This window comes from Lontra canadensis, unplaced genomic scaffold (genome assembly GCF_010015895.1).
Source record: "Lontra canadensis isolate GAN:19392208 unplaced genomic scaffold, GSC_riverotter_1.0 scaffold114, whole genome shotgun sequence".
Classification (NCBI taxonomy): Eukaryota; Metazoa; Chordata; class Mammalia; order Carnivora; family Mustelidae; genus Lontra; species Lontra canadensis.
The window spans coordinates 427271-549166 of record NW_022631108.1 but is presented as its reverse complement, the minus strand read 5'-3'; the positions used below and the strand labels follow the sequence as shown (position 1 = coordinate 549166).

Sequence of the window (121896 nt, the reverse complement as noted above, 5' to 3'; positions counted from 1 at the left end):
TTGCTTATTTACTTTTAAAAATCTTCAGTGATATTAAGTGTATTTCTGCTTTCCTGCTTTTACTTTTTTCATCTTGGTTTGAAAAACTTTAGAGGCAGAACGAGGGAATAAGATAGCTAACAGCACGTGGCTAGGTCCGAATTTTCTAGAATATTACACAAACAGGGCGGATTTCAGGACCTCTAAATGAATGGGGAACAGACTGTTTTAACAACCCGAAGCCATTTTAGACTAAGGGAGGAAAACCCCCACCCCCCTGCAAAAAACCCGCAACACCTCACAACTGCGCATGCGCCTGGGGAGACGCTTTAAAGGCCTCATCTTTCCGTAAATGAAAGGGGCAGTTAATCAGCTTTAGAGGACCAATGAAAAACCACCAGATTATCCTTTTTCTATTGGCTAACGGAGACCAATTAGAAGTGAACCGTGTTTTAGCGAGCGCCTAGGCGTAGAGCGTCGTGACGTACTGTGAAGGGTCGCCCAGCAGGGCTGAGCTGGACCAATGGGGCGGAACAGGGGGCTGGTTTGCCTGTTCTCACGCCCTGCGCTCAGACCCAGCCCGAGAAAACTTTCGTTGCTCCGAGGAAGAGAGAGAGAGGAGCGAACATGGCAGCGCGATGGTGGCTGTGGTGTGTCTCCGCAAACATGGCGGTGGCGCTGCTGCTCAGTTACGGGGTTCCCTCAGCCTCTGCCCAAAGAAAAAAGGAGGTGAGGACACTCTTTGCAGCAACAGGGGCTTTTCCCAAATAATGGGGCTTGAGAGGGTTTGTACTCCTTCCCATCCCCTTTCTTCATTCGTTCTGTCTTTTGGTGGCTCCAGTTTCACTTTAAGAGTTTTGCGGTTCGCGAGAGAAGAAAACTGTAACTCCTTGTCTTCTATGGATATAGAGCCTGAGAGGGGTGGGGTAGATGACAACCTGGCTTCTATAGGCGTGTGCGTGTACAACGCGGAGAGTTTTCACGCTACTTTGAGTATGGGCCCCATCAGGTGGTAGGGGAAGTTTGACTCTTAGTTCCGGGGGTAGAATTTCTTGAATCTGTTTGCTGTCAGTAGGTGTAACTCCCTTATAGATGTATAAGAGCTATATTTGTATCATTTTCGCTTCAGGAATGTGAGAATTAAACTGAAAAGCTAAACTATGCCAGGTTTATGATATTGTCCAAATAAGTGATTCAAAGCAATTTACTGGGATGAAAGCTCTTAAAACATTTTCAATCATTTACCAATATCAAACATGCCAAGCACTGTTGTAGAAGCTTGGTATGCTTAAGTGAACAATACTAAGATTCTCTCTTTGTGGAATTTACTGATTGTGGCAATTAGAGGAGATAGAGTATTCTTTCCTTATCATTAAGCAATCCAAGCAAATAAATTTTAACATTGTGTTTTGAAACATTTATGACTAAGGGCCATATGCTCTTAGAGCTTTTAGGATTACTCACAATTATTTGTATTATTTATGCTCCCTGATTCTATGGATGAAGAAAACCGAGTCCTGAGCTTACACAGTTACTTGTTGCAGAACAAGAACTAAAACCCTAGGTCAGTCTTATGCTAGTTCCTGTACATTTTGTGCTGCTTCTAGTACACCACACTTGTACACACACTTTTAAAATATCATTTAGATATTTCAGGAGCTTATCAAGATGAGCTGAATTTAAAGGAACCTATCTTTTCTGTTTCTGAATATTTGAACTATTTGATAAGAAAAAAATAAGCCAGTAAATTAAAATGAATTACTTATTAGGTTGGCAGAAAGTAAAATGAAAACACAGTTTTCAAAGGTATAGCAAACAGGCTTTTTTTCAGAGGATTCCAAGATGTTTTTACATGTATAACAAGATACGAAGCAGTACTTTAAATTTTAGATGGATTTTATGCAAAAACACAAAACCACCCATATATAAATGTATATGTATAGAGCGGTTTTTATAAAGATACACAGTAGTCTTTTTTTAAAGGTTTTATTTATTTGTTTGACAGAGAGAGATCACAAGTAGAGAGGCAGGCAGAGAGAGGGAGGGAAGCAGGCTCCCAGCTGAGCAGAGAGCCCGATGCGGGACTGGATCCCAGGACCCTGAGATCATGACCTGAGCCGAAAGCAGCGGCTTAACCCACTGAGCCACCCAGGCGCCCCAGATACACAGTAGTCTTAAGAGTGGCTTTCTCTGGGTAGTTGGGATTGTTCATTAGGGGAACACTTCTACTTTTTACTTCATGTACTGGTATTATCTGAATTTCTAGAGTAACCACTCTATAAATAAGAAAAGTGAAGATTAAAAAAAAAAACTACTGTTTTGTCCAGTTTAATTTTATTTATTCATTTAGTCTTTCACTGAAGTAGAAGCAGAAGGGCCTAGCAGGAGATAGATTATTTTAAAAAGGAATCAGCAATAAATTACATGCTTTAAAATGGTTAACATGGTGGATTTTATGTTATGTAAATTTTATCTCAATAAAATAGTTTAAAAAGGAATCAGATTCCAACTCCTTTCCCATGGTGCCCACTTTTCAGGCCCTTATTGCTCTTACAAATCTATTGCAATACTGTCTAACTAGTTGTTCTTGAACCCATCCTTCATAGTACTGCCAGAGATGCTAACATTAAAATCTGGAAACCTTTTCACCTATTTTGCAAAGTATGAAAGGGCTTCTGTAGCCTGACCCTTGTCTGTTTCTTCCAGGTTTATCTCAGTCCAAGCTCCCCTATACAAGTCATACTGAATTACCTGCCTTCCTTGATCTTTCTGTATTCTCTTGCAAGTGTCTGTATTTTGCTGGAGTATTTTCATTCTCACTTACCCCACCCTCTCATTCACCTATGATTCCTGCTCTTTTTTTAAAGATTTAATTCATTAGTTAATTCATTTACTTATTTGAGAGAGAGAGCGCGCATGTGCACACACGAGCATGCTTGCACCAGCACGAGGAGGGGGGAGGCAGAGGAAGAGAGAAGGGAGAATCAGACTCTCCGTTGAGCAGGGAGCCAGACAAGGGTCTCAGTCCCAGGACCCTGAGATCATGACCTCAGATGAAGGCAGATGCTTAACTGACTGAGCCACCCTGGCGCCCCTGAGGATTCCTACTCTATAAGTCTTAGCTCAAGCATTACCTTCTTCCTCAACCAAGGTTTTCCTGGTCCCCCCAGGTGAACTGAGATGAATTCAGCACATTATATTATCATTGTTCATATATCAGTCTTACCCCATTAGACTGTGAGCATCATGAATATACTTTTTTAAAAATACAAATACCGGGCGCCTGGGTGGCTCAGTGGGTTAGGCCGCTGCCTTCGGCTCAGGTCATGATCTCGGGGTCCTGGGGTCGAGTCCCGCATCGGGCTCTCTGCTCAACAGGGAGCCTGCTTCCCTTCCTCTCTCTCTGCCTGCCTCTCTGCCTACTTGTGATCTCTGTCTGTCAAATAAATAAATAAAATCTTTAAAAAAAAATAAAAATAAAAATACAAATACCTTTAAATCAATTTTTGTTTTTTTCTGGCACCTAGCAGTGTCAAAAAGGGCCTTGATAAACATGATATTAATTAAATAAATGTGTGTATATAGGTCGGGAATCTGTTCTTTCACTTGCGATTTGTTTAGGTTTTACAACCTAAAATTGGATTTTATCATCGGTAAACAAAGAATTGATAGGATGGTAAACATGGATTAGTTTTTATCCCTTTCCCCTGTAACTGAGGATATTTTAGGCTGTTTGAAAAAGATTGCTGTGGGGCACCTAGTTTGCTCAGCCAGTTAAGCGTCCCAACTCTTGGTTTAGGCTCAGGTCATGATGTCAAGGTCCTGGGGTCAAACACCACTTCCGCTTCCAGCTTCCTGCTCAGTGGGGAGTCTGCTTTAGGATCCTCTCTCTCCCTCTGCCTCTCTCTCGCTTCTCCCACCCTGCTTGCACATATATTTTCTCTCTCTCTCTCTCTCTAAAAAAAAATAGCCCCATTGGTTGAGCGTCTGCCTTTGGCTCAGGTCATAATCCAGGACAAACACTGTGTCGGGCTCCCTGCTCAGTGGGAGAGTCTGCTTCTCCCCTCCACTCTTCTCCTTATGCCACTCCTGCTTTCTCTCTCTCTCTTTCTCTCTTTCACTCTTTCCCTCAAATAAGTAAAATCTTTAAAAAAATAAAAAAAATCTTTACAAAAGTATACTACTCAGAGACAATTTTAACATATAGGTGTTTTTTTGTAGAGTACTTCATTTGGTCAATTTTTTAAAACATTTTAAAAGAAAAATCCCAAGTCTATCCACCCTAGTACATGTGGCTTTAAATAGTAGGTTGATGCCTGGGCTTATAATCTTAAGTATTCCTTTTAAAAAGATACTTTTCGGGATGCTTGGGTGGCTTAGTTGGTTAAGTGTCTGCCTTCAGCTCACATGATCTCGGGGTCCTGGGATCGAGTACCACATCAGGCTCCCTGCTCAGCAGGGCGCCTACTTCTCCCTCTGCTTCTCCCGCTGGCTTATGCTCTCTCTGACAGACAAATAAAAAAAAAATAAAAAGAAACTTTTTCTAAATTAATACAGTTAAAAATCACTCAAGTTCCTTCTGGTTATCTATTGTTAAATGTAATGCTATCCTACTTACCTGATTATTTATACCTATCATAGTGTTTTCACAGGAACATTGACTTACTCTCTAATATTTATTCAGTGCCTTTTACATGCCAGGCACAATGGTTTATATGCATTATCTATAATCCTCACAATAACCCTGCAGAGTAAGTAATTAACCCATTTAGAAAGATGAGGGAAGAGAGATTAACAAGAGAGGTTATTGGGGACTTGCCCAAAGAAGACAGCTCTAGAGACCGAGCTGAGATTCCACCCCTGGTCTGACTCCAAACCCAATGCTCTCTGCTAGGTCACAAAGACTTCTTTTGCAATGACTTGTTTTATTTTTTTATGATGAATTATATCCCTCTGTGGTAGAAGGGGAGTTGTTTGTCCTTGCATCTGTTGTCATTTTAGGAAGGCAGCATGATAACAATGAAAAAGCATGGCCTTTGATAAAATGATCCATGTATCTTGATCTACTTCTGGGAATCTGTAATAGAGAAATAAAATGAAATATAGAAAACAGTGAATGCATATAACATACTGAAACCTGATTATAATAATGCTAGGAAGATAGATTTCCACCCATTTATCAGTTTTTTTAAAAATCTGTAAAACTTTATTTTTTTAATTTTTTAAAAGATTTTATTTATTTATTTATTTATTTATTTATTTGACAGAGATCACAAGTAGGCAGAGAGGCAGGCAGAGAGAGAGAAAGAGGGAAGCAGGCTCTCCACCGAGCAGAGAGCCCAATGCAGGACTCCATCCCAGGACCCTGAGATCATGACCTGAGCCGAAGGCAGTGGCTCAACCCACTGAGCCACCCAGGCTCCCAAAAAACTGTAAAATTTTAAAGAACGTATATCTAATGTGACCCTAATGATCCTTAACCAGTTGCTGAGTCTTATTTTCCTTATCAGTAGAATGCAAAAATGCCTGTTTGCATATTGTGAAAATTAAATGAGGGCTGTAACGGATATATAATGCCATCCTTTGCATGTAGAAGACATTAGATGAATATTCGGAAATAAGACTGTGTTCCTCTGAAGTAGTAATATATTTTTTGGCTGATCTTTTTGTGATGTTTTTATGGATATTCAGAAAATAGAATAATTTTGACAAGATAGCAATTTTGACTGCATATTTTGACAAGGCAGGCTGTTGTTAGAAAAACTTCTACATTTTCTGACATTGCTTTGAAATCTGACAAATGAAATTGCCACACGTTTAAAATCTCTTGTTCTCTTTTTTTGAGATTTTATTTATTTATTTGACAGAGACACAGTGGGAGAGGGAGAAGCAGGCCTCCCGCTGAGAAGGGAGCCCGATATGGGGCTCCATCCCAGGACCCTGAATCATGATCTGAGCCACAGGCAAACGCTTTAAGACTGAGCATCCAGGCGCCCCTAAAATCTCTGTGATTCTTTAGAAAATACCTTATTACTAAGAATCAAAGGCCCAGTAGAAGTTGCAAAACAAATTGAGGTACCCCCTAAAACTAAAACATCAGGGAGAGGGGACAGAATATAGTTTAGCCCTGTCCAGAAAGTAGGTCCACTGAGAATGGAACAGATGACATTTAAGGATTAAAAATTCCCTCATCTCTGCTCGCTGTCTGTCTCCTTCATTTGTTATCTGCCAGATAATGTTTCCACATTTGCTCAGTGTCACTCTTAATTTAAGGATGGAGTTGGAAATGTATTGCTTAACCAGGAATCTTATTTTACAAATGTCTGAAAACTAGAGGATGATTAAGAAAGCTAAAAATACCAAGAATTTTTATAAACAAACCCTGATGGTGTGGAACACAGTTACAATCAAATAAGTTTGAGGGTGGGGGAAGGGAGGTGCATTTTAGAGTAATTCAGACTGATGCTGTTTAGCTTTATTACTTCTGAAATTCAGAAGAAATCTTAATGGCAGGATCAGATTTGAGCTTTAAGTGATTATAGATATGCTATTTTTCATGAGCGATATTCAGGGACAGTAGGAGAATTATAGTTAAGACTTAATCTAGTTTACTAGAGCTAATTTAGATAAATATTGTGCAGGAAGGTAGAGTGAAATCAAACTATTGTGTCATTGCCTTTTCTTGGCCCTCGTAATCCTTTATAGGCCTAAAATGTTCATCATACTTGATTATTGCTAATAGAATTAGAGATGTTAATTGGCTTCCTCTTGGGATTATTTTGTGGTCATACTAATTAAAATGTTTCAAGAGAACAGAGAGTACAAGCTTACTTAACTTTGCTGGCAAGTATTTTAATTGTGAATAATATTGCTGTTTTGTTTTGTTTTGTTTGAGTCGAAAATAAATAATGTAGTCCAGGAAGGAAGGAAATTGATTATGAAAGTCCTTCCTTATATATTTAATGTTTTTTCATAGCAAGCCTATATTTTGTTTTGGATAAATATATCTAATGCAAATTGAAAATTGGATGGATATATTTTCTTAAATGTTTAGTAAAACTGTTAGTAGAAAAGTATTTGCATTGAGTTGTTTCCAAATCAATTGCTGTTTTTAGTTGCTGAATAATTCGTTTGATAAACCTCTTACTCTTCTGTACTATAGTCCTTTGTGGTTCTTAACTTTAAAGTCTTAAATAATAGAAGGTCATAAAGGGTATGGGCAACATTTTAATCTTTTTCTTTTGAAGGTTATGTCATTGGAAGATAAAGGGATATCTGGGGAGTGCATAGTGTGACTTAGTGAAGATGCTGTAGAAAAACAAAATTTTTATTTCTGAGCCATAGCTTGCAGTACTCAAACAATGGGTTCATGACAAAGAATGAAAGGTATCCTAAGGAAGATAGTTCTTCAGTACTAGAGGTTTACTCCAATTAAGAAAGCTTTCAACTCAAATGTGAAGAAATGAGAAATTCCTTTATAAAACCATATACTAGGGGCACCTGGGTGGCTCAGTGGGTTAAGCCTCTGCCTTCGGCTCAGGTCATGATCTCTGGATCCTAGGATCAAGCCCCGCCTCAGGCTCACTGTTCAGCGGGGAGCCTGCTTTCCCCTCTCTCTCTGCCTGCCTTTCTGCCTACTTGTGATCTCTGTCTGTCAAATAAATAAATAAAATCTTTAAAAAAATACATAGAGAAGACAGAGGACTAGTGAAGGAAATGGCTAGGTAGGACTTGTACTCTAAAAACTATAAAACACTGATGAATGAAATTGGAGATGACACAAACAGATGGAAAGATATTCCATGCTCATGCATTAAAAGAACAAATGTTGTTAAAATGTCCATGCTACCCAAAGAAATCTATAGATCTAATGTATAACAACAGCATTTACAACAGAACTAGAATAAACAATCCTAAAATTTGTATGGAGCCACAAAAGGCCCCAAATGGAAAACGCAATCTTGAAAAAGAAAAATAAAGCTAGTGGTATCACAATTCTGGACTTTGAGTTGTATTACAAAGCTATAATAATCAAAACAGTATGGCACTGGCACAGAAATAGACACATTGATCAATGGAACAGTATAGGAACCCCAGAAACAAACCCATAATTATATGGTCAGTTAATCTTCGACAAAGGATGCAAGAATGTGCAATGCGAAAAAGACAGTCTCTTCAACAAATGGTGTTGGAAAAACTGGACCATGTTCTTACATTGTATATAAAAATAAACTAAAAATAGAGTAAGGACCTAAATGTAAGACCAGCAAAGTGTTAAATCCTAGAAGAGCACAGGCAGTAAAGTCTCTGACATTAGCTATTTTTCCTTAGATATGTCTAGAAAATATGTCTGACATTGGGCAACATTTTTCTAGATACATCTGAGGCAAGGGAAACAAAAGCAAAAATTAACTATTTGGGATTCATTAAGATAAAAAGCTTCTGCACAGCAAAGGAAACAATCAGCAAACTAAAGGCAGCCTATGGAGTGGGAGAAGATATTTGCAAATGACATATCCAATAAAGGGTTAGTATCCAGAATTTATAAAGAATTTCTATAATTCAACACCAGAAAAACACAAATAATCCAATTAAAAATGGGCAGAAGAGGGCGCCTGGGTGGCTCAGTGGGTTAAGCCGCTGCCTTCGGCTCAGGTCATGATCTCAGGGTCCTGGGATCGAGTCCCGCGTCGGGCTCTCTGCTCAGCAGGGAGCCTGCTTCCCTCTCTCTCTCTCTGCCTGCCTCTCTGCCTACTTGTGATCTCTCTCTGTCAAATAAATAAATAAAATCTTTAAAAAAAATGGGCAGAAGACATGAATATACATCCCTCCATGGAAAGATGCTCAGTATCACTGATCATCAGGGAAATGCACAGTGAAACTACAATGAGATGTCATCTCACACCTGTCAGAATGGCTAAAATGAAAAACACAAACAAGTGTTGGTGAGGATGTGGGGAAAAAAAGGAACCCTTGTGTACTGTTGATGGAATTGCAAACTGGTGCAGCCACTGTGGCAATATGGTGGTTCTGCAAAAAATTGAAAACAGAATTACCATATGATCTAGTAATCACACTACTGGGAATTTACACAAAGAGTACAAAAACACTAATTCAAAAGGATATGTGCACCCCTATGTTTATCACACCATTATTTACAATAGCCAAATTATGGAAGCATCCCAAGTGTCCATTGATAGATGAGTGAATAAAGATGATGTATATGTACATATGTACTGTAGAATATTATTCAACCAAAAAAAGAACAAAATCTTGCCATTTGCAACAATGTGGATGGAACTAGAAAGTATAATGTTATGTGAAGTCAGTCAGAGAAAGGCAAATACCATATGATTTCATTCATATGTGGAATTTAATAAGCAAAACAAAGGAAAAAAGACAAACCAAAAACCAGACTCTTTTTTTAATTATTTTTTATTTTTAAAATTTCTTTTCAGTGTACCAGAATTCATCGTTTATGCACCACACCCAGTGCTCCATGCAATACATGCCCTCCTTAATACCCACCACCAGGCTCACCCAACTTCCCACCCCCCTACCCCTTCAAAAACCCTCAGATTGTTTTTCAGAGTTCACAGTCTCTCATGGTTCATCTCCCCCCTCCAATTTCCCCCAACTCCCTTCTCCTCTCTATCTAACCATGTCCTCCTTATTTCTTATGCTCCACAAATAAGTGAAACCATATGATAATTGACTCTCTCTGCTTCACTTATTTCACTCAGCATAATCTCTTCCAGTCCCGTCCATGTTGATACAAAAGTTGGGTATTCATCCTTTCTGATGGAGGCATAATACTCCATAGTGTATATGGACCACATCTTCCTTATCCATTCTTCCGTTGAAGGGCATCTTGGTTCTTTCCACGGTTAGCAACCATCGCCATTGCTACTATGAACATTGGGGTACAGATGGCCCTTCTTTTCACTACATCTGTATCTTTGGGGTAAATACCCAATAGTGCAATTGCAGGGTCATTGGGAAGCTCTATTTTTAATTTCTTAAGGAATCTCCACACTGTTTTCCAAAGTGGCTGTACCAACTTGCATTCCCACCAGCAGTGTAAGAGGATTCCTCTTTCTCTACATCCTCTCCAACACACGTTGTTTACTGTCTTGTTAATTTTGGCCATTCTAACTGGTGTAAGGTGGTATCTCAATGTGGTTTTCATTTGAATCTCCCTGATGACTAGTGGTAATGAACATTTTTTCATGTGTCTGTTAGCCATTTGTATGTCTTCATTGGAGAAGTGTCTATTCATGTCTTCTGCCCATTTTTTGACATGATAATCTGTTTTGTGTGTGTTGAGTTTGAGAAGTTCTTTATAGATCCTGGATATCAGCGTTTTGTCTGTACTGTCATTTGCAAATATCTTCTCCCATTCCGTGGGTTGCCTCTTTAAAAAACAGACTCTTAACTGTAGAGAACGAATAGGTGGTTGCCAAAGAGTAGGTAGATGGAGGATGGGTGAAATAGGTGAAGGGGATTAAGAGTACACTTATTCTGATGACCACTGAGTAATATATAGAATTGTTTAATCACTATATTGTATACCTAAAACTAATATAACACTGTATATTAACTCTACTGGAATTTTTAAAAAGTGTCTCAGTTATTAAGATGTTACATTTGAGTTATCTAAAATATATCATATTCTTCAGTCATTCCAGGGAGATCAGGTAGTTTTTAATTATTAGGAATGATGTATTTTTTTCCTGTTGTTCATCATTTGAATAGCTTAATGTTTATTTAAATTCCCTATGTTATGCATAGGTATTTATATAACATGTAGTTCCTGCCCTTAAGAATGAGAACGTATAACAGTAGTTCTGAAACTTCAGTGTCTATAAAGAGTTACTTGGGTTACCTGTTAAAATTTCATACTCTTGGAACCTACAATGGACTTACTGAATCAGATTTACTAGAGGATGAAATCTGGAAGTCTTAACATCTAACAAGCTCCTTTATACCAACCACACTTGAAGAAACTTGGGTCTAGAAAGTTTATTACCCATTATGCTGAGGGTTTGCTCTCAGAAGTTTTGGTTTACTTTATCACCACATTTATCTTTTATATTGTGTTTTGATCAGTCATGAATTAAAAATTGACTATGTAATAAGATGATTAAAAATGTACATCATACTGTGAAAATTCTTTTCAGTTTCCAGCAATGGTTCTCAATGAGGAAGGAGGGGAATTTTGCTCCTCGGGTTGGTTATCTGGCAATGTCTGGAAACATTTTTGGTTGTTGTAGTTGAAGGTCGGGGTACAACTGGCATCTGGTGGGTGAAGATCAGGGATGCTGTTCAACATCCTACAATGTGCAGGACAACTCTAGACAACAAAGAATTATCTGGGTCAAGATGTCACTATTGCCACTGCTGTGAAACCATTGTTTAGAGTGATCTGTTTCCTCCGTATCATTGTTCTACAAATCTTGTTAATTATTTGTTGTACTGATCTTTTGAGAGTGTATATATTTCTCTGTGGGCTTAGAGTCTGTGTTTGGTTTTCCATTTGTGACATACTCATTTTATGGCTCTTACCAGAATTATTTCGAATGTGCTACAAAACTAATGTTTGGCATTCTTTCTCTGTTGTTCATAGGTATACTCAGGAAATTTTTTTTCAGTATTGGCTGAATTCAGCCATGCTTTAAAGGCAAATCATGCATTCTTAGAATCCATGTTACTATTCCCTTCCTGGGAAAAGCAAGTTCAATATTTTTTAAGATTCTATTTACTTATTTATTAGAGCAAGCGCATGCATGTGAACAGGGACAAAGGAAGAGGGAGAGAATCTCAAGCCGACTCCCCGCTAAGCTCGGAGCCCAACATGGGGCTTGATCCCAGTGACTCTGAGATCATAACCTGAGCTGAAATCAAGAGTCAGATACCTAACTGACTGAGCCACCCAGGTACCCCGACTTTTGATGGTTTTTAAAAGTATAACTACTAATCCTTTGTCAGATACATGGTTTGGAAATATTTCCTCTCACTCTGTAGCTTGTCTTTTCCTCCTCTTAACATGGTCTTTCCTAGAGAAAAAAAAAATTATTTTGGTGAGGTTATCTTTTTTTTTTCTTTTTTATGAATCATGCTTTTTGGATTCAGGTCTAAGAACTCTTTCCCTACCCCAAGGTCCTGAATGTTTTCTCCTAATTTTTTTCTGAAACAATTTTTTTTTGAATAAGCTGTATGCCCAGTGTGGGGCTTGAACTCACAATCCTGATATCAAAAGTCACATGCTCCACTGACTGAGCTGGCCAGGTTCCCCTTTTTCCTTTTTTTCTAAAATTTTCATAGTTTTCATTTTTATGTTTAAGTATGTGATTGAGTTTGACTTAATTTTTGTATAAAGTATGAAGTCTAGTTTGAGATTCCTATTTTTGACTATGGATGTCCAATTGCTCCAGCACTATTTGTTGAAAAGACTAGCCTTGCTTTACTGAGTTTTTGCACCTTTATGAAAAATCAGTTGTCTATACTCAATATAGGTCTGTTACTGTGCCATTGATCTATGAGTCTATTCTTTCATCTGTACCACTCTGCCTTGCTTACTATAGCTGTATAGTAAACCTTAAAATCAGGTAGAGTGATCCCCCCATTTTATTCTTTTTAAAAAATATCTTATTTATTTATTTACTTACTTCTCAGAAAGAGAGAGAGAGCGGGAGAGCACAAGCATGGGGAGCAGAAGGCAGAGGAAGAAGCAGGCTCCTGCTGAGCAAGGAGCCCCATGTGGGAATTCATCCCAGGAACCTGGGATCATGACCCAAGCCAAAGGCAGGTGTTTAACTGACTGAGCCACCCAGGTATCCCCTCCCATTATTATTCTCTGTTTTCAAGACTGTTTTAACTACTCCAGCTTCTTTATAGGTGTGTTTTGTTTTTATTTTGTTTTGGCTTTGAGAAGCAAAATCTTGTACAAAACTAACTGGTTTAGGGGCACCTGGGTGGCTCAGTCGTTAAGCGTCTGTCTTTGGCTCAGGTCATGATTCCAGGGTCCGGGGATCGAGCCCCGCATCAGGCTCCAGGCTTGGCAGAAACCTGCTTCTCCCTCTCCCACTTCCCCTGCTTGTGTTCCCTCTCTTGCTGTGTCTCTCTCTGTCAAATGAATAAATAAAATCTTAAAAAAAAAAACTAACTGGTTTAACTCAACATTCTTTGGAATCTTTAGCAAATGAAAGGTTTTATGATTTTATATTTTATTTATTAGTATAAATAAGTAACTCACCTCAACAGTGTGGTATCCGATTAAATCTCATCATGAAATAATAGAATTTTAAGAATAATTATTATCAGGCCCAATTATCAGATTTTATTTTTAGGTTTCTCACATTTTCTGTGTACCTCTGCTTGTTAGTCTTGGTTTTAGGTAAGTTGCCTAGTTAAAAGGAACTTCAAGGGGCGCCTGGGTGGCTCAGTGGGTTAAACCTCTGCCTGCGGCTCAGGTCATGGTCTCAGTGTCCTGGGATTGAGCCCCACATCAGGCTCTCTGCTCAGCAGGGAGCCTGCTTCCCCCTCTCTCTCTGCCTGCCTCTCTGCCTACTTGTGATCTCTCTTTCTGTCAAATAAATAACTTTTGTAGCAACATGGACGGGACTGGAAGAGATTATGCTGAGTGAAGTAAGTCAAGCAGAGAGAGTCAATTATCATATGGTTTCACTTATTTGTGGAGCATAACAAATAGCATGGAGGACAAGGGGAGTTAGAGAGGAGAAGGGAATTGAAGGAAATTGGAAGGGGAGGTGAACCATGAGAGACTATGGACTCTGAAAAACAATCTGAGGGTTTTGAAGGGGCAGGGGGTGGGAGGTTGGGGGAACCAGGTAGTGGGTATTAGAGAGGGCACGGATTGCATGGAGCACTGGGTGTGGTGCAAAAACAATGAATACTGTTACGCTGAAAATAAATTTAAAAATAAATAAATAAATAAAAACTTGTCCTAATTAAAAAAAAAAAGGAACTTCAAATGCCATGCTGAGAACATTAACACCATGTTCCTCCCTTTTTTTCTTTTTTAGATGGTGTTATCAGAAAAGGTTAGTCAACTGATGGAATGGACCAATAAAAGACCTGTAATAAGAATGAATGGAGACAAGTTCCGTCGCCTTGTTAAAGCCCCACCAAGAAACTACTCCGTTATTGTCATGTTCACTGCTCTCCAACTTCACAGACAGTGTGTTGTGTGCAAGTATGAACTTTCAACTACACTTTAAAATTAAATAACATAAGATTTTAACTGTTTCTCAATCCCAGAATAACAAAATTAGTTCAGTGGGTACATAAACAATTATTGTGTGTGTCTTACTTAGGATGTCTGTAGTAGCACATACTGCCTCTTTTTATAGTCATTTCTTGGTTGCCCACATTAGTGGGCACAAAGTGGGAACAAAGAGCAAGGATAAAGTATTGTGATAGCCATGATAGGAATAACTTAAAATTTGAATAATCGTCATATAAATTGGTATCAACTTATATAAATGTATGCCAGTTGGATTGATGTAGTATTTTATTATTTGTCAGTGCTTTCAGTTTCGTACTCTTATTTTATACAACAACCCCAGAAGGTAAGTAATGCAAATATTCTTTCATTTATGAAGAGATAGGTTCCAGAATCTTTTACATGGTCTACCCAAAGCTAGAGATACTTACTAATGCAATAATGGTAGCTACATCCAAATTTGGAATTACAAGAGAATGTTTTTAGAAAATAAAGATGTGGGACGCCTGGGTGGCTCAGTTGGTTAAGCAGCTGCCTTCGGCTCAGGTCATGATCCCAGCGTCCTGGGATCGAGTCCCGCATCGGGCTCCTTGCTCGTCAGGGAGCCTGCTTCTCCCTCTGCCTCTGCCTGCCATTCTGTCTGCCTGTGCTTGCTCTCTCTCTCTCTCTCTCTGACAAATAAATAAAATCTTTAAAAAAAAAAAAGAAAAGATGTATGATTTAGAGATATTTCCTTTTTTTCTAGATTATTCTGAGTGATTAAAAACCTTGGAAATGGAGACTAATCTCAAACTTTCATCAAACATTGGTTTATTGATTTTATTTTACTGTTTCTAAATGATCTTGGCAAAAAATATTGATATTTCTTTTATTATTATTATTATTTTTTAATTTATTTTCAGCATAACAGTATTCATTGTTTTTTGTACCACACCCAGTGCTCCATGCAATCTGTGCCCTCTCTAATACCCACCACCTGGTTCTTTTAACACAAAGACTATATTTATTTTTTTAAAGATTTTATTTATTTATTTGTCAGAGAGTACGAGAATGAGCACAAGCAGGGGAAAAAGCTGGTGGAGGGAGAAGCAGGCTCCCCACTGAGCAAGAAGCCTGATATGGAACTTGATCCCAGGACTCTAGGATCATAACCTGAGCTGAAGGCGGACACTTAACCAACTGATCCACCCAGGCATCCCAGGATATATTTCTTTAAACAAAATTAAAAATAGTGGGTACTAAAACATAGGTTAGCTTTTGCTTTTTGTGTTTTTTTTAACATATTTTTAGATCAATATGTGTGATCTGGGAATTCATGTTAAATAAAATGACAGAGCTACCCTGTGAAGAACTTATTTAATAAACTCTTGAAGGCTTTCCAAATTCTGAGAGCCTGTTTGTCCATGTGAAGGATTAGGCAGTTTTTTTTAGAATATGCATTATGCTACCCCAAGACTTGCCAACTTTTCTTAAAGGATTTTCCCCCAGAGGTAGGAGATAGTCAAGGTATTTGATCCCAGAGTACTTATTTTTGGGTATATATGTTGGATAGTAGGTATTAATTATGCATAAACTTAAAATCTGGAATCACTCTTAATTTAGTCATTTCACTCAGCAATCAGGAGTATACAAAATCTTAGGGAACAAACTTCTTCATAATTCTGTACTAAATGCAAATTAATGACATTCTTATTAAACTAAGTTTTTATTAGTATCTTTCTATAAGACCTAATTTAAAATTAGCTCACATTTTCCTAAACTCTTTCAAAAAATAAAAACTAACAGCAATATGTATAATACTATATATTTGGTGCTATCAGGATGAGAAGTATAAGATATCCTACCCTTATCACTGGCTAGGAAAATGAGTTCCACATGTGAAAATTTAGCTTGCAGTATAGGGCAATTTATAATTAAGTACCAAATGGATTATGTGCATAATAAATAATACAGAGGGGCGCCTGGATGGCTCAGTGGGTTAAAGCCCCTGCCTTCGGCTCAGGTCATGATCCCAGGGTCCTGAGACTGAGCCCCGCATCGGGATCTCTGCTCAACGGGAAGCCTGTTTCCTCTATTCTCTGCCTCTGCCTGCCTCTCTGCCTACTTGTGATCTCTGTCTGTCAAATAAATAAGTAAAATCTTTAAAAAAATATATACTACAGAATTTTAGGAAGGACATATAATAGGAAGATTGGGTTGGTCTAATGGAGAAGAAGGGATTTGTATTAGGGCTAGATAGATGGATCAGATTTAGATAGAAGCAGGATATTTTGGTTAGAAGTAAAGATAAGTGCAGGGGTACAGAGATAATGGTAAATAAAGTGCCAGAATTAAGATATCATGCTTTATATTGATAAGTAGTAAGGCTACTAAAAGTTAGATGCCTTATTGGAACTGGATGATAAAGAACCTTGAATAACCAGTGAAAAGCTTGGAGACTGTTCTGAAGGTAGTAGAAAAGCAACAGTGGAGAAGAGTAGGAGTTTCAGGAAGATAGTAATTTAGGAAGACTGATGTATATTGTAGTGTAAGAAGGATTGGAAGAGGAGAAACTAGAGTCAGCGTTTTATACTGTAATGTCTGATATTAAGGATCTGACTTTAGCTGATAGCAATGAAAATAAATGGGAACGGATGGAGTGAAAAGATAATCACAAATGAAGAATTATCACATCTTGGAAACTGAAGGTATATGGGCCATAAGGGAAAAGTCAAATATGACTTGAGGTTTTAATTAATCTCAATTCCCTAGATCCTTGTTATCTTTCACCCTAATAATTCATCTGACTGTATTTTTATTTACTAAATAATGTCATGTTAGATTTATAAAATGGATTACTATTATAGTATACTTTCTCTGGAAAGACTTCAACCTTGTCTTTGAACCCTTAAAAGTAATTTAGGGTGTTAAAAATTGTTGTACAGACAATTAGCTGGATTTTTCCAATGACTGCCTAAAGACCTCTGAGATAAGAAACAAGCACAATGTATGAAGCTGAATCAAATAGCCACTTTCTATTGAAATTCCCAAAACTTAGGATAAGGCTTCTCTTATGCCAAAACAATGGCAATATTTTCCAAGGTTTGTCCTGACCCTGTCAGCAGAACCTGACTGATGTTTGTCTCTCTCTCTCGTTCTCCCTCTCTCCCTCCCTCTGTGTCTCTGTCTGTCTCTCTCTCTCTCAAAAATATTTCTCCCATTGCAAGAATTGCTATTGCTTCTTTGGCTCTGTTCATTTTAAAATGTTCATTTAAAAATAATGGTTTTTTAAAAAATTTTAATGTATTTTTAAAGTATTTTTAAAATAATGTATTATTATTTTTAAATAATGCTTAAAAAATGTTCATTTTAAAATATATCGGGGGTGCCTGGGTGGCTCGGTTGTTGGGCATCTGCCTTTGGCTTAGATCAGTATCCCAGGGTCCTGGGATTGAGCCCTACATCTGGCTTCCTGCTTGGAGGGAGACCTGCTTCCTCCTCTCCAACTCCCCCTACTTGTGTTTCCTCTCTCACTGTGTCTCTCTCTGTCAAATAAACAAAATCTTTAAAAAAGTTTTATATGTTATCTTCACATATCTGATTGTATCCAGGCAAGCTGATGAAGAATTCCAGATCCTGGCAAACTCCTGGCGATACTCCAGTGCATTTACCAACAGGATATTTTTTGCTATGGTGGATTTTGATGAAGGCTCTGATGTATTTCAGATGGTAAGATCTTTGGCCTATGTTATTAAGTAGGGATAAGTTAACTATAGATAAAGTGGAATATATCTTTTTCAATAGACAGAAGTTTTATTTATATATTCCTTATTATCTAAGTATACTGGGTATATAATGTTATATTGCTTTCAGGTGTACATCATAGTCATTTGACAATTCCATTCATTACTTAGGGCTCAACATAAGGGTAGTCACTGTCCATTACCACACAATGTTATTGCAATATTATTGACTATATACCCTATGTTATACTTTACGTTTCTGTGACTTCCTTATTTTATAACCAGAAGTTTGTTCCTCTTAATCCCCTTTACCTATTTTGCCCATCTCCACTTCCCTCTGACAATCAACCATGTTTGTTCTCTGTTTTTCTGAGTCTATTTGTTTGTATGTTTTTTAGATTCCACATGTAAGTGAAATCATATGGTATTTGTCCTTCTCTGTCTTATTTCACTTAGCAGAATACCCTCTAGGTCCAGCCATGTTGTCATAAATGGCAAAATTTCATTCTTTTTTATGGCTGCGTGATAGAGTGTGTTTGTGTCTGTGTGTGTGTGTGTGTGTGTGTGTGTGTACATATTTTGGCTATTATAGATGTCTCTGCAATAAGTAAGAATTTGTATATCTTTTCTAGTTCACGTTTTCATTTTCTTTGGGTAAATACTCAATAGTGACATTCCTGGATCATGTGATCATTTTTAATGTTTTGAGGATTCATATTGCTTTCCATACTGGTTGCACCAATTTACATTTCCACCAATAGTGCACAGGGGTCCTCTTTACTTCACATCTTCGCCAACACTTGTTATTTCTTGTCTTTTTGTTTTGAGCCATCCTGACAGGTGTGAGGGGATATCTTGTTGTTTTGATTTGCATTTCTCTGATGATTAGTGATGTTGAGCATCTTTTCACATGTTGGCCATCTATATGTCTTTGGAAAAAACTATTCAGGTTCTCTGCCCATTTTTAAAAAAAATTTTTTTAAAGATTTTATTTATTTATTTGACAGAGAGGGACAGTGAGAAAGGGAACACAAGCAGGGGGCATGGGAGAGGGAGAAGCAGGGAGCCCAATGCGGGGCTCAATCCCAGGACCCTGGGATCATGACCTGGGCTGAAATCAGACGCTTAACGACTGAGCCACCCAGGCACCCCCTCTGCCCATTTTTAAATTGGATTGTTTGGTTCTTTTTGGTATTGAGTTATGTATGTTCTTGATATATTTTGGTTAGTAACCCCTTATTGGATATGTCATTTGCAAATATCTTCTCCTATACAGTAAGTTGCCTTTTCATTTTGTTGGTGTCTTTCAGTATGCGAAAGCTTTAATTTTGGTATAGTCCCAGTAGTTTATTTTTTACTTAATTTCCCCTGCCTGAAGAGACATATGCATAAATATGCTTTGGGAGCCAATGTCCAAGAAATTACTGTGTATGTTTTCCTTTAGATTTATGGTTTCATGTCTTACATTTAGGTCTTTAATCCATTTTAAGTTTATTTTCGTATATGGTGTAAGAAAGTGGTCTAGTTTTATTCTTTTCATGTAGCTGTCCACTTTTACCAACACAGTTTGTTGAAGAGACCATCTTCTCCCCTTTGTATCTTCTAGCCTCCTCTGTCTTGACTCATTGACTATATAAGTGTAGGTTTATTTCTGGGCTCTCTATTCTCTTCCATTGATCTTTGTGTCTGGATTTGTGCTAGTACCATAATGTTTTGATTACCTAGCCTGGTAGTATAGCTTGAAATCTGGGATTGTGATATATCCAGCTTTGTTCTTCTTTCTCAAGATTGATTTGGCTGTTTGGGGTCTTTTGTGGTTCCATACAAATTTTAGGAGTATTTGTTCTAGTTCTGTGGTAAATACTGTTGGTATTTTGATGTGGATTACATTGAATCTGTAGATTTCTTTGGGTATTATGGACATTTTAACAATACTCTTCCAATCAATGAGCATGGTATATTTTTCCATTTGTTTGTGTTGTCCTCAATTTCTTTCACCAATGTATTATAGTTTTCAGAGTAAAGGTCTTTCACCTCCTTGGTTATATTTATTCCTAGGTATTTTATTCTTTTTGGTAAATTGTAAATGGAATTATTTTCATAATTTTTCTTTTTGCTACTTAGCTATTAGTGTATAGATATGCAGCAGATTTCTATATATGAATTTTGTATTCCATAGTATCACTGAATTCATTTACTAGTACTAATATATTTTTGGTGGAATCTTTAAGTTTTTCTATATATAGTATCCTGTCCTCTGCAATTAGTGAGTTTGACTTCTTCCTTACCAATTTGGATATCTTTCATTTCTTTTTTTTAAGTTTTTATTTATTTTTGTAAGAGAGAGAGAGAGCATGCACACATGAGTGAGGGAGGAGGGGCAGAGGGAGAAGCAGACTCTCCACTGAGCAGGAAGCCTGATGTGGGACTTGGTCTCAGGACCCTGAAATCATGACCCAAGCCAAAGGCAGACCCTTAATTGACTGAGCCACCAAGGTGCCCTGGATATCTTTTATTTCTTTTTCATGCCTGATTGCTGTGGCTGGGACTTCCAGTACTATGTTGAATAAAAGTGACAAGAATGCATATCTTTAACTTGTTGCTGATCTTAGAGGAAAAGCTTTTAGTGTTTCACCATTGAATATATTTGCTGTGGGTTTTTCATATATGGCCTTTATTATGTGGAGATATCTTTTCTCTAAAGCCACTTTGCTGAGAGTTTCTATTGTGAACAGATGTATATTGTCAGATGCTTTTTTATCACACAGTTTTTAATCCATCCTTCTGTTAATATGATATATTACATCAATTGATTTGTGAATATGGAATCATCTTTGCATCCCTAGAATAAATACCAGTTGATTGTGGTTAATGATCCTTTTAAAGTATTGTTGAATTCAGTTTGGTAATATTTTTTTAAAGATTTTATTTATTTGACAGAGAACACAAGTAGGCAGAGAGGCAGGCAGAGAGAGAGAGAGAGGAAGGGAAGCAGGCTCCCCGCTGAGTAGAGAGCCTGATGTGGGGCTTGATCCCAGGACCCCGAGAATGACCTGAGCCAACGGCAGAGGCTTAACCCACTGAGCCACCCAGGTGCCCCTCAGTTTGGTAATATTTTGTTGAAGACTTTTGTGTTTGTGTTTATCAGAGATACTGGCCCATTGTTTTCTTTATTGTAGTGTCTTTAATCTGGTTTTGGTTCAGGGTGATGCTGGCCTCATAGAGTAAGTAAATTTGGAAGTTTTCCTTCCTCTTCTATTTTTTAGGATATTTTAAGAATAGGTATTAATGCTTCTTTAAATGTTTGCTGTAAAATTTACCTATCTGGTCCTGGATTTCTTTTTGTTAGGAAGGAATTTTTATTTTTTTTTTATTTTTTTATTTTTTTTAAAGATTTTATTTATTTATTTGACAGACAGAGATCACGAGTAGGCAGAGAAGCAGGCAGAGAGAGAGGAGGAAGCAGGCTCCCGGCTGAGTAGAGAGCCTGATGCGGGGCTCGATCCTAGAACCCTGGGATCATGACCTGAGCCGATGGCAGAGGCTTTAATCCACTGAGCCACCCAGGAGCCCCTAGGAGGGAATTTTTAAAAGGTTTTATTTATTTGAGAGAGAGAAAGAGAACATGCATGCACAAGCAGGGCATGGGGGTGTTGAGCAGAGGTAGAGGGAGAAGCAGACTCAGCTGAGCAGGGAGTCCAACATGGGGCTCAATCCCAGTACTGCAGGATCATGACCTGAGTGGAAGGCAGCCATTTTAACCAAATGAGCTACCCAGGTGCCCCTGTTAGGAGCGTTTTTTTGGATGACCATTTTAATTTCATTATTAGCAATGAGTCTTCAAATTTTCTATTTTTTCCTGATGCACTTTGGAAGATTGTACATTTCTATGAATTTATCAGTTTCTTCCTTGGTTGTCCAAATTATTGACCTATAATTTTCAATAATATTCTCTTATAATCCTTTGTATTTCTGTGGTGTTGGTTTTTATTTCTCCTCTTTCATTTCTGATTTTATATATATGTATCCTCTCTTTTTGTGTTGATTAGTCTGATAAAGGTTTATCACATTTTTTCATCTTTTCAGAGAACCAGCTCTTGGTTTCATTAATCTTTTTTTTTTAAACATTATTTATTTATTTATTTATTTCACACACACACACACACACACACACACAGAGAGAGAGAGAGAGAGAGAGAGAGATCACAAGTAGGCAGGCAGAGAGAGGAAAGCAGGCTGCCTGCTGAGTAGAGAGCCTGATGTGGGGCTTCATCCCAGGACCCTGAAGGCAGAGCTGAAGGCAGAGAGCTTCCCACTGAGTTGCCCAGGTGCCCCTCATTGATCTTTTCTATTGTCTTTTTTTTAGTCTTTATATCTTAATTTCTGCTCTAATTTTAATTATTTACTTTCTTCTAGTAACTTTGGGCTTTTGTTGCTCTTCTTTTTCTAGTTCCCTTAAGTGAAGGTTAGATTAGGATTTTTTTGTTGTTCTTTCTTTAGGTAGGTTTCTATTGCTATTTATTTCCCACTTAGAACTGCTTTTGCTATGTCCCAAAGATTTTGGACTGTTATTTTTCCATTTTCATTTGTCTCCATGTATTCTTCAATTTCCTTTTTGATGACTTTGTTGACCTATTGTGGCTTTTTTTTTTTTTTTAGGTTCCATGTCTGCGTTTTTTCTAGTTTTTTTCTCGTAATTAATTTCTAGTTTCATACCATTTGTGATTGAAAAGATGCTTGAATATATACAATGGAAAATTACTTAGCCATCAGATAAGATGAATAACCTACCATTTACATCAACATAGATGGAACTGGAGGGTATTACGCTGAGTGAAATAAGTCAATTAGAGAAAGACTGGAGTTATCATATAGTTTCACTCATATGTAGACTATAAGGAATAGTGTAGAGGACAATAGGGGAAAGGAGGGAAAACTGGGAAGAAATCAGAGAGGGAGACAAACCATTAGAGACTCTTGACCAGGAAACATACTGAAGGTTGAAGAAAGGGACGTGGGTGGGGGGATGGGGTAACTGGGTGATTGGCATTAAGGAGGGCCTGTGATGTGATGAGTACTGGGTGTTATATGCAACTAAAGAATCATTGAACATTATATCGAGACTAATGATGTACTGTATGTTGGCTAATTGAATTTAAATTTTTAAAAAAGATGCTTGATATGATTCTAATCATCTTAAATTTTGACAGTTGTGTCTAGCATGATTTATTATCTGTTTAGGAGAATATTGAATGTGCACTTGAAAAGAATGTATATTTTGCTGGATTTTTCTTTGATAGAATGTTCTATATCTGTGTGAAGTCTATCTGTCTAATGTGTCATTCAAAGCTACTGGTTTTTTATTGATTTTATGTCTGAGTGATCTATACATTGATGTCAGTGGGATGTTAAAGTCCCCTACTATTATTGTATTACTGTGAATTTCTCCCTTTATATCTGTTAATGTTTGTTTCATTTATTTAGTTGTGCCTATGTTGGGTGCATATTTACAATTGTTAGGTTGATCTCTTTATCATTATGTAATGATGTAATTATGTAATGGCTCTTTTTACAGTCTTCTGTTTTAAGTCTATTTTCTCTGATTTAAGTACCTGGATTTTTTTTTCCTGCTTCCATTTTCATGGAATATATTTTCCACTCAACTTTCATTCTGTTTGTGTCTTTAGGTCTGAAATGAGTATCTTGTAGGCAGCACATAGACTGTTCTTGTTTTTTTTTTAAATCCATTCACTTACCATGTTTTTTGATTAGAGCATTTAGCCCAGTTAAAGTAATTATGTATAGGTATGCACTTACTGCCATTTGTTATTTTTTTTCTGGTTATTTGTGTACTTCTCCTTATTTTTGTCTTCTTTTCCCTTGTGGTTTGATGGATGTGTCTAGTGTTATGCTTGGATTATGATGTCCTGTTTTGCATTTTTTAAAGTTTTTATGTAACCCTTGACTAATTTTTGTGGATTTAATTGATTTTACTTCTTTTGTGTTTTACCTCCCATGCTGGCTTTGTAAGTGAGTAATCTACTGCCTTCACTATATTTTTACTTTCATCATTGAAATTTCCTCATTTCATACTTTTCTTACTTCTAGTTATGGCTTTTTTTCACTTAAAGAATTCCCTTATCATTTATCGTAAGTTTGGCTTAATCATGATGAACCTCTTTAACTATTTTTTACCTTAGAAATACTTTATCTTTTCTTCAATTCTCTTGATAACGTTGCCCAGTAGAGTATTTTAGGTTGTAGGTTTTTTCTTCAGCACTTTGAATCTATCATGCCACTCTCTTCTGGTCTGCAAAGTCTCTGATGAAAAATCAGCTGATAGCCTTATTGGGTTTCCCTAGTTTATAACTGTATAACTGTTTTTGTTTCTCTTGATGCTTTAAAAATTCTCTATTATTAATTTCTGTCATTTTAATTATTATGTATCTTTGTGTAGACATGGATGTCTTTCCTGGACCTGGATGTCTTCCTTCCCCATATTAGAGAAGTTTTCAGCTATTATTTCTTCAAATAATTTCTCTGCCCCCTTCTCTCTTTCTTCTCTGTCTGGGATCCTTACAATGCAAATGCTACTACACTTGATGACATCATAGAGGTCCCTTAAGCTGTTCTTTTTCTTTTTTCTTTTTTTTTTAAGATTTTATTTATGTATTTGACAGACAGAAATCATAAGTACGCAGAGAGGCAGGCAGAGAGAGAGGAGGAAGCAGGCTCCCTGTGGAGCAGAAAGCCTGATATGGGGTTCAATCCCAGGACCCTGGGATCATGACCCTAGCTGAAGGCAGAAGCTTTAACCCACTGAGCCACCCAGGGCACCCCAAGCTGTTCTCTTTCTTAATTACTCTTATCTTTCTGCTGTTAAGTTTTGTTGCTTTCTATTACCCTGTCTTCCAGATTGCTGATCCATTCTTCTTTGTCTCCCAGTCTGCTGTTGATTCCCTCTAATGTGTTTTTTTAATTCAGTTATTACGGTTTTCAGCTCTCTCTGGTTCTTTTTTTTTAAGATTTTATTTATTTATTTGATAGAGATCACAAGTAGGCAGAGAGGCAGGCAGAGAGAGAGGAGGAAGCAGGCTCCCCACAGAGCAGAGAGCCCGATGCGGGGCTCGATCCCAGGACCCTGAGATCATGACCTGAGCCAAAGGCAGAGGCTTTAACATTCTGAGTCACCCAGCTGCCCCGTGGTTCTTTTTTTTTTTTTATCTTTTTTTTTTTATCTCTTTCTTGAGATTCTCACTGAGTTCATCCACTCTTTTCTCAAGTCCAGTGAGTACATTTATGACCATTACTTTGAATTCTTCATCAGACATACTGTTTATGTCCTTTTTGTTTCACTTTTTTTCTGTGATTTTGCCTTGTTCTCTTAATTGGGACACATTTCTCTGTCTCCTCATTTTGTCTATTTCTCTGTGTTTGTTAATGTGTATTAGGTAGGTCAACTATGTCTCCTAGTCTTGAAAGTAGTAGCCTTGTGTTGAAGAAGCCTTATGGTGCCCTGTAACGCAACCACCCCTGTTCACTGGAACCAGGTGTTTCCCTGTGTGAGCTGCATGTGCCCTCCTGTTGTGGATGAGCTATGATGGCTGTGAGCATGCTGGTGGGCAGGGCTTGCCCTCAGCCCAATCGGATTCAGTGAACTCCTTCACCTACTGCAGCTGTAATGGGCAGGGGTTCCTTTCCACACTGTTGAGAGGCCCTGCTGCAGTACTCAAGGGCTTGCTGTTGGGTGGGTCTGGCCCTAACCCTGCTTGTCTATAGCTAGGTGCCGCAATAGCTGCAGATGCAGGGAAGGGCAAAGCTGCCTCTTTGTGCAGTCATCTAAGAGGCTCAGCTTTAGGAATTGCAGGGGTGCTGTTTTGTGTGGTTATCTCCTCCCCATCCCAGGGAAGGAGTCACTTTGGAGGGGTACCAGTTCCACCTGAGAGTATCTGCCAGGTATGGTGGGGCAGGAGCCACTTTGGAGGGGCACCTGCTAAGGTGGGTGGGTTGAGTGGGGCAGGTCTACAGGCGAACACCAGGGCTGCGTAGGTGGCAGTAACAAGGTAGATGGAAAGTGTTTGAACTGGTTCCTGCAAGTGTTTGCCTATATAGGCTGGGGAGGGCAGTATAAAGAGTATCTGCCAGCACTTTTGTTCCCAAAGAAATCTGTAGATCCCTTCCCCTCCAGCACATATCCTAAAATTAGTGAATAAAATTCTATCACGTGTACCCCAGGTTCTTTTCAAACTGCTGCTTTTTTATCTAATTAAAAAAATTATTATTATTAACATATATTATTTCTTTCAGGGGTACAGGTCTCTGATTCAACAGTCTTACACAAGACACAGTGCTCCTCACAACACATACCCTCCCCAGTGTCCATCACCCAGCCACTCCATCCCTCCCACTCCACTCCACTCCAGCAACCCTCAGTTTGTTGCCTGAGATTAAGAGTCTCTTAGGGTTTGTCTCCATTTCTGGTTTCATCTTGTTTCATTTTTCCTCTCTTCCCCTATGATCCTCTGCCTTGTTTCACAAATTCCACATATGAGTGAGAGCATATGATAATTCTCTTTATCTGATTGACTTATTTCACTTAGCGTAATACCCTCTAGTTCCATCCACACCACATCTTCTTTTTTTTTTAATTCATTTGACAGAAATCACAACTAGGCAGAGAAGCAGGCAGAGAGAGAGGGGAGGAAGCAGGCTCCCCTCAGAGCAGAGAACCCAACCAGGGGCTCAATCCCAGGACGCTGAGATCATGACGTGAGCAGAAGGCAGAGGCTTAACCAATTAAGCCACCCAGGCACCCCAACACACCACATCTTTATCTATTCATCTCCCGATGGACATCTGGACTCTTTTTTTGAAATTTAATTTAATTTAATTTAATTTTTGTCTGTGTGTGTGTGTTCCAAAATTCATTGTTTATGCATCTCACCCAATGCTCCATGCAATACGTGCCCTCCTTAATACCCAACACCAGGCTCACCCAACCTCCACCCCCCTCTCCTCCAAAACCCTCAGTTTGTTTCTCAGAGTTCACAGTCTCTCATGGTTTGTCTCCCCCTCTGAGTTCCCCCACTTCACTTCTCCTGTCCATCTCCCAGTGTCCTCCATGTTATTCCTTATGCTCCACAACTAAGTGAAACCATATGATAATTGACTCTCTTTGCTTGACTTATTTCACTCAGCATAATCTCCTCCAGTCCCGTCCATGTTGATACAAAAGTTGAGTATTCATCCTTTCTGATTGAGGCATTATACTCCATTGTATGTATGGACCATATCCTCTTTATCCATTCGTCTGTTGAAGGGCATCTTGGTTCTTTCCACAGTTTAGCATCTGTGGCCATTGCTGCTATGAACATTGGGGTACAGATGACCCTTCTTTGCACTACATCTGTATCTTTGGGGTAAATACCCAGTAATCCAATTGCAGGGTCATAGAGTAGCTCTGTTTTTAATTTCTTAAGGAATCTCCACATTGTTTTCCAAAGTGGCTGCACCAACTTGCATTCCCACTAACAGTGGAAGAAGGTTCCCCTTTCTCCACATCCTTTCCAACTGTTGTTTACTGTCTTGTTGATTTGGGCCATTCTAACTGGTGTAAGGTGGTATCTCAATGTGGTTTTGATTTGAATCTCCGTGATGACTAATGATGATGAACATTTTTTCATGTGTCTCTTAACCTTCTGTATGTCTTCTTTGGAGAAGTGTCTGTTCATGTCTTCTGCCCATTTTTTGGTGTGATTATCTGTTTTGTGTGTGTTGAGTTTGAGGAGTTCTTTATAGATCTTGGATAACAGCCCTTTGTCTGTAGTGTCATTTGGGAATATCTTCTCCCATTCCGTGGGTTGCCTCTTTGTTTTATTGACTGTTTCCTTGCTGTGCAGAAACTTTCAGTCTTGTTGAAGTCCCAAAAGTTCATTTTCGCTTTTGTTTCCTTTGCCTTTGGGGACATTTCTTGAAAGAAGTTTTGTGGCCAGTGTCAAAGAGATTAGTGCCTGTGTTCCTCTCTAGGATTTTGATAGATTCCTGCCTCATGTTGAGGTCCTTTATCCATTTTGAGTTTATCTTTGTGTATGGTGTAAGAAAATGGTCAGGTTTCATTCTACTATACATAGCTGTCCAATTTTCCCAGCACCATTTATTGAAGAGACTGTCTTTTTACCACTGGATATTTTTTTCTGCTTTGTCAAAGATTATTTGACCATAGAGTTATGGGTCCATATCTGGGCTCTCTACTCTGTTCCACTGGTCTATGTGTCTGTTTTTGTGTCAGTACCATGCTGTCTTGGTGATCACAGCTTTGTAGTAAAGCTTGAAATCAGGCAGCATGATGCCCGCAGTTTCGTTTTGCTTATTCAACATTTCCTTAGCAATTCGGGGTCTCTTCTGGTTCCATATAAATTTTAGGGTTGTTTGTTCCAGTACTTTGAAAAATGCTGGTGGAATTTTGATCAGGATGGCATTGAAAGTATACATTGCTCTGGGCAGTATAGACATTTGAACTATTTAATCTTCTGATCCATGAGCATGGAATGCTCTTCCATCTTTTTGTATTTTCAGTTTCTTTCATGAGTGTTCTGTAGTTCCTCGAGTACAGATCCTTCACCTCTTTGGTTAGGTTTATTTCCAGGTATCTTATGGTTCTTGGTGCTATAGTAAATGGAATTGATTCTATAATTTCCCTTTCTGTATTTTCATTGTTAGTGTGTAAGAAAGCAACTGATTTCTGTACATTGATTTTGAATCCTGCCACATTTCTGAATTGCTGTATGAGTTATAGCAGTTTGGGGGTAGAGTCTTTTGGGTATTCCATATAAAGTATCATGTCATCTGAGAAGAGAGAGAGTTTGACTTCTTTGCCAATTTGAATACCTTTTATTCCTTTTTCTTGTCTGATTGCTCTTGCTAGGATTTCTAGTACTATGTTGAACAACAGTGGTGAGAGTGGACATCCTTGTTATGTTCCAGATCTCAAAGGGAAGGCTGTCAGCTTTTCCCAATTGAGGTTGATATTCGCTGTGGGTTTTTCATACGTAGATTTTATGAAGTTGAGGAATGTTCCCTCTACCCCTATACTTTGAAGGGTTTTAATCAGGAATGGATGCTTTATCTTGTCAGATGCTTTTTCTGCATCAATTGAGAGGACCATGTGGTTCTTCTCTCTTCTCGTATTGATTTGTTCTATCACATTGATTGATTTGCGAATGTTGAACCACCCTTGCATCCCAGGGATAAATCCCACCTGGTTATGGGGGATAATCTTTTTAATGTACTGTTGGATCCTATTAACTAGGATCTTGTTGAGAATCGTGGCATCCATATTCATCAGGGATATTGGTCTGAAATTCTCCTTTTTGATGGGGTCTTTACCTGGTTTGGGGATCAGATTAATGGTGGCTTCAAAAAAAGAATCTGGAAGTTTTCCTTCTGTTTCTGCTTTCTGAAGCAGCTTCAGGAGAATAGGTATTATTTCTTCTTTGAGTGTTTGGTAGAATTCTCCAGGGAATCCGTCAGGTCCTGGGCTCTGTGTTTTGGGAGGTTTTTGATCACTGCTTCAATCTTGTTATGAGATACTGGTCTATTCAGGTTGTCAGTTTCTTCCTGATTCAGTTTTGGAAGTTTATAGGTTTCCGGGAATGTATCCTTTCCGTTTAGGTTGCTTAACTTATTGGCATGTAACTGTTAATAATTTCTGATGATTGTTTCTACTTCCTTGGTGTTAGTTGTGATCTCTCCCTTTTCATTCATAACTTTAATAATTTGAGTCCTCTGTTTTCTTATGGGTTAGTTTGGCCAGTGGGTTATCAATCATTCTTTCAAAAAACCAGCTTCTGTTTTCGTTAATGTGTTCTACTGTATTTCTAGTTTTCATCTCATTGATCTCTGCTCTAATCTTGATTATTTCCCTTATTGTGTGTAGGGTTGGCTCAGTTTGTTGTTGATTTTCCATTTCTTTAAGGTGTAAAGACAGCTGGTGTATTCTGGATTTTTAAGTTTTTTTAAATGAGGCTTGGATGACTATGTATTTCCCCTTAGGATTGCCTTTCCTGTATCTGAAAGATTTTGGATTGATGTGTTAGATCTTCATTGTCATTGGTTTCCATGAATTGTTTAAGTTCTTCTTTGATTTCCTGGTTAATCCAAACATTCCTAAGCAGGGCAGTCTTTAGCTTCCAGTGTTTGAATTTCCTCCATACTTTTTCTTGTGGTTGAGTTCCAGTTAGAAAGCATTGTGGTCTGAGAATATGCAGGGAATAATCTCAATCTTTGGTATTGATTAAGCCCTGATTTGTGACCCAGTATGCAGTCCATTCTGGAGAAAGTTCCATGTGCACTTGAGAAGAATGAGTATTCTGTTGTTTTAGGGTGGAATGTTCTGTATATATCTATGAGGTCCATCTGGTCCAATGTGTCATTCAATGCTCTTGTTTCTTCATTGATTTTCTGCTTGGATGATCTGTTACTGAGAGTGACGTCTTAAGATCCCCTACTATTAATGTATTCGTATCAATATGACTCTTTATCTTGATTAACAGTTGGCTTATGTAGTTAGCTACTCCCGTATTGGGGGCATAAATATTTACAATTGTTAGATCTTCTTGGGGGATAGACCCTTTAAGAATGATGTAGTGTCCTTCTTTATCTCTGACTACAGTCTTCAGTTTAAAATCTAATTTATCTGATACGAGAATTGCTACCCCAGCTTTGTTTTAAGGCCCATTGGCATTAAAGATACTTCTCTATCCCTTCACTTCAGTCTGGATGTATCTTTAGGTTCCAGATGGTTCTCTTGTAGACAGTATATGGACGGGTCCTGTCATTTTATCCAATCTGCAATGCTGTGTTGTTTTTTTTTTTAAAGATTTTATTTATGTATTTGACAGACAGAGATCACAAGTAGGCAGAGAGGCAGGCAGAGAGAGAGAGGGGGAAGCAGGCTCCCCGCTGAGCAGAGAGCCCAATGCGGGGCTCGATCCCAGAACTCCTGGATCATGACCTGAGCTGAAGGCAGAGGCTCAACCCACTGAGCCACCCAGGCGCCCCAATGCTGTGTTGTTTTATGGGAGCATTTAGGCCAGTCACATTGAGTGTAATCATTGAAAGATACTTTTTTATTGACATCATGTTACCTGTGAAGTCCTTGTTTCTATAGATTGTCTCTGTATACTTCTGTTCTGTGTCACTCTTGGCTTCTTTCTTCTTTTATAGAACCCCCCCTTAATATTTCTTATAGTGACGGCTGGTGGTCACATACTCTTTTATACCTTGATGGTCTTAGAAGCTCTATATCTCACCATTCATTTTGAATGTCAACTTTGCTGGATAAAGTATTCTTGGCTGCATGTTCTTCTCATTTAGTGCCCTGAATATGTCTTTCTAGCCCTTTCTGGCTTGCCAGGTTTCTGTGGACAGGTCTGACGTTATTCTGATGGACCTTCCTCTCTATGTAAGGAATCTCTTCCCCCTAGCTGCTCTCAAGAGCTCTTGTCTAAAATTATGATTCAATGATCTCACATTCAAGTGTCTTGAGGTCTTTCTAGATTTATTGATGTTGGGGGCTGATCTTTCTGCCTCTAGGCAAGAATGCTGGTTCCATTCCCCATATTGGGGAAATTTTCATCCAGAATTTGTTCAACTATGTCTTCTAGTCTTCTTTCTTTCTCCATCCCTTCAGGGATCCCAATAATTCTGAAGTTGGGACATTTCATGGCGTCATTTATTTCCCTAATTCTGTTTTCATGGCTTCTAATCTGTTTTTCCAAGGCCTCCTCCTGATCCTTTTTTTCTATCATTTTGTCCTCTAGATCACTAATTCTATCTTCTGCCTCAGTTACCCTAGCTGTTAGAGAATTTAGATTACATTGGATCTCATTGATAGCATTTTTAACTTCTTCCCAGGTGTCTTTCACTTCTGCCCTAATTGATTTCATTTTGTCACTAATGGTTTTCTCCAACCTAGCCATTGCCTGGATAATTGTTAGCCTGAATTCCCTTTCAGACATACTGTTTATATCCATATTGAATAGCTCTGATGGAGAGGGCACAGTCTCTGAATTTTTCCTCTGTTAGGTGTTCCTCCTCCTAGTCATTTTGGTGAGACGTGGTTGAGGGGATGTGTAGCTGAATATATCAATCGCGATCCAGGCAAGGTGCTCCCTGGAGTGCTTCTGAGCAATCAGAAGTCACCACCAAAAAGAAAGAAAAAAGAAAAAAGAGAGAGAGAGAGACAGAAAAAGAGAACACCCAGCCAGAATGGGCCCCAAAGATAAGATTTATAAGGTATACAAACAGAAGCAGACAAACAAAAGGGCCGACAAAAGTAAATGACAAGAAAAAAAGAACCCACCCAAAATGAACCCCAAGTATAAGATTTATATAATACCAGAACAAAAACAAATACACAGAAACACTGACAAGAGAAAGATGGGAGGGTGGTCATAAATCCTCTCTGTGGGCAAGGAAGGTTATTTTGATTCATCCTGGGTGTATCGTTTTTTTTAAAGATTTTATTTATTTATTTGAAAGATTTTATTTATTTATATTATTTGAAAGACACAAGTAGGCAGAGAGAGAAGGGAAAGCAAGCTTCCCGCTGAGCAGAGAGCCCGATGCGCGGCTCAATCCCAGGACTCTGAGATGAGGTCATGACCTGAGCCAAAGGCAAAGGCTTTAACTCACTGAACCACCCAGGTGCCCCTTCCTGGGTGTATCTTGATATCTTGATATCTTTGTTAAAGGACTCAACTTTCCAGAGATCAAGGGAGATTAAACCTCATTCATATATATATATATATATAGGGGTAGTATTGTTTAGGGAAAGAGGATTACCTTGAAGATTATATCTATATGTATATTAAAAAAATAGAAAAGCAAAAGAAAACCACAGGTATATGTATGAAAAAAGTTCCAGTTAAAAAATTATTGTGGAACATGTTATATTGAACCTCTAGTTGTAATGGTAAGTAGGTTAAAAAATTAAAAAGAACAAGAATAGTGAGAATGAATTAAAAATAAAAGATGTATCTATGAAATATACAGGTTTTTAGGGTAATACCGGGAGCTTAATATCTTGTTTTTCCCCAATATTGTAGTTTTAAAGTTTTATGGGGACCCTGTGGTGGTTGTCCTCTCGTTCTTTTGGCTGGTTTTCTGGGGGAGGGACCTGCCGCGTTGTTTTTCAGTCAGTCTTGCTTGGGTTGAGTCCTCCTGCTCCCTATCGAGGGGCTGCACTCTGTGGAATCCGGTTTTTCAGGCTTTTGTTCTCTGGAGTTTTTTGTTCTTTGGCGGCTCTTTGCGGCTTTTCAGAGGTTTAGTGGAAAGCAAACTGCACCCAGACCTCGGTCTTGGAGAGAATCCTCAGTCTGCTCCCCTATGGGTGGTCCAGAACACACAGACTCCCCCTCTGCAAACTCTGCTGAGCCGTGCAACCTCCCACAGGCATTGCACATCTCCAGCCACTGTCTCAGGGGTTGCCCAAAGAATCCACTTATCTGTGCACCCCTGTGCCACTAAAACCGTGAGTGATATTGGTCCAGGGAGTCCGATTCCAGTGGCTGCCTTTGCCAGGACTGCTGTCTGGGGACCAGACCTCAGGGCTTCGCAGGGAGGAGAGATCCCAACCAGAGATAGTGCAGTGAATTTTTCAAGCCTGGGCTGAGAGTGTTCAGACTCTCGGCCACTCCTGAGACCATCGGCTAGCGCCCACATGGAACTCTCTCAGGTGCAGGTGGGGAGCATGGTTCAGATCCCAGTTGCGAAGTACACGCAGAGTGCAAAAGGCTGTGATTCTAAAGAGCGCTGGATCTCCCTCACATGCACTGGTGGAAGTGCGCCTAGCTGAGCTGTGGTGCAAGCAGTGGAAGGCCTGGGGCTCAGGGACCATAGCCTGGAGGCTTCGCCGCACTCTCTCTGGCATGGGTGGTCACTCGCAGTGGCTGTCCTGGGTCTGTGGGCTTAGGCCCGTGTCCGTGACTGCTCAATTCCACCAGTTGACTCTTAAGATCTTTTGTTCTTTTTGAGTGCCTTAACCAGTCTCCAAGTTAATGCTGGTCCCCAATCACAAGGCACTTTCGTATTGGGGTGTTATTTTCCAATGGATTGGTTCTGGTAGCTCCCTCACCCTTCTGTTTATCCTCCGATACCAGTCCAATCATTCCCACTCCGCTTTACCTCTCCACTGGTGTCTTCTGCCCCCATAGAGATCCAGAAGTGTATAATCTTATATCTCAGGCTGATTTCATGCGTATTCAGAGTGTTCTGGTCGATGATTAGCTCACTTTAGGGGACCGGTTAAAACAGGGTCTCCTACTTCTCTGCCATCTCCTCTCCTGGACTTTTTTTTTTTTTTTAAGATTTTACTTGTTTATTTGACAGAGAGAGCACAAGTAGGCAGAGAGGCAGGGAGAGGGAGAAGTAGGCTCTCTCTTGAGCAGGGAGCCTGATGTGGGGCTCAATCCCATGACCCTGGGATCATGACTTGAGCAGAACACAGCCACTTAATCGACTGAGCCACCCAGGTGCCCCGGACATCTGGACTCTTTCCATAGTTTGGCTCTGGTGGACATTGCTGCTATAAATATTGGGGTGAGGGGCTCCCTTTCATCACTATATCTGTATCTTTGTGGTAAATACCCAGTAGTACAATTGCTGGCTCATAGGATAGCTCTGTTTTCAACTTTTTGAGGAACCTCCATACTATTTTCCAGTGTCTGCCCCAGCTTACATCCCCACCAACAGTGTAGGTGGTTTCCCCTTTCTCTGCATCCTTGCCATCATCTGTTGTTTCCTGGCTTGTTAATTTTAGCCATTCTGGCTGGTGTGAGGTGGTATCTCATTGTGGTTTTGATTTGTATTTCCCTAATGCCGAGTGATGTTGAGCACTTTTTCATGTGTCTGTTGGCTATTTGGATGTCTTCTGCCTGTTTCTTGATTGGATTATTTGTTCTTTGGGTATTGAGTTTGATAAATTCTTTATAGATTTTGGATACTAGCCCTTTATTGGATATGTCATTTGCAAATATCTTAACCCATTCTGTCGGTTTTCTTTTGGTTTTGTTAACTGTTTCCTTTGCTGGCCAAAAGCTTTTCATCCTGATGAAGTCCTAATAATTCATTTTTGCTCTTGCTTCCCTTGCCTTTGGTGATGCGTCTAGGAATAAGTTGCTGTAGCTGAGGTCAGAGAGGTTGCTGCCTATATTCTCCTCTAGGATTTTGATGGATTCCTGTCTCACATTGAAGTCTTTCATCCATTTTGAGTCTATTTTTGTGTGTGGTGTAGGGAAATGGTCCAGTTTCGTTCTTCTACGTGTGGCTGTCCAATATTCCCAACACTATTTGTTGAAGAGACTGTCTTTTTTCCAATGGACATTCTTTCCTGCTTTGACGAAGATTAGTTGACCATGGAGTTGAGGATCCATTTCTGGGCTCTCTGTTCCATTGATCTGTGTGTCTGTCTTTGTGCCAGTACCATATTGTCTTGATTTTTTTGATGATTTTTTTAAAGATTTTGTTTATTTGTTTGAGAGAGGAGAGTGAGCAAGCATGAGCAGCATAAGCAAAGCGAGAAGCAGACTCCCTGCTGAGCAAGGAGCCTGATGCGGAACTCCATCCCAGGACTCTGAGATCAGGACCTGATCCACAGGCAGATGCTAACAGACTGAGCCACCCAGGTGCCCAATACTGTCTTGTTGATTACAGCTTTGTCATACAGTTTGAACTCTGGAATTGTGATGTTTCTAGCTGGTTTTCTTTCTCAACATTATTTTGGCTGTTCAGAGTCTTTTCTGGTTCCAAATTTTAGTATTATTTCTTCCAGCTCTGTGAAAAATGTTAATTGTATTTTGATAGGGATTGCATTGAATATACATTCAATGCATAGACATTTTCACAATATTTATTCTTCCAATCCATGAACATGGAGTGTTTTTCCTTTTTTTTGTTTTGTTTGTTTCGTTTTGTTTTTCCGTTTTTGTGTGTCTTCCTCAGTTTCTTTCATGAGTGTTCTATAGTTTAGAGAGTACACAGATCCTTTAGCTCCTTGGTTAGGTTTATTCCTAGAAATCTTACGGTTTTTGGTACAATTGTAAATGGGATGATTCCTTGATTTCTCTTCCTTCTGCCTCATTTTTAGTATGTAGAAATGAAGCTGAGTTCTGTGCATTGATGTTCTATCCAACCGCTTTGCTGAATTCCTGTGAGTTCTAGCAATTTTTGCATGGAGTCTTTTGGGTTTTTAACATAGAGTATCATGTCATATATGAAGAATCAAAGTTTGACTTCTTCTTTGCTGATTTGGATGCCTTTTATTTCTTTTTGTTTTCTGTCTGTTGAGGCTAGGACTTCTAGTACTATGTTGAACAACAGTGGTGACAGTAGACATCCCTTTTGTGTTCCTGACCGTCAGGGAAAAGCTCTCAGCTTTTCCCTCTTGAGGATATTTGCTGTGGGTTTTGTTTCTTTTTAAAGATTTTATTTATTTATATGACAGACAGAGATCACAAGTAGGCAGAGAGGCAGGCAGAGAGAGATGGGGGTGGGGAGCGGGTAAGCAGGCTCCCTGCTGAAGCAGAGAGCCCAGTGTGTGGCTTGATCCCAGGATCCTGGGATCATGACCTGAGCCGAAGGCAGAGGCTTTAACCCACTGAGCCACCCAGGTGCCCCTGCTGTGGGTTTTTTGTATATGGCTTTTATATTATTAAGATATGTTCTCTGTATTCCTACAATGCAGAGTTATTATCATGAAAGGATGCTGAATTTTCTTAAATGCTTTTCTGCATCTGTTGAGAAGATCATATGGTTCTTGTCCATTTATTACGATTGTGTATCACATTGATTGATTTGTGGATGTTGAACCAACTTTATAGACTAAGAATAAATCCCACTTGGGCATGATGAATCATCCTTTTAATGTACTATTGGATCCCATTAGTATTGAGAATTTTTGCATCCATGTTAATCAGGGATATTAGTCTGTAATTCTCCTTTCTAATGGGGTCTTTGGTTTTCAGATTAAAGTAATACTGCCATCACTGAATGAGTTTGGAAGTTTTCCTTCCCTTTCTACTTCTTGAAACAGCTTCAGAAGAATAGGTATTAATTCTTCTCTAAATGTTTGGTGGATTTCTGCTGGGAGGCCATCTGGCCCTGGGCTCTTGTTTGTTGGGAGTCTTTTGATTACTGCTTTAATTTCTTTGCTAGTTATAGGTCTGTTCAGGGTTTTTTTTTCTTCCAGTTTCAGTTTTGGTAGTTTATAGGTTTCAAGGAATGCATCGATTTCTTCCAGATTGCCTAATTTGCTGGTATATAATTGCTCATAATATTCTCTTATAATTGTTTGTATTTTTGTAGTGTTGATTGTGTTCTCTCCTTTTTCATTTATGATTTTATTTGGGTCCTTTCTCTTTTCTTTATGATAAGTCTGGCTAAGGGTTTTTCAATCTTATTCTTTCAAAGAACCGGCTCCTAGTTCCTTGATCTGTTCTACTTTTCTTTTGATTTGTTTCATTGATTTCTTTTTCTTTTTTTTATTTTTTTTAAAATTTTATTATTATTTTTATTAACATATAATATATATTTTTAAATTTTTTATACATTTTTAAATTTTTTAATAAACATATAATGTATTATTAGCCCCAGGGGTACAGGTCTGTGAATCACCAGGTTTACACACTTAACAGCATTCACCATAGCACATACCTTCCCCAATGTCCATAAGCCAACCACCCTCTCCCTCCCGCCCCCAACCCTCAGTTTGTTTTGTGAGCTTAAGAGTCTCTTATGGTTTGTTTCATTCTCTTTGATTTGTTCATTGATTTCTTTTTTTTTTTTTTCCCCACGTCTGGCTTCATGCTCAGCAAGGAGTCTGCTTTTCTCCCTCTTGCTTTGCCCCTCCCTCTGCATTCTCTCTCCCAAATAAATAAATAAATGTACAAAAAAAGATAGTCTGTCTATGCTAATGACAGAGAGCTATGGTCTACTCTTTTATATATATATATATATTTTTTTTAATTTCTTTTCAGCGTAACAGAATTCATTGTTTTTGCACCACACCCAGTGCTCTAAGCAATACGTGTCATCCTCAATACCCACCACCTGGCTCCCCCAACCCCTCACCCCCTGCCCCTTCAAAACCCTCAGATTGTTTTTCAGAGTCCACAGTCTCTATGGTTCACCTCCCCCTCCAATTTTCCTCAACTCCCTTCTCCTTTCCATCTCCCTACCCCAAAGATACAGATGTACTGAAAAGAAGGGCCATCTGTACCCCAATGTTTATAGCAGCAATGGCCATGGTCGCCAAACTGTGGAAAGAACCAAGATGCCCTTCAACGGATGAATGGATAAGGAAGATGTGGTCCGTATACACTATGGAGTATTATGCCTCCATCAGAAAGGATGAATACCCAACTTTTGTAGCAACACGGACGGGAATGGAAGAGATTATGCTGAGTGATTTGTTTCATTAATTTCTGATTCTAATTTTATTATTTCTCTTCTCCTGCTGGATTTAGGCTTTATTTGATGTTCTTTCTTCAGCTCCTTTAGGTGTAAGGTTAGGTTGTGTAGTTGAAACCTTTCTGATTTCTTGAGAAAGACTTGTATTGCTATATACTTCCCTCTTAGGATCATCCTTGCTGCATCCCAAACGTTCTGAGCTGTTGTGTTTTCATTTTTATTTGTTTCCTTGTATTTTTTAAATTCTTCTTTAATTTCCTGGTTGACCTATTCATTCTTAAGTAGGACACTCTTTAACCTCCACGTATTTCTGTTCCTTTCCCATTTTCCATAGTGATTGAGTTCAAGTTTTAAAGCACTGTGGTCTGAAAATATGTACAGAATAATCTCAGTGTTTTTTGTACCAGCTGAGACCTGATTTGTAACCCTATATGTCATCTATTCTGGAGAATGTTCCCTTTGCACTTGAGAAGACTCTGTATTCTGTTGCTTTAGGGTGGAATGGTCTGAATGTATCTGTGAAGTCCAACTGGTTCAGTGTGTCATTCAAAGCCCTTGTTTCCTTGTTGATCTGCATAGATGATCTGCCTGTTGCTGTAAGTTGGGTGTTAAAGTCTCCTACTATTATTGTATTATTATAAATGTGTTCCTTTAATTTTGCTGTTAATTGGTTTATATAATTGTCTACTGGCAAGTTAGGATAAATATTTACAATTGTTACTTCTCTTTTTTTGGATAGATTATTATGATATACTTTCCTTCTCCATCTCTTATTGCTGTCTTTGGTTTAAAACATAGTTTGTCTGATATAAGTATGGGTACTTCAGCTTTCTTTTGTTGTCCGTTAGCATGATAAATGGTCCTCTACCCCCTCACTTATAATCTGGAGGTGTCTTTGGGTGTAAAATGTGTCTCCTGTAGACAGCATATTGATGGACCTTGTTTTTTTAATCCAGTGTGATAACCCTGTGTCTTTTGATTGGTGCACTTAGTCTATTTACATTCAGAGTAATTATTTTTTTTTCAACATTTTATTTATTTGACAGAGAGACACACAGGTAGAGAGGGAACACAAGCAGGGGGAGTGGGAGAGGGAGAGGCAGGCTTCCCGCATAGCAGGGAGCCCAATACAGGGCTCAATCCCAGGACCCTGGGATCATGACTTGAGCCGAAGGCAGACACTTAATGACTGAGACACTCAGGCACCCCCATTCAGACTAATTACGGAAAAATATTAATTTAGTGTCATTGTATTACTTGTAAAGTCACTATTTTTGTAGATTGTCCCTGATTCTTTTTGGTCTTCGTTACTTTTGGGATCTCTCTTTGCTCAAAGGATCCCCTTTAATACTTTTTGTAGAGCTGATGTAGTGTTCACAGTTTCCTTTAGTTTTTGTTTGTCCTGGAAACTCTCTATCTCTCCTTCAATTCTGAATGACAGCCTTGCTGGATAAAGTATACTTGGCTACATGTTTTCTCCTTTAGCACATTGAATGTATCATGCCTGTGCTTTCTGGCCTGCCAGGTCTCTTTGGACAGGTCTGCTCTCTGCCTCATATGTCTACCTTTGTAGATTAGGGACCTCTTGTCCAGAGCTGCTTTCAGGATTTTCTCTTTATCTCTGAAATTTGCAGACTTCACAATTCTATGTCGAGGTATTGATCTATTTTTGTTGATTTTTGATGGGGATTCTGTGTGCCTCCTGGACTTGAATGCCTATTCGTTCCTCAGATTAGGGAAGTTCTCAGCTATAATTTCTTCAAATAAACCTTCTGCCCCTTCTTCTCTCCCTCTCCCATCTTCTGGGACCCATGTTATTCTAATATTTCACTTTATGGTATCACTGATTTCTCAAATCCTCCCTTCATGATCTAGTAGTTGATTTTTCTCAAGTTCCTTATTGTCCATCATTTTGTCTTTTATATCACTGACTCTCTCTTCTGCCTGTTTATCCTAGCAGTTAGAGCCTCCATTTTTTACTGCATCTCAGGAATAGCATGTTTTACTTTGGCCTGATTAGATTTTAGTTCTTTTATTTCTCCAATATGGGATTCTCTTATGTTTTTCTCAAGTCTAACTAGTTTCTTTATAATCATTATTCTGGATTCTAGTTCTGACATCTTACTTCTATCCATATTAATCAAATCCCTGATAGTGAGTATTGCCTCCTGTTCTTTCTTTTGGAGTAAGTTTCTCTGTCTTATCATTATGTCCAGAAAAGATTAGATAAAAGAGAGAGAAAAGGCAAAAAAGCAAAAACAGCACCAGAAAAATACAAAACAAATCAGGAAAAACAGAAATAAAACAAAATAAGAAAAAAAATGAAACAAGAATTGCCCCTCTGCCAGGAGTCCAGGCTCAGTTTAAGCTGCTCCCAGATTACACTGTATGGCGCTGTTTTGCTACCCAAAGGCTTTCATCACCAATGGGGGGCATAAAAATTGCAGCACCCTGATCTCTGGCCCTGGAGCTAAACGTTTGCAACTCCCATTCTTCATTGAGCCCTCACAGAAAAGCATTCAATCACTCTTGTTTCCCTCGTTTCTGTCTGAACTCTATTCACCCAGCCTATGACTGAGGGTTTTTATCTCAGGCACACTACCCCATTTTGAGTCTCCAAACTTTACAGATTCATGTGGTACAGACCTGTACTATTCCTCCCAGGGGAAGGAGGGGCATCTTGCCAGGTTTCTACCTTTTGCTTGACCCTTGCCTGGAGAGCAGTCACTTGACCGTGCAGTGGTTCGTCAATAGTTTGCAGTTTATGGCAACATCAAGCAGAAAGCCATCTCCTAGGGATGCCTGGGTGGCTCAGTGCTTTAAGCATCTGCCTTCAGCTCAGGTCCTGGGATTGAGTCCCTCATCATGCTTCTTGCTCAGTGGAGAGCCTGTTTCTCTCTGCCTGCAGCTCCCTCTTCTCATGCTCTCTCTCTCTCTCTCTCAAATTAACAAAATCTTTATCAAAGAAAAGTAAGCCAGCTCTTAGGCTTGCTATTTGCAGCTAGCTTCCCTGCTCTGGTGCTTGGGAACTCTATCACACTCAGGCACCCCCTTTATTCTTGTGACCTGGGGATCCTGAGACAACCCTTTCCCACCTGGAATTCTGCCTCGCTTCACCACTTGAGCACCTTTAAGGCAGGGATGTTCCCCCTGTAGCAAACTTCTAAAAGTTCTGATTTTGCCCTCCGCTGCTTATAATACTTTCTGGTAGCTGCTCTATATCTTCCCATATATTGCCCTGGGTTCACTTTTCTGCACCTCCTACCTTGCAAAAAGTGGTCACTTTTCTATTTGTAGAATTACAGCAATTCTCTTCTCAGATCTCTGGTTGATTTTGCTGGTGTTCAGAATGATTTGATAACTATTGAGCTGAATTCCAGGGACCAGATGAAATTGGGGTCCCCTACTCCTCTGTCATCTTAACTCCTTCTGGCCACAAGAAGTTGTTTGTTTGTTTTTTAGATTTTATTTATTTATTTGACAGAGAGCACACAAGTACGCAGAGACAGGCCGAGATTGAGGAAGAAACAAGCTCTCTGCTGAGCAGAGAGCCCAATTCGGGGCTCGATCCCAGGACCCTGGGATCATGACCTGAGCCAAAGGCAGAGGCTTAACCCACTGAGCCACCCAGGTGCCCCTGGCTGCAAGAAGTTTTAAATAGGATTTACCTTATATGAGATCTAGAATAGTTAGTGAAATAAAAGCTGAACTTGAGCTGCCAATGAAATATAATGGTCAATGCTAACCTGTTAGAATATAGAAAATGGATGGTAATCAAGTAGGTTTTGTAGTTTTTTATTTTGTTAAACCATGTATAATACAAATGTTACCATTTTAACCAGTTTTAATTCTACAATTTATCAAGTAACTTTTTAAAGCACAGTATAAATCCCACCATTATGCCACATTATAGTTCTTAGTAGAATTAGGTACCTGTCTGCCCTCTTGTTTCCTGACTTAGTGGAAAGTCTTCTTGTTCAGAACTTAGCCCTTTTCCTGTGTTCTGCATCCCATACCCATTGGCTCTGTCAATCATGACTTCTTGCACCTGTATTTTTTCCAGGTTCTTTTAAATATTTTATTTGACACAGAGTGAGTGCACAAGCAGAGGGAGCGGCAGGCAGAGGGAGAAGGAAAAGCAGGCTCCCCTATAAGCAGGGAACCTGATGTGGGGCTCCATCCCAGGACCCTGGGATCATGATCTGAGCCGAAGGCAGATGCTTAACTGACTGAGCCACCCAGGTGTCCCTTGTACCTGTATTCACTTGTGTTCTTGTATATTCTCTTGGCTTAGACAAATATATAATGATACATATCCATCAGTATGGTATTATAAAGAGTGTTTTCACTGTCCTAATAATCCTCCATACTCTGCCAATTCATCCCTCCTGCCAACCCTTGGTAACCACTGAGATTTTTATCATTTCCATGTTTTGCTTTTTCCAAAGTATCATATAGTTACAATCATACAGTATGTAGACTTTTCACGTTCACTTCTTTCACTTACTAATAGTACTAAAAGCTTCTGCTTGTCTTTTCATGACTTGATAGCTAGCTCATTTCTTTGTAGTGCTGAATAATGCTCTATTGTCTGGATATACCAGAGTTTCTTTATACATTTCATGTGTTGAAAGACATCTTAATTGCCTCCAAATTTCAGCAATTATGATTACAACTCCTCATAAACATCCATATGTTGGCTTTTGTGCAGATGTAAGTTTCTTTTTTTTTTTTTTTTTTTTTAAAGATTTTATTTATTTATTTGTCAGAGACAGAGGGAGAGAGAGTGAGCAAGCACAGGCAGACAGAGAGGCAGGCAGAGGCAGAGGGAGAAGCAGGCTCCCCGCCGAGCAAGGAGCCCGATGTGGGACTCGATCCCAGGACGCTGGGATCATGACCTGAGCCGAAGGCAGCCGCTTAACCAACTGAGCCACCCAGGCGTCCCCAGATGTAAGTTTCTAACTCCTTTGGGTAAATATCAAGGAGTGCAATTGCTGGATCATATGATAAAAGTATGTTTAGTTTTGTAAGAAACTGCCAATCTTCCAACCTGGCTGTATCATTTTTCATTCCCAAGAGCAATAAATTAGGGTCTGTGTTATTCCACATATTCACCCGTATTTGATGTTGTCAGTATTCTGCATTTTGGCCTTTCTAATAGTCATGTAGTGGTATCTTACTATTATTTTTTTAATTTGTATTTCCCTGATGACACATCATATAGAGCATCTTCTCTCTTTTTTCTAAAAATAGGTAAAGAAAACTTTTTTTTCACATTTTAATTTAATTTTTAGTTAACATACAGTGAAATATTAGTTTCAGGAGTAGAATTCAGTGATTCTTCACTTACATACAACACCTAGTGCTCCTCATAACAAGTGCCCTCCTTAATAACCATCTGCCATCTAGCCCATCCCCCACCTTCCTCCCTCCATCAGCCTTCAGTTTATTTTCTACCATTAAGAGTCTCTTCTGGTTTGTTTCACTCTTTTTCCCCTTCCCATATGTTCATGTGTTTTGTTTCTTAAATTCCACATAGGAGTGAAATCATATGGCATTTGTCTTCTCTGACTGGCTTATTTTGCTTAGCATGATAAACTCCTAGCTCCATCCAGATTATTGCAAATGGCAAGATTTCATGCTTTTTAATGGCTGAGTAATATTCCATCTTCTACCACATCTTCTCTATCCATCAATCGATGCATGTTTGGGTTCTTTCCATAGTTTTGCTGTTATTGATAATGCTGCCCTAAACATCAGGGTGCATGTACTCCTTCAAATCTGTATTTTTGTATCCCGTGGATGAATATCTAGTTGTGTAATTGCTGGGTAATAGGTTGGTTTTATTTTTAAGTTTTCGAGGAACCCCCAAGCTGATTTCCAGAGTGTCCACACCAGTTTTCATTCCCATGAACAGTGTAAGAGGATTCCCCTTTCTCCACATCCTTGCCAACACCTGTTTTTTTCTTGTAATGTTAATTTTAGCCATTCTGACCAGTGTGAGATGATATCTCATTGTTGTTTTGATTTGTATTTCCCTGATGATGAGTGATGTTGAGCATCTTTCCATGTGTCAGTTAGCCATCTGCATGTCTTTTTTGGGAAAATGTCTATTCATTTCTTAACTGGATTATTTTGGGGGGTGTGAGTTTGATAAATTCTTTATCGATTTTGGATACTAACCCTTTATCAGATAATGTTATTTGCAAGTATCTTCTCTTGCTCCATAGGCTGCCTCTTAGTTTTATTGATTATTTCCTTCTTAGAGAATATTTTCAAAAGCTTATTTACCATTCATACATCTTCTTTAATGAAATGCTTGTTAAGGTCTTTGGCCCATTTTTTAATCAGCTCATTTGTTCTCTTATTGTTGAATTTTAAGAGTTCTTTGCATATCTTAGAGAACAGTCATTTATCAGATGTGTGTATTGCAAATTTTTTGTCTGTGGTTTGTCATCTCAGTCTCTTGACTTTGTTTTTCACCAAGCAGAAGTTTTAAATTTTAAGGAAGTACTACTTATTAGTTATTTCTGTCATGGATCTTGTCTTTGGTATTGTATCTAAGAAGTCATCACTATATCCATGGTCATCAAGGTTTTCTCCTATGTTACCTTCTAGGAGTTTTATATTTTTTCCTTTTGTATTTATGTCTATGATCCATTTTGAATTAATTTTTATGAAAAGTATAAGGTCTGTGTCTAGATTATGTGGGTTATTTATTTATTTAAGCTTGTGGATGTCTAGGTTTTTTTTAATTTATTTATTTTTTATTTTTTCAGCATAAGATGTCTAGTTGTTTTAACACCATTTGTTGAAAAGACTGTCCTTTCTCCATTTGTTTTTAGTTTTAAATTAATTAATTTTATTTATTTATTTTTAAAATATTTACTTGTCAGAGAGAGAGAGAGGGAGCACACTCTGGGGGAGCAGCAGAGGGAGAGGGAAGAGCCGGCTCCCTGCTGATCAGGGAGATCAGGGAAGGCAGATGCTTAACTGACTGAGCCACCCAGGCATCCCTTAATTTATTTATTTTTTAGAGAAGAGAGAGAGGATGAGAAAGTGTGGGGACCCATGAGATCATGACTTGAACTGAAATCAGGAATCTGATGCTTAACTGACTGAACCACCCAGGCTCCCCCCTTTTTCCATTAATTGCCTTTTTTCTTTGTCAGTGATCAGTAGACTATATTTATGTGGGTCTATTTCTGGGCTTTCTGTTCTGTGCTCTTCTGTGCTATTGATATATTTGTTTTTGGCCAATACCACACTCTCTTGATTACCATAGTTTGAAGCTGGGTAGTGACAGTTTTCCAATTTTGTTCTCCTTCAGTATTGTGTTGGTTATTCTGAGTCTTTCCTCTCCATGTAAACATTAGAATCACTTTGTCAATATCTACAAACATACATGGTGGGATTTTGACAGGATGCATTGAATGTATAGATGAAGCTGGGAAGCCATCTTGACAATATTGAGTCTTCCTATCCTTCAACGTGAAATACCTCTCCATTTCACTAGTTCTTTTTTTCTAAAGATTTTTCATTTATTTGTCAGAGAGAGAGAGAGAGCACAAGCAGGGGGAGTGGCAGGCAGAGGGAGAAGCAGGCTCCCCACTGAGCAAAGAGCCCAATGCAGATCTCTATCCCAGGACCCTGGGGTCATGACCTGAGCCAAAGGCAGCTGCTTAACCAACCGAGCCACCCAGGCACCCCTTGCTAGTTCTTCTTTGATTTCTTTTTATCAGAGTTTTGTTAGTTTTCCTCATATTGATCTTGTACATACTTTGTTAGGTTTATACTAACAAAATATGGGGGGATGCTAATGTAAATGGTATTTTTTATTTAAAATTTCTCTTGTTCATTATTCCTATATATGAAAACAATTGACTTTTGTATATTAAATTTGTATCATGCCACCTTGGTATAATCGCTTATTACAAGAGTTATTTTGGTTGATTCTTTTAGATCTTTTACAGAGATAATCATGTCATCTATGAACAAAGTCAGTTTTTTTTCCTTCCTTACCAAATATATTCCTTTTATTTCATTTTTGCCTTCTTGCATTAGCTAGAACTTCTAGGATGATGTTAAAAAGGATTGGTGATAAAGGCCATTCTTGTACCAAAGGATTTGTAACAAAGGCCATTCTTGTACCTGAACTTAGTAGAAGAGCGTTTAGTTTCTCATCATTAGCTATAATGTTAGCTGTAGTATTTTGGTAGATGTTCTTTATCAAGTTGAGGAAGCTCCCCTCTAATCCTTGTTTACTGAGAGATTTTATCATGGGTAGTTTGGATTCTGTCAAACGTTTTTCCTGTATCAATTGATAAGATAATGTGGTTCTTTTTAGCCTATTACGATAGATTGCATTAATTGATTTTTAAATTTTGTCTTAATTCTAATATAGTTAACATACAGTACTATATTAGTTTCAGGTGTACAATATAATGATTCAACAATTCCATACATCCTACAGTGCTCATCACAAGTGCACTCCTTAATCCCCAACACCTATTTCATCCACCCCTCCCACCCACCTCCCTTCTAGTAACCATTAGTTCTCTACTGTTGAGTCTGTTTCTTGGTTTGTCTCTTTTTTTTCTTTGCTCATTTGTTTTATTTTTCAGATTCCACAATGTGACTGAAATATGGTATTTATCCTTCTCTGGATAACTTATTTCACTTAACATTATGCTCTCTGGTTCCATCCATGTCTTTGCAAATGACAAGATTTCATTCTTTTTTATGGCTGAATTACATTCCAATGCATACATATACCACATACATATGTACTACATCTTCTTTATCCGTTTGTCTATTGATGGACTCTTAGGCTGTTTCTATACCTTGGTTATTATAAATAATGCTGCTACAGACATAGAGGTGCATATATCCCTTTGAATTGGTGTTTTTGTATTTTTTGGGTAAATACCCAGTGGTACAATTACTGGATCATAGGGTAGTTGTATTTTTAACTTTTTGAGGAAACTCCATGCTGTTTTCCACAGTGACTATACCAGTTTGCACTGCCACTAACAGTGCAAATGGGTTCCTTTTTCTCCACCTTCTCACCAACACTTGTTGTTTCTTTGTATTAATTGAGTATTAATATTGAACCACCCTTGCATGCTTAGAATAAATCCTCCTTGGTTGTGGTGTATAATTCTTTTTGTACATTATTGATTTAATTTGCTAATATTTTGTTTAGAGTTCTTGCATCTGTATTCATGAGGGACATCAGTCTATGGTTTTCTTATGTCTTTGTCTGTTTTGGATATGAGGATAATGCTGGCAATGTAGATGGAGCTGCATGTATTCCCTATGCTTATCTTCTATTTTTAAGATTTATTTACTTATTTTTAGAGAGGGAGAGCAGGGGGAGGGGGAGAGGAGAGAGAGAGAGAAAGAAAGAATCCGAAGCCGACTCCCTTCTGAGCATAGAGCCCGAGACAGGGCTGGATCTCACAACCCTGAGATCATGACCCGAGCTGAAACCAGGAGTCAGCTGCTCAACTAACTGAGCCACTCAGTTGCCCCTTTTTCTAAGTTTTATTTATTTATTTTTGCAGAGAGAGAGACAGAGACAGAGACAGAGACAGAGATTCCTTCTGCTCTATCTTCTGAAAGAGATTGTAGAAATTGGTATAATTTCTTCTTTATATGTTCATAGACTTTACCATTGAATTCATCTGAGTCTGTTGCTTTCTATTTTGGAGGGTTATTATTTTTGGTTCAGATTTTTTAATAGATATGGGCCTATTCAGATTTTTAAATTTCTTTTTGTATGAGTGTTGGTAAATTGTGTCTTTCAAAGAACTGGTCCATTACATGTAGGTTATAAAATTTGTAAGCATAGCATTGTTTGTAGTTTTTTTTATACTGTCCCTTTAATGTCCATATAGGATCTATAGTGGTGTCCTCTCTTTCATATCTGATACTAGTATTTGTTGTCTTCTCTTCTTCTTAGTTTGGCCATACACTTATCGATTTCTTTGACCTTTTCAAAGAACAAGCTTTTGGTTTCATTGATTTTTCTATTGACTATTTTCAATTTTGTTTATTTCTGCTCTAATTCTTATTATTGTCTGCTAAGTTTGGATTTAATTTGTTCTTTTCTTTGGTTTCCTAAGGGGGAAACTTAAATTATTGATTTAGATATTTTTCCTCTAATATGCATTCAGTGTTATAAATTTCCCTCTAGCCATTTTTTGCTCTACCCCACAGATTTTGATAAGTTGTGTTTCCCTTTTCATTTAGTTCAAAATCTTTCTGAATTTCTTGAGATTTTGTCCTTGACCATGTGTTAATTAGAAATGTATCATTTAATTTTCATGTATTTGGGGATTTTCTAGTTCTTTTTCTGTTATGGTTTCTAGTTCAATTCCATTATTGTCTAAGGGTCCAACATTGTATGATTTCTATACTTTAAATTTGTTAGGGTGTGTTTTATAGCCCATAATGTGGTTTGTCTTGGTGAGTGTTTCGTGTGAGTTTGAGAAGAATGTGAATTGTGCTTTTTTGGGTGAAGTTAGTCTGTAGATATCAATTATATCTAGTTAATTGAAGGTGGTATTGAGTTCAGCCATATCCTTACTGATTTTTTGCCTGCTGGATCTGTCCATTGGGTGTTGAAGAGGGCTATTGAAGTCTCCAACTATGATAGTTGATTCATCTATTTCTCCTTTCAGGTCTATTAGATTTTGTCTCACATAGTTTGACACTGTTGTTAGGCACATACGTATTAAAGATTGTTATGTCTTTTTGGAGAATTGACCCCTTGATCATCATGTAATGAATGCCCTTTTTTAATCTCTAATATCTCCATATTTTGAAATCTGCTCCATCTAAAGTTAATACAGCTATTCCTGTTTTCTTCTGATTAGTGTTAGCAGAGTATATTTTCCTCCATCCTTTTAATCTATGTATTATCCATATATTTCATCTGTATGTCTCTCTATTTAAAGTTGGTTTCTTAAAAAAAATAAAAATAAAGTGGGTTTCTTGTAGTCAACATACACTTGGGTCTTGTTTTTTGTTGTTGTTGTTGTTGTTGTTTTAAGATTTATTTATTTATTTATTTGACACAGAGAGAGAGAGATCACAAGTAAGCAGAGAGGCAGGCTGAGGGAGGGGGAAGCAGACTCCCTGCCAAGCAGAGAGCCCGATGCAGGATTTGATCCGAGGGCCCTGAGATCATGACCTGAGCCGAAGGCAGAGGCTTAACCCACTGAGCCACCCAGGCGCCCTTTGGGTCTTGTTTTTTGAGCCTATGTTTAGACTACTGATACTCATATTATTTATGTATTTGGATTATTTATGCAGTTGGACTAATACGCACTGTATTCATTACTGTTTTCCATTTGTTGCCCTTAGTCATTGTTTCTATTTTTATTTTCCATTCCTTTTCTGCCTTTTGTATAGCTAAACATTTTATGTGATTTCATTTTCTCTCCTTTCTTAGCATATTGGTTATACTATTTTTTCCCCCTTTTTTAGTGATTGCCATAGAATTTGCAATATACCTTTATAGCTAATTCAAGTCCACTTTTTTTTCTTTTTTTAGAGAAAGAGCATGCACACAAGTGCTGGCGGTGGGGCAGAAGAGAGGGAGGGAGAGAATCTTAAGCAGGCTCCACACCCATTGCAGAGTCCGGCACGGTTTTCAATCTCACAACCCTGAGATCATGACCTGAGCTGAAATCAAGAGTTGGACACTTAACCAACTGAGCCACCCAGGCACCATCCCCATCCACTTTCACATAACATTATACTACTTCATGGGATGTGTGAGTAACTTAAAATAAAAAAAATATATTCCTAACTTCTGTCTCCCATCCCTTGTATCATTTCTGTCACTTATTTCAGTTATATTTAAATATACATAAATGCATACACAATTGAATACATTGTTGATATTACTTTGAATAAACTGTTATCATCTCTTAGGTAAATTTAGAATAAGAAAAATAGGGACACCTGGCTGACCTAGTCAGTGGACCACGCAGCTCTTGGTCTCAGGGTTATGAGTTCAGCTCCATGTTGGGTATAGAGATTACTTAAAAATAAAATCTTAGGGGCGCCTGGGTGGCTCAGTGGGTTAAGCCGCTGCCTTTGGCTCAGGTCATGATCTCAGGGTCCTGGGATCGAGCCCCGCATCGGGCTCTCTGCTCAGCAAGGAGCCTGCTTCCTCCTCTCTCTCTGCCTGCCTCTCTGCCTGCTTGTGATCTCTGTCTGTCAAATAAATAAATAAAATCTTTTTTAAAAATTTAATAAAGAAATAAATAAATAAATAAAATCTTAAACAGAAAAAGAAAAGTATTTTATTCTCACTTTTTTCTTCTTCAGTGTTCTCCCTTCCTTTATGTGGATCCAAGTTTCTAACCTTTCTTATTTTCCTTGTCTCTATGAACTTTTTTTAACATTTCTTGCATGAAATTCCTTTAGTTTTTGTTTGTCTAAGACAGTATATTTCTCCTCCACTTTTGAAGAATAATTTCTTAGGGTGCAGAATTCTAAGTTGGTGTTTTTTTTTTTTTTCTCTTCACGCTTTAAATATTTCACTCTCTTCTTCCTTGGATGGTTTCTAAAGAGAAGTTGGAAGTAATTCTCATCTTTCTTCTTCTGTGAGGAAGGTGTTGTATTCCTCTGGCTTCTTTCAGGTTGTTTTTTTTTTTTTCTTTGACTATCTATAGTTCAAAAATGATATGCCTGGGTATATTTTTTTGGCATTTACTCTGCTTGATATTCTTGGAACTTCCTGAATCTATGGTGTGGAGTGAGATGTTAGTTTGAGGGATTCTCAATCATTACTGTTTTAAGTATTTCTTCTGTTCCTTTCTCTGTTCTTCTGGTATTCCCATTATGTGTATGTTACATCTTTTGTAGTAGTTGACCTATGGTCCTTGAATATTCTGTTCTGTTCCTTTTAGTCTTTATTCTCTGCCTTTCAGTTTTTGAGGATTCTGTTAATAGATCCTCTAGCTCAGAGAGATTTCTTCCTCAGCCATGTCTAGTGTACTAATAAGCCCATCAAAGGCATTTTTCTTTCAGTTATAGTGTTTTTCATCTCCAGCATTTCTTTTTGGTTCTTTTTTAGGATTTCTACCTCTCTTTTTACAGTACCCATTTGTTTTTGCATGCTGTATTATCCATTAGTTCTATTAGCATATTAACCATAGATTTTAAAAATTCCCGATCTGATAATTCCAACATCCTTGTCGTGTCTAGTTATGATACTTGCTCTGTGTCTTCAAATCATGTTTTTTTGACTTTTGGTTTCATAGCCAGACATGATGTACTGGTTAAAATGAACTGCTGTATTGGCCTTTAGTAAGGTGGGATGGGTGTGTTCTATGGTCGTATGATTAGGTCTCTGTTTTTTAGTGAGACTATACCCCTGGAATATGAACTTCACAAGAATTTCTCAGCCTTCCACCTCCTCTTAGGGGACAGGGTAACATCTTTCATTTGAATTAGTACTTTCAACTGTTTCACTTGCCACCATCCATATAGTACACTCTCCCTGTTACCTCTGTAACAGTTTCTAGAGTTTTGTCTGGAGAGTATTTTTTTTGAAGATTTATTCATTTAAGAGAGAGAGTACGTGTGCATGTGAGTTGAGGGGAGGAGCAGAGGGAGAGAATCTCTAGCAGACTCCCCACTGAGTCCAGAGGCTGGCACAGGGTTCAATCCCAGGACCGTGAGATTATGACCTGAGTTGAAATCATGAGTCAGACGCTTAACCAACTGAGCCACCCAGGCACCTCTCTGGAGAGTATTAATAAGAATAGTTGGGAAAAATTAAATTTGGGAACCTTGAGGGTAAACAAAATTTAATGTTATTTTTTACTTCAGGGTATCATGACCTATGAAGGATCTGAGGGTTTTATTCTGCTTACAAGATAATAAGTTACACTACCATAGTTTCATAGATACTAGCAGAAGAGATTATACTCCTGGGTCAGAGTTAAAGGACTTTATATTATTCACAGTAATGATGGTATCCAAAGTATCAGCACTTTCTTGCACCATTTCCCCAAGCCCCACTTTCCATAGGATGATGCAATGAAGGAAAATGGTTTGCATTATGGGAGAGTATCTCCAAGCTTTAGAAAATCCTAGAAAAGGTATTAAGCATGCATGCCCTTTGCTTTGGAGGGGGTCTGTTTCTATCTTCTAAGGCTATACAAACACCCTTGAGAAAATCATCCAGAACAAAGGTAGTCAATTCCTCTTAATGCAACATGTGCAGAAACACAAGAAACCTATGGAGAATTGTCTCCCAACACAGGACTTTTCATAGACTTTAACATGCTGGTGTGTGTTATTTTTCAAATCCAGTAGTGGGCTGTGATATGCAGAACTTCCCAAATTATTGGACTAGTTAATGAAGGATTTTGCTTAGATTCTGTGGAACATACTTTTGAAAATAGTGACATTAGACTAAAGCCAAAATTCCTTAGTTTTCCATTCATGCACTCTTTACTCCAGATGCATAACAACCTCTATTTATATTATGTCATATACTGTCTTATTTCAGTATCATTGATTGTTTCTCTCCCCTCTCAAAATTCCACTTACCTTTAAGCCTCATTTCACATACTCCCTTGCGGCCTTTTCAGATCTTCCAAATGAAATGTGAGTCATCCCTTTTCTTGTGTTGCCATACTATTTTCCTTATATTTCTATTATACATGTATCCACATTCTACCTCATAGTAAAATTAGCCCTATAGTTGTTTGACAGTTCATCTTAGAATATAATCACTTACTTAAGAGCAGAGCCAACATCCTATAGCTATCAGTGTTAAGTACATAAGGATATTCAATAAATATCAAACAGCTTAATATTACCATTTTACAGTATGTCATTGTGCCAGTCATATTCCAGTCACAGCCCCACAAAGCAAAACAAGTACATTTATAAAACATGCTACAGGGGCGCCTGGGTAGCTCAGTGGGTTAGGGCCTCTCCCTTCAGCTCAGGTCATGATCTCAGGGTCCTGGGATCAAGCCCCGCCTCAGGCTCTCTGCTCAGCAGGGAGCCTGCTTCCTCCTCTCTCTCTCTGTCTGCCTCTCTGTCTACTTGTGATCTCTGTATGTCAAATAAATAAATAAAATCTTAAAAAAAATGCTACAACCTAAAAGATGAGTGCATTTAGCCTTTATTAGACCAAAGGAAACAATTTCTGAGTTTAAAAAATTGCTTTCTCATTGTCTGTTATTCAAGCTGTGGTATTGTTTTAGAAATTAAAAATTGTAATTCCACTTATTTTAACAATATACACAAGGGATTTCTGTTAGTGATTTATAAAAATACAAAACTAATTTTCTTTTACATCAAATAGCTTTTCATAATTGATGCCTATTTTAGAACTATATTTAGAGTTAGTGGTATGAGAATGGTAGTATATCCATTTGTGGAAGAAATTAAAATCTTTCTCCAAATAGTAGTGTCATATGCCACAGTATATGTGGGAAAATATATATAACATATAATGTGTTGTCTTTATCAATCTTAAATATAAAATTCACTAGCGCTAAGTTGACTCACATTGTTGTGCAGCGAATCTCCAGAACTCTTTTTATTTTATAAAACTGAAATTCATTACCCATTAAATAATTCCCCACTCCCTTTTCTCATAGCCCCTGGTGACTACTATTCTACTTTCAGTCTCTATGACTTTGACTACTGTAGGTACCTCATATAAATGTAATTATACCGGGTGCCTGGGTGTCTCAGTCCATTAAACATCTGCCTTTGGCTCAGGTCATGATCCTAGGGTCCTGGGATTGAGCCGGCTCCTTGCTCAGTGGGGAGCCTACCTCTTCCTCTCCTTCCATCTGCTACTCTCCCTACTTGTGCTCTCTCTCGCTCTGTCAAATAAATAATAAAATCTTTAAAAAAATAAATGTACAATATTGGTCTTTTTGTGACATGCTTTATTTCACTTAGCATTATGTCCTCAAAGTTTATCCATGTTGTAGCATGTGCCAAATTTTTTTTTCTTTTTTGAGGCTGAAAATGTATGTATATAGCACCTTTTATTTAACCATTAATCTATTGATGGACACTTGAGTTGCTTCCATCTTTTGGCTATTGTGAATAATGCTGCTGTGAAAGTAAGTGTACAAATATCTCTTGGAGACCCTGCATTCAGTCCTTTCAGGTATATACACCTAGAATTGAAATTCCTGGATCATGTTCCATTTTTAATTTTTTAAGGAACCTCCATCCTGTTTTCTGTAGAGGTTGCACCATTTCATATTCCCACCAGCAGTACACACAGGGGTTCCAGTTTCTTTACTTCCTCAGCAACACTTATTTTTTAGTTGTTTTGTTTTGTTTTGTTTGATAGTAGCCATTCTAATGGGTATTGAGTGGTATTTCATTATAGTTTTGAGTTGTATTTCCCTAATGATTAAGTGATGTAGAGCATCTTTTCATGTGCTTGTTGCTCACTTCTTTATCTTTTTTTGAGAAACATCTATTCACATCCTCTGCCCAGTTTTTAATCTGTTTGGGTTTGTTTTTTGTTTGTTTGTTTTTTCTTTAGTTGAATTGTAGTTCTTCATATATTGTAGATATTAACCCTTTATCAGATATATGATTTGGAGATATTTTCTCCCATTTCATAGATTGCCTTTTCACTCTGTTGATTTGTGTCTTTAGTCTACAGAATATTTTTAAAGGGCTGATTTGGTATAAAGTTCTTTTTTTTTAAAGATTTTATTTACTTATTTGACAGACAGAGATTACAAGTAGGCAGAGAGGCAGGCAGAGAGAGAGGAAGAGAAGCAGACTCTCCGCCGAGCAGAGAGCCTGATGCGGGGCTCTTTCCCAGGACCCTGGGATCATGACCCGAGCCGAAGGCAGAGGCTTTAACCCACTGAGACACCCAGGCGCCCCGGGTATAAAGTTCTTATACTAGTAATTATGAAAATACAAGTTACAAGAATTGTGATGCACAATATTTACCCATTATACAAACTTATGGTAAAAATATAGAGAAATAGATACCTTCCTTTATTGATGGATAGAAGTATAAATTGGTACAGTCACTTTGGAAAGCAGGTTGACTCTATCCATTTTAATTTCAAATGTTTCTACCCTGTGACCTAACAAGTCCATCTTTGGAGAAAAACTCTTAGTGGGTATACAGGAAGATATGTATGTGGCTCTTCAGTGCAACATTATGTTTAACTGGAAAAAAAAAGACCAAAGTCCAACAATAGCATAGTTTCTTAGTAATCTGAAAGAGTGAGGCGTGTACACACACACACACACACACACACACACACACACAATCATGGATAGATCTTTCAAACATGGCTGCATATAAAAAGAAAATTGTAGAATATTATAGTTAATATGATACCATTTGTGTTCAAACAGAAAGCAATATTGTGTTTTCTGTTGGTATATACACATGTATATGAATAAATTCAGAAAGGTCTAGAAATAATAATAGTGGTTGCCAGGGGTGCCTGGGTAGCTCAGGCATTAAGCATCTGTTTTCGGCTCAGGTCATGATCCCAGGGTCCTGGAATGGAGCCTCACATTGGGCTCCCTTCTCAGCGGAGAGCCTGCTACTCCCTCTTCCAATCCCCTGCTTGTGTTTCCTCTCTCACTGTCTCTCTCTCTGTCAAATAAATAAATAAAATCTTGAAAAAAAATAATAGTGGCTGCTAGAATTGATTGCAGTTGGAACTATTTTTATTTCCTAAGGGAAATGGATTCATATATTACCTAGATTTTTATACATTTTTTTTTAAATCCAAAAGTGATATAGTTAAATATTGATGATTTTGTCTTAAAGGCACCTCCCTGGTTCAGTTGGGAGAACATGTGACTTTTGATCGCAAGATAGTGAGTTCCAGCAACCCCGTATTGGGTGTAGAGATTACATACATACAAATTTTAAAAAAGATTTCAGCCTGAAGTTTGGGTAGTAGTTTGTGGAGTGAACACTGTCTAGGGTCTGGTTCTTAGCTTTTCAGACTCTGAAATTGAATTTTTAACAGTGTAGCCAGAATTTATCTAGTTCTGGAGACCTTGTATGCACTTACCAAACTAAAAATCTGTGGACATTGGAAACTAAAGGACTCATCTATTCATTAATTTGCCAAGGAGACCAAAATAATCACATCCATTAATCACTATGTTCTCCTTCCTTATGGGAAAGTCTAAAACATTACTGTTAAAGGGTTTTGTTGTGAATATAGGATCAAAGCAAGGGAGTTAGATTGTTTTATTGTCTGATGTCTTTAAATTATAAATGTCTCATACAAGCTAATCTCCCTTATAGGGTTACCTGTTGAGAGGACCTGAATATTTGCATCTGTTGGTCAGCATCTTTTCCCTGTACTTAGACTTTCTCTTTTCTACAAATACAGTTATATCAGGAAAGATATAAGGCAGATGAGTCAGTTATGGTTTCTTTACCTAAATAATTCCAATGTTGTCTTCTTTAAGAATACATTGGTCACATTATTGAGAATGTGATGCTTATCAGTAAACACTTAAGAAACTTTTAGAATTAACTATTTCTGCACATGACTACCATTTTGTATTGATTTTCACTTTAGTTTTAGAGTACTATCTTGTTTACTCAGACTGAAAATGTACTCAATTTGGAGTTTATTTCAGCTACAAAAGGCAATTTTAGTTCTTGCAAATGTGTTCTTTTTGTGTTATTTCTGAACAGATTAAAATGTTTGTGATATGGGAGATTTTCCATTCTAAAGGAGTAGAGTATAGGTTTCCTAGCTCAGAGTTAATATTTGGTCAGGGAAGTGTACTAATTAAGGTCACAGGCAGTCTTGGGTTTGAATCCTGATTCCACCACTTTTCACTTTCCTTAGGCAAATCGCTTGACCTACCTAAACCTGGGCTTCCTCATCTTTGTAAAATGCCTAAATTTCAAGGTAATATTTGCTATTAAGATTATTTTCTTGATAACTTATATTTTCATGGACTTCTTTTTATTCAGCTAAACATGAATTCAGCTCCAACTTTCATCAACTTTCCTGCAAAAGGGAAACCAAAGCGAGGTGATACATATGAGTTGCAGGTGCGTGGTTTTTCAGCTGAACAGATTGCCCGGTGGATTGCTGACAGAACTGATGTCAATGTAAGTTTCCCTACTTTGTAGAAAGTTACCCCTTCCATTGTCTTCTTCCAGTCTTACTGGGAGGTCTGAATTGGTCTATCTAGTGGTATTTGGAAAATACTTCTTAATCTAAAAGACGTTGTGTTGTAGTTAAACAGAATACTGTACCTATCTCATCCCATTTGGGGATACATTGTAGACTCTTTTGATTAGGATGAAAAGAAAAAGTATGATTTTCCTTTTAAAGTTTTTATTTAAAGAAATTTTTATTTTATTTAATAATTCAAATTAATTAATTAATTTAATATAGTGAACTGTTTCGGGTATAAAATACAGATTTAACACTTCCATACAACACCTGGTGCTCATCACAATAACCACACTAGTTTTGATTGCTTTCATTTTGAATTAGTTTGACCTATATAATTAACAAGTAAATTCCATACTTAAAACGTTTTTTCTTTCCTTTCCATTAGATTAGAGTAATTAGACCCCCAAATTATGCTGGTCCTCTTATGTTGGGATTGCTTTTGGCTGTTATTGGTGGACTTGTGTATCTTCGAAGAAGCAATATGGAATTTCTTTTTAATAAAACTGGTTGGGCTTTTGCAGCTTTGGTGAGTGAATTTTAGAACAAAACTTGTTTGCATATATAAATGTATGTCAAATATACATAAATTTAAAATTTTATAAGCTTAAAATAAAAAACTATTAAGATGTATTTTAAATAACAGCATCTCTATAATTGATTTTTTTCTCAATAAAATGTATACATTTCTTAGGAGTACTGTCATGTGTAAATGAAAACAAGTGTTTCAAATACTTAGACAGTAAACTACTTAGGGGATAATGAATTATTTAAAGAACTATGATAATTCTGTACTTAGATAAGTAGAAAAATGATTTTTAAATACTTTGAATGTAGTAAACCTAGAAGGGTAACAACCTCAGGAAATAAACCATCTCAAAACTTTTAAAAAATTGTTTGCATACAATATTGTATTGTTAAGTAGAATTTTGTTTTTTATTTCTTACCTGTGAGGGGGATTTTATTTACTCATGCCTTAAAATCATTTTGTTTCCTCCATTATCTTATTAGCATGGCCAGAGTTTGTGGGAACTTGTACTCCTTTTTTATCCAATCTCAACGATAGGATGTCACCCCTAAGAAAATATGCAGTTCCTTTGAAAATATTCTTCTAAAAGGCTCTTCAGTTTTCAATTTTTAAACATCTGTCAGGTTATATATAATTTTAAAATAGGGTTTTCCTTTCAGTGTAAGTGTTAGTGATTCTTGTGAAATACAAGCCTTATTCAAAAATTACTCATCTGAAAAAAATTTGGTTCCTGTATTACTTGAGCAGACATGCTTTTCATCATCCTGTTAGTCTGATCAGTATAGGAGCAGCTGCACCATGTTATATAAGTATTTCCTTATTTTTTGTTTCCTAGTGTTTTGTGCTTGCTATGACATCTGGTCAAATGTGGAACCATATAAGAGGACCACCATATGCTCATAAGAATCCACACACAGGACACGTGGTAAGGGAAGTTCAGAATTTCTTTCCATTATACACCAAAGTTAACCTTAATAATTATTAATTATTAGTTATTAATAATTATTATCGATATACATATATAGATAATTATTATTTTGTGACACCATTGCCAAGGTGTGAAGGAATTGGGTTTTCAATCTCTCTTAGATGATCAGTTAATGAAATGTGCTTTTAAAAGTGGAAAATTCCTTATCCTTATCACATTTGGTGAGTTCTTTTGACTCTAAGAGGCTAAGAATCAAAGTCAGCTTTCAACTAAACAGTAGTTGAAATGCACAAGTACTTGAGCAGCTACTGTTTCTAGGCACTGTGCTAAGTATTATTAGATGCAGTGGTAAACAAGAACAATCTTTGCTTTCATGGAGTTTACATTATTGTACCTCATGGTCTTGTACACTGAAGTACTATGTTTCTCACATATTCTGTTGTTGAGAACATAGTACAATGAAAAGACAAATGAATAATAAATAACACAGAAATAGTGTTTATTTTTTTCCAGTTTCTTTACTGACGAATTCCACAGACTCAATGCTTATGTAAATCAGGTGCATTAATAATTTCATAGGGCTCAAAAATAGCCAATTTTAGGATTAGAATATCAAAAGTTAATGTATATTTAAATATTTAATTTTGTCTTTTTTTCTCCCCCCAGAATTACATCCATGGAAGCAGCCAAGCCCAGTTTGTAGCTGAAACACACATTGTTCTTCTGTTTAGTATCCTCTTTTTATAATAAGTCCTTGATGCTGCATTTTAGTTTATCTATTTTGTCACATTCTCATATTTTCTTTATAGTGTTTGCTTGAGGCTGCTCTCTTATTAAGCAAGTTTTAATATCTTTGGAATCCTATTTCTATGTTATTCATCTTAGTCCAATCAGCTAAACACCACCAGAGACAAACCTTCAGTCTAATAAAGACAGGCTTATTTTTTGTAAAGATTTTATTTCTTTATTTGACAGAGAGAGGTCACAAGTAGACAGAGAGGCAGGCAGAGAGAGAGGGGGAAGCAGGCTCCCTGCTGAGCAGAGAGCCCGATGCGGGGCTTGATCCCAGGACCCTGAGATCATGACCTGAGCCAAAGGCAGAGGCTTTAACCCACTGAGCCACCTAGGTGCCCTAAAGATAGGTTTATTGATCATTGCTACAAGGGAGACTGCACACTAGAAGAACCATGGGACATCTTACCTAAGGAAAGATAGAGTTATTATAAAATTTGGAGGAAGGGTGAAGCTTAGGTGAAATGTAAATGAAGCAATGTTTTGATAAACTTAAAGCAAAACCAGACTAAGTGAAAAGGAATCAGCATCAGGTTTGGACTGTGAAGTGGACACAGGGTTCTGTCTCCTGTAAACTCTACAGAATTCAGATAAATGTGGGATTTTGTCTTCACAAACTCTTTATTTGGAGCTCTGTACTTTAGTTGTAAATCGAGGCTACTTAGAAACTGTACCTATGTGTTGAATGACTTATATCTTCTAGGCAAGAATGGATTGTTTCCTTCCTAGTGATATAATTTGAATCAGTCTACAATTTAAGACATCTTCCTCTTCATTGAGTAAGAAAACAGTAGTTTCTGAAAGACAGGTTATTTTGGTTGTTGTTGTTGTTGTTCAAGATTTTATTTATTCATTTGAGAGAGAGCACAAGCATGGGGGCAGGCGGTGGTGGGAGGGGACGGGGAGGTAGAGGGAGAAGCAGACTCCCTGCCGAACCAGAAGTCCGATGCGAAGCTCAATCCCAGGACCCAGAGATCACACCCCGAGTCGAAGGCATATTTTTTTTTCCTGTGAACTCTGTGGCTGCTTTTTATGTGTTTTCCCATTCTCTTGAATGGCAGAGCAGGTTGTTATTTTCTCAAATCTGAAAATTGATGCCTCTGTAAGCTGCAAGGATAGTTAACAGTGACTCAGATAGGTAAGAGTCTAAATTTCATAGCCTTATTCAACACAGTTTATCTCCCCGCCCCAAATATATAAGCAGTGATTCTGTAAAATAAGTCAATAAGGTAAACAAATGTAATGTTTCTGGAGTTGTGCTGCTCAGCCAAGGGGTCCTGACATTGACATATTGCAATCAGTTGTAGCCCAGGCTGTTAGAGAATCTCTGCAGTGGTTTGATGGTAAAGTCATTTGCCTTGCCTTCTCATCTCATCATCTAAATAACTTAGAGGTCAACTAGTTCAACACTTAACTCTATTGAAAATGGATTGTACTATGTAAGAATTGGCTAAGAAATTTGAAGGTGATTACAATCAATATGTGTAATTTAATCCCTTAAAATGCTTTTTCTGATGATAAAAGCTATACAAGTTAATTAAAGGAAATTTAGAAAATACAAGTACATATAAAGAAAAAAATAAAAAACCCTGGAAATATCCTCCTTAGTAAATCTTTGTGTGTGTGTTTCCCATTTTATTTTACTATATTGATGCTTTAATAGAGATACTTGAAGGGAAACAATCTGAAAAATATTGAGCTTTTGGTTTAATTGAAAGACATTTGAGAAAATGATACTTTCTCAAAACAGTATTCATGTATAATATGGAAAACAGATTTACTGCTTAAAATCCAGCTCAGAGCTAGGAGAGTTCATCTATTCAGCTATGGAATGATGAGCTAAAAAATTAATCTAATAATAAATACCTATTCCCAGCGGTAAGAAAGAATATTGCAAGAAAAATATCCAACCGTATGTTCTTTCAAATCCTAAAATTTCTTTCTTATTCAATTTATTTAAATTTTACTTATTTTAGGGGCCCCTGGGTGGCTCAGTGGGTTAAAGCCTCTGTCTTTGGCTCAGGTCATGATCCCAGGGTCCTGGGATCGAGCCCCGTGTCGGGCTCTCTGCTCAGTGGGGAGCCTGCTTCCTCCCTTCTCTCTCTCTCTGCCTGCCTCTCTGCCTACTTGTGATCTATCAAATAAATAAATAAAATCTTTAATAAAAAAAATAAATTTTACTTATTTATTTGACAGAGATCATAAGTAGGCAGAGAGAGAGGAAGGGAAGCAGGCTCCCTGCTGAGCAGAGACACCCCCCCTCCCCGATGTGGGGCTCTATCCCAGGACGCTGGGATCATGACTTGAGCTGAAGGCAGAGGCTTTAACCCACTGAGCCACCCAGGCGCCCCGACTTACTCAATTTATTTAAACTAAAAAAAAGTTCACCCACTTCTACCCCTTACTGCCCTACTCTGGCAACCACCAATCTGTTCTCTGTATCTGTAAGTGTGTGTGTGTGTGTGTGTGTGTGTGTGTGTGTGTGTGTGTATGTGTAAAATTTATTTTTAGATTCCACATATAAGAGAGATCATACAAATTTGTCTTTCTCCTGTTTCAAATTATTTCAAAATTTAGGTTGGAAATTCTCGTTTATGGTTTGATCTATTAACAAATTTATTATACCTTGGAAACTTTCCAGTGTCTTGAAATGGTCTCAATTAATGGTATTTTCAAATTGAACAGTGTAGCAAAAGGGCAGATATAGTTACAAAATATAAAGTGATTTGTGTTTTGTCGGTCTTCTAGCTTTGTCCTAATTTTTTTTTAAAAGCTTTTATTATTTATTATTTTTTAAGGATATTTTACCAGGTATAGATTTCTAGATTTCTTTAAGCACTTTGGAAATGTTATCTCATTGTCTTTTACTTCCATAGTTTCTGAGAAAAATCAGATTTAATTCTTATTATTGTTCTTTGAAGGCAGTATGTCTTTTTCCCTGATGGATTTTAAGACTTTTCTCCTAAAGTTTTATTTCTGTTGTTCCTGTTTTCTGAATTGCAGATCTTCCTAAGTCTGTGGGTTAGTACCCTTACTCATTTTGGAAAATGTTTGGCTACTATATCTTCAGTATTGATTTTCTCCCATTTTCTCCATCCTCTCCATCCATGACTTTCAACTGAGAGCCTGGTGAATGAATCTTGTCATTCTTTCTGGTGGAACCTGAACCTTAATCATGGTCTCCTTAACACTGTAGGACTGCCAAAATTCTTCTCTCCTAAGCTTTGTCTTAACTTTTAAAATATAATTATATACGACATTTAAGAAATTGGAATATTCTTACTTTTTCCTTCTGCCTAAAGGTTAAACATAACTTAAGGCTTCAGATACATTTGGAGCAGATTGCAAACCTATTGAAATATGTCATTTTGCGCCTCCTGGGTGACTCAGCAGGTTAAGCAGCTGCCTTCCGTTCCGGTCATGATTTCAGGGTCCTGGGATTGAGCCCCACATTGGCTCCTTCCTCAGTGGGGAGCCTTTTTCTCCCTCTCACTCTCCCTCTGTGCTCTCTCTCTCTCTCAAATAAATGAATAAAATCTTTTAAAAAAGAAAGAAATATAGTAAGTTTTTCCTTTCCAAGTTTTAATTTAGATTCCAATTAGTTAACATAGAGTGTAAATTTAGTTTCAGGTCTAGAATTCACTGATTCAACACCTACATACAACACCCAGTGCTCATCACAAGTACCCTGCTTAATCCCCATCACCTATTTCACCTATCCCCCTCACCCACCTCCCCTCTGGTAACCATCAGTTTGTTCTCTGTAGTTAAGAGTCTGTTTCTTGGTTTACCTCTCCACCCCATTTTTGTTTCTTTTGTTTCTTAAATTCTATACATGAGTGAAACCATATGGTATTTGTCTTTCTCTGACTGACTTATTTTGCTTGGCATAATATTCTCTAGCTCCATCCACGTCATTGCAAATGTCAAGGTTTCATTCTTTTTTTATGGCAGAATAATATTCCATGATAGACACTACTTCTTTATTCATTCATTAGTCAGGGAACTTTTGGGCTCTTTCTATAATTTGGCTATTGTTGATGCTGCTATAAACATGGGGGTTCATGTATCTCTTCGAATAAATATTTTTGTATCCTTTGGATAAATACCTATAGTGCAATTGCTACATCATAGACAATGAATTAACTTTTTGAGGAACCTCCATACTGTTTTCCAGAGTGGCTGAGCCAGTTTGCATTCCCACCAACAGTGTAGGAGGGTTCCCTTTACTCCCCATTCTCGCCAATACCTGTTTTTTCCTGTGTTGTTAATGTTAGCCATTCTGACTGGTGTGAGTTGATACCTCATTGTAGTATTACTATGCATTTCCCTGATGATGAGTGATGTTGAGCATCTTTTCGTGTGTCTGCGGGCCATCTGTATGTCTTCTTTGGAGAAATGTCTATTCATATCTTCTGCCCATTTTTTAACTGGATTATTTGGGGGTTTTGGGGGGTGTTGTATTTTGTAAGTTATTTATATATTTTGGATACTAACCCTTTATCAGATAAGTCATTTGCAAGTATCTTCTCCCATTCCATAAGTTGCCCTTTAAAAAAGAGATTTATTTTATTTATTTTTAGAGAGAGAGCGTGAGTGAGAGGAAGGGTGGGGGAGAGAGAGAGAGAGAAAGAGAAAGACTCCCTGCTGAGTGCAGAGCCTGATGTGGTACTTGATCCCACCATCTTGAGGTCATAACCTGAGCAGAAATCAAGAGTTGGATGCTTAACTGACTGAGCCATCCTGCTACCCTCGTAGGTTGCCTCAGAAGCTTTTTTTCTTCTGTTCAGAAGCTATTTCCCAATAGTCTATTTTTGGAACTACAGCATTTCTTATAAATTTGGTTAATCAGATACAAAATGGGAATATTTTTTCAGGGTGATTTTTTTTCCATTATTTTGTTTTTAGTTTTTTGGTAATGGTCAGGAAGGTTTGGGTGATACTTTCTGAGCAGTTATTTTTGCTAGTCACTGTGAATGTATGATTTGTCTAAGGAGCCTATAGTATTGGGTTAAACAGAGGTTTACAGGTTATAAGACAGTGCCTTAAATGCTGTGTCTCACTACATGTGAGACAATGAATAAAGCTATATAACTTTTTTAGAGGTAGGAAACTTTATGGAAGACTGAAAATCCCTTATTTTTTTAGTGGCCACAAAGCCTAAAAACTCAAAACTCAAAACTCACCATGTTGATAAGAACTAGTAGAATAAGAATACTACTAACTAGTAGTTATAAGTTTAGAAAATATCCACATATTTATCATTATTTTGATATTGTAAAACTTACTACATGATTAATAAAGCAAACTATATGAGTTGCCTGATCCACTAAGCAACTTTTAAAATTACATTTTAGGGGTGCCTGGGTGGCTCAGTGGGTTAAAGCCTCTGCCTTCAGCTCAGATCATGATCCCAGGGTCCTGGGATCAAGCCCCATATCAGGCTCTCTGCTCAGCAGGGAGCCTGCTTCCTCTCTCTCTGCCTGCCTCTCTGCCTACTTGTGATCTCTGTCTGTCAAATAAATAAATAGAATCTTTAAAGAAATTACATGTATGTAAATTTTATGTAAATTACTATATTCATGCAGAAATGTTCACAGTTTATAAGTGTAGTGTACAGTTTGATAAATTTTCACAAAGTGAACACAACTGTGTAATCAGCACCCAGTTGATGAAATAAAACTACTCATACCCCAAAGCATTCCCCTCATCACCCCTTCCTGATTGTTACCTTCCTACCCAAAAGTAACTACTATCCTGACTACTAACAGTATGGATTAGTTTTACTTATTTTTTAACTTTACACAAATGAAATTATACTTCAAATATATTTAAATTAAAAAAATAAAACAGTGGATTAGATAATTTTCATTCATGATCTAACACCCTAATATTGGGTGCCTGGGTAGTTCAGTTGGTTAAGCAACTGATCATGATCCCAGGGTTCCCAGCCCCACATCAGGATCCCCCTGCTCTGTGGGGAGCCTGCTTCTCCCTCTCCCTCTGCCTGCTACTCCCCATGCTTGTGCTCTCTCTCTCTCTGTCAAATAAATAAAATCTTAAAAAAATAAAACCCTAATATTAAAATCTAGGTTTATTTTTGCATAGTCTCTTACATTCTTTTTTTTTTTAAAGATTTTATTTATTTGACAGAGAGAGAGATCACAAGTAGAGAGAGAGAGAGAGGAGGAAGCAGGCTCCCTGCCTAGCAGAGAGCCTGATGTGGGACTCGATCCCAGGACCCTGAGATCATGACCTGAGCTGAAGGCAGAGGCTTAACCCACTGAGCCACCCAGGCAGCCCAGTCTCTTGCATTCTTTGTTTAGTTGTCTCTTTTTTGGGGGGAGCTCCTTTTTTGTAGTATAGACAGACTTTGTATGCAGTTTGGTTTCTTAATATATCATAAGCATTTTCTATATAGTTGTATGGCTTTTATCATTACAAAAGTTGCATGAGAATTACAGATAAATAAAATATAGGCAAGGAAAAGGAAAAATTGTGATCATTCTTAATGTTTATATAATGTATCATATTTCAGTTATTCTTCTATTGTTTTTTTTTAATATTTATTTATTTGACAGAGATCACAAGTAGGCAGAGAGGCAGGCAGAGAGAGAAATGGAAGCAGTCTCCCTGCTGAGCAGAGAGCCCGATGTGGGGCTCAATCCCAGGACCCTGGGATCATGACCCAAGCCAAAGGCAGAGGCTTTAACCCACTGAGCCACCAAGGCACCACTATTCTTCTATTGTTGAATGTTGTAAAGAATGTTTACTTGGATATAAAAATAATTTGGTGGGACGCTTCGGTGACTCAGCCGGTTAATCATATCCCTTCAGCTCAGGTCATGATCCCATGGTCCTGGGATTGAGTCCCACATCAGGCTCCTTGTTCAGTGGGGAACCTGCTTCTCCCTCTGCCTGCAGCTCCCACTGCTTGTGCTCTCTCTTTCTCTCTCTAACACACAAATAAATAAATGCATAAATCTTTAAAAAAAAATAGGCATATCTCCAGATTCCCAAAGGTAAGATTTGAAACGGAGTGTACAAATCTAACTGTTTTCCTTGGTGTTCTGTCCAAACTATTTTCCAAAAAAGTTTTGCTAAATAAAGGGAAGAAGGATTGCTGTCAGAATATGTGTACTGATAGCTCTGGCAGGTCCTAACTATCATTATATATTCTCATTTTTAAACTGCTAATTCAATAGGCAAAGAAATTTTAGGTCATTGTTTAAATCAGTTTGAACAATAATAAAGTACGTAATTGAAACATTTTCCCACAATTTTGGAATTATGCCTCATTTTATGCAAATGTCTTTGCCTTCATCATATATAATGTACTTTAATTCTACTGGTTCTTTTAGTTCTTGTATGTTATAGAGTACTACTTCCTCTAGTTTCTATTCATTTCTCCCATAGTAATATTTAATAGTGATTAGGTATTTATTATTTATTTCGTCACTTATATCCCCCTCTAGATTATAAATTTATCCAAGGAAGGGTCTATATTTTGTCCAGCTTTTTAATTCCAGCAACTAGTAGTACCTGGCATATAGTGGGCAGTGTCGGAAAAAGTTTAAAGAATCAATTAAGGGGTGCCTGGGAGGCTCAGTCAGTTAAGGTCCAACTCTTGATTTTAGCTGAGGTCATGATTTCAGGATCATGGCATCAAGCCCTGCATTAGGCTCCATGCTCACCACGGAGTCTGCCTAAGGTTCTCTTCTCTTTCTCCCTCTGTCCCTTCCCCCTGCTCTTTCTCTCTCTCAAATAAATAAAACCTTTAAAAAATAAAGAATAAATAGAATGAAACAATACGTATGGCAGTGCATCACAACTCTTTTTTTTTAAGATTTTTTTAATTTTGCAAGAGAGAGTGCCCACGTGAGCAGGGGAAGGGGCAGATGGAGAAGCAGATTCCCCAATGAGTAGGGAGCCCAGTGCAGGACTCGATCCCAGGACGCTGGGATCATGACCTGAGCCGAAAGCAGACGCTTACCCAACTGAGCCACCCAGGTGCCCCATCACAGCTCTCAGTAACTGAGAACAGCACACAAAGACATTGGTGGTATATTGTAAGATAGAAAGCTCATTCAAAGAAAATACGTATGGACCATGATACGAAACAAACCATTCCGAAAACAAGTCTCAACCATTATTCAAAAGTACCCTGTAACATGGTGCCTGTCTGCCTCAGTCAGTTAATCATCTGCCTTTGGCTCAGGTCATGATCTCAGGGTTCTGGGATCAAGTTGCACATTGGGTTCTGTGCTCAGCAGGGAGCCTCCTCCTCCCACTTTCCCACCCCTGCTTATGCTCTTGTTATCTCTCTCTCAAATAACTAAATAAAACCTTAAAAAAAAGTTACCCTGTAACAAAAGCCTATAGAAATGATCAAGTGTTATGTGTATCTGGATATAAAGAACCTCAGTAAGAAAAAGTAATCATTGGAGAAAACAACTTGTCCAAGCAACTAAAAGCATGATGAATGGGTATCATCCCTAAAAAGAGGCTATTGATGAGAGAGTGCAAGATGGTAGTGAAGGGATGAATAGACAAAGTATAGAGCTGATTATAAATTCAGGCCTTATCCGAGCACTTGTTTTTCCCTTTCTGCTTATTCATACCCACATGCGGTAGCCTACAATTTGCATGTGTGTACACGTAATTGATTTGGGCATTTTTTTAAAGATTTTATTTATTTATTTGACAGAGATCACAAGCAGGCAGAGAGTCAGGCAGAGAGAGGAGGAAGCAGGCTCCCCGCTGAGCAGAGAGCCCGATGCGGGGCTCGATCCCAGGACACTGAGATCATGACCTGAGCCGAAGGCAGCGGCTTAATCCACTGAGCCACCCAGGCGCTCCTGATTTGGGCATTTTTAACTGCTGTTTGTATTAACCAAACTGGAGGGTAAATCTCTTTTCTACTAGAACATACTGTATTTGCTTTAAAATTCAACTTTGCTTATTTTAGCATTCAACCGTGCCACATGGAACCTATTTGCATGAGTAGGTGATTTTGTATTTATGTAGTTTCCATATTAAGGTGAATCAAAATGAGGTGATGACATAGAAGATTCTCTTTTTTTTTTTTTATTAGAAAAGGACAAACTTAGGTAGTTGGGTAGTAATTTGAGCTTTAGAGGTTGATTGTTGAAATTCTGGAGAATTTTTGAAAAGTTATTTTTCAAATAAAAATTACTTGCTGTTCTGTCCAAATGGTGCGCATTTCAAGTGTATTCACTTCTGGAGGGTGGTTGAATATGCAAAAAGGCTATTTAATGGGTTTTTTTTTCAGCATAACAGAATTCATCATTTTTGCACCACACCCAGTGCTCCATGCAATCCATGCCCTCTCCAATACCCACCACCTGGTTCCCCCAACCTCCCACCCCCCGCCCCTTCAAAACCCTCAGATTGTTTTTCAGAGTCCATAGTCTCTCATGGTTCACCTCCCCTTCCAATTTCCCTCAACTCCCTTCTCCTCTCCATTTCCCCTTGTCCTCCATGTTATTTGTTATGCTCCACAAATAAGTGAAACCATATGATAATTGACTCTCTCTGCTTCACTTATTTCACTCAGCATAATCTCTTCCAGTCCCGTCCATGTTGATACAAAAGTTGGGTATTCATCATTTCTGATGGAGGCATCATACTCCATAGTGTATATCGACCACATCTTCCTTATCCATTCGTCTGTTGAAGGGCATCTTGGTTCTTTCCACAGTTTGGCCATTGCTGCTATAAACATTGGGGTACAGATGGCCCTTCTTTTCACTACATCTGTATCTTTGGGGTAAATACCCAGTAGTGCAATTGCAGGGTCATAGGGAAGGTCTCTTTTTAATTTCTTGAGGAATCTCCACACTGTTCTCCAAAGTGGCTGCACCAAATTGCATTCCCACCAACAATGTAAGAGGGTTCCCCTTTCTCCACATCCCCTCCAGCACATGTTGTTTCCTGTCTTGCTAATTTAAAATATATCAGAGCACCTGGGTGGCTCAGGCAGTTCAGCCTCTGACTCTCGATCTCAGCTCAGGTCTTGATTTCAGGGTTGTGAGTTCAGGCCTCCCAAAAAACAAAGTATATACAAGGTTGGAGTAATACATGCAAGCATGTCCAGGAAGGTTATTTCAAAGTACTTGTCAGAAAAACTCATATTTCATCTGTTAAATTATAGTGGGACATTCGTTAAAAATACTGATTTTCATTTGTACAAATGAAGTAATTTTCCAACCTTAATGTTTTTTTATTATACCTTCATAGTAAATAATTGTTACGGTGTACAGATGTAACATTTCCATTTTATATTTATTTTTAGATTTTATTTATTGATTTGACAGGGAGAGACACAGCAAGAGAGGGAACACAAACGGAGTGGGAGAGGGAAAAGCAGGCCTCCCACTGAGCAGGGAGCCTGATGTGGGGCTCAATCCCAGGATCCTGGGATCAACAACTGAGCCACCCAGGCACCCCTTATTTTGTATTTTTAATCACCCATCTTTTTTTTATTAAAGTGAAATTCACATAACATAAAATTAACTATTTTAAAGAGATAAATCCAGTGAAGTTTATTTTTTTAAAGATTTTATCTATTTATTTGACAGAGGTTTGACAGAGAGAAAGAGAGAAAGAGCACACGCAGGGAGAGCAACAGGCAGAGGGAGAGGGAGAAGTAGGCTCCCTGCTAAGTGGGGATCCTGACATGGGACTCGATCCCAGAACCCTGGGATCATGACCTGAGCCGAAGACAGACGCTTAACTGACTGAGCCACACAGGTACCCCTCCAGTGACATTTAATACATTCATAACGATTCCCTATTTAAGTAACAGGTTTGTTTTTTAATTGAAAGTTGAAGATTTGTATATTCGTTGTAATTTTCCTTTTTTTTAAGATTTTTTAATTTATTTATTTGTTAGAGAGAGCGAGCGAGCGAGCACAGGCAGGCAGAGTGGCAGGCAGAGGGAGAAGCACGCTCCCTGCCAAGCAAGGAGCCCGATGTTGGACTCGATCCCAGGATGCTGGGATCATGACCTGAGCCGAAGGCAGCCACTTAACCAACTGGGCCACCCAGGTGTTCCTCATTATAATTTTCTTCATGAAAGAACAGAAATATTAAAGTGGTATGTCTTTTCTATCTGTGTGAATTTCTCCTTAAACAATTTTTCTAAGATGGTGGTGTTACCTTAGGGATGGTGCTGTTATGTGAAGCTGCTACATCTGACATGGATATTGGAAAGCGAAAAAGTAAGTTATATCATATGCCAAAATATAAGTTCTACCTTTTTAATTTATTTTTTATTGTTGAAGTATAGTTGACATACAATGTTAAATAACAATTCTGCCTTTAATACAGAAAAAAATATCCTCTTAATCACTTCCCCCTCTTAGTTATAGGAATATTATTTTACTACTTGATTATTTAAAAAGTAACATAAACTTATTGTAAAAAATGTGGGGTGAAATCTGATTTATGAAACATTTGTGGGGAGAATTACCCATTATTCCATTATTGAGAAGCTAAAAATTTTAATGTTTTAATATATTTTCTTCCATTTGTAAAAACATATTTAAAACTCTGTATAAAATTTTGAATCTTGTACCCCCACTTTTAACTGGAGTTAAATAATTCACTAATAAATATTTTCCTGTACATAATTTTAAATTTGTACTGTATGCTGTAATTTAACTATTATGATTCTGTCAAATATTTAGGTTTTTTTCGAACTTCCATTATAATAAATACTTCTTTAGTGACTGTCATAGTATACTAAGCTTTATTCTCATTTCATATGAACTCTCTATGGTAGATTCCTAAAAGTAGAATGACTATATGGTCCTCTGTAGTAGTATTTTTAATCCCCTTGATATTTTAAACTGATGATGCTAAATTGTTTCCCCAGATGTTACAGCTGAGATTCCTACTAGTGGTAGGATGCTTTGTCAGCATTAGCTAAGCTCATTAAAAATTGTGTGTGTGTGTGTGTGTGTGTGTGTGTACTTGCTAATCAGATAAGGGGCAAATGTTATTTTGTACTTTGGTTATTTTTTTAAAAGATTTTATTTATTTATTTGACAGAGATCACAAGTAGGTGAAGAAGCAGGCAGAGAGAGAGAGGGAGGGAAGCAGGCTTCCTGCCAAGCAGAGAGCCCGATGTGGGGCTCGATCCTGGGACCCTGGGAACATGACCTGAGCTGAAGGCAGAGGCTTAACCCACTAAACCACCCAGGCGCCCCTGTACTTTGGTTATTAATGAAGTTGAATATTTTTCTGAATGTTTATCAGCTGTTTATGTTTTCCCTTCTATAAAAAGTCTTTGTCTTTTGCCATTTACATATTATTCTTAGTACTTTTTATATTGGTTTGGATGGACTTTTTATATATTAAAATATTCACACATTGGTATTTGTTGCAAATAAATGCTAACAGTGTAATTTTATTTCACTCATATAAAATACGTTTAAGTCAGAGTTTTCCCTTTATGGCTAAAAGGGTGTATGTCATCAAATTAACCTCTCTAAATATAGTCTACTTGTTTATTTGAAAAAATGTCATGACATTGGATTTCAAATTTAGGAGATTCTTATTTTGCTGAATTGAAATGAATTTTTACATATTGCAAAAATAGAACTAATGTATCAGTTTTTTATCCAGTCAGTATAAATCCTTTCATTACCTGACTTTTAAAAATTTGCCTATTTCCGTATTCATTATTGGAAAAAGGCCCTCTGAATACTACACTGGTAGTATGAATTAATTATAAAACACTTTAGTGGCACATTAGAATAATCACAAGTAATAATAACAAATACTTATTTAATATTTGTTATCTACCAGAAACTGCCCTAAACACTTTTAGATAAATTATGTGAAAAAAGTAGAATACAAATGTAAATACACTGATATTGTATATACACACAGGGGTGTGTGTGTGTGTATTAGATAAAAATGACTTCTACAATGCTCATGTGTTAATACTTATTAAAAGATATGTGTAACATTTTCATTTTAGCCCCTAATTATATTATGTGAAGATTTAAAAAGGAAAAAGAATGGCTCCCTAAGTATAATAAGACTAAAAATTGTTTTTAGAGTCAGCCAATAAGTATGTTTCCCTAGAATTTCCAAGGGTGTAGAATGCATGCTTCCCCACATCCCCACCACTATGCTTCTTAGCAGTCTTAGTTTCAGGACTTGAAACAGCCTCAAGTTATGAGAATCATAGCTGAGCATTGTGGGATCGGCATCCAGAGTTAAGATTGTTAACTGCTATGTGAACCAGAGCATATGAGATTAATGGAGAGAGCTATGAATTTAGGACCAAGATTCATGGTATTTCCCCCTCATTATTCAAATGAGGAATCCACGTTGAATGAGTTCCTTATGTAGGCGGTGTAGTTACCTATAAACCAATAAAGTACTTTCAAGTGAGGGTGTCACAATGATGTTGTTAGATGTCTTTTTTATTTAAAGATTTTATTTATTTATTTGACAGAGATCACAAGTAGGCAGAGAGGCAGGCGAGGCGGGGGGTTGGGGGCAAGCAGGCTCCCTGCTGAGCAGAGAGCACGATGCGGGACTCGATTCCAGGACCCTGAGATCATGACCTGAGCTGAAAGCAGAGGCTGAACCCACTGAACCACCGAGGCGCCCCAGATGTCTTTAAATCAATATCAATACCACGTTTTGTGTCATGTGTTAATACTCATTAAAAATATATTTAACATTTACCTTTTAACTCTTAATTATATTATGTGAAAATTTAAAAAGGAAAAAGAATTTCTCCCTAAAGTATCACAAGACAAGGTTTTTAGTGTCAGCCAATAAGTACGTTTCCCTAGATTTTCAGCTGCTGTATTAACACACAAAAGGCCACATTTAACGCTATAGAAGAAATTTAATAAGTGACTAAGTGATTATCTTGTTAGTAGTAAAATTTCTAACACAATTCTTTTTTGTTTAAAGATTTATTAGTGTGAGCATGCTCACATGCATGGGGGGAGGGGCAGAAGGAGAGGGAGAGAAGCAGGCTCTGCTGGGCATGGCGCCGTACTCAAGGCTCGATCTTTATTTTTCTTTTTTAAGATTTTATTTATTTATTTGACAGAAATCATAAGCAGGCAGAGAGGCAGGCAGAGAGAGCGAGGAAGAAGCAGGCTCCCTGCCAAGCAGAGAGGCTGATGCAGGACTCGATCCCAGGACCCCTAAATCACGACCTGAGCCGAAGGCGGAGGCTTAACCCACTGAGCCACCCAGGTGCCCCAAGGCTCGATCTTAAAACCCTGAGATCATGACCTGTGCTGAAATCAAGAGTCACACGCTTGACCTATTGAGCCAGCTATGTGCCCCTTTAACACTAAATTCTTGACTGTGATGACTTTATTATTTCACACAATTAAATTGCACAAGCATATAAATGGAACTACTCTATTATATTGTAATGGGTCAAATTAAATGGGAAGGCAGAATCCTAAAGATTTAAGAATGGGCATGGAAATTTTTGGAAAGTTGAGGTTTACCACTAAATTTTCACTCTTGGAAGTGTAGACTACCATTTATGCCCTAGTTCTTTATTACATCTAACGTGTTCATTTTACACTTTTGTTTTTCTGCAGTAATGTGTGTGGCTGGTATTGCACTTGTTGTATTATTCTTCAGTTGGATGCTCTCTATTTTCAGATCTAAATATCATGGATATCCATATAGGTATGATTATTTTACACTTACATAGTGATTACCTATACTTAAAATGATTAGAGTTGCTGTTGCTTTGTAATATTTTTTTTCCTTTACCTCCAAACTGTTCTAGCTTCTAAAGCAGATATAAGCTTTAACTTAAGTGTGTTGCATATAAAAGTTAACTTAAGATAATTATGATACAGTGGACAATAGTATGTGATTTCTCAGGAACATTTTTGAGAGTTATTCTGACATCACCTAATTTAATCTAGAAATCTGAAGAACACTTAATGGTTAGAATATTTTATACATTGTCTTCATACTCTACTTTCTCTTGAGCAAATTATTTTTTAATGTTTTTTAAACTTCACACATCTCTACTTTTTAGGGCTCTTTAGATTGCATAAACAACATTTTTTTTAGAATCCAGTTTATAAAAAGTATAGGAAGGAGTGTTCAAGAAGATCTGTCTTGAAATGTTCATAGTGATCTCTGAGGCTCAGGGAAGAAATTAACTCCCCTGATCCTAAATTCTTGATTTGATTCTGTTAATAGCCACAAGAAATATACCTACATAATGGGGGATGTTGTGAGTTAGTTTTATCATCTGAGTGCCAGGTACCATAATTCATGTTCTTTTAATACAACATTGTCCTGTTGTGTAAAGCATTATGGACACTAAAGATAAAGTATATCAAGTGAAATTTTTAAAAAAGATTTTATTTATTTATTTGAGAGAGAGTGAGAGAGAGAACATGAGAGGAGAGAAGGTCAGAGGAAGAAGCAGACTCTACATGAAGTTGGGAGCCTGATGCAGGACTGGATCCTGGGACTCCAGGGTCATGACCTGAGCCGAAGGCAGTCGCCCAGCCAACTGAGCCACCCAGGCACCCCAGGAGCCCCTTTAGTAGACAATTTTGAACAACTCTCCGGTTGATTCATTATATCATGACATTCCTGGATGCCTTTTGATCAGTGAACAACATAGATTAATCTTCTTTTGCATTTTGTTTCTTGCAAACTTACTTAATTTTATTTCTTTTTAAGTTTTTACTTAAATTCTAGTTAGTTAACATACAGTGTAATACTAGTTTCAGGTGTACAATACAGTGATTGAACACTTCCATACAATACCTATTGACACCTCTTTTGTCTAAAATCAAGATGCTTATCACAAGTGCACTCCTTAATCCCCATTACCTTAACCCATCCCCCCAACTCACCTCCCTTCAGGTAACCCTCAGTTTGTTCTCTATAGTTAAGAGTATTTTTGATTTGCCCCTTTTTTCCCCTTTTGCTTGTTTTATTTCTTAAATTCCACACATGAGTGAAATCATATGTTATTTGTCTTTCTCTGACTTATTTCACTTAGCAGAATACTCTCTGGCTCATCCATGTCATTGCAAATGGCAAGACTTCCTTCTTTTTTATGGCTCAGTGATATTCTATTGTGTATATATGCCCCATCTTCTTTATCTGCTTATCAGTTAATGGACACTTGGGCTGGCAAATGTAACTTAATTTTAAGAACAAAACCTACTAGAACTTTGATTCTTGATTTATTCTTCTGTGTATTTATATTTTAAAATAATTTCTTCTTTATAGAATACTAACTGGGATGCAAGGGTAATCTTGCTGGGATTTCTATTTCATCACCATGGTTGATCCAATTATTAATCATTGTCTCTCTTCATGAGATTTTTTTTAAAACAAGTTTATGTCTATTTCCTTCTCTTCTAAGACTATCTTAATATGTTGGCATTTCTCACTTTTTGTTATTAATACTCAAAGTTTATTATACATGCACCCAAATGCTCTTTCGTCTAAAATCAAGATATTTATTAGAAGTAAGGCCCATTGTTTTTTTAGAGACTAATAGATTCTTTTAATATTTTTGTTTCAGCTTTCTGATGAGTTAAAAAGGATCCCAGAGATATGTAGACACTGGAGTAATGGAAATTGAAAAATGAAAAATGTGTGTGTGTTTGAAAAGAAGAATGAAACTTGTGTATTTTGTATTACCTCTTTTTTTCAAGTGATTTAAATAGTTAATCATTTAACCAAAGAAGATTTGTAGTGCCTTAACAAGCAATTTCTTTTCAAAATCATGAAGTATTTGGATACAGTTCTCCTTTTAACCTTCCCTCGCTGATGAACTGTATGTATAACATTTAATTTAGTAGAATTAAGTACATTATAAAAATTTTATAACTACATTTGAATTAGAACAAGGTTCAGAACTGCTTTAGTTAACTATTGGCCATCTAATTTTATATTATCTTATCCAAAGGTAGGGAAAAAGAGTCCTGACCAGGTGTTCCTACATATGCCTATTACAGACAAATGCATCAGGAATGCATTCTTAGCTGTTTCATATTTGCATGGATGTGTATACTTTGCACATCTTTCCTTTTGGGCAGAAAAATCATTATGTGCTATGTGATCTTCTGACACGCCTAGCCTTTAGAAAAGAAGACTAGCCAGTCCTCTCCCTCCTTCATGTTTCCTACTGAAATACAGTGCTAGCTATGCTTCTTGGTAGCTGTAGACATTAAAAAGTCTAAATACAGGATTATGATTTCTGCATGAGTGTGGTGTTAACTCCATTTATTTTGAAAGATTTCAGGTTCATTCTGTCTCCTTAATTTATTTAAGGTAGGCCCCTCTAATAAAAATGTAGCTTAGTGCTAAAATCAGTGTAACTTAAAAATGGTCTAAACTGTTTCTACAAATTAGAGATTGTCATTTCTTTCATCATTTGTACCTCACAGAAAAAGATAGGTTCATCTAGTTAAGTCAATTCCTGTATTATAGTTCTAATGTATTTCATTAACCCTTCTTTTTAGGAAAATGACTCCCCTAGATTGGGAAAAGCATATCCTGATATATTGAGTTGTTGCTTATGAATAGAAAGTAAATTGTTTCTTGAAAGTTATGTTTTTGCTATTATTTTAGCCTTCATCCTTTCACTTGAAGTGGAGAAACAGTAAACATTTTAAGAGGTTTTGAGTTTTGTCTTTTTTCTGTCAGTGGAAATAACCATATATGCTAACCAAATTTTTGTGAAGAGTGAAAGTTGATGGTTATCATTAGATCTAGCAATAACCTTCCCCATAGTTTCACTATTATGGAAATATGATAATAATGACTGTGAAAAATTTAAAATCTTAGAAGTATTATGTCAAAATAATACTTTGCCTACTATTTACCATCTGATAACTTTCCCATGTGGTCTAGAAGTCTTATATAATAGAGATTTGTAGAAGAGATTAATATAATTGCCTAAGAAGAAATGTTTTATGTGGCTTTTTTGTTTTTGTTCCAAGATTTGGCAGGTCAGGGCATATAGTTGACCTTTTTACTCTTTAGTGGTTCCACTTTTTGTTAATTACTTCCCTATAAATTGTGTGATTCTGGATTCCTTATCTGCTGTTCTTATAATTGTCTCAGGCCAAATAAATTTATGCTGTGATTCTTATGACATTTGTATGAAGATGCCCTGATTTGTACAAATTGACCAGGGTAATACTACTGCCATGTAATCTGTATAGCTCCCTATATGATGTGCCATGAGCATCAAAAGAATGACGCTTTTTTGTATTTGTTTTGTCTCCCTTAAGAGCACATTTTTCTTGTGGAAGGAGAAGAATTGCATTCTGGCTAAAATCTGTAGAGCACAGATTTACTAAACTTAGAGTTACTTTTGTGGAGATTTTGAAGTTTGCTTTCATCTGAAGTGCCTTATGTAGACTCTTAATTTACTTTTCTAGTAATTTTTGAATATTTGTTATGCATTTTAAAAATACTATTCAAAATGACACATTGTAGTAGCAAAGATAACCAAATGTCTGGCTGTTTGCTTTTTGACCACATCAATAAACTTTTACAATCTAAACTCTTAATTTTTTTTATTAACATGTAAAGAAGGGTGAATTTAAAACATTAAATTAGGATTATAATATTAGGTTATTTCAGTTTTTAAAAAAGATTTATTTATTTATTTATTTGAGAGAGGCATGCGCTCGAGAGCAGGCAGAGGGGCAAAGGGAAAGGGAGAGAATCTTAAGCAGATTCCCTGCTGAGTGTGGATCCTGATGCCGAACTCCATCTCACAACCCTTAGATCATGACCTGAGCCAAAATCAAGAGCCAGTCACTTAACAGACTGAGCCACCCAGGTGCCTCTGGGCTATTTCATTTTGGGTGAAAATATAATTAAATTTCTACAGTAAGTTTGATAGGCCAATTTCCTTAAGTATTTCTTTTTTTTAGGATTTTTTTAAATTTATTTTCAGCTTAACAGTATTCATTGTTTTTGCACCACACCCAGTGCTCCATACAATCTGTGCCCTCTCTAATACCCACCACCTGGTTCCCCCAACCTCCCACCCCCTGCCGCTTCAAACCCCTCAGATTGTTTTTCAGAGACCATAGTCTCTCATGTAATACTCCTTAAGTATTTCTAAATTGAGATACATTCTTCCAGGATTCCATATGTTATCTTTCATTAATGTTGTTGCCCAATAGGTTAGTTAAAACAGCCAGGATAAGTAGGTGAATGGCTGTCTTCAATGGTTGATCTAGTTTTGTCCCAGTCGGTGAACACTGTGACTAGGTCATTACCTTTTTGTACTAAATAATTGATTTGAAACAGTTACCCAGACGGATTATGACAGTATATGAGACTGAACAACAGTACATTTGCAAACATGGAATGGGAACACTGGACAGGAAGCAGAGAGATCTAGCTCTTAAATAGATTTTAGTTCTTATTCTCTGTCTAGCTATGTGACCATAGGCAAGTCACTTGCAATAGGTTCTCTCAGGACCTATTTCTTTATTCTAATGCAAGTGCTTTGGACTAAATTACTTCAGTGTTCCTTCTAGCACCACTGTTTTAGGTGCAAAATATTAAAGATATAGTTAAATTTGAACATGTATCATTTGTGATATTCAGGGTTTGGTATTGAATTAAATCAGTTGAAATGTAGGATGTTTTGTAATCAGATTTCTGACGAAGCTGTGAAATGCTTGAGACCATTATAGCTGCAGGTTGTTTAATATGCATTGAAGTATTTTTTAGAAAGGATCTACTTGAAACTAATATGTTAGTATCAGATCTTGATTTAAATGCCCAAGTATAACCAAGAATGAAACCAACTGTAGCAGTATGTTAATATTATAGAAAATCAAAGCCAAAGGAACCATAAATACCATTTAATCAGTCCCTTCATTTTGACTGCTAAAGAAAATCTGCCTTAGATAGGTGACACAGCTCACCAAAGGTTGTTCCAAGGAAAGCTATGGGTTTCCAGTTTTGCTGCGAATTTCCTATGGATTAGGTTTCAGTGTGAGATGTAAATTATTCCCTGGAGACATGGAAATCATAATTAGTCTACCTTGATTGTTTCCTGACATCAAGACCCTGAGAGAAGGGTGCTAATGAGAAAGGCATTTCCCTAGGACGGCTGATGTAGGCTTCAGAAGAAGGGAGGAATTTCAATGGACTCTCTTTAATCTGTGGAAGTAGAATTTAGGGGCACCTGGCTGGCTTAGTCAGTAGAACATGGAACTCTTGAGTTCAAGCCCCACATTGGGCTTAGAGCTTACTTCAAAAAAAATGGTTAAGATGGCAAATTGTATGCATATTTTACCACACATCAAAACTAAAATAGTTATGCCTTGGCCTCAACCCCATGTTGGCATCTACTCACTGACACCACTTCGTATTTCATTATTGTCCTGAAAATATGAGTACAGCTGGAAAAGGTATGACTTATGGTTAAAATGTTGAATCATGGTCTTCGGGCTCTTTGGGGGGACAATTTAAAGACGTTCAGGTAAACCCTGCCTGCATAGTCAGTGATGATTAGTATATTCCAATGAATGCTTTGTAAATGACTTATATCTGGAAGAAACTCCTCAGGATATGTGGGCATCACCAAATATCCAGACTCAGAATGATCCGTTTGGTTTGAGCCTTCCAGTTCATGATGTCTGGCCATGGCTCTGCAGCCAGCAGTCACAGCTAGAGAACTTCAGGTCTGAAGTTCTTTTTGTGACCCTCAAATAAAATTAATGAAATGTTCCCCCCCACCAAACAGCTCAAACACAATTTCTGGGAAGTTTTCCTGACCTCCCACTTTGAGTTCTATACCCCTCCTCTTTTATTTTGTGCATGCTGAGGTCTCTTATTCTATCTTGTAGTTACCTCTTTTCTCCCCTAACTGTAATTCCCTTGAGAACAGGAATATTGTCTTACTCTTCTCTGTATGCTCATTTTCTAAAATGGCTGCATAGTACATGCTCAGTAAAACTACAGATTGAATAAAGAAAAAAAGGTCTTTGCTCTTGAGTTGTTTACAGTCTTGTGGAAATAAACAAGAAAACAAATGCAGTCCTATGTGCTGGTGGGAGAATACATGTTATGGGTACAGAGAAAGGTTTCATTACTTTTTTGGGATTGGGATGGGAGGCAAAGGGAGAGGTTTCTGTGACAGAAATTGAAAATTTAAAAGATAGATTTTTAAGGTACTGAAATGCCAAAATATTCTTTTGTTTTGGTCCCTGCCCCCACCTAAATGACAAAATATTCCTGCAAATATAGTATTGTATCACTTCAGTACTTAAAATCTGAAGTCAGAGTCATTTACATCCTGAGTCATGCCCAAAGAGTTACATGGTTCTTGAAAACTTCTCTATGAACAACATGCACACTTAAAAAATATATTCTTACCACCGTTATCCCTTTTCTTGTTTTAAAATTCTCTCATCATACCTCGTTTTAATTACCCGTTCCCGAGTTATCAGTAACTCCAAACACCTTTTCTTATGTTTATTAGTCATTTTTATTTCCCTTACAAACAGTTTGGGCCTCTATCTAACTCTCATGAAGTCTTCTTAGAACTGAGTGGTGGAGAAAGTTTAGAGAAACAGAAAGAGAGAATAGTATGGAAATCTGAGGAGAAAAGGAAAAAGAGGGAGGGTGGTTTCTAGGACCAATTCCAAGACCCCTGAAAACCCAAGTTCTGTTCCTCTCTGGTTAGACTTCCTCCTTTCTTCGCTTCTTGCTCCCTTAAATGTCAAATTCATTCTCATAAGGCTGACCTCTCGTCACTTCTTTTAACCGAGATTTTCTTTCTTTAAAAAAAAAAAGATTTTTTTAGAGAGAAGCAAGGGGGGAGGGCCAGAAGGAGAAGAGAGTCTTTTTTTAAAATTTTATTTATTTATTTGACAGGCAGAGATCACAAGTAGGCAGAGAGGCAGGGAGAGAGAGCGAGGAGGAAGGAGGCTCCCTGCTGAGCAGAGAGTCCGATGCAGGGCTCTATCCCAGGACCCTGGGATCATGACCCGAGCCAAAGGCAGAGGCTTTAACCCACTGAGCCACCCAGGTGCCCCAGGAGAGGAGAGTCTTATGCAGACTCCCTGCTGAACACAGAGCCCAATGCAGGGCTTGATATCACCACCCTGAGATCACAACCAGAGCCCAGAACAAGAGTCAGAACCTTAACTGACTGTACCACCCAGGTGCTGAGATTTTCTTTCTTTCTCTTTCCCTTTCTTCCTTTCTTTCTCTCTTTTATTTTTTTTTACTTCCTTTCTCTTTTTTTTTTATCCTTCTCTTTCTCTTCTAATTGTGTTATGTTAGTCACCATAAAATACATCATTTTTTTTAGATTTTATTTATTTATTTGACAGAGATCACAAGTAGGCAGAGAGGCAGGCAGAGAGAGAGAGCAAGAGAGAGCAGGGAGCAGGCTCCCTGCCGAGCAGAGCCCGATGTGGGGCTCGATCCCAGGACGCTGGGATCATAACCTGAGCCGAAGGCAGAGGCTTTAACCCACTGAGCCATCCAGGTGCCCCTACATCATTAATGTTTTTAAGATTTTGTTTATTTATTTGACAGAGAGAGAGGTCACAAGTAGGCAGACAGAGATAGAGAGGGGAAGCAGGATCCCCGCTGAGCAGAGAGCCCGATGTGGGCCTCAATCCCAGGATGCTGAGATCAGGACCTGAGCCGAAGACAGAGGTTTAACCCACTGAGCCACCCAGGCGCCCTGCATCATTAATTTTTAATCATTCTATTTGGAAAGATTCAAGCCAAAAGTATAAAGAACCCTTACTATTTCTCTCTGGCCCCCTTTCAGGTGTAATATCTGAGGACAACATGTAGATAGACAACTGTGAAAATTTTATCTCAGATTTTTATAAAATGCCAATGTTTTGGTAATATAAAAAATAAATCCTAAAGTATCAGTATTACCATTTTGCTATAGTCTCATATGTAGTAGGTTCAAGTCCCAACAGCTCAGCAGAAGAAAGGAAGATAGGGGCACCTGCTTCCTCCTCTCTCTCTGCCTGCCTCTCTGCCTACTTGTGATCTCTGTCTGCCAAATAAATAAATAAAATCTTTAAAAAAAAAAAGAAAGGAAGATAGAATTCCTTGATAGTGACTAGCTAGCTAGTTCTGTCAAATGTTAGTTCATATTAAGATATTATTAGGAATAAATGGCTGGAGGAGTTAAGATAGTGGAGGAGGAGGAGGAGGACCCTAAGCCGTCTCATCCTTTGAACACAGCTAGTTATCAAATCATTCTGAAGACCCAAGAAATCAATCAGAGGTCAGAGAGAACAAAAACTGCAAATCAAGGACAAAAGTGACCAACTTTAGGAAGGTAGGAGGTGCAGAGAATTGACTTGGGGGAGATAGAGCTGTTGGTATGGTGGGAGGGAGGGAGCTTTTTCTGGAGGCAACAGCAAAGTATAAGAAGAAGAACACAAAATAAGAACTTTAAGAAGCCTGTCACCATCGGGAACATGCCTGGCTTAAAGGTGCTTGGGTGGCAAAGGGGGGCAGAATCCCAGGAGTGACAGCAGGGTCTGAGGAACCCCTGAGTTGCAAGAAGAACAGGTGGAGCCAATTTGCTGCCCTATTTCCAGGCAGAGGATCGGGGAAGCCAGCTAGGAGACGCTGGTTTTGGTACTGATTCAATGCTCTGCTTTGCCATAAACTGTGAACCACTGTGTAGTTGTTAAACTGCTTTCCTGGGACGGGCTAGAAAATAGCAAAAGGGTGGTAAGACCCTCCACCAGAGGAAAAGCGTGGGTCTATGCCATAGGAGTCCCTCAAATTGGGAGTTTTGAAACTCAGTTGCCTGCCTGAGATCAAAAACCTTGGTCACAGGCAGGGTGAATGCAGGGTTCAGACAGAAACCTGGGACACAAGAAGGGTGATTGAATACTCTCCTGTGAGGGCTCACTGAAAAGTGGGGTGGCTCAAAATTTCGGTGCTGAAGCTAGAGAGCAGGGCTCTGGCATATTCATCCCTCCCATCAGCACTGAAACACTTCAGGGAGCAAAACAGCGTCGCCTAGTGGAGGATGGAGCCGCTTACGCCAAGCCCCAACCTTCTGCACCCTAGAAGCACATTTCCACTGAAACAAGACAGTCTAAGGATCAGCCCAGCAGGCTCTTACCCCAGAAGACCAGCACAAACAACACTCCCACTAATTCACAGAGTGCTGCAAAGCATCAGCTCTAGGAGAAAAGGAATCTAGCGTCGTTTTTACATTTAGTCTTTCTTCTTTATTTTTTCATTTCTTATTTTTCCAATTCCCTTTTTAAATTATTTTTAAGTTATTTACATATTTTTATCTATTTTTAATTTTCATTTTATTTTACTTTTTATTTTGAGATCTGCATTCTTTTAACAAGCACACCAAAGCACACACAAGATCTACTTGTGTTTTTTTTTCCTGTTGTTTTTGTTTTGCTTTGTTTCTTCCTTTGTTTTCTAGACAAAATGACTAGATGGAGAAATTCACCCCAAAAGAAAGAACAGGAAGTAGAACTCATAGACAGGGATTTAATTAATACAGATATAAAAAAGGTCTGAATTAGAATTTTTTCTTTTTATTAACCTGTAATATATTATAGGTTTCAGGGATACAGGTCTGTGATTCATCAGTCTTACACAATTCACAGCACTCACCATAGCACATATGCTCCCCAGTGTCCACCACGCAGCCACCCTATCCCTCCCACCCCCTTCCACTCCAGGAACACTCAATTTGTTTCCTGAGATTGAGATTCTCTTATGGTTTGTCTCCCTCTCTGGTTTTGTCCCCTTTCATTTTTTTCCTCTCTTCCTCCATGATCCTCTGCCTTGTTACTCAAATTCCACATATCAGCGAGATCATATGATAATTGTCTTTCTCTGATTGACTTATTTCACTTAGCATAATACCCTCTAGTTCCATCCACATCATTGCAAATGGCAATATTTCATTTTTGATGGCTGCATAATATTCCATTGCATGCACATGCACGTGTGTGTGTGTATGTATCACATCTTCTTTATCCATTCATTTGCCACGGGACATTTAGGCTCTATCCATAGTTGGGCTATTGTGGACATTGATGCTATAAACATTAGGCTGCATGTGCCCCTTCAGATCACTACATTTGTATCTTTAGGGTAAATGCCCAACAGTGCAATTGCTGGGTCATAAGGTAGCTCTATTTTCAGCTTTTTGAGGAACCTCCATACTGTTTTCCAGAGTGGCTCCTGACTTGTTAATTTTAGCCATTCTGACTGATGTGAGGTGGTATCTCATTGTGGTTTTGATTTGTATTTCCCTGATGCCAAGAGATGTTGAGCACTTTTTCATGTGTCTGTTGGCCACTTGGATGCCTTCTTTGCAGAAATGTCTGTTCATGTCTTCTGCCCATTTCTTGATTGGATTATTTGTTCTTTGGGTGTTGAGTTTGATATAATTTTGGTATAAGTTCCTTATAGACTTTGGATACTAGCCCTTTCTCTGATATGACATTTCCAAATATCTTTCCCCATTCTCTCAGTTGCCTTTTGGTTTTGTTGACTTTTTCCTTTGCTGTGCAAAGCTTTTTATCTTTATGAAGTCCCAATAGTTCATTTTTGCTTTCGTTTCCCTTGCCTTTGGCAATGTGTCTAGGAATAAGTTGCTGCAGCTGAGGTTGAAGAGGTTGCTGCCTGTATTCTCCTTTAGGATTTTGATGGATTCTTGTCTCACCTGTAGGTCTTTCATCCATTTTGAGTTGATTTTTGTGTACCTTGTAAGAAAATGATCCAGTTTCATTCTTCTGCATGTGGCTGTCCAATTTTCCCAACACGATTTGTTGAAGATACTGTTTTTTTTTTCCCAGTGGATATTCTTTCCTGCTTTGTCGAAGATTAGCTGACCATGGAGTTGAGGGTCCATTTCTGGGTTCTCTATTCTGTTCCATTGATCCCTGTGTCTGTTTTTGTGCCAGTACCATACTGTCTTAATGATTACAGCTTTGTAATAGAGCTTGAAGTCCGGAGTTGTGAGGCCACTAGCATTGCTTTTCTTTTTAAACATTCCTCAGGCTATTTGGTGTCTTTTCTGGTTCCATACAGATTTTAGGATTATTTGTTCCATTTATGCAAAAATACTTGATGGTATTTTGATAGGGATTGCATTAAATGTATAGATTGCTCTGGGTAGCATAGACATTTTCACAATATTTGTTTTTCCAACCCATAAGCATGGAATGTTTTTCCATTTCTTTGTGTCTTCCTCAATTTCTTTCAGGAGCATTCTACAGTTTTCTGAGTAGAAATTCTTTTTCTCTTTGGTTAGGTTTATTCCTAGATATCTTATGGGTTTGGAGGACTTGTAAATGGGATTGACTCCTTAATTTCTCTTTCTTCTGTCTTGTTGGTGTATAGAAATGCAACTGATTTCTATGCATTGATTTTATATCCTGACACTTCACTGAATTCTTCTATGAGTTCTAGCAATTGTGGGGTGAAAGTCATTTGGGTTTTCCACATAAAATATCATATCATCTCAAAGAGTCAGTGGCTTCTTTGCAGATTTGGGTGCCATTTATTTGTTTATTTATTTATGGTCTGATGCTGAGGCTAAGACTTCCAGTTCTATGTTGAATAGCAGTGGTGATAGTGGACATCCCTGCCATGTTCCTGGTCTCAGGGAAAAAGTTTTTCCCCATTGAGAATGCTATTTTCTGTGGGTTTTTCATAGATGGCTTTTATGATATTGAGGTATGTACCCTCTATTTGTACACTCTGAAGAGTTTTAATCACAAAAGGATGCTGTACTTTGTCAGATACTTTTTCTGCATCTCTTGAGAGTATCATACGGTTCTTTTCCTTTCTTTTATTAATGTAGTGTATCACATTGACAAATCCCACTTGGTCGTGATGAATAATCCTTTTACTGTACAGTTGGATATTATTAGCTAGTATTTTGTTGAGAATTTTTGCATCCATGTTCATCAGGGATATTGGTCTGTAATTCTCCTTTTTGATGGGATCTTTGGTTTTGGGATCAAGGTAATGCTGGCATCATAAAATGAGTTTGGAAATTCTCCTTCCATTTCTATTTTTTGGAACAGTTTCAGAAGAATGGGTATTAATTCTTCTTTAAGTGTTTGGTAGAATTTCCCTGGGAAGCCATCTCGCTCTGGGCTCTTGTTTGTTGGGAGATTTTTGATTACTACTTCAAGTTCCTTGTTTGTTATGGGTCTGTTGAGGTTTTCCATTTCTTCCTAGTTCAGTTTTGGTAGTTTACATGTCTCTAAGAATACATCCATTTTTTCCAGATTGTCTAATTTGTTGGCATATAGTTGCTCATAATACGTTTTTATAATTGTTTGCATTTCTTTGTTGTTGGTTGTGATCTCTCCTCTTTCATTCATGATTTTATTTATTGGGGTCCTTTCTCTTTCTTTTTGATAAGTCTGGCCAGGGGTTTATCAGTCTTATTAATTCATTCAAAGAATAAGCTCCTTGGTCTGTTGTGTTTTTTTGGTTTCTATTTCATTCAGTTCTGCTGTGATCTTTATTATTTCTCTTCTCCTGCTGGGTTTAGGCTTGGTTTGCTGTTCTTTCTCCAGCTCCTTATGGTGTAGAGTTAGATTGTGTATTTGAGACCTTTCTTGTTTCTTGAGAAAAGCTTGTATTGCTATATACTTTCCTCTTAGTATCACTTTTGCTGCATCTCAAAGATTTTAAACAGTTCTGTTTTCATTTTCATTTTTTTCCACGAATTATTAAAATTCTTCTTTAAGTTCCTGGTTGACCTATTCATTCTTTAGTAGGATGCTCTTTAGCCCCCAAGTATTTGAGTACTTTCCAACTTTCCTGTTGTGATTGAGTTCAAGTTTCAAAGCATTGTTGTCCTAAAATATGCAGGGAAGGATCTCAATCTTTTGGTACTGGTTGAGATCTGATTGACTCAGGATGTGATCTATTCTGGAGAATGTTCCGTGTGCACTAGAGAAGAATGTGTATTCTATTGCTTTGGGATGGAATGTTCTGAATATATCTGTGAAGTCCTTCTGGTACACTGTGTCATTTAAAGCCCTATTTCCTTGTTGATCTTTTGCTTCGATGATCTGTTCATTTCAGTGTGTGGGGTGTTAAAGTCTACTTTACTATTATACTATCATTGTATTGTATTACTGTTGATGTGTTTCTTTGATTTTGTTATTAATTGGCTGTCCCCATGTTAGGGGCATAAATATTTAAGTATGATATAGTCTCCTTCCTCATCTCTTATTATAGGCTTTGGTTTAACATCTAATTTGTCTGATGGATGGATTGCCACCCCACCTTTCTTTTGATGTCCATTAGCGTGGTAAATAGTTTTCCATCCCTCCCTTAAAGTCTGGAGGTGTCTTTGGGTCTAAAATGAGTCTCTTGCAGATAGCAGATTGATGGGTCTTGTTTTTTTTGTTTGTTTGTTTGTTTGTTTGTTTTTTGGTGTTTTTTTTTTATCCAATCTAATACCCTGTATCTTTTGACTGGGGCATTTAGCCCATTTATATTCAGGGTAACTACTGAAATATATGAATCTAGTGTCTGCAAGGTGACTGTTACTGTGCATTGTCTCTGTTCCTTCCTGCTCTATGTTACTTTTAGGCTCTCTCTTTGCTTAGAGGACCTCTTTCAATATTTCTTGTAGGGCTGGTTTGGTGATTGCAAATTCTTTAGTTTATGTTCGTCTTGGAAGCTTTTTATGTCTCCTTCTATTTTCAATGACAGCCTAGCTGGATATAGTATTCTTGGGTGTATTGACCTAGAACTTAAAATGATTATAAGGATACAAGCTGGAGTTGAAAAAGCATGGAAGACACTAGAGAATCCCTTACTGCAGAGATAAAAGATCTAAAATCTATTCCAGCCAAAACTGAAAATGCTATAACCAAGATGCAAACCTAAATGGAGGTCATAAAAATGAGGATGGACAAAACAGAGGAATGAATCAGTGATACAGAAGCTAAAATTATGGAAAATAATGAAACTGAGAAGAAGAGGAGAAAAGATAATGGATCATGAAGGTAGACTTAGGGAACTTAGTGACTTACTGAAATGAAATAGTATTTTTATCATGGGAGTCACAGAAGATGAGGAGAGAGAAAGAGGGGCAGAAGGTTTATTCGAACAAGTTATATCTGAAAACTTCCCTAATCTGGGGAAGGACACAGACTTCAAAATCCAAGAAACAAAGAGAATTCCCATTACATTCAACAAAACCTAACCATTGCCAAGGTGCATTATAGTCAAATTAACAAAATACACAGAAAAGAAAAGAATCCTGAAAGCAGGAAGGGGGAAAAAAATCCTTCACTTACAAAAGAAGTCAGATCAGGTTTGCAGCAGATCTGTCTGCAGAAACATGGCAGACCAGAGAACAGTGGCAAGAAATACTCAACGTGCTGAATGGGAAAAATATGCAGCCAAGAATTCATTATCCAGCAAGGCTGTCATTCAGGATAGAAGGAAAGATAAAGAGTTGCCCAGACAAACATAAATTCGAGTTTGTGACCACTAAATCATCCTTGGAAGAAATTTTTGAGGGGACTCTTTTTTGAATTTTACTTATTTTATTGAGAAAGAGAGAGAGAATGAGGGGAAGGGCAGAGGGAGAAAGAGAATCCCAAGCAGACTCCCCGCTGATGGTAGAACCCAACACAGAGCTCAGTCTCATGACCCTGAGGTTGTGTTCTGAGCTGAAACCAAGAGTAGGACACTTAACCAACTGTGCAATCCAGGCACCCTGCGGACTCCATGAGTGAAGGAAAAAAAAACCCAAAAACAACAAACACTAGAAAGGAACAGAAAACATCACTAGAAATACCAATTCTGCAGGTAACACAATGGCACTAAATTCATACCTTTCATATACCTGCAGATAGAAATTAAGGGGATAGAGAACCATCTATCCATCCTAATGGATGTAAAAAAAAGTTGGAATAGCTATACTTATATTAGACAAACTAGATTTTAAAACAAAGTCTGTAATGAGAGATAGAGAAGGGCACTATATCATAATTAAGGGGTCTATCCATCACGAAGATCTAACTGTAAATATTTATATTTAATATTAAATATATTTATTAATAATATTAATTATTAATTAATAACATATTTATTAATAGTATTATTTAATATTATTAAATATTAAATATTGTAAATATTCATGCCCCTAACTTGGGAGCACCCTAATATATAAATCAATTAATAACAAACATAAAGAAGCTCATTGATAATAATACAATAATAGTAGAGGACTTTACCATCCCACTAACAGCAATGGACACATCATCTAAGCAGAAAATTAACAAGGAAACAATGGCTTTGAATGATATACTGGGCTGTATGGACATAACAGATATATTCAGAACATTTCATCCTAAAGCAGCAGGATATATATTCTTTTTGAGTGCACATGGCACATTGTCCAGAATAGACCACATATGGGTCACAAATCAGGCCTCAACTGGTACAAGAAGACTGAGATCATACCATGCATATTTTCAGAACATACCACCATGAAAGTTGAAGTCCACCACAAGAAAAATTTGGAAAGACCTAAAGTACATGGAGATTAAAGAACTTACTAAAGAAATGAATGGGTTAACCAGTAAATTAAAGAAGAAATTTTTAAAAATACAGGGAAGCAAATAAAATTGAAAACAGGACAGTCCAAAACCTTTGGGATGCAGCAAAGGCAGTCCTAAAAGGGAAGCACATTGAGATACAGCCCTACCTCAAGAAGCAAGGAAAATCTCATTTACACAAACTAACCTTACACCTAAAGGAGCTAGAAAAGGAACAGCAAATAAAGCCTAAAGCCAGCAGGGAAAGGGAAATAATAATGATTAGAGCAGAAAAAATAATATAGAAAGAAACAAACAAAGACCCGTAGAGCAGATTAACAAAACTAAGAGCTGGTTTATGAGGCACCTGGGTGGCTCAGTTGGTTAAGGATCATAATGTTATTTTTGGCTAAGGTTATATCTCAGGATTGGGAGAATCAAGCTCCCTGTTGGGCTCTGCATTCAGCAGGAAATCTCCCTGAGATTTTCTTGCTCTCCCTCATCTTCTACCACCCCTTCCCCATGCTCACTCTCTCAAATCAATCAATCAATCCTTAAAAAAAATAAGAGCTAGTTCTTCAAAAGAATTAATAAAATTGATAAACCTCTAACCAGACTTATAAAACAGAAAAGAGGCAGGACCCAATTAGATAAAATCAGGAATTCTGAGGAGAGATCGCAACCAACACCACAGAAATACAATTATAACAGAATATTTTGAAAGTTATATGCCAACAAACTAGGCAACCTAGAAGGAATAGACAAATTCCTACAAATTTACAAACTACCGAAACTGAAAAAGGAAGACATAGACATTTGAACAGACCCATAACCAGCAAAAACCTGAATCAGTAATCAAAAAACTCCCAACAAACAAAGATCCTGGGCCATCTGGCCAAATGGATTTCTACCAGACATTTAAAGAAGAGTTAATACTGATTCTTCCCAAACTTTTCAAAAAAATAGAAATGGAAGGAAAATTGCAAACTCATTCTATGAAACCAGCATTACCTTGATTCTAAAACCAAAGACCACATTAAAAAGGAGACTTACAGGCCAATATGCCTGATAAACATGGATGCAAAAGTTCTCAATAAAATACTATCAAAGCAAGAGGCACCTGGGTACCTCAGTCAGCTGAGCATCCAACTCCTGATATTGGCTCAGGTCATGATCTTAGGGTCACAAGATGGAGCCCTGCATGGGGCTCCACACTCAGCAAGGAGTCTACTTCTCTTTCTTTCTCCCTCTCCATATGCCCTGAACCCTGCTCCTGTGTGCCCTCTCTCTAAAATAAAAAAATCTTAAAATAAAATACTAGCAAGTCAAATTCAAAGGTACATTTAAAAAATCATTCACCACAATCAAGTGGGATTTATTCTTGGGCAGTAGGGGTAGTTCAATGTTTGCAAATAAATCAAAGTGATACACCACATTAATAAATGAGAGCATGAGAACCATATGATCCTCTCAATAAACTCAGAAAAATCTTTTGACAAAATACAGCATCCTTTCTTGATAAAATCCCTCATCAAAGTAGGGACAGATGGAACAAAACTCAACATCATTAAGGCCATATATGAAAGACACACAGCTAATGTTATCCTCAATGGTAAAAACAAAACAAAAACAAAAACAAAAAAACTGAGAGACTTTCCTATATGGTCAGGAACAAGACAGGGATGTCCACTTTCACCATTACTATTTAACATAGTACTGGAAGTCTTATCCTCAGTAATCAGACAACAAAAAGAAAGAAAAAGCATCCAAATTGGCAAGGAAGAAGCTAAAGTTTCACATTTTGCCAATGACATTATATTCTATGTATAAAACTAGAAAGGCTCCACAAAAAAACTGCTAGAAGTAACATAGGAATTCAAGAAAGTTGGAGGATATAAAATCAATTTTCAGAAATATGTTGCATTTCTCTACACCAATAATGAACAAGCACAAAAAGAAATCAAGGAATTGTTCCCATTTACAATTGCACCAAAAATCACGAGATACTTAGAATAAATCTAACCAAAGAGGTAAAAGATGTGTCTTCTGAAAACTATAGAACACTCATGAAAGAATTGAAGAGGACAAAGAAATGGAAAAACATTCCATGCTCACAGGTTGGAAGAACATTGTTAAAATGTACTAACCAAAGCAATCTACATGTTTAATGCAATCTCTACCAAAACACCACCAGCATTTTTCACAGAGCTAGAATAATCCTCAAATTTGTATGGGACCACAAAAGATCCCAAATAACCAAAGAAATTCTGAAAAAGAAAAAACAAAACTGGAGACATCATGATTCAATATTTCAAGCTACATGACAAAGCTGTAGTCATCATGACAGTATCCTCCTGTCACAAAAACAAACACATAGATCCATGGAACAAAATAGAGAATCCAGAAATGGACCCACAATTTATATCATCAACTAATATTCGACAAAGCAGGAAAGAATATCCAATGGTAAAAAAAAAAACAAAACAGTCTCTTCAAATGGTGTTGAGAACATTGGACACCACATGCAGAAGAATGAAACTGGACCACTTTCTTATGCCATACACAAAAATAAATTCAAAATGGAGGAAATACTTGAATGTGAGACAGGAAAGCATCAAAATCCTAGTGGAGAACACAGGCAGAAACCTCTTTGACCTTGGCTGTAGCCAATACTAAACATGTCACTGGAGGCAAGGGAAATGAAAGCAAACATGAGCTATTGGGAATTCATCAAGACAAAAAGCTTCTGCACAGAGAAGTAAAGAATCAACAAAACTAAAAGACAGGCTATGGAATGGGAGACAATTTATTTGCAAGCGACACATATGATAAAGGGTTAGTATAAAGACCTATAAAGAACATGTGAAACTCAATACCCATAAAACAAGTAATCCAGTTAAGAAATGGGCAGAAGACATGAATAGACACTTTCCCAAAGAAGACATGTAGATGACTAACAGACACATGGAAAGATGCTCAACATCAGTCATCATCAGGGAAATACAAATCAAAACCATGATAAGATACCAGCTCACACCCTTCAGAATAGCTAAAATTAACAGTACAAGAAACAGCAGGTGTTGGTGAGGATGTGGAGAAATGGGAACTCTCTTAAACTATTGGTGGGAATGCAAACTGGTGCAGCCACTCTGGAGATGCCGAGATCATGTCCTGAGCCGAAATCAAGAGTCTGATGCCACCCAGGTGCCCCTGCACTGAATTCTACTTCATAATCCAATATTGCACTATTAACTAAAATTTGATTTAAAAAATAATATAAAATTATGACATGAAAAAAGGGAATAAATGTAATTAAAGATATGCAAGACATGCCCTGAAAAGTAAAAACATTGTTGAAAGAAATGAACACCTAAATAAAGGATATGCCCACTTCATAGATGTCAGAATTCAATAATATAAAGCCCTCAATTTTCATATCAATTCCAATAAAAATTTCACAGATTTTTTTAGGGTGTGAAGATTGAAATGCTGATTTTAAATTTTATATGGAATTGTGAAGGGCTAAAAATAACCAAAACAGAAAATAGCAAACACCTTGGAGGACCCATCCCTCCATAGAAACACTGAAAAAATTAGCAAAACTGTCAGTATCAACTTTTTCAGAACTTTGGAAAATAGTGAAAGGTTGAAAGCAATCAAGTGAATGCTGAATCAAGAAAAGGCAATTTAAGCATGGTAGGAGAGCGTCATTAGCCTTGCCGTATTTTCCCACTTTAGTGCTGCTGAGTCTTGAATTCAGCAGTCTGTGCTCTCAGTGTGGGTAGCCGGTCCCAGAGAGAGCAGAGCAGATTTTATTCCCAAAACATTGTGTTTAGGGTCACCTGGGTGGCTCAGTGGGTTAAGCCTCTGCCTTTGGCTCAGGTCATGATATCAGGGTCCTGGGATTGAGCCCCGCATCGGTCTCTCTGCTCAGCGGGGAGCCTGCTTCCCCCCACCCTGCCTGCCTCTCTGCCTGCTTGTGATCTCTCTCTCTGTCAAATAAATAAATAAAGTCTTAAAAAAAAACCAACGTTGTGTTTATCTATTTGACCTGTTTGTGTGTTCCCAGAAGGAATGGCACAAGGGGCTTTCCTTAGTTTCACCTAATTCAGAAGTCTCTCAGAGCAGAAAAGGAACCACAAGCAGGGTGTTCCTTGAAAATATTGAAAGACAAATGAACAAGCAACTGCTGCCTGGGGCAAAACATTTCAGTTGTGACAAACAATAGATCCACCAAAAATCTGGGAAGAAAAGCTGAGAAGACACTTACTTGGAGAAAAAAAAAAATTTATATGCCCCAAACAGGATACATACTCAGAAGAGACTTAAGAATTCTCTAAGCTTTCATCCTTGGCTGATCTTTATGCTCAGTGTGAGCAAGAATTGAAGACTAAGGCAGAGTTGTAAACAGACTGGCTAAGCATGCTCCAGGGGCACAGTTGGATCCCACACACTGCTTGCACAACAATAGTTTAGAAGGCTCACTAAGCAAAAACTACCAACTACAATGATCAACAACAAACCTAGAAAAGGAAAAGAGAATCTGGTTTCCAAAGTTACCACATTATTCAAAATGTTGTTTTCAGAAAAAAAATTATGTGACATAAAAAGAAATAAATAAGTATGACCCATTCACAGGGAAAAAAGAAATTATACCTCAGGAAGCCTATATATTTTATTTACTAGAAAAAGACTTTAAATCAGCTATTTAAATTATGTTCATAGAGCTAAATGAAACCATGTTCTAAGAACTGAGGAAAATCAAGTGAGCAATGTCTCACCAGAGAATGTCAATAAAGAGATAGATCATAACAACAAGAACAAAATGGTAATTATGTGAGTAAAGGATGATATGTTAACTAACCTTATTGTGGTAAATATTTCACAATGTGTATCAAATCATCATATTGTTATGTCTTAAACATATATGATGTTATATGCCAATTATATCTCAATACAGCGGGGAAAAGAGGCGCCCTCTGCCTTCAGCTCAGGTAATGATCTCGGGGTCCAGGGATGGAGCCCAGCATCGAGCTCTCTGCTCAGCGGGGAGCCTGCTTCCCGCCCCCCCCCCCGCTTGCCTCTCTGCCTACTTATGATTTCTGTCAAATAAATAAATAAAATCTTAAAAAAAATAAAGCTGGGAAAATAAAACACATTAATCTTGGGGAAAAAGAGATAAAGAGATATCACAAACAGGAACCAAATAAAAATTCTTTTTTTTAAAGATTTTATTTATTTATTTGACAGACAAAGATCAAAAGTAGGCAGAGAGGCAGGCAGAGAGAGAGGGAGGGAAGCAGACTCCCTGCTGAGCAGAGAGCCTGATATGGGGCTCGATCCCAGGACCCTGAGATCATGACCTGAGCCAAAGGCAGAGGATTAACCCACTGAGCCACCCAGGTGCCCCCCAAATAGAAATTCTTGAGCTGAAATATACAGTAGTGAAAATAATTTACTACTTCAAAAAGACATTTGAGCAAGCAGAAGAAAGAAATACTAATTAGGAAGATAAGCCGATTACAATTACCCAGTTGAAGAAGCACAAAGAAGAAAAGAATAAAGAAAACTAACAGAATCTAAGAGACATGTGTGATAGCATCAAGCACACCAATATACACATAAGAATCCCAGCAGAAGAGGACAGAGAGAAAAGGCAGAAAGAATGTATGCAGAAATAATGGCTGAAAATATACCAAATTTGATAGAAGAAATGAGCCTACATAAGCTCACCAAACTCCAAATAAAACTTGGAGCTCTAAGAAGCTCACCAAACTCCAAATAACATAATAATAAAATAAATACACATAAATAAAAGAAATAAATTAATAAAATAACACAATAATAAAATAACACAAAGAGATCCATACCAAGATGGACAGAAAGAGACTTCAAAGTGCCAAGAGAAAACTGATTTGTCACTTATAAGAGATCCTCAATAAGATCAACAGGCAATTTCTCGTTAGAAACCAAGGAGGTCGAAAAGCAGTGGGATGACATATATAAAGTATTGAATGAAAAAATATCTGAAACAGGAATTATATATATATTTTTAAAATATTTTATTTATTTGACAGAGAGAGAGAGCAGAAGCAGGGGGAGCTTCTGGCAGAGGCAGAGGGAGAAGCAAACTCCCCTGCAGATCAGGGAGCCCAATGCAAGATTCAATCCCAGGGCCCTGGGATCATGACCTGAGCCAAAGGCAGTCACTTTAACCAACTGAGCCACCCAGGGTCCCCTGAAACAAGAATTTTAGATCTGGCAAAACAATCCTTCAAAAATGAAGGAAAAATTAAGACATTCCCAGATAAAAGCAGAGAGCATTTGTTTCTAGTAGATCTGCCCAACAAGAAATACTAAAGGAAGTTCTTTAGGTTGAAATTAAAGTACACTATACAGTAACTGAAAACCATGTGAAGAAATAAAGATCACCAATAAAAGTAACTATGTGGGTAAACAAAAGCCAGTATTATTGCATTTTTTTATTCATATCTCCTCTTTATTTTCCAATATGATTTAAAATAATATGCATAAAACAATAATTATAAATGTATGTTAAAAGCACACAGTGCATAAAGATATATTTGATGAAAACAACATAAAAGGGGAAGGATGGAGCTGTAAAAAAATCACTGTTTTACATACAATTGAAGTTAAGTTGGCATTAACTCACAATATATTGTTGCAAGTTTAGGATATTTATTGTAATTTCCAAGATGGCCACTAAGAAAATAATGTAAAAATATGTAGAAAAAGAAATGAGAAGGGAATCAAAATGATACAGTCCAGAAAAAAAAATCAATTAAACACAAAAGTGAGTAGTAATGGAGGAATGAAGAATAAAGTATATATGACATATAGAAAATAAATAGCAAAATAGCAGAAGTAAGCTCTTCCTTATCACTAATTATTAAAATATAAATGTATTAATTTCTCCACTTAGAAGGCAGAAAATAGCAAAATGGGTTTAAAAAAGCTCACAATTCGGGGCGCCTGGGTGGCTCAGTGGGTTAAGCCTCTGCCTTTGGCTCAGGTCATGATCCCAGAGTCGTGGGATCGAGCCCCACATCGGGCTCTCTGCTCGGCAGGGAGCCTGCTTCTCCCGCCCTCTCTCTGCCTGCCTCTGTGCCTGCTTGTGATCTCTCTCCCTCTCTCTGTCAAATAAATAAATTAAATCTTTAAAAAAAAAACCTCACAATCCAACTATAGGCTGTCTACAAGAGACACACTCTAAATTCAAAGACACAAATAGGTCAAGAATAAAAGAATAGATAGAAAAACTTATTCCATGCAAATAGTAACCAAAGAGAGCTGGGATGGCTGTCCTAATATCTGACTTTAAGTCAAAAATTGTTATAAGTGACAAAAAAGACATTATGTACTAATAAAGTATCAATTCCTTAAGAGAATGTAATAATTATATATTGATAGAATTGAAGGAAGAAACAGACAGTTCTATAATAATAATTGGCAACTTCCGTATTCTACATTCAATAATTAATAAAACAAGAAGGAAGATCTTTAAAGAAATAGAGGGCTTGAACAACGCTATAAACCAATTACAATAAGAGACTCATACAGAAATCTCCACCCAACAATATCTTTTCTGACTACAATGGGACAAAATAACAAATCAATAAAAGAAGGAAATTAGGAAAATTCCTAAGTATGTGGAAATTAAACAGCCTACCCTAATTAAACAATTATGGGTCAAAGAAGAAATCACAAGGAAAGTCAGAAAATAATTTGAGATGAATGAAAACAAGAACATAAAGTACAAAAAACATGGGATGAACTGAAATTATTGCTCAGAGGGAAAGTTCTATCTGTAAAAGAATTAAATTTAAAAATTTAATATTTAAATTAAATTAAAAAGAAGAAAGAGCTCAAATCAATAACTTAATTTTATAACTTAAGTAACTAGGGAATAAGAAATTATAGCTATAAAAAAACCTAAATATAGAAAATTTATAGAAGTAGTTATACCAATATCTAGCAGAAGAAATACTAAAGATTAGATTAGAATGAAGACACACAAAATAGAGAATAGGATAAAAAAATAATTCAAAAACAGTAGAGAAAATTAACAAACTCAAATGTTGGTTTTTTGAAAAGATCAACATAATTGACGAGTGTTTAGTTACATTAAGAAAATGAGAGAGGACTTAAACTGCTTAAATTAGAAATAAAACTGAGGATATTACTACTAACATCACAGAAATAAAAAATATTATAATGTGATATTTTGAATAATTGTATGCCAAGTAATTACATAATCTAAATGAAATGGACAAATTTCTAAAAATGGACAGACTACCAAAGCAGCATCGAAAAGACATTGAAAATCTGAGGGTGTCTGGGTGGTGCAGTCTGTTAAGCATCCAACTCTTGGTTTTGGTTCAGTTCATGATCTCAGGGTCCTGAGATCAATCCTCACATTGCGCTCCATATATGGAGTCTGCTCAAGACTCTCTCTCCCTCAAATAAATAAATAAATGTTAAAAAAAATAAAGAAAATCTGAACATACCTATAAAAAGAAAGATTGAGTCAGTAAAAAACCTTCCGGGTTTTTGATAGATGGGTGGCTCAGTCGGTTAAGTGTCTGCCTTCCGCTCAGGTCATGATCCCAGGGTCCTGGGACCAAGCCCCTCATGGGGCGGGGGGTTTCTGCTCAGCAGAGAGACTGCCTCCCCCTTTACCTTTGTCTGCAGCTCCTCCTGCTCATGCTCTCTCTCTCTCTCTCTCTGAAATAAATAAATAAATAAATAAATAAATAAATAAAATTTTTAGTGTATGTGCTGCCAAAGCAAACGCAATAAATAAAATCTTAAAAAAAAATACTATTGGGGTGTCTGAGTGGCTCAGTTGTTTCAGTGTCTGCTTTCAGCTCAGGTCAGGTTCCCTGGGATCAAGTCCTGCATCAGGCTTCTTGCTCAGTGGGGATCCTGCTTCACCCTCTCCCTCTGCCTACCACTCCCCCTGCTTGTGTGCTCTCTTTCTCTGTCAAATAAATAAATAAATAAAATATTAAAAAAATACTATCAAATCAAACATGGCAGCATATTAAAAGGATTATACTCTATGACAAAGTGGGATTTATCCCAGAAATGCAATGGTGATACAAAACTAAATCAATGTAATATGCCACATTAATAGAATGAAAAAAAATACGCATCATCATGTCAACTGATGCAGAAAAAGCATTTGACAAAATTCAACACCCATTTATGATAAAAATATTGAAAACTAGGTATTGAAGGGAACTTTCTCAACATGATAAAAGGGTATTTATGAAAAACACATACTAAGGTTTTAAGGTAGAAAGCTCAGAAAGCTTAACCATAGCATTAGAATTTGGGGAAAGCACTTTTTAAAAAAAGATTTTATTTCTTTATTTGAGAGAGAGAGAAAAAGAGAGTGCACAAGCAGGTTGGGTGACAGGCAGAAGGAGAGGGAGAAGCAGACTCCCCACTGAGCAGGGAGACAGATGTGGGCCTGGATACCAGCCCTCTGGCATCATGACCTGAGCTAAAGGCAGACACTTAACCAACTAAGCCACCCAGGTGCCCCGGAAGAGCACTTTTAAAAAATAATACTGAGCTGGAGTGCCTGGGTGGCTCAGTCCATTAGGCACCTGACTTTGACTCAGGTCATGATCCTAGGGTCCTGGGATTGAGCCCCATATCTGGCTCCTGCTCAGTGGGGAACTTGCTTCTCTCTCTCCCCAAGCCCCTGCTTGTACTCTCTTTATCTCTCTCTCTCAAATGAATAAATAAAATCTTAAAAAAATAATTTTGAGCTAAGGTTTATGTTGGCATAATTGCTATTTGAATTCATATTTGCTAGCAGAAAATGGATAGTTCTGTTGTTTCTCACAACAGTTAAAATTATTTAACTTTCTCCCATCAACTTTATAATATATTCTCATTGTGGGAAATTTGGAGAAAATGGAAAAATAGAAAACAGGAAAAAAAAATCACTCAGACATATCACCTGAAGATAATTAACCTTCATGTCTTTGGATGTATCATCCAGGACTCTTTGCCCTATTAGCACCTTTTCTTTAGAATAGAATTTTAGGGGGTGTCTGGGTGACTCAGGGGGTTAAGCATCCCACTCTTGTTTTTGGCTCAGGTTATGATCTCATGGGTTGTGGGATTGAGTCCTCCATTGTGGGGGGCTCTGCACTCAGTGGGGAGTCTGCTTGAGGTTTTCTCCTTCTGGCCCTCCCCCACAACATGTGCTCTCTCTTTCTCATAAATTTAAAAAAAAATCTTCAAAAAGATAAAATGGGATTTAAAAAATATTCAGGGTAAATCCTGTATTTCTGTAACTGAAGGCAATACTTTAATGATTTGTATCATTCATATTGTCAGTGGTCATTGACTTTGCCCATTTTTGTTAAAAGATTTTATTTATTTATTTGACAGAGAGGGATCACAAGTAGGCAGAGAGGCAAGCAGAGAGAGAGAGGAGGAAGCAGGCTCCCTGCTGAGCAGAGAGCCCAATGTGGGTCTCGATCCCAAGACCCTGGGATCATGATCTGAGCTGAAGGCAGAGGCTTAACCCACTGAGCCACCCAGGCACCCCCGACTTTGCCCATTTTTTTTTAAAGATTTTATTTATTTATTTGACAGACAGAGATCACAAGTAGGCAGAGGCAGGCAGAGAGAGGAGGAAGCAGGCTCCCTGCTGAGCAGAGAGCCCGATTCGGGGCTCGGTGCGGGGCTCGATCCCAGGACCCCAGGATCATGACCTGAGCCAAAGGCAGAGGCTTCAACCCACTGAGCCACTCAGGCACCCCTGACTTTGCCCCTTTTTTAATGAAGGTATTTGTTTGTTGTTGTTGAGTCATTGATGTTCCTTATATTCTGGATATTAACTCCTTATCAGATATATAATTTGCAAATAGTTTCTCCCATTCCATAGGTTGCCTTTTCACCCTGTTTATAGTCTCTTTTGAAGTGCAGAAATTTTTAAATTTGATATAGTCTCATTTGTCTGTTTTACTTTTGTTGCTTATGTATTTGGTACCACATCCAAGAAACTATTGCCAAACCCAATGTCCTGAAGTGTTTCACTTGTGTTTTCTTCTAGGAATTTTATAGGTTTAGGTCTTTAATACATTTTAGGTAATTTTTTTGTACATGCTGTGAGTTAAAGGTCCAATGTCACTCAAAAGTTGATATCCAATTTTCCCAGCACCGTTTGTTGAAAAGACTGTCCTTTCCTCATTGTGTAGTTTTGGCAACCTTGTTGAAAATCATTTGGCCTTATCTTCAAGTGATTATTTCTGGGCTCTTTTTTCCATTATATTGGAATATATATCTATATCTTTGTAATAGTACACTCTCTTGATTACTGTTGCTTAACAGTATGTTTTGAAATCAAGAAATATATGTTCCCCAACTTCGCTCCTTTTTTTCAACATTGTGTTGGTTATTCAGGGTCCCTTAAACTTCCATGTGAATTTTAGGATTTTTGGGGGGTCTAATTCTTCAAAAATGCCATTGAGATTTTGATAGGGATTTTATTGAATCTGTAGGTCCTTTTGGCTAGTAGAAACATTTTAACATTAAGTTTTCCAGCAGTACATGGGAATGAGATATCTTTCCACTCATTTGTATTTTCTTTGATTTCGGTTAGCAATATTTTGTAGATTTCAGAAACAAGACTTTCACCTACTTGGTTAAGTTTATTTCTAAGTATTTTATCCTTTTTGATGCTATAGTAAATGGGATTGTTATCTTACTTTATTTTTTAGATGGTCATTTTTAGTGCATAGAAACACAACTGATTTTTGAAAATGTTTTTATTGCAAGGAGCTATATGGTATTCTGATGTATGGATAACATAATTCATTTAACTATAGTCTTATGGATATCTCATTTTTCCCACATAGGATATCAATGTTGGATAAATTCCTATAAGTTAAATTCCTGGATTACAGGATATATGCATTTAAATATTTAATTGATATTGTCAAAGCACTGTGATTTTGACATAAAATAGAATTTGCAATGATGTTTATTAAACATTATGAGAGTATCTATTTTTTCATCCAACTTGCTCTCTTAAAGGTAATCTACATTGTCTTTCTTCCGGGCAAATTTACACATTACACATTTATGGCCAAGTCCAAGAAAGGCTACTGTGTGATTTCTGCGGCACTGTGATGAAAAATGTGAGTGATGTGTACCACTGAATTTCTTCTAAAATACAGTTGAAGGAAACTAATTGTAAATCAGCTACTGAAAGTGATACAACTATAATATATCAGTAAAACTTTATTAGTCATCTTTTAATAGCAAAGGAATGCTCTTATGATTCATGGATAGAGTGAGTTGTATATTTTAGAAATTCTGTGATTATAATTTTGTTATTAAGATATTTCTCTATGGAATTTGTCATGTTACAGCTGCTTAGTGTTAAGAAGTCTTGTCACCAAGAGCTGGTTTAAAAGTTGTGTGCTGTCTTGTAATGGAGTGTATCTCCTTTCAGATTAACTGCATTTACCAAGGAGGAAAATATAGCTTCTTCAAATTGTATGTTTGAGTGATATTCAACATATGGAAGACAAAAAGAAAATCAGTATACCAGATATAGAAGGCTGGTTTCTACAGTTGCCAATAATACTTGAGTGTTTGAAAGATGACTTGAAATGTGTATAAACTTCTTCCTTTTTAAAGATTTTATCTATTTATTTGACAGAGAGAGAGAGAGAGAGATCACAAGTAGGCAGAGAGGCAGGCAGAGAGAGAGGGGGAAGCCGGCTTCCCGCTGAGCAGAGAGCCTGATGTGGGGCTCGATGCCACGACCCTAAGCTGAAGGCAGAGGCTTAACCTACTGAGCCACCGAGGCGCCCCTAAACTTCTTTCTTTAATTTTGTTTTAATTTAATTAATCTCTACAGCCAACTTTGGGCTCAAACTCATGACCGGAAGATCAAGAGCGGCATAGTTTTCTGGCTGAGTCACCCAAGCGCCCCCGAACTACTCTTGATTAAAAATTTGCCTGTGTCTATCAGATTATCAAAGTGTTCTATTCAAAAAAGTCTTACCATCTGCAATTCCGGTAGAAAGCAGCAACTCTTTCACCTAAATGCAAAAGAAGCAAATTGCAGATTTGAAGAAAAGCAAATAAAATGAACAAAAACATGTATGTCAGAATAAATTTGGAAATAAAATTAGAAACTATTAGACTTTAGAGAACTAATTTGTGACTTGCAGAGATTACCAGTGAACAATTAAATTAGAGAACATGAAAGCTGGAAAGTCTTTTAGAGATCATCCAGCCAAACGTCTGTAATAAGGAGGAAATAGACCTTGATTGGTTGGTTTGTGACCTAAACTTAACATTACATCTAGTGTGTGTGGGTGTGTGTGTGTTTCAGGTGGCAGTTTAGAGTTTATTTAGTATTGAAAGACTCACATGAAGATCTCAGGTTAGTTTTATATAATATATATTTTGTAAGCATGCTGGCATGATGAATAGTCTTTATAAAAAATCTAGAAAAGTAAAGAACTTGATCATAACCTGAAATATAGGAAAGAAAAGACACAGGATGGTCATATAGATCAGTGTTTAAGAGTGTGGTGTCTGGTCTGAATCTTGGCTCCACTACTATGAGACTTTGTGTTTTGGTTTCCTCATCTGGAAAATGTAGTTAACAAGCGTCTGCCTGCCTCAAAGAGAATAGGGATTACATGAGCTAATCCGGATAGAGGATTAGTATAGTGCCTGGTATATAGTAAACACTCAATAAATGTAAATTGCTGTTATTGTTTTGTCAATATGTCAAGGAAAAGAGGATGGATCAAAAAGCATTTTCAAAATAAAGTCAAAATACGTCACTAGCACTTTCAGGTCATTGGGACTGAATAGGAGCCCCTATGAAAAGGTGGAGGGGATTAAATGACGTAGACCGCCTTAGCAACAGGCCCCCAAAGAAGGTGAATTTCAGTAACCAATAAGAGTCTGAGCTGTAGAGGAGGTAGCCAATCGGTAGCGGAAAGAGGAAGAGGGAGGACGCGCCAATTCTTCTGCCTGAGCCTCGGCCCAACAAAATGGCGGCGGCGGCGGCGTCGCTTTGTTTCCGCGGCTCCTGCGGCGGGGGCAGTGGTAGCGGCCTTTGAGCTGTGGGGAGGATCCTGCACCAGCTATAGTGACGATTACGAGTTCACTGCATTTCTGTCGTAACCCCGTGCTGGAGAGCGCAAAGCGGCGCCCTACGGTCGTTGAAGCTACAAGGCGTTGAAGCGAAAACATGACTGCTGAGCCCATGAGGTAAAATACAATCCCGTCTTACGGGTCCTAGCGGTCTAGGCCTATGCGTCTTTTGAGTAGGGTGTTTGGGAAAGCTTTGGCTTGGTGGGTTAGGCCTGAGTATCGCTTAGCGGAAAGACATCGTTTTCTCTTTCGGTGAGAAGGGTTTCGGAGTTTCGGCGTTTCGGCGGTAGGCTCCAACCCGGGGTGGGGGTGGGGGGGCGCGGCCTGGCGTGTTGGGCGCTTCCTCCAGCCTTCCCTAACCGGTGAAGCTTCGTTGGCCTCGTCTCGTTTATTCTTCGTTGCCTGTGGAATTGAGACCCCTAAGTCGGAGGCGGTTTTGGTATCCCGGTCGTTCTTCCTAATCTTTGGGCCTGGAAACTGCGTGGGGGAGGAGAGGAGGTGGGGGGGGGTGTAGAGGGGGAGGGGCGGGCGGGCGGCGGGTGGATGTGAGATCCCGGGACGAGTCAGTGGCGTTTGGATAGCAGGAGACAAGAAATATCGCAGCTTTGCGGATTTTTTTTTTTTTCTGCAGCCCCTGGGGACAAGCTCTTTTTTGGGGGGTGAACGGGTGAGTCCTTGCTAGGTTTTTACATTCCTTCCCTACTCCATATCTTGAGGGGTATCCTTGGGTTTATTTCTAGGCAAAGGGGTGGTAACACAGGGTATACCCCAGTATACTTTTCATGAAGTCAGGGTTTGATGGGTGGTAAGGCAGATCTCAGATGTTTCTCCACTTGCTGGCAAATTTCGAGCAAAAGTAATTAGACCCTACTTTTAAAAAAATTTATTCCGTGAGGGATGAGGAGCAGGTTAATATGGGTCGATGGGACGTAAGATTTATTGCAAGGGAAGCTGTGCCTGGCAGGCCTCCTCTAACCAATCAAGTATGTTTATTAGGTTGAGGTTGTTTTTCTCTTGTGCTTCTGATTTGCTTCTTGGTAGTGTCTAAAAATATGAGTTGTTAATATGAATTATATAGTATTTTTACACGGGTGGCTGGCTTGCTTTTCAGGCTCTTTGACATTTGACTTTTCATCTCTTGTGAATTAAGTAATTTTTCTGCTCTGAAATGTATCCTTGGCGCCTAGAGGCAAAATAAAGAATACTAAAGGGAGCATGGATCAGAATTGCATTGGTAGTTGGCAAAATGTGCCTTTGAGTAAGTATTATGATAGAAGCTTTTAGAGCATGTGGAGTTTGGGAATGAGCCTGTGATACCTATTATGCCTATTTTTCTACATTAATAAGCAGTAGATAGAAGATATTTTCCTTCACTTGAGAAAAAAAATAAACCTTAGTTCTTAGATTACAGATCCCTAGCTGTGTAAAGATTGTAGTCTCGGTTTCTGAATTTATGTTAATTGGTCCACCCATAATAAACCTTTATTTATTGGGTATTGGGTATGTAAGAGGTACCCAGTACAACTTGTTGGCTGGTTATTAGGTGCTCATGTTCGTTTACATGAAGGGTGTACCTTATAGGTAAATATAACCTCTAGATTTTACTGAAAGCCTCACAAAAAGAAGACTTCATTCATTCTATGCCAGGGTCAGTTTTTTTGTATTGGTCTTGAAGAGTGCTTATTGTTGACCTTCACCTGTATAATCTTAATTCTTAAAACAACTATAGGGTAGGTACTTAGTGTTCCTCATTTTATAGCTGAGGAGGAAACTGAAGCATAAGGAAATCAAAGAACTTGACTAAAGCTATACAGCTTGTAATTGGTGGAGCTGGAATTGAACCCCGTTTTTACTCCAGAACTTATGTTCTTTTAAGATTTTATTTATTTATTTGACAGGCAGAGATCACAAGTAGGCAGAGAGAGAGAGAGGTGGAAGCAGGCTCCCTGCTGAGCAGAGAGCCTGATGCGGGGCTCGATCCCAGGACCGTGAGATCATGACCTGAGCCGAAGGCAGAGGCTTAACCCATTGAGCCACCCAGGTGCCCCCAGAACTTATGTTCTTAACCACAAGGCATTAATGCCCCCTTGAGCTGTCATGTCTAATGTGATTATGATCATTTTAATTTAGCCCAAGCATTACAACGGAAGAAGTTCCTATTAGCTACTATTGATTGTGGTTCTTTGATATAGGTCTTAGAGCTTGTAGCTGTTAAAATATTTTGCCTTTTATGTACAGATGAGATAATGAGAAAAACTGAAACATTTAATTAATTCCAGGAAAGTCTTAAGCTACATGAAAAACCCCTTGTAAAGAACCACATATATAAATGTTAATTTAAAAATGTATGATGCTCCCTGATTATTTACTGGGAAAGTGCACCAAGTGGGTGTTCAGAATTGTCTCAGGCTGAAGTGTCATTCATCTCAAGTCATAATCATAGTCAGAGGATAATCTGACAGGTAGTGCTTGAGTGAGTTGAACTCACAGTACTGAATCACTCTTGATTCTCTCCTAATGTGAGATAGAAATAATAGAGCAGTTCTATACATTATCATTAATTTTATTTTACACAATAGTGCCAGATTTTTTTGTATCAGAACTTTTGTTGAGCACTTAAATAGGAACAAAGAGTAGTTCTGATTTTTACTAGTGTTCATAAAGAACAATATTTTCTATGATTCTGTGGTGAAAAAATAGCCAAAAGGCAAGAAGGGAGGGAAATAAATTGATGACCTGCCTAAATCATACACTGAAGAATCAGTGGCTCAGTCTTTAAAAGATTTTGTTATCGTTTTTAAGGAGCTTTTGTTATGTATTTTATTTTAAATAAGATTGGCTTGTTTCTTGAAATATTTATCATTATGAAAGATAAGCTTCTGATTGACAGATAAACTATTTTTGTATAAAGGTCAGAGATATTTTTGTCATTCTTTTTATTTTAGATTTTATTTATTTGAGATAGAGCATGAGCAGTGGGGAGGGGCAGAGGGAGAGGTAGAAGTAGGCTCTCCACTAAACTAGGGAGACTGATGCAGGGCTCAGTCCCAGGACCCCAAGATCATGACCTGAGCCGAAGGCAGACACTTAACCACTTGAGCCACCCAGGCTCCCCGGGACTTGTCATTCTAACCTTTATGGCAGTTGACAGCAGTATAACTTGTTATTGGTCTTAAATTTTATTTTTTAATTTATTTGTTTTTAAGAAGCTCTGTGCCCAGTGTAGGGCTTAAGCTCATAACCCTGAGATCGAGTCAGGTGCTCCACTGACTGAGACAGTCAGGTGCCTCATGGTCTTAAATTGCAAAAGGCAGAAGTTGTCTAAATGGAGAGATGCTGGGAAAATGTCTTAGAAAGTATCTGTTAGGGTGGTAATTCACAATCATTGCCTACTAACCTAATGTTTGAAAACTGTTATCTGTGAAATATTTGCATTCCCACTAAGTGGAAGGTATTAAGCCAGGCTGTGGAGGGGGAGTACATGCAATTTTTTATAAAGGGTTTTGAAAGAATTTAAATACCAGTTGTTTGGTTATGTTGCTGATTGGATGAAAAGAAAGATGTTTGTGACTTTAATTTTGATCATGCCAGTTCTCATTATTGGCAACCCTTGGTATAGTTTGACCATAAGCTTTCAGTTATATATTGTATTTCTAGAGATAAGATACATGTAGTACTTAAAGAAATTTCTATATAGATACAGGTGTGTGAAATAATTTTTCTGTGAGAAATTGTGTGTTTTTATGTGTCTGTTTCACTCTTGGAGTCTGAATAAATTTGTGGATGATGATGATGATGATGATTATTTAAAGATTTTATTTATTTGTTTGACAGACAGAGGTCACAAGTAGGCAGAGAGGCAGGCAGAGAGAGAGAGGAGGAAGCAGGCTCCCTGCCAAGCAGAGAGCCCAATGCGGGGCTCGATCCCAGGACCCCAGGATCATGACCTGAGTCGCAGGCAGAGGCTTTAACTCACTGAGCCACCCAGGCGCCCCAAATTTGTGGATTATATCAGACAAATCTTGGGTTTACATGAAGTCCTTTCCTCCAGAATTTGTTTTCTTGAACATTGGCAAAAGCTGTTCAAATGGTTTTTAAGCCATAGGAAAATGATGTTTAGATCTTCTCTTCGGAACGTTGGCTATAGTAGGACAGTAAAAGGAGCATCTAAGTGGGATTCCTCTGTACGTGTATGCTAATGTTTGTCTTATGATTGTCTTAATAGCAGACATGCAAGATATTTATCCTCCGTTTCTCTACCTGTAAAGTGGGAATAGGTTTAATAGATAACTGATAAAGCCTGCAGTTCTGGAGGAAGTAACATGGTTATAACAGTGGTTCTTTTTTTTTTTTAATATTTATTTATTTGACAGAGATCACAAGTAGGCAGAGAAGCAGACAGAGAGGAGGAAGCAGGCTCCCTGCTGAACAGAGAGCCCAATGCGGGGCTCTATCCCAGGACCCCGGGGTCATGACCTGAGCTGAAGGCAGAGGCCTTAACCCACTGAGCTACCCAAGCGCCCCTATAACAGTGGTTCTTAAAAGGCAATAAACTAAAGCTCTTTGTGGCCTTTGCTAATTCTTAACTGTTTTAAGAGTGTAAAGAGCTCCTGAGATTAAAAGTTTGAGAACTGCTGGTGTTGAGGAATGAACACTGAACTCTGAGCCAAACCTGGGTTTTCTAGGTACAGCTCTCTTGCTTAACTCATTATAGGACCTTTGACAAATTCATCCTTTCCAGGCTTCTGCTTTGTCATTTGCGAAATGAACTTGTACTTGATGTTCTATAAGGTTATTAAAAAAAATGGGGGTGCCTTGCTGGCTCAGTCGGTAGAGCATATGACACTTGATCTTAGGGTTGTGAGTTTGAGCCCCACATTGGGTGTAGAGTTTTAAATAAAGATAAAAAAATAGTCCTGCTTATGTAAATGTTGACCATTTTTTAAATTTTACTTTGAGGGGTAGGAAGAAGGGTAGTGATAAAGGGAAGTTTCTTTAGCCATGTATGCATTTTTTTTTTATTTACTTTGGGGGTTAGGAAGAAGGGTAGTGATAAAGGGAAGTTTCTTTAGCCATGTATGCATATCTTTTTTTTTTTTAAACGTACATGGTTTGGATACAGGTGTTTTGTTGATGGTATCCTCTGTCATCAATGTACACGTATTTGTGCAAATATTGGAAAGGAAACCCTGTTTGTTGAGAAGTTTGTTAATATTATTGTGGCTCAGGATGTCTTCTATTTTGAAAGATTATTAATCCAGGATATTGTATTTCTCCCCTTTTTATTTGAAGATTTATTTATTTTAGAGAGCAAGAGAGTGCAGGGGGGAGGGGCAGAGGGAGAGGGAGAGTGAGTTTCAAGCAGACTCCATGCTGAGCACAGAGCCTAGTGTGGGGCTCCATCTCACTATCCTGAGATTACAATCTGAGCTGAAACCAAGAGTCGGATGCTCAACCTACTGCACCACTCAGTGCCCCTTTTTCTGTCTGCCCTTTTATGATTAGAGATGATATTTCTGAAAAGACTTTTTTATTCTGGCCAGTTGTGCTTTTTGCCCTGGGAAAAGGTTCTGTGAATTGTGTGCTATAGTCACTATTTTCAGATCCTGTTTCTTGAGACTTTGTCTTTCAGTTTTGGCTTAAAGTAGCCATTCTTGGCAACTACAGTCCAGCTTTCTCGTTGACTGTTCTATACAATATTTGTTTAAGAAATTATTGGTATAGCATTGGTTTTCATGTGTTTATATCCTATACTTCATATTTTGGGAGAATGCTTTATTAGTTGATCAAATACTTGAGTATCAACTAGGGGCCAGGCACTGGGCTATGGCATGCAAAGTTTAATAAAACAAAATTCTCATCTCCTTAAGGCATTCTTAACCTAGTGAGGGAGATAATAAGTAAATAAGCAGGTATAAAACCAGGCTAAAATAGAGGTATATTGGTTTTGTTGGGTACCAGAAATGAAGGAAAGCCTAATTTCGGGGATGTCTAGGAAACTTTCACAGAGGAGATGGTATCTGTATTGCATCTTGAAGATGAGTTAGCGGTTAAGGGTTGGCTGTGAAAAAGGGCTGCCCATGCAGAGGGATTAGTATGGCTAAAGATTAGTCTTATTTTCCATATGGCAGAGGAAATTACAGACGTGTACACAAATAATTTTGAAGCAGGATATAAAGTAGCAAATGCTGCAGTAGGTAAAAACTAAATTCCGAATATGAAGATATTTCTGATGGGGTCCAGGGAAGACTTTATAGAGAAAGCATTTGAATCTGGCCCTTGGAAGGATGGGTACAGTTTTGACAAAGAAAACTGGGGGAGAGTCCAGATGTAAGATACAGCAAGCAAAGGATTGTTCTATATATTAGTGTTTTCTCTTTGGAAGCAGGTCAGCTGAGAATTTTTAACTCCGTTCCTGGACAAATATTGTATAACTTTTGTGCAATTAGTATGTTTTTTCCCCAGCTTTATTGATATATAGTTGAGATATAACATTGTGTAAGTTTAAGTTGTACAGGGTGTTGGTTTAATATATGTATATATTTTGAAATGTTTACTACAGTAAGGTTAGTTAACACATCCCTCACCTCACATAACCATTTTTTTGTTCTTATGGTGAGAACATTTAAAATCTACTCTCTAGCAACTTTCAAGTATGTAGTATAGTTAACTATAGTAACCATGCTATGCATTAGATGTCCAGAACTTACTCATCTTCTAAGTGCAGTTTGTATGTTAACTTTTGCAGCTTGATGATCTTGAAAAAGCCACATGTGCCCTTTGTAAATGAGCCTGAACTGTCAAAAGTTTTCCACTTTTCTTAAAGATTGTGTAGAATTTAATGCACAGATTTTGATTGACTATTATCGATTGTTCAAAATCTGTCCTTAGTTGTTTTTATTTTGGCCATTTGACGTGGTCAGTTAACTTTTGGATAATCACTGATTTATAAAGTCTAAAATCAAAGCAATTTCTTTTCATATAATACTAGATTTGTTATTTTGCTTATTTGAATTATATTAATTATTTTTTGGTTTGCATGATAGCATTCCAAACCTAGTTCTGCAATAATGCTTGTTTTGAATATGCATATTTGTCCCAACAAGATTGATACATCAGGGAACAATTTGAGCATAAGACAAAATTTGCATTTTCATATGCAAAGGTTTGGGATCAGCAAATTATGATCACCAACCAGTGACCTGTTTTTATAAATAAAGTTCTGTTGGAACACACCCAAGCCCTTTTGTGTATATTGTCTGGCTGCTTTTGTACCACGATCTTGGAGTTGAATAGTTGTAACAAAGACCCACAAAGCCTAAAAAATTTACTGTCTGATCCTTTATAGAATGTTTTCCCTGGGTGAATGCAGGAAACTACACCCAGCTGTACTGAACTGCATTAAATACATGCATATACATGTACACACCTCATACCTCAAACATCTGTTGGCTAGCTCAGTGCACCCCTTGTGTTTTAAGCCACTCCCATCCACATCTGTTGTTAAAGTTTTCCATCGGATTTCAGATAACCCTCCTCCCATCATTTCACAGTAATTCATGAGCTGCAGCCCTTCTGATGTACTTCCACAAGCAAACTTCAGGTCTTTTTCAAGGTAAAGTGCTGTATTTATTGTTGTGTTTTTATATTTCTTAATCACCTCATGTGTAAACTATGCAAAATTGTGCTATCCTTTTTATTAGGTTTCTATCTTTTAAAAAATGTGTTATGATGAAGTTTTTTGAGTGTTGTGCGTCTAACCCCATTTTCCGTATGAATCTTGTGGTGTTCATTGCATAATTTTGCATAACCTGGTGAGTTTTAGGAACTCATTTGATTTCAGAACTGACTGTAATTGTTATCCTGCAAAAAGTACCAATTCATACACCAAGTATTTCTTGGACTATATGAAGATTTAATTAGTTAAAGGACAACAAAGCATTTATGTTAGTGTCTGGGACATGCTAATTACTCAGATACTAGTTATAACTGATTTCTATTGCCATGTGCCAGTAACTGTTCAAAGGACTGCTTAGGTGAACAGGACAAATTAAAGCCTTGTCCCCATGGAGTTTACATTATAAAAAAATCTGTATTAATATACATTTTGGCTAGTAACTTAGTCCTCCCATAAAAGACATTTGGTGTTTTTATAAATAACATTTAAAAAATATCCAGAGATCAAAGACATTTGCTTAGAACAACTTTCTAGTTAGTCTCTCATTGATCTCATGCAGTATTTTATTGAATGATTTTTAAAAAAAATGTTTTTAATAACTGTACCCTCGGGAGATGAATCTGATCTACCTTCAAGGAGGTAAAGAATAGTCATCTCCTTTCTACTATATGTCAAAATAAAAAGTTAAAAAATACAAATTCAAACTTAATTTGCAAAAATAGTGTGCAGGTTCTTATAGGCCCTTCACCCAGATTCAGCAGATAGTAATTTTTTACATTTGCTTTATCATTCTGTCTATATATTTTTTTGATTCAGAGAGTAAATTACAAACACAATACGCCTTTATCCCTGAATACTTCAATATGTATTTCACCAAAATGGGAATATTCTCTTACTTAGCCTCAGTGTAGTTAGCAAAATTAGAAATTAACATTGATACTGTTTCTTTTTTTAAAAGATTTTTTGAAAAGATTTTATTTGTTTGAGAGGGAGAGCACATACAGACATGCACACACGAGAAGGGGGCAGGGGCAGAGGGAGATGGAGAAATAGCCTTCTCATTGAGCAGGAAGCCTGTTGTGGGGCTCAGTCCAGGACCCCGAGATCATGACCTGAGCCAAAGGCAGATGCTTAATGAGCTGAGCCACCCAGGTGCCTTAAGATTTTATTTTTAAGCAATCTATACACTCACTGTGGGGTTTTAACTCAAAACCCTGAGATCAGGAGTCGCATGCTCCACTGATTGAGCCAGCCAGGCACCCCCATACAATGCAGTTTTTAATCTAAAGACCTTATTCACGTTTTGCTTCATAATGTCCTTTATAGTGAAAGAAAAAAATTTCTTTTCCTCTGGTCTAGCATCCAATTTTGGAGCATACATTGCAATTCATTGTCATGTCTCTTTAATCTTCTTTACTCTAGAGCACTGTACCTTGCTGTTTTTTTCCCTTACATATTTTTGAAGAACAGGGTAGTTAATTTGGGTTTGTCTGATATTTCTTTGTTATCGTGTATTTTGCTAGAAATACTGTGAAGTAATGCTGTGTCTTTCTCAGCATGTTTTATCAGGAGGCGTATGATATCTTTTACTGTATTTTAAAATGTATTTTGTTTTAATACTAAGCTTATCAATCAGCTTATTCTCTGCCATTTAATTTAGTTAGGTATTTGAAGCTAGGTTTGGTTAATTTCTATAGAGTTGGGAAGAATTTGCCCACTTCTTACTGGTTTTTTTTTTTTTTTTTTTGCTTTTACCCTTTCTACCTTCTTCATATACCCCCAAAATTCAAAACCACAAAACACCCTATTTATGAATTTTCATTGTGTATTCTGAGTGTCTGCTAAAAGTAGAGAATCAAGAGTGAATGTTTCATATTAAAGTGACTGCACCTGTTACTCGTTAAGTATATGAAATAATACATTTCTTTCAAAGGCTGACTATCATGCATCCAACACCTCTTACTGAATATCTGTTTAGACACGGAAGAGAGAATATTGGAGAGTACTAAATGACTTCAGGGTTGTTTTTTTAAAATGCTCAACAAATCACCACTCTTCTTTTAAGGAATCTCTGAGCAGATACTACCTTCATTTTAGTAAGCATTTATTATTCCTCTGTACAGGGCAATTTGTTATTTCCCACATGGGAAAAAAGATGAACCCAGACCAGTTTCCTCCTTTGAGGAGCTTACACTCCAGTAGAGAGTACTTTAAGTTTTAAAGAAGGAACTATAAGCAGAATGTGTTGCTTATTATGAGAGAAGTAAAAGAAAATTCAATAGAAGAGGAGGAAGGGAAACTTTTTTGAGCTGAGTTGTATGATTAGAAAGTCATGTGTGAATTATCTTGCAGAGAGCTTTGAATGCTATGCTTAGGAATGGGGAGCCTTTGAATATTTTGAGCATGGGGTTATATATGAGTTTACTCTATGCCAGTCATTGGAAATACTGAGGAGATAGAACAGTCCTTTAGAAAAGGAATATATTTAGGAGAATATAGACATATATGTTCAACTCCCATTCCCCCTAAAAGTATAGTAGCAGATGCTAAGTACCAGCTGAGTGCTACTGACATATATGGTATAAGAACACAGTAGTTTAGTACTTGAATCTGGTAGAATGAATATGGGTAAAAGATGGAATTTCAAGGCAGGAAAGGATGACTTCTGGATACTTCTTCCTCCTTTGTTCCCATTCCAGTAGATACTAAAAAATTTAAATGACTTGTGTTCCTGAATACTGCCATCCACTTATTAGTGTTTTCCATGATTTGTCTCTGACATCTGAATTCTAAACAATAACCTGATTATTCTGGATGGGAGCTAGGGTTACCTGCCTAACTTGAAGAATGAATTGTGGAAACAGGTGCTGTTTTCTATTTCTAAAATCTAAATGTCTTAAAATTGTATTTTTTTTCTGCGGAGGAATAGAACCACAGTTCTCACCTAAAGACCCTTTTCTTATAACTCCTTAAAACAGGAGTAAAACTTCTGGCTTTGCTTCTTGCTCTTGCCACATTCTTTGCCTCTTGTCTCCATTTGAAGACTGGGTGGGGTGTGGTATATCATTGGAATGAACTGTATTTATGAAATAATGAAACATTTCCTAAAGCTTTTAGTAATTAGGCCCACATGAACATGGTGACCTTTATTGCAATTTAATTTTTATTTAGAGTATTACACAGAGACTGCTGTTTAGACATAATAAGGCAGAATGCTGACCTTATTCAAATATTGCTGCTTTATTACAAATTTGTAATTTCTTACTTCCATTAGAGCATGTATACTTTTATATTTAAAAGATAGGGTACCTGAGAGGCTCAGTTGGTTAAGCGTCTGTCTTTGGCTCAGGTCATGATCCTAGGGTCCTGGGATCGAGTCCCACGTTGGGCTTCCTGCTCAGCATGGAGTCTGCTTGTCCTTCTCCCTGTGCCCCTCCCCCCTGCTCATGCTCTCTTTTTCTCTCAAATAAAGAAATAAAACCTTTTTTTAAAAAAAGATTTTATTTATTTATTTGACAGACAGAGATCACAAGTAGGCAGAGAAACAGGCAGAGAGGGGAGGAAGCAGTCTCCCTGCTGAACAGAGAGCCCGATGAGGGGCTTGATCCCAGGACCCTGGGATCATGACCTGAGCCGAAGGCATAGACTTTAACCCACTGAGCCACCCAGGCACCCCAAGAAATAAAATCTTTTAAAAAAATAGATTGGAGTGTTTTTAGTCCTCCATTGTGTCTCTTTTTTCTTTTAATTTTTTATTTAAATTCTAGTTAACATACAGTACAATATCTGTTTCAGGAAGTCTTCATTTTTTTTAAGATTTTATTTCTTTGACAGAGAGACACAGTGGGAGAGGGAACACAAGCAGAGGGAGTGGGAGAGGGAGAAGCAGACTCCCTGCTGAGCAGGCGTCCCGACGTGGGGGTTTGATCCCAGGACCCTGAGATTATGACCTGAGCCGAAGTCAGACACTTAACTGAATGAGCCACCTGGGTGCCCCCGTCATGGTTTCTTAAATGTTTTGGAAAGGTTGACATCTTTTTTAAAGATTTTATTAATTTATTTGACAGAGAACACAAGCAGGGGGAGTAGCAGTGGTAGAGGGAGAAGCAAGCTCCTTTCTGAGTAGGGAGTCTGAGGCAGGGCTTGATCCCAGGATCCTGGGATCATCACTTGAGCTGAAGGCAAGACGCTTAACCAAGCGAGCCACCCAGGCACCCCCGGAAAGGTTGACATTTTCATACAAATTCTGAATAGTGTTTATTTGCTCGAGTAGGTACTTTTGGTACTGAGCCTAATAAAACCAGAAAAATTTAGACTCTGCCCTTAAGTGCTTTTAGACAAAAAATAAGTAAGACAAGAAGATAATAAATCACAGAAATATATTTTCCTGGCAACAAATATGGCAGATATGGAGATAGTTTATATGTGCATACCTATGAACTTTCAAAATAGATTTTAGGGGCGCCCGGGTGGCTCAGTGGGTTAAAGCCTCTGCCTTCGGCTTGGGTCGTGATCCCAGGGTCCTGGGATCGAGCCCCGCATCGGGCTCTCTGCTCAGGGGAGCCTGCTTCCCTTCCTCTCTCTCTGCCTAACTGTGATCTCAGTCTGTCAAATAAATAAATATTAAAAAAAATAGATTTTAGAGATTTTTCTTGTGCTGGAAGGGAGAATGGTAATGGACAAATATTAGTGTTACCAACCTTGTTATTTGTCTATTTCTTTTGTGATTTTATAGTTGCAATAAAATATAAAATTTAACATTTTAAGCACTTTAAAGTGTACAGTTCAGTGGCATTAAGTACATTAAATATATTCAGTGTTGTGCAGCCATCATTGCTCTCTAACTCTGGAGCATTTCCTTTACCTCTGAAAGAGTTCTCATATCTCCCAATATTCTGCATCATTGTGTATCTGTTACCTCTGTCCACCTCCAGAACTTTTTTGTCATCTCAAACTGAAACTCTGTACCCATTAAACAGTAACTTTCATTCCCCTCTCCCCTAATCCATTGGTAACTACCATTTCATTTTCTGTCTCTGATTTTAAGTATTCTAGATACTTTCATATAAGTGGAATTACACAATATTTGTCCTTTTGTGTTTGGCTTATTTCATTATTTAGCATAATGTCCTCAAGGTTCATCCATTTTGTAGCTTGTTATCAGAATTTCATTCCTTTTTAAGGCTAAATAATATTCCATTCATTATGTATGTATGTACCATACATATTTAGTTTATCTATTCATCTGTTGATGGACATTTGTGTTGTTTTCATCTTGGCTGTTGTGCATATTGCTTCTGTAAACATTGGTGAACAAATGTCTGTTGAAGTCTCTATTTTCAGTTCTTTTGAGCATGTACCCAGAAGTGGAATTCTAACTTTAATTTTTTAAAAAATTTTATTTATTTATTTGACACAGAGAAAGAGATCACAAGTAGGCAGAGAGGCAAGCAGAGAGAGAGGGGAGGCAGGCTCCCCACTGAGCAGAGAGCCTGACGCGGGGCTCGATCCCAGGACCCTGAGATCATGACCTGAGCTGAAGGCAGAGGCTTAACCCACTGAACCACCTAGGTGCTCCTCTAGCTTTAATTTTTTGGGAACCACTAAACTGTTTCCATGGTGGTTATACTGTTTTACATTTCCACTTACATTTTATAAGGGTATGAATTTCTCTACATTCTTGGTCAACAATGCTTTTTGTTTTGTTTTGTCTTTTAGAAAAATGAACTCATACAGTTTTGTTTTAGAATTAGGTTAACTTAAAAAATTTAGTTGACTGTGTCAGCTGTACTCTATAAAACAAATGAGTTGACGAATAAGAAACTAAACTGAAATAAAGAGGATTAAGAGGTACAAACTTCCAGTTATAAAATAAATAAGTCATGGAGAGGCAAATTACAGCATAGAGAATATAGTCAATAAAATTGTAATAATGTTGTTTGGTGTAGATATTGACTACATTTATCATGGTGATCACTGAGTAATGTATAGAATTGTTGAGTCATTATTTTGTGTATCTGAAATTAAGGTAACACTGTATATATCTATACTTAAGTATTGTCTGTTTTTTTAATAATAGCTATACTACAGGTGTAAAGTGTTATTGTAGTTTTTATTTGCATTTCCCTAATGACTAGTGAGATAAAGCCTCTTTTCATGTGCTTTTTGGCCGTTGCTGTATCTTATTTGGAAAAATGTCTATTGAAGTCTTTTGCTCAACTTTAAGTTGTTCTTTTTGTTGTTGTTGTAGGAGTCATTTAAAAATTCTGGATATTGGGGCACCTGGGTGGCTTAGTCAGTTAAGTGTCTAACCCTTGATCTCACCTTAGGTCTTGATCACAGGGTTGTGAGTTCAAGTCCTGGATAGGGTTCCATGCTGGGTTTGGAACCTACTTAAACAAATTCTGGATATTAATCCCTTATTAAATATATGATTTGTGAATATTTTTTCCATTTTTTTGGGTTTTCTTTTCACTCTTGGTAGTGTTCTTTGATGCATGAAAGTTTTCAGTTTGGATGAAGTCCAAACTATTATCTATTTTTTTCTTTTGTTGTATGAGTGTTTGGTGCCATCTAAGAAATGATTGCCAGGTCTAAAGTCATGAAGATTTACTCTTCTATTTTCTTTTTCTTTTTAAAAGATTTTTATTTATTTGTTAGAGAGAGAGCACAATCAGGGGGAGCAGCAGGCAGAGGGAGAAGCAGGCTCCCTGCTGAGCAAGGAGCCCGATGGAGGACTCCATCCCAGGACCAGACCCCGGGATCATGACCTGAGCCAAAGGCAGATACTTAACAATCTGACAAAATTCAACACCCTTTCACAATAAAAACACTCAGAGAACTAGGAAGAGAAAGGAACTTCCCCAATTGCATAATGAATATTAATGAAAAACTCACAGCTAATATACTTAATAGTGAAAAGACTAAAAATTTACAACCTGAGATCAGAAACAAGACAAGTATGCCTGTTTTTGCCATTTCTATTCAACAGAAGTTAAAAAAGAAAAAATAAAAACCAATCCAAGCAGTAAAGGATGAAGTGGTTTGTACAGGATGTGATCTTACATGTAGAAAATCCTAAAGAATCCTCAAAAAACTATTAGAGATAATAAATGAGTTCAGCCCAGTTGCAGGGTATAAGGTCAACACACAGAAAGCAGTTATATTCCTATACACTAGCAATAAACAATCCAAAGAGGATATTGAGAAAATATTTTTGCTATTTACAGCAGCCTCAGAAAGAATATATAGGAATGAATTTAATCAAAGAGTTTCAGAACTTGTACAATGAACATTATGAAACATTGCTTAAAAGAAATTAAATCAATTCCAGGGGTGCCTGCCTGGCTTTGTCAGAAGCTTGTGACTCTTGATTTCATGATCAAGAGTTCAAGCCCCACGTAGGGTGTAAAGATTACCACAATTTAGATGATTATGTGATTTCCCCCCTTTTTCTATATATGTGCTATTTTACATTGATATATTTTTGTCACACTTTGCATTCCTGGGATAAATCCTACTTGGTCATGGTGTATAATTGTATAATTATGGTGTATAATTCTTTGATGTGTCACTGAATTCTGTTTGCTAGCATTCTGTTTAGGATTTTTGAATCAGTAGCTAGGATTTTGTTTAGGACTTTTGTATCAGTATTCATAAGGGATATTGGTTTGTAGTTTTCTCTTTTTTTATGATGTGTTTCTCTGTATCAGGGTAATGCTGGCCTTATAGAATGAGTCAAGTGTTCCCTCCTCTTCTGTTTTTGGGAAGAATTCGAGAAATGATGATTATTCATTAAATGTTTGGTAGAATCTACTGGCGAAGCCACTGATCCTGGTTTTTCTTTTTTGGGATGTTTTTTGATTATAAACTCAAGTAAAGAGATTGAATAGTTACAAATAAAAAAAAAGAAAAAAGAGGTATTGATATTTACCTAATGAGGTTGCTTTTACCATTGTTCTTTATTTTATAATATAGCTCCAGGTTATACTTTGGTGTTGTTTCATTTCAGCCTGATAGTCTTCTTTTGGCATTTCTTGTAGGGCAAGTATACTAGCAGTTCATTTTCTCAGCTTTTGAATTTTTGGCATATTTCTTCATTTTTCAAGGTTATATTTGCTAGATACAGAATTCTTGGTTTTTCTCGCAGCACTTTAATACTCAATTTAAAAAAAATTATTTGAGAGAGAGAGAGAGCCCAAGGAAGGGGCCGAGGGAGAGGGAGAATCTTATACAGACTCCACACTGAGTGTAGAGCCCCATGTGGGATTTGATCTCAGAGCCCTGAGATCATAACCTGAGCTGAAACCAAGAGTCACATGCTTAACAAACTGCGCTACCCAGGTGCCCCTTTTTACAGCACTTTAAATATGTCATCTCACTTTACTGGTTTCCATGGTGTTCAACTGTTAATGAGGATCCATTGTACTTGTCATTTCTCATTGATTTTGAGATTTTCTTTGGTTTTGACAGTTTAATTATATTTTGTCTCACTATGGATTTCTGTTTATCCTTCTTGGAATTCATTGACCTTGATATGTAGATTCATATATTTCATGAATTTGGGCTGCTTTGACTATTACTTAAGTATTCTTTCTCCTTTTTCTTCTCTTCTGTGACTGTCTTATGCATGTCTCTTATGCATGTTTTATGCTTGATGGTATCTCACAAGTTTCTGGTGCTCTGGTCATTTTTCCTCTTTCTGCTTCTCATACTGGGTAATCTCAGTTGGTGCTATCTTTATTTTTTATTTTTTTTTTTTTAAAGATTTATTTATTTATTTATTTGATAGAGAGATCACAAGCAGGCAGAGAGGCAGGCAGAGAGAGAGGAGGAAGCAGGCTCCCTGCTGAGCAGAGAGCCCGATGCGGGGCTCGATCCCAGGACCCTGAGATCACGACCCGAGCCGAAGGCAGCGGCTTAACCCACTGAGCCACCCAGGCGCCCCTGGTGCTATCTTTAAATTCACTTATTCTTTCTTATTCTTGGTCAGATCTTCTGTTGTACCTCTGTAGTAAATTTTTCATGTCTGCTATTGTATTTTTCAACTCTAAAATTTTATTTGGTTCCATTTTTTTTAAAGATTTATTTATTTATTAGAGAGAGAGAGAGAGAGAGAGCGCACGCACGCGTGTGCACGTGAGATGGGAGAAGGTCAGAGGGAGAAGCAGACTCCCCATGGAGCTGGGAGTCCAATATGGGTCATGATCCCAGAACTCTGGGATCATGACCTGAGCTGAAGGCAGTTGTTTAATCAACTGAGCCACCCAGGGTGCCCTATTTGGTTCCTTTTTGTTTCTTTCTTTGTTTTTGGTAAGACATGCTGGTTTCTTTAGCTCTTTGATTATATTTAAAACAGTTTATTTAAAGTCCTTGTCTATTAATTCCAACATCTGGGCCTCCTTAGGGGCAGTTCTGTTAATTTCTTCTTTTTTCCCTGGGAATGGGCCATACTTTTCCTATTTCTTTGCATGCTTCTGTTTTTGTTGAAAAAAGGTACTTTGAGGGGCACCTGGGTGGCTCAGTGGTTAAAGCCTCTGCCTTCGGCTCAGGTCATGATCTCAGGGTCCTGGGATCGAGTCCCGCATCGGGCTCTCTGCTCAGCAGGG

At 37.6% G+C, this 121896-nt stretch overlaps 2 protein-coding genes across 7 annotated transcripts in view; both read left to right on the top strand.

Annotated features, from left to right (window-relative positions):
* The first annotated feature begins 534 nt into the window (after positions 1-534).
* On the top strand, positions 535-78428 carry MAGT1 (magnesium transporter 1). Of its 2 annotated transcripts, none has more exons than XM_032840600.1 (10): positions 535-764; positions 14025-14194; positions 17815-17932; positions 57401-57541; positions 57997-58137; positions 58973-59062; positions 59732-59795; positions 71026-71100; positions 74470-74560; positions 76437-78428. In XM_032840600.1, exons 1-10 carry the CDS (start codon positions 618-620, stop codon positions 76450-76452), a joined length of 1053 nt encoding a protein of 350 aa, XP_032696491.1. In that variant the 5' UTR covers positions 535-617; the 3' UTR covers positions 76453-78428. The 2 variants fall into 2 exon arrangements, with proteins under 2 accessions (XP_032696491.1, XP_032696492.1); XM_032840601.1 differs by having other exon boundaries at positions 539-708.
* A 26056-nt stretch (positions 78429-104484) lies between these two features.
* ATRX (ATRX chromatin remodeler) overlaps positions 104485-121896 on the top strand; it is a 294269-nt gene continuing 276857 nt past the window's right edge. For all 5 annotated transcript variants that reach the window (XM_032840596.1, XM_032840595.1, XM_032840594.1 and 2 more), the window contains exon 1: positions 104485-104727. In XM_032840596.1, the coding sequence (XP_032696487.1) occupies positions 104708-104727 (20 nt within the window). In that variant the 5' untranslated portion in view covers positions 104485-104707. The remainder of the gene's footprint in view (positions 104728-121896) is intronic.

What these genes read in the sequence shown, in the direction of transcription:
- MAGT1 (XM_032840600.1), top strand. Translation starts at nt 618, where the DNA reads ATGGTGGCTGTGGTGTGTCTCCGCAAACATGGCGGTGGCGCTGCTGCT. An exon ending in AGACAGTGTGTTGTGTGCAA is followed by an intron (nt 14,195 to 17,814) that starts GTATGAACTTTC and finishes GATTGTATCCAG; the next exon opens with GCAAGCTGATGAAGAATTCC. An exon ending in CTGACAGAACTGATGTCAAT is followed by an intron (nt 57,542 to 57,996) that starts GTAAGTTTCCCT and finishes CCTTTCCATTAG; the next exon opens with ATTAGAGTAATTAGACCCCC.